The following is a 144,179-nucleotide window of genomic DNA, read 5'->3' on the forward strand; positions in this document are numbered from 1 at the left end:
AAGTTCAGAGGAATTTTCTAAGTGTGATTAATGGACCACATGTGAAATTCAGGCTAAACATGATTAACGATACATTTTAAGTTTATATGTGCTCCATTAAGAAGCAGAAGCTGACAATTTAAGAAGAGTTTAAACATGACTAAGCTTATAAATAGATGACCTCATTCATTTGTTTTGAAAATATTAAAGAGAAAATTAAAGTGTTGAAGTGTTGTCGGTTTAGCTACACGAGAAGAAGCTTGCGATAAGAAGAAGAAGAACTTCTTTTAGTAAAAGTTTATGAGTGTATTTTTCCTTAAAAGTTTTGAGAGTGATTTTCTTAAATACTTTTATGTTAAAATCTTTCTTGTAATTTCCCTTCATTATTTTGAAAGATGATTTCAAATGAGAGTATTTCAAACAAAATTTCTATGAAAAACTTATATGTTTTCAAACATAATTTATGATTTTTAAAGCTTGTTTTCTTGAGGTGATGCTAACTTTTATGTGCACATGAAGAGTAAATGCCACCATGAGTGAACGAGACTACCTGGTGATAGAAGATGACCTATGCGTTGAAAGAAGCGCATAAAACTTAGCGGTCTGAGTAATAAGGACGAATCTATATATCTTCGGATGTTGATAATTTCAGTATTATAAACGTTAAATTGTGTCACCTAGCATAGAAGATGATTCGAAATGAATGACGATTAAGTAATGTGTGTTTATTTGAGATAAATCATTTATGCAAAAAGGATTTATTTATATGATTTGATATATTATTTTGTTAGGTTGAAAATAGAGTGCAGAAAAGATTTCACAAAATGTGAGTAGGTCTGAATACTTATTTTTTAAAATTTACGTTTCAAGACTTAGAACATATTATTATTTTATTGCACATTTTTCAACTTGGATTTACACGAATCCAATGGAACCATTTACAGCCAATCCGTATATTGAACATCCCTCGGTTCCCGAGTCGTTTTTGTGACGTGATTTTAACGTTCGCCGCCCATGAATGGATAAATCCCCTTTTTCATCGAGGGGTAAATTTCCCTCCAAAAACGAAATTTTAACAGCTGTAAAATAAAATTGAGGCAAACGAGAAAGGAAAAATAAAAGAAAAACCCTCCGTATTCCGGCGCCAGTTTTCGGAATAAAAGTGGACATGTCTTGAGTCTACCCACAGTTTCTCCCTCAAACCCTCCTCTACTTTCACGATCTTCTTCTTCTTCTTCAAACCGTTACGCTTCTTCCTCCCAGTTTCTCTATTTTTCTCCTTTTTTTTCTTCTTTTATGGCGCGTGGTAGAAAGCGCCGCCGCCCGGAGGGTATGGAAACTGAAAGGCATACAGGAACTACTGAAACCAAGGGCTGGGTTGGCGATGGAGGGACTGAAGTTGGAGTAATTGACAAGGGTTTTTTAGGCGACGGTGAGAACGGGGTGCAATGGGGGACCAAGATGGAAAAAGGGGATGGAGGGTTGGTTTCAGCAAGTAGAGATGGGGAAACCCTGCAGCTGAATGAGGGTGAGGACAATGGTGAGGAGGAGAAGGGCTTTGTTGGTGGGGAAAATGGGGAATTGGAATGTGAGGTTTCTATTCAAAGTCCGTCGAGGAGTTTGAGAAAGAAAGCTAAAGTTTCGTACAACGACAAGGTTTATGAGTTTGATGAGGATGATGTGGTGGAGATTCCTTTCAAGAAGCCTGGGCGGAGGGGTAGGAAAAAGAAGGAATTTTCTTCGAATCGGATTGTATCGGAGGATGATGAAAAAGTGAGTCCTGTTGAAGAAGAATATGGTGTTAGGGGCAAAAAATCCGGCGTTTCTGGAAGTCGGAGAGGTAGAAAACGCGGTGGAAGTCATGCTTTAAGAAAGGAATTTGTTGTTGAACCGGAGGGCGATAAGAAAATCAATAAACTCGATCCGGAAGTAAGAATTGGCAGTTTGTGAGTTGTGTAATTCTTTGTTTTTTTTTCTTGTTTATTACACTTATGATTGTCTTTTTTTCAATGTGAATCAACAGTTCATCGCGAACATATCTTTAATGTGTCATCAGTGCCAGAGGAATGATAAAGGCCGTGTGGTACGTTGTACTAATTGTAATAGGAAGCGATATTGTCTCCCTTGTTTGCGGAATTGGTAGGCAATTCTTCCTTATTTATTTCCAACGTTTTTTTCCCCATCGTTGCTATTGTTAAGTTGGCAGGATATTTTGCGTTTGATTGTTTATTTACTTTGTGTACGCATGTAAGTGGATGTTGTGTGCTTATAGCTGCCATTAATTGATGCACCACTAGTCCTTAGTTTCTCATCGCACGGGAGGAATTTTTATCAGTTTTCCAATTGTTGACTGCAGCGATGATCTGACTTAGTAGATTGTGTGGCCATTCTACCCACAACTTATGGATAAATGTGCCTTTCCCCCCTCATAAGTAATTTTTCTATCTCACAAAAACATCAGAGGATATGAAATCCTTCCTGAGCCGGGGAGTTCACTTAAAAGCATTCCAATTGTATACATTACACAGGGGTGCATTTACAAAATTGATTCCAGGGAAAATCACCAAAGAAAACCCAAAGCTTTCTCATTCTCCCAAATGTAGTCATTTTTTCCTAAAAGAGTCTTGGAAAATTCTTATGTTCCTTTCTAATTCTAGTTCTTTACTTAATGGGTGGCAGCATACCCGCAGAGAATTTGCCCTTGTATTTCTTCCAAACTGTTAGGAGAAGCATCATTGTAATTTGAAGTTCTGCAAAACTATGGAACACCTTTTGTTTTGCTTTTTAAGTTTTTCCTTTCTGTTGATTCCTTCCAAGTTCTTTGATTCATAAAAGCAACCAATTTTCATGGAAATATTTTGATTTTCATATTGTTAGACTAACTGTGTGTGGCAGAATCAATTGTAGGAATCAAGATGCATTAATTGTGATATACTACAGAATTTGATTTAAGGTTCCAAGATAACACCTAATGGTCTTAAATAGTTCTTCTGACAGTATCCTATCGTGATAGTTAGAGGAGCTTGAGTCCTTTATCTGTCTCCTAATAGTCCTCAATGTTTTGACTATTTTCAATCATGATATTAGAGGATTATCATTGGAGCTATAAGGATGCTGTCCAATTAGCACTGATGGACGAGACAAAATGGTTGCACATATTACTACAAAGTACTCGGTAACTGACATAGTTGATTAAGAGTTTCATTTAACTGGGGAATCTACCTTCTCAGCTAAGTGCCCGGAGCATGAAGCTAAAGAAGTTATCTTTTTGTTAAAGGACAGTCACAGTGAAGTGTAGATATTTGATTTCTTTTGGTCCTTGCTTCACAGATCAGTGCATTGATGGCATTAAGCTAAAACAGTTAGCTTTTTGTTGAAAGGGCAGGCACATTTAAGTTGCAGAAGACCTATCTTATTCTTTTAGATGACTACATTGATAACTGTAGACGTTTGATAGCTTCCACTAAAGCTTGAGGGTGTAAAGAAAACTAATGGAGAAAAGGTGGTAACATCCTCATTTGTTGCCTTACGTAGATATCACCAGCTAGAAGACATTGATCAGTCACAGTTTATGTTCCTAAGCTGAATCCTGCAATTAGATTTCCTCACAAGTTTAAATCCGTCTGGTCCAGTACTTGGGATCAAGAAACCAAATATTTTTTATGCACTGATTTTATGGACGTTTGAACTGTCATATTCAGTAAATAAACATACTCAATCAAGAGTTTGGTGAAACCTACAGGAACCTTTATCTTGAGTTTCTATGTCCTTGAAGTCTTCTTGAAATGATTATTTATCTGAAAATGATTTTGTACCCTAAATATTAAATCAGTACATTGGTTAAGTTTTATATTGTATGTTGCATTGTTTGTATGGTTTATGGTTGTTTCATTCTTCCCTTTCCTTTGGGAGTTACTAGGTGTAATTCTTATTCTGTAGGTACCCTCATACATCAGAAGAGGCAATTGCAAAATCTTGCCCTGTTTGCTCTGGGAACTGCAATTGTAAAGCATGTTTGCGTTTAGATGTTCCTGTTAAAGTGAGCCTTTTCCGATTGATTCTTTTTGATTATTTTCTGTTCGTTTGATGGCATTCTCTTTGAAAATGAATGATTTCTTGTATTTTATAGAATTTGAAGAACATGGAACCAGTAGACACAGGTGAAAGCGAGGTTGATCATGCAAAATATGTACTACGTAAACTTCTACCATTTATAAAATGGCTAAATGAAGAACAGATGTTGGAGAAAAAACATGAGGCTACAAGGCTAGGTACTTTGTGCTGTTCATGAAATAGGCTTTAGTAATGACTCCAACCATATACGCAATCCTCGTTCTCAGTGATGGTACTGTTGAATTTGGAATTCTGTTTTTGTTTCCTCACTTGTAATTGAACTAATATTAGCATAGTACCGTGTATTTAAGGAGTTTACCGTCTTCTTTAGTGCATAGCAGCAAAACAAACTTTGACCTGGTTTCTTTTACTTTCTTATAATATTGGGGATGTTCAATTATTAAAATATATATCGGTCCATTTCTTGTGGTTGATATGCTCTCAGTTTCTTTTAATGGATTATATAGTTATTTGGTATTCATCACCATATGGACTATTTATGAGGTTTTTATCAAACCACAAGGATTAAATTCTAACTATTAAAACCCTAGGGTTCTGAGTTTTAACTTCCTCCAATTTGTGGGGACCAAATTTGTGATTTAACGTTGACAAAATGATCGTCTATCATGTTTTACTTCATAATTGGCGGGTTGCTTTTGGCAGGTTTGCCTCTTGAGGATCTGAAGGTGAAGAAGGTAAAATGTGAAGACAATGAACGAATGTACTGGTAAGACATTCTTTATAAGATCTCTTGCCTTGGTATTTGTGTAATATTAGTTTGAGAACGCCCTAATTTCAAAATCTTTATTTGCAGCGACATCTGTAGAACATCAATTTTTGATTTTCATCGAACGTGTGTTTCTTGTTCCTTTGACCTTTGTATCAATTGTTGCCGGGAAATCCGTGAAGGAGACATGCAGTGTTGTGACAAAAAAAAGATAATATCATATATTAATCGAGGATTTGAGTACTTGCATGGTGAAGGGCTTAGAAAAGTAAAAAGAGGAAAAGCCACAGTGCTTGCTAAGTCTTGTCCTACAGATGATGTAGAATCAGGATTCATATGGAGAGCAGAAAAAGATGGAAGGATTCCTTGCCCACCATCCAACTTAGGTGGTTGTGGTAATGGTTTTCTAGAGTTAAGATGTCTATTGAAAGATTCAATCTCTGAATTGGTGGATGAAGGAGAGGAAATTGCCAGAACCCACAAGATAATGGATGTGGATGAAACTGCAGGAAAGTGGTGCTCATGCTTTAACTCGGCTGGTGAAATTAATCTTGAGAGTGGTATGTTGAAGAAAGCTGCTTCTAGACAAGGTTCAAGTGATAATTATTTATATTGTCCTACGGGCAGGGATCTTCAACCTGGAGAGATAAAGCATTTTCAGTGGCATTGGAGCAAAGGTGAGCCTGTGGTTGTAAGCAATGTTCTTGAAACTACATCAGGTTTGAGCTGGGAACCCCTTGTCATGTGGCGTGCCTTCCGTCAAATTACGCATACAAAACATGGTCAACAGTTAGAAGTCAAGGCTATCGATTGCTTAGATTGGTGTGAGGTCAGTTCAATTGCCCTGCTAGACAATGAAATAATTTAAGCTTCAAATTTCCTCTCCCAATTTGTTGCGAGATAGCTTCTCTGTTCGCTTTAGCTTGAATATTAAAGGAAACTCCATGTAGTGATTCATCAAACTGAACCACACACGCATGCACACATTAGGTGAGGGTGGGAGAGGTAGAAATAAATTTCAACACCCTTCACATAGGGAATTGCTTTTTTCCCTTCAAAATCCATTCATAAAAAATAACAACAAAACCACAGATTTTTTATTCCACAGAAACTGGAAAAAGGTCAACATGTAGGCCAAAAGTTCAACAAAAAACTAGCAGTGAAAGACTTCCATTTAACCCAAAAATTATCATTTTTCTGTGCCAAACTATTGGCAAGGGAGGAAATAACAGAAAAAGAAAGGAGCCATGCCAAGGAAAATGAATTAGAGATCAAAGAAGCTTTTGATTTCCAAATGAGTGAGGAAGAGAGCCTCAAATTTTGTTGAGACTAATTTTAACTGTTTAAATGATGGCTTTCAATCCATCAAGCATCTATATAGACAAGCCAACAGGGATGAGAGATACCTGCAACCATAGTGAGAGTTTAAGGGTAGCTGAGTGGTGGGAGCTGTATTTTCATGGGTACGAAGAGAAACTGACTTCGGAGGAGCGGAAGGCTTCTTCTACATGTTAAAATGAGGTGGGAAATGGATAATAAAATTTAATAGTGTTTCAATATTCTTTTCTCTTGTTCAATCTGTATAAACTCCAAAATTTAAACTAAATATGGGTTTTCATTTTCCATTGAAGTGAAATTTGCTGAAGTACAAAGAAATATCCATGTTTTTAATGGTTCATTCTGTATAAATTTTGAAAACCAATTGAATATTGATTTTCATTTACTCTTGAAGTGAACTTTGTGGAATTTCAAACGTTCAATTTGACCTGTTGGGTTTGGTTTTAGGTTTTTTGTATTTTATTCATTGGCATACCCCTAATGATAGAGAAGAATGCAGAAAATTAAATTTTTTATATTATATTGGTTGTTATTAAGCTATGAAACATGTTTTTGTTAGGAGTGGTTGGGTAAAGAATTATCTTTATCATTTACTTTTAATCTATTAGTTGGTACTATTAGGAGCATGTTGTTTCTGTCTTGATTTGAAGTGATTTTAGTTGGTCTGGATGCTCTCTGGTGATTGGATTCTGAATTGCTAACCTTTTTATTTATTTTGGTGAATCATAAAGTTTGATAATCGAGATGTTGAAGCTGTAAAAAATTACAATTTCTCCAGGTATAAGAGGAAAACAACTGTCTTTAATCTCAATCATAAATATTCAGCGGTTTCAGGCTCAAAAACAATACAAAGTCATTTAAAATTTTCTGTTCAAGATCTATGTCCATTTTAAGAAATTTGAACTTTAGAGGTACAGTTCGGGTTCATTCTGGCTGATTCTTGCTCCTTACTGTGATGTATCAATGTTTCTGCTGCACATTCATTTCTATTATATTATTATATTGTAGGTTATATAACTTTATTTTTGAGCTATGTAAATGAATATGGACTATGAAAACTAATATGCAGTTGCAAATTGCAGCTTGATGTCAATATCCACAAATTCTTTATCGGTTATACAAATGGTCAGTTTGATGCAAAATTGTGGCCTCGGATACTGAAACTCAAGGATTGGCCCCCGTCTAATCATTTTGAGAAATGCTTGCCCCGTCATAATGCTGAATTTATCAGTTGCTTACCTTTTAAGGAATATACACATCCTTCTAAAGGCAATCTAAATCTTGCTGTTAAATTGCCGGCTGAATCTCTAAAACCTGATATGGGACCCAAGACATATATTGCATATGGAGTTACACAAGAGCTTGGTCGTGGGGATTCAGTTACCAAGCTTCACTGTGATATGTCTGATGCAGTATGTCTATCTTATTTTCTCTCTTTGTAGAGCTATATTTATTTTCCTTTTTAAAATTGAGATAATCAGTATCCCATTCTTTGTGGATTTATATTTTCAATTTTTATCACTCACAATACACGCCAGCATGAGATCATCTATGACATTATATGATAAGTTTCGTTGCATTCAACATTCATCCCATGACTCTATCACATGATAGACAGATTTACATATGTTTCAGTTGTCCCTTTTCTGTACTGTTAAGAATCTATGCAGCAATCAGTGTGGAAAAAACCTTTTTCTTATTTAATAGTTAATTAATTAATTAATTTTTTATGTTTGAGATTGCGCAAGGGATTTACTTGTTTGAAGAGTATTCTATCACGTGCTTTGGTAATTTTTGTTTGTACTGCTGCTTGAAAATTTTACTCTGATGGAGGGACTTGGTTGATTTCTTAACTTTTGATAATCTTTAGTGTTTCCATTTTCAACTTTTCTAACTTCCAAATTATCTGTCAGTGCAACGAAAATTTAATTGTTGGCCTTTTTAACATTAAAGAATTTTTTTTGATTGATACCGGTAAAAAATGGTCTATATTCAGCTCAGTGTTGTTAAGGTGCAGCTGGGCACTCGCTTAGGCAAGAGGCGAGGTAAGGCGAGGCCTTAACACCTTGAAAGTACCCAAGGCAAGCACCTTTACCTTTTGTGCCTTTCAGTCACCTTGAACATACGTTCATGGCAACCAAGTGCTCACCTTGTTCAATTACTCAACTTTTTTTTTTAGAAGAAACAAATTCTTATCCAATAGGATTAAAAGGCAGTATCAAAGTTTATAAAGGTAGAATTAAAGAAAAATCAAAGAAAGGAAGGAGATTTGAAGAAGAAAAAGACTCAAAGTAGAAACAAAATCATTTTTATTTCTAAACCTATTTTCAAATATTTTTTCCTCAAGATTATTTGAGTTAATTATTTCCAATCTTAGTATTTTTTTTATTTATATTATTATTTTTTATTATTTTATTAACTGCACCTCTTGTCAATCAGGCGACACCTTTTTGTCGCCTCTCACCTTAATGCAATTAAAAAATCTGTTGACTTAGAGCCGCCTTGCGCTTTGAAAACATTGGTTCAGCTTACATTGGAAAGTGCAAATTTGTTTCTTTGATGATTGTTAGTACTTGTGATTTTATTTCACTGCTTACCCTTCTTTTAATGTAATTAGTTGTTTCGTTTGTACTTGAATTAAAACAATATGCTGTCTTGTTTCAGGTAAATGTTCTTACTCATGTTACTAATGTCACACTTAAGCCTGAGCATTTACATAGTATTAAAGAATTAAAAGCAAAACATCTTGCGCAAGATCAGGAAGAAATTTATGGTGCTGTGACTGATACTAATATTGTTGATGGAGATGGGGGCAAGTTTTCCAATGACCCCTGTAGCACGACTGAAAATGGAAAGGAACATGCTTATGATGTTGATCATCAAAACAATAATGCAGTCTTGAAGGATGCATCTAGCTCTAATAGAGGCGATGAGGACGAGGGCGATCGTCGAAATTTGAATGAACCTGGCACCGTCCCTGATGAGTCTGTAGAAATAGATCTAGCTGAAGGAACTTCTAGTGAAGAAAAAATCTCAGAAGAAATGGAAAGTTGGGAGGCATCAGATGGTGGTGCACTGTGGGATATTTTTCGTAGGCAAGATGTCCCCCAACTGCAGGAGTATCTCAACAAGCATTTCAGAGAATTTAGATACATTCATGCCGGTACTGTTCCACAGGTTAGTACGATCGTCAATTGGACATATCGTACAGTTATTGATATTAAGGCAGCACAGCATTTTCGTTTTTTTATAATTTCAGTATTCTTTGGGCTGAACTACCTTTCCGTATACGCTACATTGTTAGGCCTATTATTTATTCCAGTTTGAAGTAAGAAAAAAAAACACCTCTTCTATCTGCCCAAATTTCTATAAGTTTCTTTGAAAGGAAACACACAGGAGCGTTCAACTTGTAGTTTTTCTATGTGGTTGATTAAAGTTGGCTGTTTTGCATTATATTTGAATTGGACTATTTTTTTTTTGTTCAAGTATACATTAGTTCTAGCTTATGAAATAATGTGCATTTCTATAAATTTGATCCGTTGTAGATTTGGACAAGAAGTTTCATACCAGAACTATCTGCACTTTCTATAAGCTTGTCTATATTTTAATTATATTTTTTAAAGCTAAGATCTATACCTCGTCAAGATATCTCCCCATGTTTATTAGGTCCTCTTGTTTGGTAATTCAGGTGTTTCATCCTGTGCATGATCAGTCATTTTATTTGACTTTGGAACACAAAAGAAGGCTCAAGGAGGAATATGGTTAGCTTATCATGTGTTATTGTGTTAGATCTTATTATTACCATCAGTCTTGATAATAATCATCTTCTGCTTGCATTTGTTACAGGAATTGAACCTTGGACATTTGTCCAAAATCTCGGAGATGCTGTCTTTATCCCTGCTGGTTGTCCTCATCAAGTCAGAAACTTAAAGGTAATTATCGTGACCTTTAGAAACTGGTTGATGTAATTGTTTGGATTATAAGAGTCAAGAGCTATGGTCGATGTTTTTTGTGCTTGCATGCTTTTACAGTACTCTTGTCTAGATAGCAGTTTGGAGCAGTAAGTTTATTAGCTCATTTTTTCTTTTATTATTCTTATTCTTATTTCTCTTTTTTGAGAGTTCAACAAACACATAGGGGTGGGGGGATTCAAAACGGTTGTGATGGATTGAACCAACTTTGTTCTTATCTAAAAGGAAAAAACTTGGTTTGTTTTTATTAATCAGTTGGACCTTTTGGTTTTACTCTACATTTCAGGATAGTTGTCAGTTCATCGTTCTATTTATTCTGGATGGTTTAGTGAATTGGAATTTATGTTAGCTAAATATGATTATTTTTCTGTATTATTCAATTAAAGCATATTTGTATTGCATCCAACTAGTTCTTTTTTTTTAATTATTATTTTTAATTTATGTATTTTGTAAAGTTAGCACACACAAAATGGAGTTTCCATTAACAATAATTGTCTTCTGGTTATTTTCGTGAAAATTTTGAGCTGTGTAATGGCTGTAACGAATCTAAATCATATTATCAATGCCATAAGCTGGAATTACAACTTGCCCGAGTGCTCTATATATTTTTTTTTTTAATTTTCTAAATAGTCGATCATATATGTTCACATACAAATGAATAATTGAAGCAGCCGCATGAACGGTGCCTTCAAATGATTTTCAACTTTGTGTGGATTTCTTAAGAAAAAAGGATTTAGTAATAGTTGAGCTTTTATTTATCATTAAAATATCTTGTTCGAACTATTATATGAATATCAGTTTTATGTAATGAGTAATTTGTTTGGCTAACTCCGTGCATGGCTATTATTCTAATAATGTTCCAATTCATGTTCTCCATAGTCATGCATAAAGGTTGCCATGGACTTTGTGTCACCTGAAAATGTTGGAGAGTGCATCCACTTGACTGAAGAATTTCGCAGGCTTCCGTCAAATCATTGGGCTAAGGAGGACAAGTTGGAGGTAACCCATCATCATTTTCTATCATCAGCCTTTTCTATTCCCTTAAAAATATTCTAACAAGTTATTGTTTGATTGAATTTTATTAGAGTTATCCTTCGGAATATTTTTTTGTTAGAAAGAACCAATGAAATCTTGAGCGAAGAAGAGAAGATTGTTTTGGCCTTGTTTGATATGACCATTAGTTTAGTTTTTGAAAATCTTGCTTGTTTTCTCATAGTTTCATATTTTCTAAGTAAACATTTGAATGGTATGAAACTACTTAAAAGAATACCTTAATGTTTCGTTGGAACATATTGTTTATGTAGCTGTCTGGTAACCTTTTGAAAATTTCAATTTTCTATTCCATAATATTGGGTGCAAGTTTTTAGTATGACTTGTACCTGGAACAGGTCAAGAAAATGAGTGTTTATGCTATGAAAGCGACAATTGATTGTTTGAATGGAAAGAAGGAAAAGAAGGAAAAAAAGGAAAAAAAGGAAATTGATTGTTTGAACGGAAAGAAGAGGGGAAGGAAGGGAAAGAGGGGAAGGAAGGGAAAGAGAAGCGATGCAGACTGACCAAGATTTGCCTAATTTAAGAGATTTCTTATGAGGTGAGTTAAATTTTTCTGAATTCACACAACTTTCTAGTCCTAAAGTTATTTTTGAGATAAATGTCGTATGTTGTATTACACGGGCTCTCGTTGGTATTTGGAAGTTGATTTTGATTTATCCCTTTGTATTGGATACAGCCTCAGGGGTGGAGACTCTGCAGAAGGTTTCAGTTGGTATAAGAGATATGGTTTCATCCTCAGCCTTTTGTGATGCCAACTATTTTGTAAAAATAGAACTATGCCCCATACATTTTGTACAATGATTCATTGGCCCTTTTGCTCCCATATATGATATAGTTCAACAATAACTTAATGCTGCCATGTCATTTATCGGCGATGTGAATTCTGGTATCGCTTTTGATCTTTTTTGGCATTTTTTGTATAGTAACATTACTCTGCCATAATGGGAAAGTCAATCCACAAGCATGTATGTTTTGGAAAGTTCATACCCCCTATCAAACTTGTGCTTTTTCATTTTAGGTTCCTATTGTTTTTGCCTGTTATCTCAGCAAATTGCACTCGAGCGTTTATGAGCCAAGATCAAAGTTGAATGTATTTATATGAATGAATACTTTGTATTACCTTTTTTGGAGTTTTAACCTGTAATTGGGGAGTAAAATTGCAAAAATGAACATTAAAACTGAGAAATTCCATTCTAATTAATTCATGAATGAAAGGGAAAATTTTCATCAATTCAAACATACCAGTACAAAATAATGTGATTGAAACATTTTGTTTGCAGTTTCATGTCATTCTTAAAACTATCTTTGATTTTTAGACAATAAAATGTAAAATTTAGACTATCAAGTACCTAAACAAAGTGGGGTTAAAGTTAAAAAGAGTCGTAGGCTAACCGTGAAAGTTCGAATTTAGTTCCTTAAATGTAAAGTGGGAGGAGAAATAATAATTGTAAATATAGTATTCCTTAACTAGCCATATAAATTTTTAAACGGATTTAATTAATAGTTTTAGTTTTGTAAAATTGGAGGTCTAAATAAACAATTATCTTCATTTGTAAGGGAGTTTTTAGTGTGAAATTAAACATTTTAAAAGTAAACTGAGTTGATTACAGTAGCATTTTAAAAACTTAAACAAAGCAAAGTTGACTGAATTTATTAAATAAAATGTAAAATAAAAAATCTAAAAATAAAGAAAACATTTGAACATAAAGTCTCCATATTGCGGGTCATGGATTCCTCTTGGCCAGATTGCCTTCCCGTTTAGGAGAGTGTATAAATATATAACATAAACATAATTATATTAATTCATTTGAATATAATGAAATGCAGGTAAAATAAACATTATACTACACAGTAAATCATGAATCTAATAAATTTGAAGCCAAATTAAACTCAATTCAAACAAAACAAATATAACAAATACACATTAACCACCAAATTTATTGAAATTATTCAGAATCACGTGAAAATTGAGAAAAGAAAAGAAAAAGGAAAAAAAAAAAGAAAATGAACATCTTAATTTGGGAAAAAGGTTTCCGGGCTTCGTTTCCAACCTTCCAATTGAAAATAAATTGAGCAAATCAAAAGCCTTAAAAGAAAATCTCAACCTCCCTTCCTTAATTCCTCTCGGATCTTTTTTCTTAGGTCAATGAATTAGTTTTTTTTTTTTTTTAGTGTGAAGAGAACAAAGGAACAAAATTGTGGGAGAGAAGGTGGAGAGATATTGAGGAAATAGTTGAGAGAAATTAGTTGGAAATCGTGGGTTTAGGGTTTTTTTCTATTTTGTTTCAGTTCCAATCACCGATGGCAGATCACGCGGCTCCAGACTCTACCACCAGCCTGTCGGCCGCTGCTGCTGCCACCACCGCCGACTCGAGTTCTGCCCCACCTATAGTTATCACACCAGTACCCAAACGAGCTTGGGGTGATGAAGAAGACGATGATGTGGTTGAATCTGGAGACTCATCCTCTGCGCCTTCCGAGTACTTGGAATCCCTTAAAATCCAAGACGATACAAATCTTGAAGAACCGATCGACTCTAACATCACAGCAGTAAGTTCCTCACTCTCTCCATCAAGTGTGCCAGCATGTCTAGGTTCAAATGGCTTATTGAAATTCCTGATCTGCATAAAGAACTGTTTTTGGGTAGTAGAATAATGAGAGGTTCCTTGTTATGCTATTCATTTAATTTATTTTTCATTTGGTATAGGTGACAACTGGTGATACTCCATATTCATCCGCTAGTACTTTTGAGGATTTGAATCTGTCTAAAGAGTTGTTAAAGGGTTTGTATGTTGAGATGAAATTCCATAAGCCAAGTAAAATCCAAGCTATAAGTTTACCTATGATCTTGACTCCTCCTTACAAAGATTTAATTGCTCAAGCACACAATGGTTCTGGAAAGACTACTTGTTTTGTGCTTGGGATGTTGAGTCGCGTTGATGTCAACTTGAAGGCTCCTCAGGCGTTTTGCATATGTCCTACAAGGGAGTTAGCCATGCAGGTAAAATGCTCTCTAATGTTTAATTGGATGTCGGCTCTTAGTTATGTTTGATCTTATTTTTCTTTAATATAATAATTATGTTGGATTTTCATTTTTCTTTAATATAATAATTGCAGAATATTGAGGTTCTCAAGAAGATGGGAAAGTACACTGGGATAACTTCTGAGTGTGCTGTTCCTGCTGACAGTGCTAACTATATACCTATGTCAAAGCGACCACCGATAACTGCACAAGTTGTGATCGGAACTCCTGGCACAATAAAGAAATGGATGTCATCGAGGAAGTTGGGAGTAAGTTGTGTGAAGATTCTTGTTTTTGATGAGGCTGATCATATGCTTGGCGAGGTAAGTTATTACTTAGACTTCACATACTGTAGCATCTGTGTCCATGGAAGTAGTGATTCCTTCTTGATTTGTTATTGAAGAGCATAGTTTCTTAATTTGTACTTTTGTATCATTAATGATGAGTTAAGAGTAATAGTTATGTGTAGTAATTGTAAGGATGGATAGTTGTAGTTATTGTTCCTTTTTCTTTTTTGTTTTTTTTATTCAGGATGGCTTTCAGGATGATTCATTGAGAATCATGAGGGACATTGAGAGGAGTAGCCCTCATTGCCAGGTCTGCGTATAGTATTTAATAACCAATTGCAATCTCAACCATGATATCTCAGTAATCTCATTTTTCGTTTCTCTGTTGTTGAAAACTTTGTTTCAGGTGCTTCTGTTCTCTGCTACATTCGATGAGAATGTTAAGAACTTTGTCTCTAGGGTTGTTAAAGACTACAACCAACTTTTTGTAAAGAAGGAAGAACTATCTTTGGAGAGTGTGAAGCAATACAAGTTGATATGTCCGGATGAATTAACTAAAATTCGAGTCATAAAAGATAGAATTTTTGAACTTGCAGACAAATTGGGTCAGACAATTATATTTGTGCGAACAAGAAACAGTGCTGGCATGTTACATAAGGCACTAGTTGATCTTGGTTATGAGGTGACTACCATTCAAGGGGCATTGACAACTGAAATTAGAGACAAAATAATAAAAGAGTTCAAGGATGGTTTGACCAAAGTTCTTATTTCGACTGACCTTCTAGCTCGAGGCTTTGATCAGCAGCAGGTACGAATATTATTTCCCCATCATCTCTTTTGTCTGTTGATAGTATATCTTGCGACCTCTTCATGGATGCCTAATATATGTTTCTTTTTTAGGTCAATCTAGTTATCAATTACGATCTTCCTCTTAAATATGAACCTTCTCCACAAGCGACAAAATATAGATCTTCCTCGTTATCTGAGCCTAACTATGAGGTGTACCTTCATAGAATTGGTCGGGCAGGTCGTTTTGGGCGCAAGGGTAAGTTTCTGTGTCTATTATACTTGGGTACATGTTTTTCTAGATTATTGTAATCTTCCTGCCCTAACCTTGGATATGCCTTCATGTCTTGATTATTGAAGCTAAGCAACTTTATTGGGGTTAGATTCAACTCTTAAAATAGCTATTTAATATTGCATCATCCTTACGAATCTATTTCTTTGTTTAAATAAGTGAAAGGAGTTTATGAAAAGATACTTCTTGAATCGAATTACTCAATTCAAAGGAGCCAGCTTTTATACTGGACCTTGAACCAAATGAATGCAACCATGAGCCACCTATAGGTTAAAAGAATTATCACATGGTAGTTACTAAAACTTAAATGTCAGCCTACTACAACATAACTGAACAACAAAGAATTAAAGTAATAATAAGTCTCGAACAGTCCCTAACAAGAAACTATGTAAATTCCCCCACCAAGCAAATAAAACTCCTCCTCGAGTTAGTCAGAGAGCTGAAAAGAATCTGGAGCCAAGTATTCTGAAACATTAAAAACAGGACTAATCCTCAAATCTTCTGGAATATCAATTTTGTGGCGTTGTTTCCATATATCTTCAAAATGTGAAAAGGTCCCAACTTCTTATGCTTTGTTTTCTGTAAGTACTCACTGGAAATTGAGATTTTGTTAAGTGAATCATGGCAAGATCATCCTCTTGGAACTCTTTGGTGCTCAACCTTCTGTTTATGGGTAGTAGTCATCTTGGAAATTTGAGTAGCCACATTTTATGTAATTCAACTCTCCTTTTCGCCACAATACCTGCTTCTTGGCTAAAATCAATAGAGGAATGAATATTAGTCAAGTCAATTTAATGTAGACAATTTCAAATAGTGACATCCCTATTGTCCTATTCTTCATATGATCCCTATTGTCCTATTCTTCATATGATTGTAGGCAATTTTGCTTGAGGGGAGAGATCCCATTGTTTTGGTCGATCATTGCTCAAGCATCGAATTAGATTACCAAGAACTCGATTAATTACCTCCCTTTGGCCATTAGTTTGAGGATGGCTGGTTGTGCATAATTTTAACTTGCATGGAACTTCTTCCACAATGCCTTCCAAAAATAGCTAAGAAATTTAATATCCCTGCCTGAGACAATGGATTTTGCTATGCTGTGTAATCAAACTATTGAAAGAAGAAAAGAGAAGAAACAAACTATTTTACGTGGAAACCCTAGAACAGGGAGGAAAACCACGATGCTATTTTCTTATTATTTTTCTATATCTCATAATGATATAGGGAACATTTATTTATAGGTTGTAGAACCTAAAATAAAAATAATAAAAGATAATTAGGACACTATAAAATCTTAACAAACTCTCGGGCTTTCAACATACAACAAGCTTGCTAATTCTAACACCCCCCTCAAGTCAGGTCGTAAATGTCATAAAAACCTTTGTCTTAGAAGCCTTTTTGTGAGAATATTAGCAATTTGTTGGCTTGATGGTATGTAAGGAATGTTGATGCTACTATTGTCCAATTTCTCTTTGGTAAAGTGTCTGTCAATCTCTACATGTTTAGTTTTGTCATGTTGGGCCTGGTTATTAGCAATGTTGATAGCCGCCTTATTATCACAAAAAAGTTTCATAGGCACCTCATAGTTTTGGTAAAGATCAGATAACACCTTTTGAAGCCAAATTTCCTCACAAATTCCCAAACTCATGGCTCTGTATTCAGCTTCAGCACTACTCCTTGCAACAACCCCTTTTCTTGCATTCATGAACCTCTTTCCGTAAAGTATATAGGCGAGAGACATTTTGAAGTTTGGAATACAGTTTCTAGGCTGTGTCCTAAATATCCTTCGTAGTTGCAGCGTAGAGTAAAGGTTTGCCAATCTATGGCTCCATGCTATTGATTAATGTGGGTTTAAGAAGAGAATTCTTCCCCTTTCAGTACCGTTCCTAAGGGTTCCCAGGTGGAGGACTAGGTATTTCCCTTATCAAGAAACTGAATTTATGCCACCCTTCAAGAACTATTTTCACTGACTGGGACCATGAGAAATAATTATTGTTCAATTTTTCCCTGAAAAATGTCATGTAGACTGTGCCACTGTATTAGTCACGTAAGGAGAGGATAGAGAGGGGAACGAGACTATCGGATTTTCAAAATACATAGGTCGCCTAGGAGTATTGGATGTTGCCCCTAAGGTCGCCTCAAGTGCCACAATCTGCTATCTAAGCTTCTCTAGTTGCTGGTGAGCTATATTTGAAGAAGAAGAGATTGGCACGTTAGGGTTGGAATGTGTCGAAGACTCTCCAACTTCAAATGTTGAGTAGATTTGGGGATACCCAACCCCGGGATGATAGCTAGGGTTTGGAACAAAATCAATGGATGGCAAGGCATACAACTTGGTCGGCAGAAGCGGCGGTGGCTTGACGAAGGTAAATGGCAGAACATGAAGCGGTGCGTGGGTGGCATTAATGGTTGCGGATGAAGGCAAGGGTGGCAGGGATGAGTTGGTCGGCTCTTTCTGAACGAGATGGGTAGGTTCAGAGGTCTTTGGCGGTAAGGCGTGGATCACGTATGGTGGAGAAAATGCTGGGTTCAGGATTGTCGGTGCTGTCTGAAGTCCTCGAAACCATTCATCCATGGCAGCACCAATACGAGCATTGACAGTGGTGGCAACGACAGTGCTAATGGCGGCTGTTTCCTCTGGTTGGTTTCCAGCAAATGTTTGACCTTCTAGGGTTTCTTCGACACCTTGCTTTGATACCATATTGAAAGAAAAGAGAAGAAACAAACTATTTTATGCAGAAACCCTAAAACAGAGACAAAAACCATGATGCTATTTTCTTATTATTTTTCTATATCACATAATGATATAGGGAACATTTATTTATAGGTTGTAGAACCCAAAATAATAAAAAAAAAAATAGTTAGGGCACTCTAAAGTCTTAACAAACTCTTGGGCTTTCAACATAAAACAAGCCTGCTAATTCTAACACAAACAATTTCCTTAAAAGATAGATTAGCATTAGCCATATAAGTTGCATCGGATGTTTTCTTGCAAGGTTAAAAAATGAGACATGTTGCTGAACCTATCAACCACTACAATAATCAGCTGAGAACCCCATTAGACATAGGATAAAATGCATCGATAAGTCTTCCCAAGTACTCTTGAGAATAGGTAATGGGCAATAGAGCCACGCGTTGTGTTTCTGCCCTTTTGATGTTTGGCAAGCAAAGCATATTCTAACATAGTTAGAGACGGCTTTTCTCAATTGAGGCTAAAAGTATCTATCACTCATAATTTGGAATGTGTTATTGACTTAAGCCGCCTCCAGGGAATTCTTTGATCAATGAATCTCAAAGAAATTTATGTGGAATACACAATTGATTGTTCTTAAAAAGGTAACCATTGACTATATGGAATTCACCACAATTGACACGAATATTACAATTATGCCAATGGGTACCAAAATCAACATCGTTTGGATATAAAGATGTGAGATGGTTGTGCGTGAATCAAACCTTTGGATAAATGATGACCAACGAGCATGCATTTGGTTGATAGACTTTAGTGTCTTTAGACATCACGTTGTCCTAGTCTTCCTTGTCTCTCTCCACATTAATGGTCATTGGAACCTCTTTCACATCATTAATACTTTCTTTGAAAGTGTCCACTAAGAACCCTTTATCTATCACAGTTTATTTAATGCGAAGTATATTTAAAGAATTCGACAAATTTACCCAGAAGTGAGTACGCACTGGGTAAAGATGGTGGAATAAAACCCAAAGAGGAGTGAGTTTGAGATACCATTGGGGATTCAAAATGTGACTTCGCTCTGACATCTTCCTTATAATAAACAGCAGCTGTGAAGGATCTCCAACAATTTCTGTTCAGACCAGCAGGGCTATGATTGTTTCTTCTTCCACCTGTAGAAGGCCATACTGCTATCTCCACGTATCATCTATCTTGGATCGAAATTTGGCCAGACAAATAAGTCCTTACTCCATTTTGTTCTTAATAGAGAAGAAAATGTAAGATTGATCCTGCAGAAGTTCATACAATCTTTCTTCAACCCATTGCATAGTTTCTGGACTAACGGTAGTTTTCTAGTATTTTTTCAAATCTTCCACAGAAAAACCAAACACTTTCCAAATGCGAAAAAAAATAGTTACTAATATTGCAGCTTTTGATTTCCATGATAACAAAAGTGGGGTTTAAATGTCTAATTGAGGGAAAAGGAAGTATGGTGATAATGTGCAAGGAATAACCAGAAAAATTGGAGCAGCCCACCAGCGTTACTGCTGGGGAGGATAGAGGAAATAGGAGAGGGGATAGAAGGCAGCATACGTACTGGCATTACTTTCTCTGTATCTGTCACTGTAGGCTCTTAAGACCATTGTAGAGGGTTGAGTATTAAAGAAGTATGTTACTGAAAGGCTCTTAAGACCATTGGTTGATCACTAGAAGGATCGTTCGCTTGAATTTGTTTAGTGAACTCGATGTTATTTGTTTGACAAGGGGCAGATTTGTTATCTAAAAAATTTGGGCATATTGATCTTCATTTTATATTCTCGTTGATGTTCTTGATCTTCGCATTGCTTACTTCTTAAAAATTTCTGTCCCAAAAGATCACCCTCATCCGAAGAAGATTTAGAATCTTGATCTTGATCGTGCTCTAAGGCGCTATACATCTAGCTTCTTGGTTACTCAGTTGTGGTTGTGTCATTGTTCCCATCAGGAAATGCACATTTTGTCCCTAAGTGTCAAAATATCATCCATTGAATTCTTGACTACCAGCAAGCACAGTCATTGATTATACCGGAGGATTAAGTTGGGCTTTCATATCCCTAACTCTATTGGTAGTTGCGACGTCCTTTCCAGTCATGAGCTCCGCAGAATCTTGGAGCTATCTGATACCAGCTTGATGATGTAAACAACTTGAGGGAGAGAGATTATTCATAAGTACCTCTTAAATTGAAAGGTGCCAGCTTTTATGAGAAAATTACTACTACCTTGATTATTTGACACATCATTAAATATTTAATGTGTAGACCTACAATTCTTAATACCTTCTTAGGTGGCAAGAAATAAATAGAGGTAAAAAAAAATTTCCTCACACTGGACCTTCAACCAAATTAGGACAACTAAAACATAACAACAAACAATATTATGCAAGTCTCAAACAAGAAACTACAAGGTTGCTCTTTTTTTATTGATTTGCAAACTCTTCTGTAGTTTGAATTTGCTTAGAAAGATCCTTAATTGAACTTTTCTTTTGATATTTTGTTAACTGAAAACTCACGACTGTTGTGTTATTCTACAGGAGCTGTGTTTAACTTGCTGTGTGGCGATGAGGAAATCATGCTAATGGACAAAATTCAGAACCATTTTCGCTCTGAAATAATAGAGGTATAAAGATTTCTTCTCCACTCGTTTCCCGATCTGCCTTGATATCAAATTTCTATCTCAGTATCTTTTGAAATTTGAATATTAGGTTCGAGACTCTGAAGACGACATTCAGACAGCCTTAAAAGCTGCCGGATTGGTTTGATGTATAGAAATGAGTTTATCATAGTTGATTTCCATTGATGCCAACCACGCACCAAAGGCGATAAACATGGAACAGTTGGATGAAAAAAAAATGGATCGAATCAAAATCGAGGCTTCGTAGTTTTTTGTTTTGCTTTAAAGTTGAAAGGAAATTACATGTGGTTGAGGTATTTAGTGTTTTTGAGTTTGTCAATTTCTGGCGTATGGTTAGACTGTTGTATATTGTGATGGTCACGGGAGAGCATCGAGTTAAATGTTAAATTTCGTTATTTAAATTTTAGATATGTATCTTTATGGACCCTGAACTTTATATTTGTGCAATAAATTTCTGAACTTTTATTTTTGTATGCATTAAGGTACATTAAAAAAAATCAATCCAAAAATATTTAAAAAGTTAAAATGTTCTAGCATATAAGCTTTAATTTAGTGTTTTAAGTCAATGTTAACTTTCGTGTTCAGCAAGAGGGAATATTAAATTCCCTTTCCTTCAGAAAAGAGAATTTTTAATTTTCTCTAATATAACAAAGGTTTTTTCAGAAATATATTGTTTTCTCTAATATATTGTTATTTAAAAAAAAAAACCTTATTCTTTAGAGAAAAAGAAAAAGATATAAGAGTTTTTTTTAAATAGCAATAAAAGTAAAAGAAAACAAAAAAAAAACTTACATATTTTGTTTTTGTTTTTCTTCTTTCTCTCTATCTTTAGAGAAAAAAAAAATTTAATTCCAAAAGAAATTACTTTTCGATGAGGTGCGAATTCTTGGAAGTAAATAAGCAACTTCATTTGCTAAAGAAATAAAAAAATTAAGAAGAAAACAAAACAAACAAAAGGTAAAGATAATAAAATGAAATAAAAGAGAAGACCTATTTTTTGCAAAAACTTTTATCTAAACCTTTCCTTAAAGATTTTTTTTTTGTAAAAAATTTTTCTCCTCCTTTTCCAAATGACAAATTCCTTTTTTGTTTAAAGAAAATAACAAAAATACGTATAATAAAATTAGATGGCTATAACATGCCCTCCTTCGTGCATCCTTGAGGAGTAAAAGGTGAACGAAGGTGTAGCCACTATTTTGTCAAACTAAGATATTTTAGACAAATTATTGACGTCAAGGATTATGGATAAGACAAACGTCACACAACAAAGGATAAATAAGCTAGAGGCCGGAGATAAACACAAGCGACACCACAGTAATACGGTGTCTAGGACCAGGGATAGAACAAGCGTCTTATGACAAAAGATGAAACAAGCACCACAACAACAACATGATGTTAAGGGTCAGTGATGAAACAAACACCTTATGACAAAAGAATAAATAAGCTAGAGACCAAAGATAAAACAAGCGTCACCTCAGCAATACGGTGTCAAGGGTCAGAGATAAAACAAACGCCTCATGATAAAAGAATAAATAAACTAGAGACGAGAGATGAAACAAGCGCCGCCATAACAACATGGTGTTAAGGGCTAGAGATGAAACAAACACCTCATGACAAAAGAATAAATAAGTTGAAGGCGAGAGATGAAACAAGCGCCACCACAACAACATGGTGTCAAGGGCTAGAGATGAAACAAGCACCTCATGACAAAAAAATAAATAAACTAGAGACCAGAGATAAAACAAGCGTCACCGCAGCAATACGGTGTTAAGGATCAGGGATAAAACAAGCGCCTCATGATAAGAATAAATAAACTAGAGGCGAGAGATGAAACAAGTGTCACCACAGCAACATGGTGTCAAGGGTCAGGGATAAAACAAGCACCTCATGACAAAATAATAAATAAGTTGGAGACCACAGATAAAACAAATGCCACCACAACTAAATCAAATTGATAAATGTCATTCATGAATGCTTGTATGAATGTAAATGCTAAAACATGCTTATTTTAATAGTTTTCTTTTTTCAAACATTCTCTAGATTCTTTTCGAAAGAAGAAAACGAGTCAAAACATACAAAATAGGTGGTTTACTTTTCCACAAAAATTGATAACTAGGTATCATGATCTTGAGCTGTAATCTGATTGCTAATTTGACTTGAAAATCTCTTTGGAGTGAATATTTATCAAATAAAACACCAGCTTTAATCTTTGAGACTGATGGTAATAAGTAGGTCGATAAAAGGCAGCAATCATGTAACTTAGATCTTGTTCTTAAAGTCCTTCCTTAGACCTTAAATTCTTCATAAATGATGAACTTTAAAGGCTCTTAGAGCCTCTAAAGCAAGAGAATCTTCTTCGAAATTGGCTCCCTCTTGCAAATAACGATGACAAGTGTCATGTGCTTTGCAATGCAGTTTCACCCTATATATTAAATAAGGGGAGACTACCCCCAAATGATATTTGATAAAAATAGGAAAACTCCACTAATCCATTTTATCTGCAACAATGATGATGATTATTAGATATCTTGCAACATAGTCACTTAAAGATTTTAGCTTACTAGCTCAACAATCCTCTTGTTCTCTATTTCAACGTCTCGAGGCACAACATATTTTAATTCTTCTCCTCATGATTAAGAGATGAAAAATTGAAATCAAAACTTCATGTTGATTTCATTTTTGAAGTTTTCATTGATATCATTTTCTTTTCACGACGACCAAAAAGAATATACTTGCAAAAAGAAAATGGAAGCCAACAATCCACTTCTACTGAAAAAAAAAAAAACATATGGTCATGAAGATGCCATCCAATTCAACAAAAGATTAAAATGTGCCCCTATTACAAAGGTGTTGCCTCGATCTTGAGGGTAGCCAATATAAAATAACCTTCAATTTCTCTAGTGATCTTAGGCAGTTCTTTATTTTCAATTGGGATGCTCCAAGTTTTGCAAGCATGGAGAAATCAACTCATCATATGGAATTGCACAACTAAAGATGGTGGAAACAAGTGCTTTGTTGTCATTATTTGCTTTATTTATTCGACTTTTTCTCTTCGTAGTTCACTTGTTACATGATGGTAGTGACACATGGTTGATAATGCTTTGCCTCGAGCTGATCTCATGCACTTCATCTTTTCATTTAGTGGGATCACACTTTTGATGATGCTAACTTCTACTTCTGCATCAATCGTAATCCCTTTTCCTTTAAACTTCATTATCATAATGTATGAGGTTTTTTCATGCAGTATGGCGCATTCATAATACTGGTGACATTTTCTTACTCAATCAAAGGAGGTAGTCTCTACTCAACTATTTTTTACATCTCTAAGAGCACATTTCTTAAAAGTGGTTAATGCTTCCTTTTTTATACACTGAAGATTTAAATGGCATGAGGCCAAACTAATAATGTTCTTGTATTGTTTCAATACTTGCGCACTTGAGAGATATCCAACTACATATACCAATGAGTAGTTGAGCCAATTAGCTTATCTTCTTATGAACAAACAACTAAAAGAGAGGTGGAATCAGTAGACGCACCAGAACATCTCAACTAGGTTGACACCTTCGTCATACCCCATATTTAATAAAGAATATGTTCCTTATCATGAGATCAAATAGTGTCAAATCAAACGTTCTTGGAACTGGTGAAAAGAAATTGTCATTGTGGAAGTGGATTGACATCCTTCAACCGTATATGATGTTGGCTTTCATTAAACTTTCCAAATTTTAGCCTCTTGAACTTGAGTGTTGTAATGATGACATCCAAGACTAGACACAGTTATGTCGCCTTAATTTCTTCATAAATATTCCTTTGAGATTTGTCTTCAAAGGTCTTCATGTCGGTTTTCTCATTCGCCGTAGAAATTAAATCATTCAAATGACACATTTGTTGTGGAGCTTGACCACTCTCTTTGTGTCAAGTATGCCCTCAAGTTTACCAATGATGATTTTAATAGTTTTTTTAGCAGTGGGTAAGGAGAAACATCGTTTGAAGGTTGGTTCTATACCAATTTCACTTGTTTGAGTGCCCCTGCTACTGGGCTATCTTTAACTTAAGCGAGGGACTTTAAAACCATTGCCACTTGCCCTTTTAACACTTTAACACATCCTTTCTGATTACTTGCACTTGGTTGGAAAACTCTTCCATGACCACGACCAATAATGAATGAGGGGGTGAAATTTTTTTCAACTATTTGTAAAACTTTGACTCTTTCGATCTTTCTAAAGAGAGAGTAGTTAAATTATTTGAAGTTATTTACTAGCGTGAAGTTTATGCATGTGAAATTTCATCAACAATGCAACAATCATCATTCTAAAGTGAATAGAAATTACTAATACGTTCAAGAAAAAGTTAAATGCAATGACTAATTAATGAGACTTTTAAATAAAATACTAACCAACAGTTTTCAACATAGATACAAGTACGCGTGTTTATAAACATTATAATCATGCATGATAATGAAATGACTCTTAGTGCTATACCATGCAAGTAAAAAAATAATGATGAAATAATAAGAAACCAGACTCCCAAATTTCTTAGGTTCCATCATTTTTACGAATTTAACTTTCATGCGTTAAAAATTATGTTTAATCGAAATATTTAATCCCATCCAGTTTATCAATATCTTTCACAACATTATAAAAACATGAAGATTGCTCTTTTCATTATGCGAGAGAAGAAGATTTAAACCTTAAAATCAACTAGAATCAAGCTATAATACTAGCTAAGCTGCCATTTGGGCAATACTTTTTCACATACTTGTTATTGATTCGGCAAAGAGCTCTAGGTGTGAAGAGTTTCTATTTATGAGCAGTGTTGGAATTTATAAGCCAGCTGATGAACCTCCCCATGTTGAAGGGGTAAACATTACAGTTTCGATATGATCCTATCAACATATATAATATATAGATTTAAATTTAGATGAATTTTCTCAGCCAAGAAGGTAACACTTAGAGAAAGCTAATAAATCTGTACCATTACTAGGACAGAATCCTGTTAAAGCTGATACTGGTCATTTTAACGTGGTGCATTATGATCCAAAAGCAGTTAAGGGTTAAAGCAAAGAAAGCTTTTCCTTTCAGGAATATGGTGAGTAAAATGAAATAGTTTCTTTGGTGCAGGGTTAAACATAGAAGATTCAGAATTTTGAGATAATTAAACATAAAAGTTCAATAAAAAAACAAAAAAAAAAACGTTTCTTATCAACTCTTAGACATTCATACCTATTTTCTATGACATTTCTATGCAGAACCAAGAGCAGTACATGATATTTTAGGGTCGAAAGGTACCAGAATTCTTCCTGAAGATTTGAAAGGGCGATTTGAAGAGTATGTGAAGATTGGTAGAGACAAGAGACTGCCTACTAAGTTTGAACTAGATGATAAGATATTCAAGTCCTTAAAAGTTCAAGCAGCTACTTGACCATTCCGCAGATATTTGTGCAAAACATTATTGACCAGATCTTACAACACTTTTGTATTGTATATGTACATGTATTCTTATTTATCGAACTTCTATCAAATTACCAAAATAAAGTGATTCAGATATGAAGTTCTGTTGCCCCATTTATTATTTTTTGTAATTACAGAAGAAACCAAAGAAAATAGTATACCTTGCATATTCCCAAGCTCTCCGACACTGTAAAAAAAACTGTGGAAAATGTACCCGTTCTGATTCATTTCTAGTAAAATATATCCATCTTTTTTGCCAGAATTATATAATGCCTAAACAATGTACAATGTGCAACACATAGGACCATATGATAAAGATATTAATAGTAAAGAACTACGAATTTCATTTGGGATACAATTGTAGGTTAACCAAAACGATTGTTTTAATTACATGAGTGATGTAAAAGCATATAATACATGATCACAATGGCTTCACAAATTAATGAGATTCATTACCATTTATGATCAAGGTCTCCAATTTTGAGCTTCCCACAAGTCCGCAAGTCGAAAGCAATATAAGCATCGTGAATTTCATTTCTCAGTTTGAGAGTGGCCTTTAGAATCTGTACAACTAGTGTAAGAGCGAGAAGCTCAAATTCTGACCTTCAAGCAAACCATCATCCAACAGCATTACCTGGGAGGCCTCTCCAAAGCAGTCCAACCAAACTTTCCTTTGCGAAAATCCGATAAGATGCGAAAAGCTGCTTGATGATTGTCCCCGTTGAACAATTGGAGGGCTAACTTTTGAACAAATCTGTTACAGCAATTTGTTAGGAATTATTTTAGACTGCAAATATGCACTCGTTTTTCATAAATAGATTCCATCTACTGGGCAAAAGAAAGAATGTAACCCAAGGTGGAATGGGAGTAAAGAGAGGTAGAGTTTTTCTCATCTAGAAATCTGGATGCTTCACACATATATTAGTAATACCGAACTAGAAATGGAAAACTATTGATCAGCATATGATAACGTACATTTGACCACACTGACCGCCTGCATCAACTTTGTACCGCTTTTGAAGTGTTTCTATACCTGGAGATTCCCAAAAGCTAATGTCATTCATCAAAATTATGAAACATACCATTTCAGCAGGTAAAAAAGTGAACATCCTGAAACGTGGCAGTTTTTCATCAAGCTTGAATATAAATGATTTGATTAAGTAGTATGAGATTGTGTTCTACCAGTGGAACTTTTATTGATAAATGAAAAGAAATCGAGTACAAGGTCAAAGTAAAATAATAAAAGAAACGAATTGAGAAATCTCAATTCGGGTACAATCTCTCTGTTACCTTCTCTTTCAAAGGTGACACAGATTTCAGACTCAAATCTCAAAAACCTAACTGTTCTTCCCTCAAATAATTCAAACCTATTTATAAAACATATCCTAACTACTTACACTAACAAACTCACACATGCCTACTTAATTCTTCTTTCCTTGTCTACTATATTGGTGGATGATAGGGGTCTATCATTACATTCCTTCTCCAAATTTACCTTGTCCTCAAGGTGAATTTCTGGAAACAGCCTCTGGATTTCTTCGTAGTCTTCCCATGTAGCCTCGTGTCTAGATAAAGCCCTTCCAACTGATCAGCACGTCCGTCCCATCCTCCACTCTTATTTTTCAAGTAGCCATAAGTCTCGTCCAGCACTGCACGCCATTCGTGAGTCTCGATCATATAGGGCATATCCGTCGGCTCAACTTGATGATTTCCCAGCATCTTCTTCAATTGAGAAACATGAAAAACAGGATTAATGGATGATGTCTTTGGCAGCTCCAACTAGTATGCAACTGGGCCAGTCCGTTCTTCTATGATCTTATAAGGACCAAAAAACTTTGAGGACAACTTCTCATTTCTTTTCTTCCACAAGGAAACCTGCCTGTATGGTCGAATTTTAAGAAAGACCAAATCCCCTACCATGTATTCCACATCCCTTCTCTTTAGGTCAGCCTTTTTCTTCATCTTCTCTTGGGCTATCTGCAAGTGTTCCTCCAATGCTCCCAACATAATATCCCTCTCCTTGAGTAGTGCTCATCTAATGCTGAATTAGGGATGTCTCGATCACCATAATACACCAAGGGTGGACGTAGAGTCTCGTAGACAGCTTGAAAGAGGGTTACCCCTAAGGATCTCTGGTACGTGGTGTTATACCAGTACTCTGCCCAATGCAACCATTCTATCCACTTCTTCGGCCGCTCTCCACAAAAACAGCGAAGGTATGTCTCCACTCCTCTATTGACCACTTCAGTTTGAACGTCTGATTGAGGATGATAGGCTGAACTACGATTCAGCTGAGTACCAGCCAACCTAAACAGCTCCTTCCAAAAACCACTCAAGAAAACCTAATCTCTATCCGACACTTTGGATTTAGGATATCCATGTAGTCTGACAACTTCCTTCACAAACAGATCAGACACGGACTAGGTGGTATAGGGATGTTTCAAGGGTATTAAAATGTCCATACTTGCTAAATCTATCCACCACCACGAAAACACCTCATATCCATTAGACTTTGGTAGTCCCTCCACGAAATCCACACAAATGTCGCTCCACACACTATTAGGTATTTCTAAGGGTAACAACAACCATGCAGGTGACAAGGCCATTGCTTTATTTTTCTGACAGATCAGACACTCTTCGGAATATTTATGCACATCAAGTTTCATACCCTCCCAATACAACTCCCCAACCACTCGTTTATAAGTTCTAAGGAACCCAAAATGTCCCCCAAACACAAAGTCATGGTAGGTGTAGAGAATTGTTGGAATCAATGCCGAAGACTTGGAAAGAACCAGCCTACCTTTATACCTCAACATCCCCTGCTGAATGGAATACTTGTTTGCCTTGCCATCCTCTCCTACCGTTTCTTTCATTATCAGCTTCAGCCGATCATCGTTTTCCACTTCTTCTTTGATGGTCTTCAAATCAATCAAGGTGGGGGCTGTAATATTACAAAGATGGACAACTGGAGGCATTCTGGATAGAGCTTCTACCGCCTTGTTCTCCAATCCTAGTTTGTATACCACCTCGAAGGAATATCCCAAAAGCTTAGCAATGCACTTCGGTATTGTGGCTGAATAACCCTCTATTCCAATAAGAACTTTAGGGAACGTTGATCTGTCTTCACTATAAACTCCCTTCCTAGCAAATACGGTCTCCATCTCTGCACGACGAGGACAATTGCCCTAAGCTCTCTTTCATACACTGGTTTAACCTGATCTCTCATAGCTAATGTGTGGCTGAAGAAAGCAATAGGGCGTTTGGATTGAATGAGCACTGCTCCTATGCCATAACCGGATGCATCAGTCTCCATTTCAAATGGGGCATCGAAATCAGGCAAAGCTAAAACAGGAAGAGTCATCATAGCATTTTGCAACTTCTGGAATGCTTCAAGGGACTCCTTGTTCCACCTAAATCCACCATTCTTAAGTAGTTGAGTTAGAGGCGCGGCAATAGACCCATAGTGTTGGACAAATTTTCTATAGTACCCCATCAATCCCAAGAAGCCTCGGACTTCCCGAATATTCTTAGGTATGCATTCCTTGATTGCTCTAATCTTCTCAGAATCAACCTCAACTCCTTGTCCCCAAGTAATCTACACGTGTCTGTGCAAAACTGCATTTCTTCTGGTTTGCATAAAGCTCATTTTTTCGTAGCACTTCTAAAGCCTTCTCCAAATGTGATAGATGTTCTTCAAAATCCTTGATGTAAATTAGGATGTCATCAAAGAATACCAGAACAAATTTTCTCAAATATGGCTTGGATATAGAATTCATCGGTGACTGAAATGTGAGGGTGCATTAGTTAGGCCGAATGGCATCACCATGAACTCATAATGGCCTTCATGAGTTCTAAATGCTGTCTTCTTAATGTCTTTCCCACAGATACAAATTTGGTGGAATCCGACATTCAAATCAATCTTAGAAAACCATGTAGCCACCATTTAGTTCATCAAAGAGCTCCTCAATTACCGGTAGTGGAAATTTGTCCGGTATAGTAACGTTATTCAACGCTCGGTAGTCCACACAAAAGCGCCAACTCCCATCCTTCTTCCTAACCAACATAATTAGGCTGGAATAAGGGCTGACTTGGGCGAATAATCCCCAATGCTAACATCTCATCCACTAATCTCTCCATTTCTGCCTTTTGCTGAAAAGCATACCTATACGGTCTTACATTCACTGGTTCAGTCCCCTGTTTCAAATGTATATGATGTTTGATACTCCTCTCTGATGGTAATTGGTCAGGTTAAGTAAAGACATCTTCGAATTTCTTCAAAACCACCGTCACTGATTCTCCTACAGTCAACACCTCTTCTAACTCTCCTCCTTCGGCCGAAGATGTATCCCACTCCATGGCTCGACATTCCACCAGAAAGTCTTGGTCAGGCCCTTCCCAAGTTTTCATCATGGTCTTCAAACTTACTCTAGTTTTAGTTAAACTAGGATCACCCTTAATGATTACCTTTCTGCCATGGTGCATAAAAGTCATAGTCAAATTTCACCAATCTACTTATGTGATGCCAAGAGAGTAAAGCCACTGCATCTCTAAGACCACGTCCACACCCCCTAACTCCAACGGTAAAAAGTTCGCTACTACCTTCCAATCATTCATTTTCAACTCTACGGCTTCACAGATTCCTTTCCCCTTAATAGTTGTGTCGGACCCCAAAATCACCCCATAATGAGAAGTGTCTTTCGTCGGTATCTGTAAACTCTTCACCAACTTTTCAAAGATAAAGTTGTGTATAGCCCCACAATCTACTAAGATCACCACTTCCTTGCCTTCGATCTCCCCTCTCACCTTCATAGTACCCGGGTTCGATAATCCTACCACAAAATTAATGGATAATTCTATAATGGCTTGGTCTTCCTCATCTATCCTCACCATTTTCAATTCTTTCTCCTCACTCTCCATATCCTCCACAATCTCAAATTCCTCCTTTCCCTCTGTGACAACATACATTCGAAGCTCTCTTTGCTCCCTCATCTTACATTTATGGTCATGGGAGTACTTTTCGTTACATCGAAAATAGAGTGCCTTCTCCTTTCTAGCTCGAAACTCCATGTCAGATAATCTCTTACTAGGCCCCTCCTTCTTAGCTTCCCCACCAGCCACCCCTCTTAAGGTGATAGTTCTCATGGGAATTGTAGAGTCGCTCTTATTATCAATTGAATTGGCACTCCCTCCAGATTTAGCACTATTGGCTAAAGAAGTTGGATATTTTCCTCCAACATATCCTTTAAGGTTGACTTACGCCCGGACGATCTCCCGATTCTCCACCAACTGAGCTAATTGCATCATCTGGGCTAATCTGGTTGGTCGACAAAAATCTACCTCAGCCTTGATCCATGACAGCAACCCATTCATGAAAGTTTCCTCAATCACCCTGTCCTGTAAATCCGATAATGGAGCCATTAATTTGTCAAACAAATTTTGATATTCCTCTACTGTAGTCTCTTGCCAAATTCTAAAAAATTGGCCACATATGGGTCCTTTGCGAACTGATTAGAATCGTATCAGCAATCATTTCTTCAAGTTCGAACAATCCATAAATTTATCCCTCTCTTCTTGTGCTCTGTACCAGTTCAAGGTTGAACCCTCAAAACTGATCGTCGTCACCAATACCTTCTCGGCATCAACAATTTATGAATTTGGAAGTATCTATCGGCTCAGAATAACCAAGAATCAGGATCTTCACCATTGAAGACAGACATCTCCACTTTTTTAAACTTATGGCGTTCTGTATTACCTTCGCATTCAGTTCTGCCTTCTGGTGTTTCATCGCTGATCCCCTTGTCGGATGTTCCTTCTCCTACCTTGGCCTTCACTGGTGTTGCGCACACTTGGCTCGGTCTTTCTCTCTCTTGTGGCCGTTCGTTCCTTTGCCATTGTTTCCACAAACAACATCATCATCTGCTGATTTTTGTCTGACTGCACACTCAAATTCTCCAATGTTGTCGTAATCAACGTCGGCTTCTCCTCCATCGCCGGCAACTAGCTTAGTTACTTCTTTACACCAATCATCTCGTGATCATACGCTTCCAATTTTTCTTCCATACGCGTCTGAACCATCATTAAATCGTTTCTTCCTTAAATCGACCGCTCTTATACCAATAGGATGGAACACTACGATTGTGTTCTATCAATGGAACTTTTATTGATAAATGAAAAGAAATCGAGTACAAGGTCAAAGTAAAATAATAAAAGAAACGAATTGAGAAATCTCAATTCGGTTACAATCTCTTTGTTACGTTCTCTCTCGAAGGTGCACGGATTCCAGACTCAAATCTCAACCTAACTGCCCTTCCCTCCAATAATTCAAACCTGTTTATAAAACATATCCTAACTATTTACCCTAACAACTCACACGTGCCTACACTAATATTCACATGTGCCTACTTAATTCTTCTTCCCTCGTCTAGTATATTGGTGGATGATAGGGGTCTATCATAGTAGTGCAGGAAATATGCCAGTCCCACCAAGAGAGTTACTAGTACTCCGTAAATTTTCAAGAGATCAAAGTATTTCCATGGTACCTACTGATGGGAGCTTGGTCAGAATCTGTACAAGAATGGCAGCAACATCAGCAGCATTGTAGGACCTCTCTCCAATGTCATCGCATATAGCAAGCTTTATTGCAGCTGTCTGGTCACTAATCCGCATTGGTATGATACCAGGAGAATCAAGCAACTCAAGATCGTTGCCAAAACGAACCCACCTTTTACGACAGAATGAAAATAAGGAGACGGTTAATCATAGATTTCACTGAACCCTACTGGGAATGAAAATGGCTTTTTAACTAATTCTCTCCCACATTGCCAGCTTTTACGTCTTAGTTAACACTGAGATTAAAAAACAAAAGTATCATACTTCAATTCTCTGGTGACACCTGGTCTTGGAGCTGCTGGACACATTCGTCGTTTCAACAAGCGGTTGATCAAAGACGATTTTCCAACATTAGGATATCCAACTATTCCAGCACGAACCTATGCAATAATCACTAAGGTTGTAAGTCAAGTTCTAAAAATAATTTTGATTTACTATTAAGGATAAACTCGAGATAGCCCGATAGCCCCACGATTTTCACTGATTGCTGTAGCACAGAAAAATATTTTTAGCTGCTACACGGTGCCTTAAGCAGTTAAAGCTAATAATATGCTTCGCTCAGGCTTAAGGCTAAATGTCTTTTGGTTGTGTCAAAATAGAACAAAAACCATTTATGCTATGCAGATGATTTGACATAGAAAGAATTCTGACATATAAAAACCTTGAAAACAAGCTTAAACATTAGAATTGAGTGAGTTCATGCAACAAACCGCTCGAGGAAGTAGTCCCTTTGCTCTACGTTTGACATTTACATCTGCTGCTAATGTCTTGGCCAACCGCCCTAGTTTCATTGTGCCCTAAGGTTGCAACATGAAAACATTATTGACTATTACAATGTCAAACTCCACATGATTAGAAAGAGAATAATGCTTGTTTAGATACCATTCCATGCTGCCCATTTGAAAACACTACTTTTATTCCCTGTCTTGTAAAATAAGTTGCCCAAGCATTCCGGTCCGCTGAAGATATCATATCTTCTCTATTCAATACCAATATTCTTCTCCTATTACCAAGCCATGCATCCATCTAACCATGGAAATGATGAATAAATTTGTAAATATAAGAAAAGATTGTGGTCAAATAATCTTTGAGTAATGAAATATAAAGCACTAAAGCAAGTAAAAGAAATCAGTGTAGATACACTAAAATGTGGCAAGTTAAAGCAACACTAAAAGTTGTTAAGCTATATTTGTAGTTTTTTTAATTTTCACCGTACTCCCTGTTATCATGGTAATTATGTGCATCTTTATAGTTTTGACCTCTTTTCCTTTTTAGTTTGTTGTATCTAGTAAGTAGTCGACACATTGATATACATTTCTTTAAACGAATTCTTTTACTCTCAGACAACGTGTGCAGAGAACTTCCTCTTTTTCATCAATATTCCTTTTGTCTCCGTTTCAAAAAATAAAAATTAAATATTCCTTTCTGTGTTCTCTTTATTGTAATTGGGTATTAGAGCTTCAAGGTATTCTAGCAGCATCAAAAAAAGTTTCTTCCTCCAGTGTGGAGTTTTCCTCTAGCAATTCGTCCTTCAATTGCCAACAAAAGCTCTAGAGTCACGACTATGGTAATAACACAAAGTCCTCCGTCTCTTTCAAGCCCTTTAGCAAATCTGCCTCTCACCGCACCTCCAGTTCAAGGCATTGGTACCCCAAAATTCACTTCAACTTTACCATTCCAACAAACAAACCTCTTCTATCCACACAAAAACCACAGCCATGGTCTCTTCCTTTCTCCACTCAGCAGACAAGCTTTCGATACTGACCTCATCCTAATACCTACCAAATACCCCAGCCAAGCACCTCGTTCACTCTATCTCATTATCTACTAAACGCCACTGTTCTAATTTTCCCCAAACCCACCAACTTTCCTTTTCCCAACCTCACCCAGACCTTAGCCAAAAAACTTACAGCCTCCACGCTTTTCGTCATGTCAATGGCAATGTAGTAAGGGTAAGGGTACCGATAGTTACAATCCAATTAAGAATTGAAAAGAGTCAAATCTCCTAAACACTTCAATAATACATACATTAAAAAAAATGGCGAGTCAAGAGTATAATGAAGGAAATGAACAAAATCAGAACTTGAATGCAAAACCTGCGGGTGACTTGTCGACATGGGTATTCTAGCATCTCGAACCTCTATCACAACATCCATCAGCTTTAGTTGATCCTTCAGCTCTTTTTCTGTTTTTGCTATATGCCCAGGATACCACTGCCGAGATGCCAGCACATCAGCACCAAACGTGGAGGGAACATATATATATTCTTTAGCATATTCATCAAGAATCTTGCCCTATTTTCAAAACCAGAAGGCATTTTATCATACCTGAACGGGACGTAATGCATTTGTCCAGTAATACAGATCAGCTTCAAAATCAACCCAATCACCCTCAAGTAGTTCGTTGTTAGATGCACCTTTGGGGGTCGAATCTCCAAGGAAATTTGATGTTTTACCACCAACAATCTAAAACATTATGAAATTTCAAAACTAAATTCAATAACTACTAAAGGTAAGTTGTATAAAAAGCTAATAGAGAGGTATGAGAGTAACACAAGTGATGTAGAAACAAGAACGATTGTGATAGTCGTAAACAGTATAAGAGATTAAAATTAAAGAAACAAAAGTAGCAGCCAAATGCTGCTTGGAAGGAGAATTGAATTCGTGGTATTACCTGAATTGTGGGGTGAGGCGAAGAAACAGAGGCTGATGGGGCGAGAGATGGTGGAGATGGTCCGCTTCGGCAGAAAAAGAGCTGGGGGTAGATTGTGCGAGTATTGGGGAGGAAGAACCCTGAGGGATGAATATGAAGACTCATTGCTTGCAGTTGTAGTGAGCGTCAATGCTTAAACCATATGAAGAAGATGAAGACTCATTCCAGCATTTTAGAACAGATTATTACTCGTACAAGCGCAGATAAGGTAAGGAAGCCGCAAAGGAAAATTGCACGATAACATACCAAAAAGAAATAACCTATTTTAAAGGTGAAATGGTCAAATAACCCCATTTTTCAAAATTTGAATTGAATAAAGTTGTTAATGAGAATTTGAATTCATTATTTCCTATTATAAAATCCTAAATCCATGACTATGAGTACGAGTAGAGGATAAAAGGCTAGGTAGATACTATTATACGTGACCCACCTTACTATAAATGATGTGATTCTTAATTGTTTAGAGACACGCAAATGGGAGCGTCCTTATGCAAAAGAGCTTGCATAAAATTGGACCAAGAAACCAATCACTCATGCTCTATAATGTCGTTTACTATTTAAAATTAACTATTTCAACATGATGGACTAAGTAACTTGACCTTAATCATGAGCTAACCATAAACTTTAATTTATTCTGGATTATCCTTCGTTATGCGTGACTGCGATGGGTCAGTCTTCACCCCTCAACAACCCTCCAATTTTGGGGTAAGACTGAATATATAGCTAAGAACATAGGGTGCAAGTTGAAATTTACTCCTACTCACCGTTAGGGATAGTAGAGAGGTTGTTCCCTTAAGTGTTACTCCAGGTCTTGAACAAGGGGTTTTGCCCTCTCATTGACCAGGGAGTGACTCAGTTTAGTGGTTGGACCATAAGCCAATTATTCATTAGAGAAATAGTGAAACTTAAGGAATGTAATTCCATGGGTAAAATGGGTATTTGAGCCAGTAGCAATTATGAACAACCTCTAAATGCTTCGACTTACTAACGATAGTTATATTGAGCGGATACAAATATATTTAAGGAGTGTAGCTACAGACTTTAGTGGAGTGTCCAAGTAGTTAACAAATGTTGGTTAGTTATGTTAAAAGTCGGTTAATCTTGGATTGTTGTAGCTCATGATCTCTAGGTTCTTTAGGTCTTGACTAAACCTTAAAATAGTATGATGAATGAGTTTCAAACGTTCAAATTCAGTTTTGAGAGAAAAATGTTAAATAGATTAAATATATTTAATCTAGTATTTAATTATGAATTAAACATATTAAGAGAGAGAAATGTATTTTAAAAAGATTTGAATATCGATATTAAATTTAAAATTGTTCAATTGGATTGGTCGGAATTAGTTAAAAATTATTAGTTTAATATTTGACATAAAATAAAGAAAAATTGCATAGATAAAAAAATTTAGAAAAAAACAGACACATCTTTTTGCATTATGCAAATATGACAAATAATTAGATATATTATAGAGCTGTCTACCTTTAAATTTGCTACTTTTGTAATTTAGAAAATGAAGTGACATAAGACCATATTATTATAAAATTCATTTTTACCAACGCCATTAACATAAACTAAAATAAAAACAATTAATTATTTATTTAAAAACTATTTTATTATTTGATTTATTTATATAACTAGAATTAATTTTAACAAAACAAGTGTTTGGAAATTGTCATTTGAAATGATTGAATATTCAATTAAGAGATAACCGTGAGAATAGCAAACTTTAATATAACAAACTTAAAAATATCAAGTTTGAAAAATATTAAGAATTTTGGCCAAACTGGTGATTACAAAATTTTTTGGATTTTTTTTAATCCGTTTATACCCTTTAAGTAGGATAATAGATGTTTTCAGATACAATATATTGATCAAATAACACACCATCATAGATACATTGTATTTACAAACTACAATTAGTTTTGAAAAATATTAACTAATTTGGATTAATAAGATTTTTCTTATATCCCCTAAATATATGCCTATAATTCATGACAATTTTTTAAAATTTTAGTACTTAAATCAAATTAATTAACATTTATTTATTTAATTCAGGTTTAATAAAGATTTCCTAACAAATTGATAAAAGATTTTCAAGTGTTACTTATTCATTAGATTTCGTAATATTTTGAATTCAAATATTATGAAATCTAATCCCTAAAACAATGACAATCACTAATTCAATGTTTTTCGTATGATTTATATTTTAAATTATTTTAAAAATATTATTAGATAATAAATAGTGCATATGGTTAATATAAAAAATGGTTATGAGATTTTCAACCATTCCCGAGTCATCATATTTCATCACTACAATCGTGCTAATTATGATTATACACTTATTTTGGTTGATTTTTATTAAAAAAATTAATTTATTGTTCCTCTTGTATCGAATAATTATTTTTTCACATTTTATTTTTTAATTACGTTAATATTCATATTTATTTTAATTAGACGTTTTATTTTGTTTATGGCGTTTTATTTCCAATCATCCTTGGTATGCATATCTGAATCAAAAAGTTTAATATGTGTTTATACCTTTTTATGTAGGATAATATATGTTTTACAGATACAGTGTATTTGCATGATACAAATAATGAGACTAAATACCATACAGTGACAGATACACTGTATTTGCAAACTCCAACCAATTTTGAAAAATATGAACTAATTTATGATATTTTTGGGATTGACAAGATTTTTCCAATATTTCCTAAATATATGCCTATAAAATTCATAATCAATTTTCGGATTATTAATATTTAAATCAAATTAGTTAACATTTATTTATTTAATTCATAAAACTTATGTTTCATAATATTTTTCCTAAAAAATTGGGAAATTTTCAACCATTTCTCAATCTAATCACTAATTTAAATTTGATTTTGTTATATTTTAAACAATTTATTATATTTTATTATATACAATATTTTCAGATTTGTTATATTTTAAACAATTTATTAACAATTTATTAAATTATACCTAACACATATTTTTAATAACAATTTGAATTTGAATTTTAATATATATTTTTAATAACAATATGAATTTAAAATTTAAAATTTAATTATGACATTTTTGTAATTATTTAAATCTTCATATTTTAGGTTTTATTAGAGAAAAGAAAAGAAGGAGATTGAGGGAGGGGCAGCCGAATAGAGACAAACACAATTAGATAGATAAATTTTTCCTTGCAAAAAAGATAAGAGAATAGCTCAAATGAATCTTGAATATATGAAAAACTTGAAGAACTCACCGATTTGAGTCGACGAACTCACCGATGTATATAAGTTTTGAATTCTATGGTATAATTTCATGATTTTATCTTTATTATAATATCAACAGTGCTCTCCTTTTGAATTCTTTGATAAGTTGATGGTTTCAAACTTTCTCTAGGGTTTCGAATGAAAGAAGAAAGTAAGTGGCTGAAATCCAAGGAAAAAAATAATCACCCGCAGAGATTTTAAATTTTGAGCTTCCCATTGATAAATTTTTTTCTAATCTTTATGTTTTTTAGGGAAAATTTTTATGTAACATGTATGTTGTTTCAATTACAATGTATTCGAGGTTTATATGAACAATTGTATTTTACATATTGATTAGGGGCATTTGAGAAATTATTTTATTTATTTATTTTTCTAATTTTGATGTTTTGCTATTTTAACAATTTAAATTTATTTTTGTTATTTTGTCAAAGTAAAAAGTCACAATTTGTAATTGGTGTTGACAGCCCTAAATTCTATTCCATGTAATTACTGCAAGAAGCCCACTTTGTGTCTTCGTTTTCTATTCAACTTTGTGTCTTCGTGAAACTAAGCTCTCTTTAGCTTGTGATGCTCTATATTGTTAATAATAAACAAGAGAGGCTAAGGTCAAGTGTTAGATCAAAGTGGAAAAGGTTGGAATATTGGTTGAGTTTCCATGAAATTATCATACCTCTCCAAAGTAACAAAATCCTCTCAAATTTCTCAATCAATAGGTTACACACCAGTTTATGATCAAAGTCAATCAATATGTTACACAGCCAAAGAAAGGTTTATCCTTTAACCAAAATAAGTAGAAACGAAAGAATCAATTTTTGAATTTATCACTTCTAACTCTTTTTTCGGAGTCCGGCCACGAGGTCTGATAAGTATGAATCATAGTTCTAATATTTGTTCTAATATTTTGGAATCTATTTCATATATTCTGTGCTACAGATACTAGCCTATACGTGGTACACCTCATCTCAAGGTCGGAGAATATAGCATCTAAGATACGTGGTACTCTATGAAAAGCACGTGTGTTTATGAAGAGTTCGTGATTAGAATCTGTAGAAATTCACATTCAACTCATTTTTATGATGCTTTTACAACATGATGTTTAATTCTTAAATTAAATGTAAATCAGAGTGTTTCCATTTGTTTCGCTTTCACTAGCATGTCTGTCGTTCTTTTAATTTGACATTTCAAAGGCGACAAATTTGCTTAATTTTTTTTATTTTAATTGTAAAAATTGTAATATTGATTTGTTTCTTATTTACACTAGATTTTTTTAAAATATAAAATTAATAATATAAATTGTAATATAATTATTTTTTATAAAAATTTATTAACATGCTTTTTTTTTCTTTTTTTTAGAATACATACTTTGCTAGTAATTATTTTATGATAAAAATTTGAGAAAAAAATCTATACGATGGATAGTTTTGGAGTGGATGAACTTAGAAAGTATCGCAAATATTTAGTTTTCACACGAGGCCTTATGGATTACTTGATGTTATGCAACTAACCTTATACTTAGGTTTAAAAAAGTATTGAATAATTAATTGTCCAGTTATATATATTCTGACATAATTTATGTCTCAAGTAAGATAATATACTTAACTTTTTTAATTACATGTCAAGCGGAAGAATAAGTACTTGAGAGGAAAGAATGAATAACTCTTGACATGTTTTTAGCGTAATGTTTACCTTTTATTAACATATTAAATATTTTGAAATTTTCACTTCTCACTTCTTGCCTTACCTTCATTTCAACAAGATAGATTTATCAACAAAATGAAACAGTTGGCAGATTTGAAGTCTACATATGAGGTCCACTACATCCAACTAGCAATTCCATTATTCTATTACCTTTCATATACACGTGAACAATTTTAAAATTTGCAATAATATTTCTATCAATTTCCACCTAATTTGATTATTCCAAAATTACAAGACTAATCCAACTATGCTATTCCAAAAGTCACTAAACCACAATTCTAGTTCAAGAGAAACAAACTTAATTAAAGAAGCTTGAAATTCAATGACCTTGGATGATCTTGAATTCAAATACAAACTTAGATCCCACAACCTAAACCAAAATACAATAATGTCAAGTTAAAATGGGTTCACATAGCAACATTTTATCAAATAGTTGCATTCCTAAAGGTACTAGAAGAAAAAAAAAACATGAAAAAGTGAGATAATCAATAATATCCTTTAACTATACATAGAACAATTAATTATGAGAATAGCTAAAGAGACAGAAAGAACAAATAACACGAAAGGCTTTGTTAGTCCAGTTCGGTGATTTCCACCTATGTCTGGAAAGCTTCTTAGCTTATATAAGAAATATTATTAAGATTCAATAGAACAAGCAACTTATCACTACTAAGAAGAAATTCCTTCTAGTAAAACAACTATTTCAAGTTATAACAAAAACTTAAAACAAAGACGTGCTCCTCTGAATTTGTGTTTGAATCTTCTTGAAAATAAACCCAGGCTTCTCCTTAATTCATTAACCGCAGTTCAGCTATTTAAGTCTTCCTTCACATTTTTTTTATTAATTGGTACACAATAAGACCACATGTAGATCTTTAATAATTTTTCATAATAAAGAAGGTAATTGAAGTATCTTCGAAACTTTCGTTAGAAAGAATACTTTTGAATTGAAAGTCTAGTAATGTGGGTGCCGAACCAAGGGAAGAGCTTCAATATTTAAAAGACTTTATCAAACCTTTGAAATCTTCTTACTTAAAAGATATAGATAAAAGATTCGTATTAAAATCTTTTATCTTTTAACATATAAATATCAACTTATAAATATCTTCTTATTAATTGATTTTGACAAAATATCCAACAAACTCCCTCTTTTTGTTGAAAAGAGAAGAATTATTTTTTGTGTTAAATCAGATGCCTCTTAATAATATATCATCAAAATAGTGAAACCATAGAAATAATAATAATAATAATAAATAACCATCTTGAAAAGGAGAGTCTTGTAGAAGTTTATATGAAAATGGGATCAAAATAGGTCATCAATCAAACATAGCAGCCAGACATATAAATCAAACCATCACAAATCTTACATCAGAAGTCACAATCATAGAACCAACAAAAGTCACAACCACATAAGCATTTTTACTACTCCCCTTTGAATACAAAAAGAAGTCAATCTTGAGAGTGATTTGCAGAACTGGATGAAGGAAGAAGGATCTTCAAATGTCGAACAAGATTATCCACCTCCAATTGTCGATCAGATAACAAATAAATAGATGTGCTAACTACTAAGTGCCCAAAACTTTAAAGGGACCTTTTTAGCATGTATCATGACTCTAGCCATCTCTTGTAATGTTCTGTTTTTTTGTTCAACTACTCCATTCTGCTAAGGAGTTAAAGGAGCAGAGTACTCATGATGAATTCCTTCCAATTCACAAAAATTGTTGAATTCTCCATTCTCTAATTCTCTTTCATGGTCACTTCGAATCCTCATCATCATCTTCCCTTGTTCTTGTTGTAGACTCATACATAAGTTGATGCAAACTTTGACAGTGTCAGATTTTTCCCTTAGAAATTTTACCCATGTAAAACATGAATAATCATCAACAAATACAAGAACATATTTTTCCCACCAAGGCTCTCGGTTTGCATTGAGTCCACCAGATCCACATGAAGTAATTCAAGAACTCATGTTTGAATAACATTCACTAATATACTTTTGTGAGAAGACCTTATCTATTTACCTTGTTCACAATCTCCATAAAATAAATTATTGCTAATATCAAGAATAGACATTCTCAGGATAACTTCATTCTTTTAGCCTTGCTGATTGTCCGTAAACTCACATGTCTTAGTTTTCGGTGCCACAAATGAATCTGTTCCTCCTTTAATAAATTAAAATTTGATTTTTTGTTTGATACCCAGTGATAACAATGATCAATTTGACAAATTCCTGACATCATCAAGTTTGAAAGATTTGTATTAATAATATTTCCTTTTGTCAAAATTCTTCCTTTTGCTCCATCACCAAAAGTTACCTACCTTGAACAACTATCTTTTAATTTTGAAAAATATGAGCAATTGCCAGTCATATGCCATGAGCATCCATTATCAAAATATCAATCTTCAGTTGATACATCGTTGTGAAAGTAACATTACATTTATCAGAGGATTGCTTTACTCTCCACACTATATTACTTTTTCTTGACTTGTATACAACCGGCTTAGATTTCTGAAGTGCATGATTGAAACTTTGGTTTGAAGTACACCTTCTAACGATTAATCATATCTTTTTGCAATTTGTAACAAAAAGGTCTTATATGACCTTTTTTTACCACAGTAATGACAAGTCCAGATACATTTATTTTGGACAAACTTTGTTGAACTCTCTTCAAATTCTCTTTTGATTTTTGGAGGAGCAAAAATAGTTGAATTCTTATGTTTACCTTGATGAATTATAATTGAGACCATGCCTATTTGAACTTGATTTTTCAGTATTCAGGATTTGGTTCAGATCATCTTGCCAGAATTCAATATTTTCACTGATTTAGACATATCATCATACTCTGTTTCAATTTCTTTCGGTTTTAGTTTTAATGAAGATATAATAATCAATGGTCTTTGATTTTTATCAAGTAACTCTTGTATTTTCTTGGTCTGAACAACACAAGCTGATGAATCTTCCTCCCATTAATGTTGTAACTGATCATAGGACAAGGAATTCTCCTTATCTAAAATTGAATCTTCAACACAAGATACATAGTCATCTTTAGATAAAATGCTGACAAAAGCTCAATTATATTATCCTTCCTCATCACTATCATCAGACTCTTCATCTAATAGAGTAGCACCATAGGTTTTTTTTCATCTCCTCAGAAAAGTAGGGCATTCAGCTTGATAATGGCCATATCCTTCACTCCCTACATTTGAAAGATTTGATATCTTTACCACTTGGTTTGTCAGACTCTTTTCATTTATAGCTATTCTGATATCTACTATTCGAGCCATAATTATTTGTGTTTTTGAATTAACATAAGATACAGAGTCATCTTTAGATAAAATGCTGACAAAAGCTCAATTATATTCTCCTTCCTCATCACTATCATCAGACTCTTCATCTGATAGAGTAGCACCATAACTTTTCTTTTGTCTCCTTAGAAAAGTAGGGAATTCAGCTTGATAATGACCATATCCTTCACACTCCCTACATTTGAAAGATATGATATCTTTACCACTTGGTTTGTCAGACTCTTTTCATTTATAACTATTCTGATATCTACTATTCGAACCATAATTATTTGTGCTTTTGAATTTTTTTTAACTACATTAGAGAATCGCTTGGTCAACAAGGCAATTGACTCATTTATGTTATCGTTTTAGGATTTACCTTTATCAAGATTTACCTCCTCATGAACAAATTGAAAAGCAATCCATTTCCCCTTTTTGTCTTCTCTATTGATATAGCAATTTCAAAAGTATGGAGAGACCCGATTAATTCATCTAGTTTTAAAGTAGTAATATCATGGGCTTCTTCAATAACTATAACCTTCATATCAAATTTTCTAGGTAAAGAGCGCAAAACCTTTCTTACCGGTTTAGACTCAGATATTCTCTCACCAACATTGAGTGACTCATTTGCGATTTCTTACACTTTTACATTATATTCAACAATAGTTTCTTCTTCTATCATTCTTAATGATTCAAATTTATAAGTCAACAGTTGTAATCGAGAGATTTTTACCTTAGAGGTACCCTCAAATGCAACCTCGAGAATTTTCCAAACATCTTTTGCTAAAGTACGAGAATTTATTAATTCAAATACATTTAGATCCACTCATAAATGGCATTAAGAGCTCATGGGTTTCCTAATGAAGCTTGTTCTTCAGCCATGGTCCAATTGACTTCAGGTTTTGGAGTGAATTTATCATCAATAATAATCATCCATGGCTCCCATAGAGGAATAGCAGCTCTTCAAGCCTTCCAATCAAGGGATTTGATAAACGATGTCATGCGAGTTTTCTAATATGATTAGTTTTTTCCATCAAGAACAAGAGGTCTATTAGTTGATTCGCCTTTAAATGTGAGAATAGTTAAAGAGATAGAAAGAGAAATATCACAAAATGCTTTATTAACCCAATTCGATGAATTCCACATACATCAGGAGAGAGCTTCTTAGCTCAGATAAGAAATATTATTAAGATTCAAAAGCACAAGCAATTTATCACTAACTACTAAGAAGGAATTCCTTCTAGTAAAACAACTCTTTTAAGTTATAACAAAAACTCAGAATAAAGATAGACTTCCTGAATTTGTGTTTGAATCTTCTTGAAGTAAACTCAGGCTCCCTTGAATTCATTAACCGCAGTTCAACTATTTCAAATTGAAAGTCTAGTAATCTGTGTGGCAAACCAAGGGAAGAGCTTCAATATTTAAAAACTTTATCAAATGTTTGAGATCTTCTTATTTAAAGGATATAGATACAAGAATTCTATTAATGAGAGACAATATTTTTATCTTTTAACAAAATATCTCTTTATCCAATTTTTATAAAATAATCAACAATCATTGAACAATAAAAAGAATTCTTATTAATTAATTTTGGCAAAAAAAATCCAACAAAAGATATAAATTATGTACTCAATAATTGAATCGAAAGATATTTTGTTCTTTCCTTGATTAAAGATCTTTTGTTCTGATATCTAATTAACAACATTTAAGAAAAATAAAAACAACAAAACTCATTGGAAGGGCTAGACTTAGTTTACATAAAATTTTCCATTTCAATTCAAACTATACACAAGAATATATCACCATCTTACTGGAATCAATTAAGAAACTCTCAGGTTCAATATGGTTCGATTCTATAAGACTTTCAAAAAGTTTCTCAATTGATTTACGAAATGTACGTAGCAAGGTTTTTGCTTCTGTGTTAGAAGGCGTTGTGAGACTATTTGAGACTACCCAAAAAATCTAAGGAAAAGGAAAAGGAGAACATCTTAGGAGTAGATAGCTCATGGAAGATGTTAAATCTTCTTTTTGGGCTTTTGATTGACATCTATCCCCTACTCATATAGCTCAACCCTTTCTTTAAACCCTTATACTAAAATACTTCTAATATTACATTTACATGAATAATTCCCAAACTATACCATTCGACTAAAATATACTTCTAATATTACAACACACTAACAACCTCTTTTGAATTCTACCCACAAAAAGAGAGTAATAATTAAAACCAACAACTTTACGTCTAAACAAAGCCTCCAATGAACATTCCAACCAAATAAGATTTTCATCCAACTTTCTTACCAAAATATAAGTATATAACACAGTGCAAAGAAACCAAACCCTAAGAGTATTGCTATTGTTTTGAGATAAAACTTTTACAAATAATCTAAATAGGATTACTATTGTTTTAAGAGTACTAAAATAAATGAAGTCAAAAGATCATGGTGGATGCTAAAGACAACAACTTAGTGGTCATTTCACTTTTTCCCAGAGAGTGAAATGAGTTCAGTAGGTACCTCAACGACAAGATACTAAATAAAAGGGACTAAGTAGACTGAATCTCTAGTACCGAAGAATAATATATTGAACACATTATATAATCATCCAAAATCAATCAATCTCACAATATTAATATCTCAACATTCATAAATATCTATTTTCTCAATTGCCCCCTTTAAAAATTTAATGAACATACAAGTTTGAACATTTTAACAATTTCCTACATCCAATGGCTTGTACTCAAATTTGACATCACAACAGTAAACCTATTCTAGTTGAAATAATATTGTGAGTACCTTAAGAATGAAAGGACTATATGCATCTCAATTCCTTGTACAGAAAGAAAAGAGAAGGCCTTTCTTGATATGTTACACACAACATAACTCGAGAAAGAATGCTTACCTTCAATGGATCAACGGTACTCTCACCAACATAAGCAACCGCTGCAAATAATGCATGGCAACATCAAAAGCATTCTATGAAAATATCTTGTTAGCCTGAAAACAAACATCCATGAAGAGGACGAGCCAAGATGAAGAGAACCAACAACCAACTATGTATCTTAGCTCACGGGCCCGGAGGGGAGTGAGAATGTTGCTCAACCATATTAACAAATAGCAAGGAAAATGACTACAAATAGAAGGACTTGACAACTTACTACTACTTGGCTGCTTGGGTCTGATAAAGTTAGATGCGAGAAAAAAAAGCTATTGTCATGACTAGAGGTCACTACGTATATATAGGAAATCCATAATTGATGATGATCGTCGGATGGACAACCATCCATTGAATGGCAAGATTTGACACATTACTATGGGCACTAGTAACACATAATTGATATGAAAAATATTAATTACATCACCAGCTAGGCACCAAAAAATGTGTGTCACCTCTCAAGGAACCGATGACTCAACTCTCAATTACTTCAAGTTAGTGCGCTGAAGGGGCAAGGTTAAGAGTTAATGTAAGGCTCAAAGCCCATGAGTAAGCTAAAACCCATTGTATACTAGAGAAAGGAGGAATGTAGGTTGAGGGTTTCCTAAGGTAATAAGGCCTAAAGCCTATGTGAGTAGACTAATTCCCATTGGATATTATAGGAAGGAGGAGTGGAGGAGAGTTGTACATCCTAAAAGGAAAATGCCAAACCCTCCAAGGTTAACCTCAACCAGTTGAGTTGGTAAATATATATTAAAAGAGAAATACTTAATTGTGCTAGGTTTGATACCTTACAACTTTGAGCACCAAGAGAAACCTTCAATTCAATGTCTCCAATAGGGAAGAGTCAATAATCTCCAAAGGAAAACTCTCTTGTGTGTTTAAGTTGAACAATACACTCTCTACACAAACATAGACATTAAAGAGTGGCAGACTCATTACTGCAAACTTGACCTTCTTTCATATGCAAAGCATGTCGACATATGTCTACCTTGATGGCCGTTGCCCATTAAGTAAGCAGACATCAAGAAAGCTCGACCATCAAGAAAATTGATGGTTAAAACATGTCACAAAAAACTCTTTCTTGATAGTATTGACCATCAAGGAAGAGACTTTTATGTTTTTTTGCAGATCATAAAAACTGAAAAGCCTATGAAGAAAACCCATTTTCTTAATGGTCAAAACATGCCATAAAAAATCATTGGTTGTTGGTATTTGCCATAAAAAAAAAAGAGACTTTTATGTTTCTTGCTCATCAAGAAAATTGAAAAATCCATCAAGAAAGCGAGTTTACTTAATGGCTAAAACATGTCATAAAAAACCTTTTCTTGATGGTATTGACCATCAAGAAAGGGGACTTTGACGTCCTTTGTCTATCAAGAAATTGGATTACTCCATCAAGACAACCCTTTTATCGACGATTTTTGCTCGTCAACAAAAAATCTTTTATTGACGTTTTTCGCTTGTCAACCGTAACAACTTTAAAAAAAATAAAAAAATATATGAATAGTTATGACACTCTCATATATGTGACATGTAATCAACCTCAACGCTAAAAATCTTGAAAATACCAAAATGTCAAAATATGCAAAATTCATTACATACCGCTATAAACGAACTTCAAACAACTCTTGCAACTTTTTTTCAACTACACAATTTGCACAACTCCGCCACAACCCCAAGACTACAGAACTCACACACAACTGCAGAACTCCAACAAGTGGAAACTTGTAACTTCATGCAAAATATCAATAATCACAAATATAAAATTAATACCATCAGATGACCCTATAATTGAAATGTAAGTAAGATATATATGAGCACTGGGTGCTACACCAATGTGAGAATTTGTTACACAAGTGAACTTGAAACAAGGGTTTTCACAAAAGTGTTAATGAGCTCAAAATTTACATAAATATTCAAGCCAAAATGTCAAAACTACCCATCTTTAATATTACTATTAATGAAAAAAGAAAAGAAAATAAGGAAAGTAAATAGACGCGCATAAGGAAAGAGGGTATCGTGAGGAACGATTTCATTTTCAAATTCATTTAAAACTTTCCTTCTTCAATCTATTCCTGAATACTGATCTTCTTTCTTTGCAAACCAACCGATAATCATCTTGTTCCATCTTCTATGTAAGAAAAATTGGGTTTCAGCGAAAGAGAAGCTTAGATAGGACAAGTTTCAGACGCCACATACTATTTCGGTAAGTAATGTTTGATGTTTATATTAAACACTTGTTAAATTATTATGAAACTGATTTAGTATGTGCAGAAATTAGGGTTTGGTCGCAGGTGGAGGAGTTCAAATTTCACATTTTGGTGGTGCAATACCATTTCGGTAAGAAATGTGTCATTCTTGTTAATTAACTAAAATTGTGAGGGTATATTAAGTATGTTAGATTATATTATGTATTTTAAATGAATTTCCTGTTTCCTGTGGAGTGAACATGCACGTGGTTTAAATAGATTTTAGTGTTAACATTATATTCTTGGGATTATATTCATGTATTTTAATTTTCAAGTTCATGTGCTTATAGCAAATATCAGTTGTGATATTGGTACTATACATTAGGTAGTGCTTATTTAATAATAACCATATGTTTACATGAAGTTGCACTTATGGTTCGTAGAAGCAAAAGACTACTTGGTTCAAGTTCTAGGTCAAGAAAGTCAAACAAAGATGATCCTATTTTAATCGATGATACAAAGGTGAAATATATAGGCTGTTATATGAATCATTAGTAATTGATAAACATATATACTGTGTATTATATTAATCATTAATCTTGTGCTGAGGTTGCCCTGAGACGCACTTGATCGAGAGAGACTGAGAATGTAATGCCCCAAGCTCAAGATTCAGAATTAGATCTCTGACATTTCCCTACATCTCCTATGATCTGGCAATATCATCCATTTGTAAAGGCTTATTAGAGTGAAAATTCTCCCCACAAACCAACACAAGTCCTTTCAACATGGTTTGTCCTCACTCACATGCATCCTAAGAATTGAATTGCTACAAGCTAAACACGCTTAACTTTAAAGTTTCTATGATGAGGCACTGAAAAGGAAGGTGCACCTTGTTGGTATAGGTAGTAACTTTTAATTCTTTAAGTCTTTCTTAACACTACTTTCTTGTCCTCATTTCATATCCTCAAGGTCCCTCTCATTTAGATGCAATACCAATTCATTCATGTCCCCCTCCTAAACTCGGGGCTTTACACATAAATTTTCTTCAAATAGTTTTTAAAAACTTGAAAAGAATCTCGAGGTCATCCCGATCGAGATTGACCTCTAGTAAAACAAAATTATAATTTTTTTTTTTAAATGTACTACTTTTGAAATATGAAAAAAATGTGCTATTTCTCAAAATTTCCCAAATAGATACTTGAGCAAATAGTGTTTACGTGTGTAGGGTAGTATATGAAATCATTGAAGATTCAGGGACATTGATAAGCTACTAATTTAATAGGTGAAATATTTAAGTTATCTAATATGTAGGGTCACACCTTGCCCCGGACACCTGCTTGCTAGGCTCGAGACGTGGCGTGAAGCCAACCGACATTGCTCAATCTCTGAACAATATCAGTTGACTCTGACTACTAATCTCTTACAATGGTAAACAACTCGAGTAAAATAAAACATATGCAACAAAAAGTAGAACATAACTAACATAAACTTCTTTAAAATACATCAAAACTAGTTTAGGCTCAATGCCATTAAAAACAGACTATCCTTTTTGTGAACTAAACAAAAACTATAACTAAAATTAACCCCTTAATTAACAAAACCTATGAACACACAGTGGGTAAGCCTAAGTACTAACCAACAATAGTAACTTTGTGACGACCCAACTTTTCTATCTAAGTCGAGGTCATTAACTTTTGACAAAAAATCTCGATGGATACAGAATGAATATAAGACATTTGAGAAACATACAATCGAGGAAAAACAACTTTAAACAGGTCCGGTTTCAAACAACTAAAACTTTAAAAGTATTGTTTACCAAAGTAATAGTTCGTAAACTAAGTTCCAACATAATGTTTTAAACATCAAGAACATAAAGCGGAAGCAAAATAAAGATGTTCCCTATGGCAATCACACTTCCTGCCCCTCGCCGGTTTGCAACTCTTCTTACCTTTGCCTGAAAAATTAAACATAAAGGGGTGAGTATAAACATACTCAGTAAAAGACCCGCTACTTGTCCCATTAGGAAAAATAAATTGTTAACGTCCTATTGGGATACCCTGCAATGTCACATTCTTGTGATCCCGTATGATACACATATCAGACTAACGCCTCAAGGGACGTACATTTCAGTCTAGTGTTCTGCAGAAACACATATCAGTCTAGTGTACTGCAAGGCACACATCCCAATAAAGCTAACAATTTTTCCCTCAGTCCATTCTAAACCTCTAGTGTACTGCAAGGCACACATCCCAATAAAGCTAACAATTTTTCCCTCAGTCCATTCTAAACCTCTTAACAGTCATTTATAACACTGTTCAACTACTTTAACATATATAATTCTCTCACTTAACGTTCTAACACTCAACCTATCTCACTTTAGTCCAGAGAACATTGGCAACATTTTAATACATCAGTCAATCAAACTGCAAACCGCAAATTCATGACGCCCTCAGTTCACCAGTACAAGCCACACATTAGTACAACCTACACCCAATCGAGTCAAAGTCACAAGCTCACATCCAAAATTTTATACAACACAATCAATTAAGATCATCCTGCCTACATCCACCTACATATTTAATTCCAGACAATCCCCATATGCATTCAACATCAAGTCTACGTCAATTTATGTACATATATAAATTCAGTTAGACGTATACCCTCCACATAAGAGTCAACCATCCTCAGTTCAGTCAACAAACATTTTAATTTAGTCATTTCCATGAACACACATAAAACTATTTAAAGCCATTAAGTCCCTTTAACCACGTCAACTTATACTTAAGAGTCATACCCTTTACGTTTAGTCAAGTCCCAGTCAAATCTTGAAATTCACAAGAAAGTTCCTTAACTCAAGGTTGCTCAATCTTTCAAACAGCTAAATCCCATGAAGGACACCTAACCATAAGGACAAAATAACTCCGATACTTTCACTTTCACCACACATACTCCACTTAATTTCCTCAATGCAAGTTCTAACTTACTAAGGTATTGGTGAACCGAACTCAAAGTTCACAAATTTGTCGTGATTCAACGTTATTTCCAACTCCTTCAAGAATCAAACAACAGATTAATCAACCATTCCAACCATAACATTTGAACATCAGAAACAATTACAACCCATACTTAAATTGTTACCAACAAGGCAACTTCAAAAAATCACTGTAAAACAGAGGCGGCGACACACCACGACGCACGACTGTCGGACGCATGGAAAACCCTTAAGTGTGAGTCGATCGGCAGCCGTCGGCTAAGGGAGACGTGGCGAGTGAGCTTCATGGATGGAGACCGACGCGAATGAAGCTACAGACCTGAACTGGCACGGCGAGTCGACTACCCCTGTTCAAGGCAGTGCAGACCAAATGTTTCAGTTGGAAGTTTGGGCTATGTTCGGACGGTCAACGACGTGACTATTGGGGGTGGAGCACGGTGGCTAGTCGAGATTTGAGGCGAATGAAATCCACCGAAGGCAGGCGCAAACGGACTGTCGGGCTCGGCTGGAGGACTATGCAACCCGAATGGACGACGACTTCAGGCGAACGGTACAGTAGCGACAGAACGAGGAGAAGAGATCGGACGTCGGCGTGCTTGCGTGGACGAAGCTTGGACTCGGCGGGATCTTGGCTTCGTCGGAAGTATAGACAGTTGGCAGTGGTTTGAACGGAAGAGAAAAACGAAAGAGAAGGAAGAAAAATAGGGGCGGCGGCCGTGGATCGGAGAAGAAAAGAAGGAGAAGAGTGGTGGGGCGGCTCGACGGGCACGGTGAAAGAAGAGAAGAAAAAGAAAGAGAAAAAACGAAAAAAAAAGGAAAATAAATAGGGGAGGGGCACGCGAGAGAGAGAGAGGGAGAGAGAAGGATTTTTTTTTTTTTTTATATATAAATAATAATTATAATAATAAAAATAAATAAATATTATTATTATTATTATAACATTTCCAATCATTTTCTCCCCTAACTTCTTTTCTTTAAAAAAATAAATCTTCAAACTAAAATGTAATTTGATTTAAAAGTAAGATACCTTAAAGTTCGGGGTGTTACAAACTTTATCTATAACTTCGCACAACACACTTGTAGACAACGGTCGACGTCAGATTCTTGAATCACGGCCTCTACTTGAAAAGTAGGAAAACATTTGGAAAAGGTGAGGTTAAAAGCCCAGTTAGTGATGATTTTATAAAACATACTTTAAAACAAATACACTTTAAACATTTCATAAGACATTCATAAACTATACATAATATACAATCTTAAGATTTTTGTATACAGAATACTTTCTAACATTAAAGTACTCTTTTAACTTTGTATACTCTATACCCCGAAAATACTTAAACAAGATTGCAGAGCACCTTTGGTAATACTATCTAGCCATACCTCGATTACAATAGCAGAGCACCTTTGGTCATGCTATTCATAATAAACTAGATCAAGATAGCAGAGCACCTTTGGTCTTACTATCCTACCTAGACTCAGTGGTTGCGGCTAAGTGGTTAGCATAACCCTATACCTCTGATGGTGCACGTTGATCATCGAGAACTCCATATATAGAGTACCATGGTTTTCTTTTCAAACCAATTTATTTAAGTTCATGCTTTCCAAACATCCATAAACTTATCAATAATTACATGCTTTGGAATCATTTCTCATACTACAATACTTATTTACAACATGCTTATCAATCAGTACTTAACATTCAATTATCAAAGTTTGCTTAAAAACATTTGATAAATAATCAGATTTGGAAATCAACTTTAAACTCATTGATCATAAACCATAAGTCAAAATATCTTTAATAAATTCATTTTTCACTCACAAATTGTAGTTCAAACCCTTGGTCAATAAACTTGTCTGATTTCTTCTTGTTTTGCAATAATGGGAAATAACTCCAATTAATTTCTTTTTATCATAAAAACATCAAATTTTTACTTAAACTTCTCAAAATATAAAAAACAACCCTAAAACATTCTTTTGACATGGCTGGCGCGAATGGATGGGTGATAGGGCCTTGACCCTGCGTGCTGGATGTTACAATCGTAGTCTTTCAACTTCGGGATGGACGATTGTGCAACACTTGTTGTAACTCGATAAAAAAGTTAGCCTGATCAAAATCTGAAAGTCACGGACAAAATTGATGTATGATGTAACATTCCTTTGTGTTCTTGAGAAAATTGTTTATAAAACGCGAGAAAGAAAGAAATACATTGAAATTGACATTACAATCTGCATTAAAGATTGTCAGTTGCAAGGGAAAAGGTTTGCTTACAAAGAGTGTAACAATGCTTGGATGGGGATTCAACTACTATGCCTCTCCTATAGTACATTTTGGATATTTTCAGCTCTAGTAGGCTTGCATATGAAAATATCGAAACGTCACACCCAAGCTTTATGACTTAAAATGGAAAGTTACTAGCTAAACTACATATAAGAAATAAAGATAAGATAAATTGGAGGTATTCAGGCATACGACCATAGGCAAACACGTCCTGGACAAGTATTATCATGACATACTTCCTCTCTTAAACAGTTGACGTCCCTGTCAACTGGCAAAGCTGGAATTCTTCGATCTTCTGCTTTCACGCTTCGAGGTGTTCAATACGTCTTCAACTAGTTTCTTCCACGAGGAGGTTCTTCCACTTCACTAGGAATTCATGTACCCTCCTCGTGGGTCTTCTACCTTTCCTCACTCTCTTAATAAGGATTTATTCCACTTTTACTAGTTTCTCGTATCTTCTCACGAGGTGGTGGTCTTTCTATCTTCATAACCGAGTCTGTGCAGATCGTAGTTTAACAAGGATCTGATTTATCGCATGAAAGTCCAAGGGGCGACGCTTTTTATCCACCCACTTTTTCAGCCATTTCGAGGCTTCCTTTAGGCCGGTCTGAGCGACGTTTAATTTTCGCTTCTACTTCTTGGTAATGTTGTAAGCCTGAGGATTCTTCTCAAAATATGAGGGATCAACACGGTGCGACAGTACAGGTTATCGACCACAAACAATCTCAATCAGGCTTCTGCTAGTTAATGAACTCATCACAACATCAACACAAAATTGGGTTACCTTCAACAATTGAATCTCATTCCTTTATTCTGTCTTACTAGCCTTAGCCAAATTTACGCCATCTTGAATGACATAGTTTTTCTGCAAGGATTCCACGGATGTGCTCCACATTGGGCCATCAATTGGACATGCTTGTATACGAATCAACATGTACGAAATCACATGATTGTTTCTCTAACTAAGGGCATCAGTTGCCCAATTACTCGCTCATTTCCTATGTTCTGACCCAAGATCAAGTTCGAGTAGGTCTCTCTACCTTCTTGCTTGACTCGAAGTCAGATTCGGCTGAGTATTGAAGGGACTGGTAACAATGTTGTTTACCTCTCTAACATAAGTAAATCCTCGTGAATACAGTCACCAATCCCTCAAACACGATGGCAAGCGTCTCTTCTTCACATACCGTATAACTCTTTTCTGCGGTACTCGGTCTTCGACTTTCTGCACAAGGGCATCGCCCAACACATAATCAAATGCATCAGCATGAGCTTCCATAGGTTGGGTCACATCCACGGACCCAAGAGTTAGCCCTTCCCTCAGGGCTTGCTTCAAGACACAGTTGTTGACACACAACCATCCATTCTTTTCTTCCCATAAAAGACTTAGGCTTCATACGTAGCTTTTGTAGGTCTAATGAATCCTGCACTCAACAATCCTTTTAATTGTATATGAAGTTCAATTAACTTCAGCGGCGCCACACGACAAGTATTCTTCGTAGGTGATTCTGACTTGGGAAAACTATTAAGCATCACATTACAATATTTCTCTATGACACACCTCGTGTCTTTACAAACTGTCTCCCCCGAACTATCTGCTAACTCAAACGGGATGACCTCAAATGTTGTTTCATCTCAAGTGAGGCCTTCTCTCAGTTGCATGACTGAGATCATTCTCAATCCTTTGGGTTGACGAAGGTCTGTCTGCACAATGGTAGGGGTAGACCTAGTGATCACCAAACATTTGGCTGAAGACATTATGATCACTTGATGTTTAAGGATAAATTTCATTCTGAGTACTACATCAAAGTCATCCATACCTACAATCAAACGTCTACAGGACCGATCCATCCTTCCAACTATAACACCGTTCATTTTACTAATCCGACATGGGTAAAACTATAGAATTCATGACCTTCATTTTTTCTGTATTATTCTTCTAATGAAGGTTCAGCTGTCTGGCTTCTGCCACCGTTATGAATATGTGGGTTGCACCAGAGACAACCATAGTGCTCTTTGTGTGCTTCTGGTTGACCCAGGTGTCAACATATATTAGACCACATTTCGTACGTTTACTTGTCGTCCCCACTTTCTTTTGAAGAGACGACAAGAATCTCATGACCCCCACTATAGGATTCTCAACTTCATCCACTTTGCCAACTTCATTCTCTAATTGCCTCAACTTGTCATCTGAGTCTTAAGAGAAAGAGGCCTGAAAGATATAGAAGGCTGATTTATTCGGACATTTCTTAGCCCAATGTGATCCATCACATATGAAGCAACTGAAAGGACGATTTGATGTGTTTAGACTATTATATCTTCACCAGGTATTCCTCGTGTTAGGTTGGGAACGGGACTTCTATCTTCATCGATAGTTTTGGAAGAATTTGATCGACTATTTCTATCTCTTCCAAGTGAAGAGCTTTAATGACGTCTCTATCTTGAGAGTCACTAGACAGATCGAACAAACGTTCAGTTATTGCATAGACTAATGTGAGGTCTTGAACTCTCTGCTCATATAGCTTAGTCCTTGCCTACGGCTTCAACCCTTCAACAAAATTGAAGACTTTGTCCTTTTCAGACATATCACATATGTCTAACAGCAGTCCCACGAATTGTTTCATGTACTTCCGAATGGTGCTAGTGTGTTTTAATTCTCGTAGTTTCCGCCGAGCTAAAATTTCAACATTCTCGAGGAAAAACTACAAGCACAATTCTTCCTCTAAGCTATCCCAAGTGTCTATTGTGCAACGTCCTTCCTGAATGTCAACATACTAGGACCTCCACCATAACTTTGAATCTTCAGACAGATGCATGGTTGCCAATGTCACTTTGCCTTCTTCTGTAATGGTGTTCGTGGCCTTGAAATACTGTTCGATATCAAAGATGAAATTTTCTAATGCCTTTGCAACTCTTGCCTCACAGAAGGGCTTCAGTTTAGAGATTTTTATCTAACCAACTGGAATTTCCCCTCCAGTCGGAGCTTGGTTTGCCAATGCTTGCATTGTAAGGTTCACCTTCATGTTTACTTCTGCGATTTCATTCCTAACGACATCAAGGGTGACTTGAAAATCCTCTGTCATGTCATTTATCATTTCCAACATATTCTTATGGGACTTATCTAGCTCAATAACTAGTTCTTCCACCTGGACAACAGAGCTAGACGAACTGTCCCCACGCTTGTAGGTGACATTTCCAGTTCTCATAATTCTTGACTCTAGACTGTCAACTCTAGTTAACAAATATTGTATGGGTAATCGGTCCAGACAACCAGATATCGCATCAACAACATCGACTTTCTTAGCAATTTCATTAAGTCGAGTTTTTAAGGAATGGATGGAATCAGAGACTTGAACTAGGTACAACATATGCTCTTCGATTCCTACCAATCATTCATTATGGGTCTTGCTCATCTGTTTTGTAGTTGACATCTTTCTGTCTCAACTCTCAATTAGCCAATATGGCTCGGATACCACTTGTCACAATCGTAGCGTTTCAACCTTGAGACAGACGATTGTGTGGCACTTGTTCTAACTCGATGAACAAGTCAGTCGATCAAAATCTAAAAGTCACGGACAAAGTTGACGTATGATGTAACCTTCCTTCGTGTTCTTGAGAAAATTGTTTATAAAACGTGAGAAAGAAAGAAATACATTGAAATCAATGTTATAATATGCATTGAAGACTGTTAGTTGCAAGGGAAAAGATTTGCTTGCAAAGAGTACGACGATGCTTGGGCGGGGATTCAACTGCTATTTCTCCCCTATAGTACATTTTGGTCATTTTCCGCTCTGGTAGGCTTGCATATGAAAATGTCGAAATGTCACACCCAAACTTTATGACTTAAAATGGAAAGTTACTAGCTAAACTAGATATAAGACATAAAGATAAGATAAATTGGGGGTATTTGGACATATGACCATAGGCAAACACACCCTGGACAAGTATGACCGTGACACTGGACATGCGCGCGTGCTAACCTCTCACACAGGCACGCTGCAGGCCTCACTTGGGCGCACACGCATCTTGTATGTGATATACATCCAACATAAGCCCACAACGCCTCAAAAACCTTTCTGAGTTTAAAACGCATGCTCATCTCGCTCAATCTTACCTTGCCACTCGACCAGTCTCCAACCAACCCATAAACTCATAATTCGGCCAAAACCTTACTTCCACTTTAGAACTTTATAACGTAAAATCCATAACTCAAATGAAAATATTTTCTTCTACAAAGTTGTTCCAAAATGTCTTAATATTTTACCTCAAACTTTGAGCCAAAGATTCCATCAATTGCATCTTGTAGCCTCATTCGAGTAAAGCCTGCCTAGATTTCACCTGAGAATGATCTTCCTCTTTTCTTTCATCTCAAACTTAAATTTCCCTCTCTCAAATTAAACTGGCATCCTCAACTTAGAAAATATACTTAATTTATGAGCTTTTAAGACCAAAATCATCCAATTCACAAGAGTAATTTGGAAGAAAACTCAATCTGAAGAGACCTATTTATACTGAGCCATGCATGAAACTTTATTGAGACCTCCGAAAGCCGAAATTTAACTTCAGCATGCAAAGGCCACGTGAAATCCACTTAACTGACTCTACCTCTTCATTATCTTGCCCAACCAGAACACCTAACGTCCAATGACATGCTAAAATGCCAAGTCAAATCGCCAATTAACCTCTCTTGGTCTTGTCGCAAACCTCTAAACACTTACCTCTACACCAAGTCTTCTTGCCAACAAACCTCTAATCAAGCTTTCTCACCTACACAAAATATCCAAATAACCTCTCAAGCTATCCTTCTCGCCTAGATAACATTTAAAACGGCAACCTTAGAAAACTACTTGATCTTCTCAACCACAATTCAAAACGCAAGATAACCTTTATCTCTTGTCGCCTAGCCTTGCTTTCCTCGCCCACTCTAACCTCTTTAGAGGTTCTTCTTTTTTATTTGACCATCCAAAACAACCTTTAAATGTCTATATCAAAGCCAAAACACAAAACCACTTTACTTAGCCAAAATTTTCCTTCTTCTGACTTAAATTTCTCTTTAGCTTTTAAATCATAACCACTAAACCTTCCTTTCTTTCCACCAATCAAGCACGCTTACCAAAACACTTCTTAAGCTTACTTCCTTATCATGACCTCACTTATAACTAATTCTTTTATGCTCTTAAGAAGATCCAAGTTCAATAAGATTCAAGGTTTACATGTGGTATATATAGAATAAATTGGTATATATGTGGTAAGTGATACGTTCGAAGTAAATTACGAATGACTTTATAATGTTGTATACAAGTAACAATTAGACATATATATACAAAAACATATAATAACGTGCATATAGAACACATAAAAAACAAACATAAATTCATGAAAAATTGATACTTATGTGTAGGAGTATTATGAATGATATGAAAACATCTATGATATAAATAGATTGATCTAGTTATAATATTCATATTGTCGGCTATATATGAAAACTTTGAACTTGTATGAAATTAGAAACTTGTACAAATAGTGTTTATGCGTGTAAGGTAGTATATGACATAGTTGAAGATTATGGTCATTGATGAGGCACTGATTTAATAGGTGAAATAATAAAGTGATCTAATCTTTGGTATATTTTAAATTAATCGAAGTATATGCAGTAATTGATACGTTTGAAGTCAATTTGGAATGATGTTATAATGTGGTATACAAGAAATAATTAGACACATATAACTAGACAATAGTAAATAATGAAGCAATATAACCAATATCTATATTATCCATATAAAAAAAATTGCCTAACTTGGGTAAAAGATTATTGTATAACTCTTGAAAAGACATGTTCATTCACTACAATTTCTGATACGCTATAACTAATATAATTATCAGAATCGTTGAAAAAACTATCATAATATACTACAATGTTGGTCACGCCTAACAAAAAAAGAAGATTAATATACATATCAATGTACAATATTTTTTAAAATATATATTGATATATAATGATGAATTTAAACCGAAAGCAATTTGGGACATTGTAAGTGTTGAAATTTTTTGTCCTAAAACTCGTAGTTTGTAATCATATTCTGTTTCAATAAAGTTGTTATTGAGAAATTAAATATTATAATCCTATCCAATAAATCAAGTTCCAAGGCTATTTTTTGAATAAACTTGAGCTTTATGTGTAAACATAAACGTGGATCAAGTTCGAGTATATATAGCCTAAATAGTCTATAGTATATGAATAAAGATTGGGTGCCTTATTTAGAGAAACTATGGATGCGACCTACTTTGTAGTACAAATGAGGTGATCCTGAATCGTTCATGTAGAGACGTGAAAGTGGGGGCATCCTATGTAAACTGTTTACATAAGACTGAACCATGAATTAGTCTTTTTTACGTTATAACATCGTTTACTATTTAAAACTAACTATCTCGATTATTGATGACCTAGGTAACTTAATCTTAATCTTGAGTTAACTATGAACTCCTGTTCACACGAGATTATCCTTAGATCTGCATAGGTGAGGGCAGCTCATCAGCGTTGGCCCAATAAAGTACAAGATGGAATTCACTCCTACCCGCTTTAGGGTTAGTAGATAGGTTGTTCTCTTAAGCACTGAATCCAAGTCTTGAACAAGGGGCCCACCCTCTCATTGGCCCGAAAGGGATTAAGCTTATAGGTTGAACCTTAAACCAATTGTTCAATAGTGGATTAGTGGGACTTAAGGAGCAAGATGTAATCTTGGGGGTAAAACGGTATTTTGACCCAGCCAATGTTACGAGCAACCTGTGAAGGATTAACTTACTGATTATAGTTTTATCAAATGGACACAAATATATCTATAGTGAGGGGAGTGCAACTACGAGACTTTAGTGGAATGACCCGTCAGTTAATGAATGTTGATTAACTCGGTCTAAAAGTGTAATGCCCCAAAGGTATATATATATATATATATATATATATATATATATATTTTGTTTTTATTTTATATATATATATATATATATATATATATATTTTTTTTTTTTTGTTTTTATTTTATATATATATATATATATTATTTATATTTAATTTAAATAAAAAGAAAAGAAAAAGAAATATATATATTTGTTTTTTCTTTTTTCCTTTTCTTTTCTTTTTCCTTTTTCTTTATTTTCCCTATTTCCTTCTTCCTCCCCGTGCGTCCTTCCCCTTCTCCCCAGCCGCAACCGTCGGCCCTCTTCTCCTTCCTCCCGTGCGCCGCGACGACCCCACCGTCTCCTTCTCCCTTTCCTTCCGTTTCCTTCCCGCCGCAGCCTAGCTGCAGCCAGCCGCGGGTCCCTTCCTTCCATTTTTTTTTTCCGTCCGCAGCCCCGCCGCAAACCATCGTCTCCCCTACTGAAGCCGAACGACCGATCTGCTGTCTCCATCTCCGTTCCCGAAGCAAGACCGCGCCGCTGCCAGTCCAGATCTGCGTTGCAGTCGTCCCGCGCGCCGATCTGCCGTCTCCATCTCCGTTCGCGAAGCAAAACCGCCGCCGCTCGCCGAACCCAACCGCCACCCTCTCTTTTCTCCTTCGGATCGAAACCGCCGCGCCCATCCATCTGTAACTGCCGTGCAACCTTCATTCCAACCGCTGCACTGCCGCGCGATTCTCCGGCCACGTGTCTCCTTTAGCCGACCGCTGACCGACCCACACTTAGGATTTTGCTGCGAGTTTGACAGTCATGCGTTGAGGTGTTGGGAGTAACCTTGGGCTCCCTTAAATTCACAACCAATTTGTGAATTGTTGAGGGTTCAGTTCGCCAGTATTTCGGTAAGTTGTGGAATTTACATATGGAGTAATTTGAAAGGTTGAAACTATTTAGAACGATGTTGATTTTATGATTGATTATGTTTAGGATTTGATTCATTGGATTTAGTAGATTGAAGAATTTGCATAGAAATCGAGGTAAGGGATTTTCTACTGGACTCAATTGTGATTGTGAACTGTATGTGTGGTTTGACTGAAAATATATATGAATGCATATGAATTGAAGTAGACTTAACGTCGAATGTATATCGTGATTGTCATGGAACATATATATAAGTGTGTGTATGTGGACAGGACGAAGATTGTAGATTGTGTTGGTATGAGATGTAGTTATGAACTTGTGATTCTCGTTTAGATTGGGTGTATGATTACGCTAAAGTATGATTGTGTGCTGGTGAACTGAGGGGTGCATTGACTGTATAGTTGATTGACTGATGTATTAGCATATTATTGACAGACATATGACTGTAGTAAAATAAGTTGACTGGACGTTGAAAGAAAGAACTTTGTGACTTGAAGTAACTGAAAGATGGATTGAATGGAATGAGGGGAAAATTATTAGTTTTATTGGGACCTATACCTTGTAGGTGTCCCTCGGGATCACCAATTTATTTTGCACTTTCGGGAGCATTAGACTGATATGTGTTTCTGCAGAACACTAGACTGATATGTACGTCCCTCGGGGCGTTAGACTGAGATGTGTATCCTACGGGATCACAAGACTGTGACTGCACAGGGTATCCCAATAGATCGTTAATAATTTATTTTCTCCTGACGGGACCAGTAGAGGGTCTCTTACTGAGTATTTAAATACTCACCCTTCTTATGTTTAATTTTCAGACAAAGGTAATAAAGGCGGCAAACCGGCGAGGGGCAGGAAGGAAGCGTGATGCCATAGGAAACGTGTTTTGCTTCCGCTTATGGGTTCTTGTGAGGTTTAAAATGAATTGAAATTTAGTTTACAAACGTTTGTTGTAAATAGTATTATTTTATGCTTTCTTGAATGTTTAAAAATCAGGTCTGACTTGAAGATATTTTTTTTTAAAAATTGCTTACGTTTTGTTTTATATTAATCAAAGTCTTTTATTTGTTAAAAATTAACGATCTCGACTTACTTAGAAAAGTTGGGTCGTTACAGTTGGTATCAGAGCCTAAGTCGTTACAGTTGGTATCAGAATTATTGACTGCTAGCTCATATGGATTAAACTTATAATAGTGTGATGAAATAAGTCGAATTGTTCGAATTGGGAGAAGAAAGAGAAACCGACAAATATAGTGATATAGTCGTCGGTCTACTAATTAGAAATAGAGCTTCATGTTTTACATACTATAAGTATGAATGCAGATTCATACTAAGAAACTTGGAATTGATGGAATTGATCAAAAAAATAGTAAAAAGTCAATATGTTGACTTTTGACTTTGAAAAATCAAACTTTGACCGGCCTTATATTCAAATGTGATTTGAATTTTGAAAAAATGAATGCAGATTTATGCTCGGGAGGTTGGAATTAGTCAAGACGGACAAAATCGTAAAAAGTCAAAATATTGACTTTTGATTTAGAAAAGTCAAAGTTTGACTTTTGACTTAAAATATCTAATGATCATTTTACCCTTGGACTAAGTTAGTGGGAAAATCCAACATTTTGTTGGATAATCCCACTAACTCTTAGTGGGATATGTGGCTATATGAGATGTAGACACCTAGCCCACTAAGTTCCACTAATTGTTAGTGGAACGTTAGGTGTTGAGATTTGACAAATTACATGCATTTTTTCATGTAATTAGGTTATAAATAGGGGAGTTTTCAAATGGTTAAAAACTTTTGCCTTTTTTAATATACTCCAAAAAAAAAATGTCAATCAAGAAAAAAATACTTCTACCTTCTAATTTCCTTTTATCTCCATTACTTTCTACATCAAATTGGGTCCCACAACCCGGTTCTTTGTCTAGAGGATAGTAGTTGAGCATTAGTGGTGTCTCGGTTTGAATTGCTAAGGAGGTATCAAAGTTTTTGAAAACTTCAAAGGTAATATTTCCTAAAACCCTAATTTGATTAGTTTAGGGTTACTTGTTAATTGTGGCAATTAGAGTAGAATTTTGATTCTTTTTCTGCTGTGCATGTCTTATTTCTATCAGTAAGAAACCACCAAATTAACTTTGAATATATGAAAAATAATGCAAAATGGATGTAATATAATAAGTATAAATAAGAAATTAGTAAAGGACGTGGTATATATGAAAAGCTATGCAAACAAAAGGAAAGGACTTGATATATATTATTGACTCTGTTGGAGTTTATGTCCTAATTAAAGCTCGTAGTTTGTAGTTTAAATTATATTATACTAAATAAAGTGGTTATTGAGGACTTTTTAGTGAAAATAAAATACTATAGTCTTAAATCCAATAAACTAAGGTCTCAAGGCTATCTAGTGTAGACTTGAACTTTAAGTAGAAACATAAATGTGGATCAAGTTCAAGTATATAGCCCAAATGGTTTATAGTATACAAATAAGGTTGGACGCCCAATTCTAGAGACATAATGAATGTGACCCACTTTGTAGTTAGTACAAACGATGTGATTATGAATCCTTTATGTAGAAACATGGAAGTAGAGGCCTCCTATGTAAAGAGTTTACATAAGACTGAAACCATGAAATAATCACTTTTAAGTCATAATACCGTTATTGTATAATACTGACTATTTCGATTATAATGATCTAAGTAACTTAATCTTGATACTGAGCTAACTATCAACTTCTGTTCAAACGAAATTATTCTTAGATATGCATAGGTGAGAGAAGCTCAACAATGCTAGTCTAATAAGCCTTTCATTTTAAGGGTAAGACCGGGTGGATGGCTAGGGACATAAGGTGCAAGACGAAATTCACTTCTACCCGCTTTAGGGTTAATAGATAAGTTGTTCTCTTAAGGACTGAATCCAATTCTTAAATAAAGTGTTCCACCCTCTCATTGCCCTAAGAGAGATTTTTTTTATAGGTTGGACCTTAAACCAATTGTTCAATAATGGATCAGTGAGACTTAAGGTGTAAGATGTAATCTTAGGGATCAAATAGTATTTTAATGCAATCGAGGTTACAAACAACTTGTGAAAAGATTAACTTACTGATCATGGTTATATCAGATGGACACAAATATATCTATAGTGAGGAAAGTGCAATTACAAAATTTTAGTAGAATAATGACCTGTTAGTTAACAAATATTATTAGCTCAGTCTAAAAGGGTTTAACCAGCTAATCTAAGATCATTGGAGCCCATTATCTATAGGTCCATTAAGTTCCCCTGCTAGCTTATATGGAATTAATTTAGAACAATATGTAGGAATAATTCGAATTCTTCGAATTAGGTAAAGAGGGAAAAATCGACAAATATATGTGATATAAACGTTGGTTATCAGATATCTTTATGTTTAAATTTGATTTAAATATTAAAAATATGAATGTAGATTCGTATTCAGAAGCTAGGAATTGATGAAAATGGTCAATGTTGTAAAAAGTAAAAATGTTAATTTTGAACTTTGAAAAGTCAAACATTGACTTGCTTTACATTCAAACATGTGGATTCATGCTCAGAAGGTCAAAATTTGTCAAGAAGGAAAAATGATAAAAATTCAAATTTTGACTTTGACTTGAATGATCAAATGACTATATTGCCCTTAGAATAAAGTTGGTTGAAAAATCCAACATTTTGTTGGATAATACCACTGACACCTAGTGGGATAAGTGACTACATTAGATGTAAACACCTAGTCCACTAAATTTCACTAATGGTTAGTAAAATGTTATGTGTTGAGACTTTATGAACAAATTACATGCATTTTTGCATGTAATTTGGTTATAAATAAGCGACACAGTACTCAGAGAGTATATTTTCACAATATTTCTTGTACTTGGAGTCATTCACAAAATACTTTATTTTTATTGGTAAAATCACTTACGTTGGTGGGTGGAAAGCATGTTGAAGATCATGCGGTTCATGGATTCAAAAGGAGACGTTAAATTTTAAACGCAATTTTAGAAACTCTTTTCTTTATTTGAAAACATTTAGTGTAACATCGGACATTTTTAGTTGTTTCTCTCAACCTAATTGCCAAACTTCATTAAGTTTTCAAAATTTTGGTGTTATTTTTATTGTAGTTTTCAAAATTTTGGTGTTAAACCCCATCATTTTACATGTAGTTCCCCATCCCTATTCTCCTTCACTCTTCCTCTTGCTCGTGCCCTACTGCCGCCGCCCTCTATAGCTACCTTCCTTTCGCAGTCTACGTCAACTGGTCACGACGTCAGTAGCCCTCATTGTCGACCGTCTCTATCTCCTATTGAAGCCGAAGCCCAGCCAAAGTGTTCGTCATTGGTCTGCATCGTCTCTATGTTTGTGAAGCTGCCATCACATCTTCCTACTTTGTTGATCGCTCGAGCCACTCCGTCCCAAGTCGCCCACCTCACATGCTACTCGCGTTCCATCGTTAGCTAAGCCGCCACATACCCATCTACTTCCCTCGCGTCTGACAACCGCTCATCATGGAGTGCCATTACCGCATTATTTATCCAACGATCGTGAAGCACCGTTGTCGGTTCTCTGTCGTGAATGCAATCCTGACCCGAGCTAAAGACATCAGATCCAAACCGCGTGATTTCTCCTTTCCCAGTTGCTGTGTTGCAAGTTGATCCACGCTCTCTTAGTTCATGTGTTGTTGCCTCTGCCTTGTTATAGGTTCGCTTGGTAAGGTGAAATTTGTGGGTTTTGTGTAGTTGTTTCATAGCCATCTGAAGCGTTAATGATTAGATTAATTTTTTGGGTGTTGTTTGATCGTTGAAGGTGATATTGGTGAATTGGTGCTAAAATCCTTGAGTTTCACGGTAAGCTTCGTTGGAAGTCGATTCTCCATTACTTGGGTAAGTGTCAAATTCACATTTGGGTAAATTAGGTAGATAAAATTATTTGAAAAAAATGTTGATTTTCTATGTACTTATGTTTAAGATTTGGCTTGTTGGAGTTAGTTTGATTAAGTAACTTGCATAAAAATTTAGGTAAGGGGTTCCTACTACTTGACTCTATAATGAATTTGGAACGTATTGATTGCATGGATTTTACTAAACTGGGATGAGTTGACTTGACTGATATGTAGATTTAAATGTGATGACTGATTGGTTGTATGGATTTTACTGAACTGAGTGGGTGGGTTGACTGATATGTAGATTTAAATGTGAAGATTCATGACTAGTATGGTCGACTAAACTATGATGCACTAGTGTTTATTTTGACAGGCCATGTGTAGAAAAGGAGAAATGCCGAAAAGGAGAAATGCCGATAGTTTTTAATTGTGTTTTGATGTGATTGTTATGAACTATGTGAATCGAATTGGGAATTTTTTTTAGCTTTATCTATGGGGTAGTGTACCTTGCAGGTGTCCTAGGGATCACCACCTGTTGTGCATCATTCGGAAACACTAGACTGATAGGTTCATCATTCGGTAGCACTAGACTAATATAGGTGCATCCTTCGAGAATACTAGATTGATATGTGCATCTTACGGAGCACTAGATTGATATGTGCATCCTTCGAGATCTGTGATGCAGGGTACCTCCCGATAGGAAGTTAACCGTTTTTACCCCTAATGGGACCAGTAGTGGGTCCCTTACTGGGTATATTTTATATTCACCCTTTATGTTTAGCTTTTTTAGGCAAAGGTAATACGAGAAACAGACGGGCGAGGGACAAGAAGGACTCGTGACCGCCATATGAGATCCTAGCTTTTTCTTTAAATTTGCTTTCGCTTAAGGTCTTCAATTTTTTTTTGTTGATTAAACTGAGTTTATGGTTAGTGACTTTGTAAACTGTGCCTTTGAAATTTTATTTTGTTTGAAATAGGGCCCGGATATTGTTTCTTTGGTAATTATTGTTTCAAATAAAATTTACCGTGTTTCGTGTCAACCAAAGTGTTTATATTTAAAATAATGACTTCGACTTAATCTGAAAAGTTGGATTGTTACATTTAGTAAAGAGAACCACTCACAGTCAAGGTCGACTAATTCCTAGCTTAACTTCCCAGGCCAAAGTATCCCTACTCTTTTTAGAATTTTGATCGAAAATGAGCTCGTTCCTCATCTCGAATCCTTGACACTTCCCAGTTCTTTCTTAACAAAATCAGGGTAGAAGCAACCTTAAATGACCCGAACTCTCTGATTATAGACTTCTCTGACGGTTTTTTCCATATCGAAATGATTTTTCTAACCGGCTGTGAAAAATGGTCCAATCTTTAAATGTCATGTGCCTCTGTCAACCCTTATTCTAAACTTAGATTGGACGGTTAGGTCCCATCAATCGTCGACCTACTAATATATGTATCACATCATTGTCTCAAAGTTGAAGTAGGTTCCATTTCGTTGCCGCGTATCTTCTATGAGTAAGGATCCTTATCGCATAACTCATTCATAAATTGCATTTTACTAAGAGAAGTCTCTTCGTGCATTATTCTTATTGTAGGGCTTTCATCGTGTTAATGATATACGATCAGGGCCTTACGTCTAATATGTGGTATATATGGAATGAATCAGTGTATATGTGGTAAGTGATACGTTCGAAGTAAATTATGAACAAATATAATAAGGTGCATATAGAATACACAAAAAAAAAAAAAAACAAAAATTAGTCAAATATTAATTGAGATTTGAAGACAATTTTGTCTAAAATCATAGCGTGATTATGTATTTTCTCTAATTATTTCTAAATTCAACACCATGAGACCATATAATTGAAAACACAAGTAGCATATATATAAGTGCTGGATGTTATACCAATGGGAGGATTTCTTACACAAGTCAACTTGAAAAAAAACCAGGAGAAATGAATTAATAGTGAATCGATAGTGAAGGTGATGAGGGGCCCGTACATTGAAGGTAGACGAGATCCAAAACCCAACATCTGTAGCCCTATAAATTTAAAAGTATCATTTAAATACAATATTTAACAATGAAATGTAAAAGGAAGGAAGATGGAAAGAAAGAAAGTGGAAGAGAAAAAGATGATGTTCCACAGTGAATATCTTAACTTCAATCAGGCTAAATAAAGATCGATATATTTAACTTACCCCACCCAAATTCAATCAGGCTAAATATAATTTATATTTTAAAATCAAAAGTTAATTAAAATAATAATATAACTTTAATCTGAAAGGTCAAGAACAAAATCAAATAAAATAATTTAGTCACAGACTATATGAAAACAAACATGATGAAATGCTTATAAGAAATCTGTTTGGTTAAAACATATACAATAAATCTAAAGGTTAGAGGTTAAAATCCTTGGACTATTACATATTGTTTGAATTCACAAGAAGAAAAAAGTTTGATAGAGTATTTCCCAATCCTACCAAACAAATATGAGAAAAAGAAAGAAAGAAAGAAAGAAAAAGATAACATTATTCAAAATTCTCCAACAACAAAAAGGGCCCCAACAAAAAAGTATATCATAATTGATCTCTATATGTAGTTGAAAGCCAAAGCTTCTTTCAAGGTTAACAAAGTTCTTTGGATACTCACCACAAACAGGGAACAAGAACCAACCCCAAAGGGTCCAACCAGATATACCTTTTTCTCTTCACATCAGTATGTAAATAAAAAAATAAAAAAAATAAAGTTGAAATGTAAAAAGTGATGAAGGAATGAAAGTGTAAGTTGAAAAAGAGAGATTCAGTCATCATTTATTTTGGCTTTATTTTATGAACTGTGAAGAGCATCCCTCTTGAAAAGCTGACAATTATATTGAGAAAAGCAATACCCATACTTTTCTCCTTCACACACACTTCATATACACACATTTTTACTTGGAAGAAAGTTATAATTAAATATGATATTGGGTGGATTTTTATATCACCAAAAATTACAAATAACATATAGAAGATGGTACCAAATATTAAGAAATGAACAAGTTAGCAATTAGGTTAAGGCATGAGTGTATCACTCTTTATACGATGTTTCTTATGTTTTTCTTTATATCAACCACAAATGCATGCATCAAGTAACACTCTCTAACTTGTACCATTCAAGAATAACAATCCAAATGAAACGTCATGCAACTTAAAGAGGGATAATTACAAAAATACCAAAAAAAAAAAAAAATTATGATAATAGAACACATGTCACTACATTTTCTAAATTATAAAAGTAACAAATTTAAAAGTCGATGACCTCTGGTAGCCTTTCAATAACTTTCTAATAGTTGTCTGATAGCACTAGTTACTTATCATATTTGCCATATTCGCAATATGCAAAAAAAAAAAAAAAAATGCTATGAATTGTTTTTTTTTTTGTAAATGTTTTTATCATCTGATGCAGTTTCGAAAAAAAAAAAAAAACTATGTAATAAAGTAGACTTTTGAACTCAAAAGTTTCACGACTCAGAACAACTTTTTTTTTCTTCTAATTTGGCCACTTATTTTTAAAGAAGTGAATAAGAAAATAAAAGAGAAATACAAGAATAAATGATATATTGTATATTGATATGGTAGCGAGAGTCCAAGATGAAAAATTTAGATTTAGAAAATTTAATACACAAATTCAAATATCTCAAATAATACGAGAGAAACACTTTTTGTGACTCCCTCGAATGAAACTCGATTTAAGAAATTATCAACTAATCAACTTAGGTGTAGCTTAATGGATAAAATATAAAGGTGAATAGTGATTTTAAATTTTCATTCCATGACCCTTAAACTAAAAAAGTTAGAGATATGGGCTATTAAAATGTGAAAGTAGGTAATGACTTATTACTGGTAGTACTCCATTAACTCTTTTTAGTTTATGTATTTGTTAACCTATGGATATTGTTTTTGTTTAATACACTTACACAATTCAAATCAATGAATTGAAAACCATCATACATTTTTGTAGTTTTTTTTGGTGATAATCTTTGGTTTTTTTGTTTTTAAATTCAAGGTTATGGAAACTTCAAATATATTAACATTAACCAAGTTTAGATAACAAAAAATGGTTGGAAAATATTTTTTCAAGAGTTCCTTATGATTTGAAAGAAATAAGTTTGAAAGTAAATGAAAAGATAAATAAATTGATAGTTAACAAAAAGAAGCATGGCTATCTAAAAATTGAAATGATTTATTATATTGTCTCGAAAAAGCTATATTTTGTTAAAAAGAAAAGAAGAAAGATGAATGAAAAAGAAGTCTTAAAATGTCAATCTCACACAGATTGTCACATGGTTTATTGTCATTCAATGTTTACATAAAGATCATTGTTTTTCCCACTAAAAGAATTAGGCTTTAATTTTACTTTTTCAAAAGTCTATAATATATATATATATATATATGATGATGACACAAATTCTGTAAGGGGTGAATTGTTGAATGAAAAATTTGGATTTGGGAAAGAAATATTTATTATTATTTTATTCAAATTTTAAGTTGCGTGAAAGTCTCTACATATACTCATTGATTCATTCACGAGTTTGGGCTCTAAGGACACTCAAGTTTTGGAAGGAGGGAGGAGATAGACAAATGTAAATATTTTCATATTTTCACGCCGTCTTCCAACCTAATTTCATACTCTCTGAAAATCTTATATAATGTATATCGATATAATGTCTTCTTGAGTATTTGTGAGATCGTGGGTGTCTTTGATCCACGATTCTACTAAGCTACTTTCTGTCTTACAGTTTCCATTATGTTCAGTATGCAAGATCATTCGACGAATTGATTAGGAGAGATACCGTACCTTATATGAGATACAAGACGAAGTGCAACAATGACTTATTAAAAGTCAAAGATTTCAATTCTCTGTTATCATATTTAGTTATTATGAGTCAGTTTAGACCGAGAAAAATCTAGTTTAAAAGAATAGGATGTTAGAGGTGAAACTAGAAAGAAAGCAAAACACATGAAAAAAGGCACAAGAAAGGAGCTGCTAACACACAGTCTCATAAATGAAATTGAAAATCCTTGCTTCTGTTGAACCATTATATTTATATGCATTAAGAATCTCAATTCATCGTAATTAGGTATCAACTTTTTTTTGGTAGAATTTAAAATAAGAGGATTGAATTGACCATTTCTCAAATTCTGTAAAATCGGTAAAAGATAGTTGATTCGTTATAATTTTATGATCTCATGTCTCAAAAAGATTTTTGTAGTTCACAAATTGGGGATTGAGTATGATATATATCTAATCATAACAACTTTGAGATAGAGAATAAGTTTGTAAAAAAAAAAAAAATATAGGTAGCATGGCTAAATTGGTTAATAAGGAACACATGAATCATGTGCTATAAGTTGAAAAGGTTTTAATAGATTAAAAAAATGCTTATGAATTATTTTTCAAATGGTTGATCTACTCCAACTTAGTTGGCTTAAATTTCCTATATTTGTAGTTTGATATGCAACAAGACAATGATTTTAACTACATACTCTTAAATATAATATGAAATTGGTTTAGAACGTAACAGGTTGAATGCTGAATTTTGGTTAAAAGACTTTAGAGGGGGAAAACGTGAAGAAAAAAAAAGAAAAGAGTTACATTAAATTAAAAATTATGTTTGAAAATAGGTTTTTAGAAAGAGATATTGTACATTCCTTAAACCATAAGGAATATATCCAAAGCAAAAAAAGAAAGAAAGATCCAGTTTCCCACTTGTATCTCTTCCTTCCCTAACTTTATACTATATTTAATTTCTATAATGTAAATAGGTAGAATCTTTATTTGATTTAAATTTGAAAGTAATGATTATATAAGCAGTTATTTAATGTGGGACAAAGCAAAAGAAGAATATCATAAATATCATAAAGAATATCACACTCATTACTGGTAGTACTCCATTTCCCCACATTAATGCTCCACACTAATTAATTAATTAATTGTGCTTTGTTCCTAATTTGGACTTCTGGATAACTGTGTCTTCACCTATATCATTTTTTCAATCTTCTCAACCTTTTAGGATAGTTGAGGAAGGGTTGGTTATTACCTCTTCTTTTACATTTATCATAACTCATCTTTCCCCTCTCTTCTTTCCCAATTCCTTCTCAATTTTTATAATCCTATTTTTTCAACTCTTCCTAATCCTACCTTTTTAAATTTCTCCTCATTTTACTATTCCATTTTCTTTAACAAAATTTACTTTCTCCTAATTTTACTATTTCATTTTTCTAAAAAAAATCCACTCTTCTATTTATCAAATCCCATTTTACAAAATTAATTTTAATTAAATACTATTTGTAATTAGTTTATGTATTTAGTCCTTCTATTTAATTTTTTTAAAACTTCTATTATTACATGTCTTTTATTTGTTTTTTTAATCGTTTTTCACCTTTACAAAATGAATTTTATTTGAATCTAATTTTTTTTACCAAATTATGCTATACTTTTCCAAAAGGTACTTTTTTCTCTTTTCTTCTTCTTTATTTTTATATCTTTCATTGATGCATTATAATTTTTTTTTAATCATTTTTGTTGCTCTTGGAATAACAATCCTCTAATTTAGAAAGAGGAAGAAAAAAAAAAAAAAAACATAATGTTAAGGTAAGAAGAAAACAGTGAATATTTTATCTTTAAAAGGAAAAATAATAATTTATTCAACCGAAACGATTACTTGAAAAAAGGTTCATATCATATTTAAAGAAATTAGGACAAATTGTGTTACAAAAACTAGGACAATTTGGTAAATTAAATATACAACATTTGTGTATTGGAGTTAGAATATGATTTTTCTTAAAAAAAAAAGTTAATAATTTATTTGCACGTAACAATTACGGCAAGGAAACTTGTGTATTGAATTTAGAATACAAATTTCTTTAAAAAATCAATAAATTATTCGCACCTAACGACAAGGTAAAAAAATATTGGAAATAGACGACACATTTAAAGAAATTATTGAAAATTGTTTAAAAAATAGGATAATTTAGTAAATTAAATATACAAAATTTGTGTTGGATCTAGAATACGAATTAAAAAAAAAAATGTATAAAAAAATAAATTTCATAACACTGCATACATAACCCTTCCCTCAAACACATCTTATCACAACCATTCATACATAACCCATACCCTAAACACATTTTATCATAATCATCTTATAACTCTTCCTACATAACCCTTCTCCTAAATACATATTATCATAACATTTAAGTTCATTCTAACACTAACCCTCCATAATCCAATTCTTTATCATAAATTATTCTTAGTATATTCGGGTGACGATTATGCACTACAAATTACTCATAAAATGGTTGAGTTTCTTTTATCAAATTGTGATTGGACTAATTAAAAAATTTCAAACAAACTTTCACTGTTAAAGAATTAGAAATTGATCAATTGATCAATTTTGTTGGATGTTTTTTCTTTTATTGTTATTTTTCTAAAATTTTCTTTTATGTTATTTTTTTCTAAATTTTTAAAAATTAAAATCTGCTTTATTAAGTATGAAGTTTTTTTTTAAATTACTGATTATTTCATTGTTTTTTTTATTGAGTTTTTCCTATTATATTATATTTTTCTAAAATAAAAGAATGGAGTCGATTGTTTCCCAACCAAATTAGCCTCTCTAACCAACCATTAGCCGATTTTTAATATCTTAAAATCAACATCAACTAAACATCTTTCCTCCTTCAACTAAACAATATGTTTACTTATGACTGGACATTTTGGTTGTCAATTTTTTTTTTTTATTTCAATTTTTGTTTGAGGAAACTAATAATTACGATATTACATATAATATCTTCAAAAATTATAGTCAATGCATATATAACTTTATAATTTGAAGCTAGTTTTAAATTGAGAAGGAAATGAAATGAGTTATAAATCACTCTAAAAGGATTTATGTCTTCCTTCTCAAGGTTTAGGGGTATATTTTGATTTATTTTTCCATTTTGTTTGGCACATTATTCCTCAACCTAACCTAACATTTAGATGTTTATTTGATTTTGTTTCATTATTTATTTATTTTTCTTAAAAAAAAATCAATACTCCAATCATTTTTTTCACCAAGAAATAACATGTATTGCTTCCTTTAAAGTTAAAACTAAGCGAGTTCAAAAAAAATATATATATATATGAGAATAAATATTTTAGTTGAGATATAGTTAGCTTTGGTGGTATATTTTACCCTAATGTGAATGTTTCTTACAAATGTCATATTGGTGAAGTTGGATTGTTTGAAGGTTATCAATCTTGTTGAATAATAATGTTGTTGATCTTACTAAAGTATCTTTTGTCTTGCGAAGGCTAAGGATCTTACTAAAGTGTCTTTCATTTCAACATCTGAAGTTTGTTTTGAATTCATGGATGGAAAGTTTGTGTGGTCAACGTGTTGTTTATATGAACAAATCTAAAAGAAAATTTGAGTGTTTAGTGTTGGAAAATGTTCAATTTTCTTTTCATATATGTGTTTCACTAGATTTTTCTACATAAGCAAAACTAACTTTTCAACCCATAAATGTAATGATATATAAGTTTTTCATAATTTTGAAGGTGTAGTGCCAAAAAAAGCATAACTAAATTGACAAAGTGCTTATATTATCAACCTCGAAATCAAAGGTTGGATTATCCATCCCACATATCAATCTTATATTTTCACAAGTGATACAGATGATCATTGTCCAAGACAAACATTTGGATGACACACTTCTTTTATTGGAAGAAAGGCTTGAAACCAAACTTAGCTTTTTCTTACAAAGGATATAGATAAGGCGTTTAACCTTCTATTCACGCGTGAGATTTAAATGATTAAGAGGACACCTCAACTCCTCTCTTCTCAAGAATCTATATATTCCTTATCAATACATAGACAACTATGTTTGGAGCATAAGTTTAGTTGGACCTGAATGAGAAAAGTAAAATTGAACTTTATTTTATATGGAGGGTATAATTGAAGTTTAATTAAATGGAGTTAAATGATTGGGATGGGTAGGTGTTCGAAGAATGAGTGACAGATGTAGGACCTATTGGAACATTTTGATTGGGGAGGCCATTGACTCATTTCATTCAATGAAAATCCTAACTATGAATAAACATCTTTTAAAGTTTATGTTAAAACTCAATACATAATGATACTAATAATTTTCCATAAAAGAATGCAACATTGGCTCGTGTTCATCACCTCCCAATCAACCAGGGTGGAGGAGCTTCATAAAGCTTTTTGCTTTTAAAAGATAGATTGATATGCTACTTTGTTTTTCTCTTTTCTTTTCTTTAGGAAAATAATCTTTTTTTTTTTCCTGTTAATGGGTAAAAGTTTATCAATTTTTACTCCACTCCAATCAATTGTCTAATTTTTACTTTTGACACACTTTTTTTTTAAGAAATTTGTGCTCGTACTCTAATCATTTATGCTTTGTTACCTAATCATTGAATTACTAGATAAGTTTTCCGTTTTATTCATGTAGAAAAAGATAATTTATAATCACAATTCAATAACCAGAATACAATAGAATGATAGTTAAAATCGTAATACTAGGACATCGTTTTAATTTAATAACTCAAATTAGTAGAATTAGGAATTTCGTTATTTTCAAATATAGGAAAATGAGTTAACTTATTTTTAACATTTTTACATTAAGAAAACAATTTTAGTTGAAAGTAGGGTATACTAATTCACTGTAAAAAACTATTATTTTGTACTTTTACTTCTCTATTATATGTCTGTTTAGGCCTCTATTCTTTGCTAAACCAATTACACCCTAATAGCGTTTAAAATGTTTAACTCATTTTCATTCCAAAAAGAAAAAATAGTGGACAACTTATTCGATTGAAAACCAACTGTCTTAAAAAAGCTCTTTTAGCCTCCACAAAAAAAAAAAAAAAAAATCACGTGGAAGTCAAGCCTCCGTTGTCAAAAGGGCACGAGCAACCCGATCGCAAACCCTTTTAAATAAAGAAGAGGAATTTTTTTCAAAAATAGCAAATTTTACAAAATAATTACAACTTATAGAAAATTTTATCACTAGTAGTCATTGATATGCTATAGTGATAGAAGATTATTATTGATAGAAGATTATCATTGATAGAATCTAAAATTTTGCTATAACTTGTAGGTATTTTAATTTATATTTTTAAAAATGTGCCTAAAGAAAACCTCAAAGCATTCACTTGAGGGGTGAGGAAAAGAATGTCCTTAGTAACATTTGATGTGCAACGCCCTAAGTTTAGAAGGGGAACGTGAATAAACTGTCATATCTGAATGAGAGAGATTTTGAAAACAGGAAAGTAAGGTTAAGAAATACTTAAAACAATTAAAAGTTGATATATATACCAACAAGGTACACCTTATCTCCAAAGTTAAACGTGCGTAGCTCGGAAACAATTTTATATTGGGTGACCTCTTAGAAATTTTTCTAGGATGCATGTGAGTGAAGACAAAGCATGCTGAAAAAGACTCGTGTTAGTTTTGTGGAAACGAATTTCACTCTAATAAGCTTTTAAGACAAGTAAGGATGACGTTACTAGGTCACAGGGAATGCAGGAGAATGTCGACGATCCGAATTCAGAATCATGAGTTTGAACCGTTACATGGTGTCTGTGAAATATCCAAACAATCCATGTTAAGAATTTTAGTAATTTCAAAGGGGAGAACATACAAAAATTGAAAAATGCCTTCAAGTGGTTTGACGAGTCATATCTTGTTCACCACTTTGAATCCCGCCTCAAATGGTTTCAAAGCGGGTATGTTTTGAAGCTTTATAGATCAAATAGTAATACATGTTGTATACATCAATAATTGAAATTTAAATATTATAGCAGTGTTTTTTTTTCCACACATTTTTTTATGCTAAAAATTAGGGAGAAAATGAGTTTTTCAAGAAAAAAAAATCTTTTATGTTTGATGATAAAATACAGGGAAAATAAGTTTTTTTTTTTTTTTTAATTTATTATTTTTTCAATTTAGGAGCAAATAATTTATTTTATTATTTAAGTTTCTCCCATTTCTAGATAGTATACAGATGAGAGGGAATTGGCAAATTGCAATACAAGGACAAAAATAAAAACTTAAATAAGTAAGGAAATATCTAATGAATGTAAACAATGTTACCAGCATTAAATAAGGAAAATTTGAAAAATAGTTCGTTTTCACATTTCAAAATTAACACATTTTTTAAAACGGGAATTTTGAAAACTCGTTAAACTAGTTTTCCTTAACTTAATTCAAAAGACATCAACCATCGAAATTTAATTTTAAACAATAATTTTCCTGACTTATCGACTGTTTTGGGTCTACGTGACACATCAAGTTTCTATTAATTTTTTCAAATATCATATATATTAGAACAGATTTTATATATTTTCAAATTTCCTACAAATTCACTTATATATCTTTACCAAATAATATATCAAATATTAACCTAACTTTTCAAAATTTACTTGTGATTTTTCAAATTTTGAAAAAAAAAGAGAGTTGAGGAAGATGTAGGAGAAATATATAGAATTTTGGTGTTAATCTCAGAGAAATATATAGATTAACATCGAGATTCTATATATTCGAACTTTTTTGGAAAAGTTAACACGAAAGTATTGAAGTTTGTGCCATAAATCTCGTTTTTTTTTTTGTATAAACAAATTATTTATTTAATAAAAGAAAAGAGTTATTTTGTTCGACATTTAACACTTGCATAGCTTAATCTAATAACTAATGTCCAAGATTATTTCATATAACTTGAATAATACGTGGGTAACATACAAGTTAGTAATAATTTAAATTGTTTATAGTATATGGATAATATGTTGGATATCTTATCGTGACAATACTATAGATACGACCCACTTTGTAATTGTTACAAACTATTAATTTAATTCAAATCGTTAACATGGAGACATCAGACATGTGAGTCGGGTATCCTTCTTTGTAACACCATCAACTAAGACTAACATATAAGTCCCAAATACACCATTTAAGGGAACACTTATCTACTTGTGAATTCCATCTTGTGTAATTATGTTTCTAGCTCCTCACTCGATCTTGTCCCCAAAATGATAAGCATATTGAGTCACGATTCACTCTCACTTGTACAAATAAAAAGACAATCCATCTCGAACAAGAGTTCACAATACACTCAAGATTAAGACTAAGTTACCTAGGTTATCCTAATGAAATAGAAACCTAACTAGTTAACAAAGTTACATTTATGGGTTACTATTTCGTGGTCCAATCTTATGAAAACTCATTGCATAGGTTACCATCACTCGCATGTCATCTACACGAATGTGTTGGATCATTGTGTTTATATCAAATACAAATTGTGCCGTATCCATAATGTTATCAAGATAAGGTATCCATAAGACTCATAAAATAGCTTAGGATGTTAGTTTATTGGATTTGAGTTATTAAGACAAAACTAATAATATAATAATAACATTTATTATAATAATAACACTTTATTACTAACGGTCAATGAATTATATTTACCATCTACGAGTTTTAGGACATAAATTCCAACAAGTTGTGTAATACAAGATAGTTAATTCTTGATAAGTTATGTACTTGTGAACTTCTTGAATCTTAGTAAATGATCTTTTCAATCGAGATGAAGGCTCCAGATGTAGGTGTGATTACATTGAGCTGGTTTACCAACTTGGTCGTGTTCTGTCATTTCTTACTGTTTCGTTCTTACGCTATTTACTCTACCAATAGCTTTGGTGCAAACATAATTCTCTAGGTTAGCACGTTATTTTTCTGCAATCTCATAGTTAATGAATTAATTAAGAAGATTAATTAATTAATATCAATCATTCAAACTTATAATTTGTAAATCAATAAGGTGTCATTTCTGGTTCATAATGAATTTATAAAGACCAAAAGTTTTGAAGAATAATTTGAAATGTTCAAATTAATTTAGGAAACATATGTTAATTTTGAATAGGAAAATTGCATCAAATGACAAAAACATTTAGGAAAAAATAGCTCATGACATCTTCTTTTTTGCATATTACAAATATGACAAATATGACAAGTAGTTAGTGATATTATACGACTATCATACGGGTATCATAGGACTATTAGAGGGTAATCAGAGAGCTATTAGAAGGTTATCGACTTTTAAATTTACTACTTTTGGAATTTAGAAAATGTAGTGACATAGGCCCTATTAACATAGTTTTTTGTTGCTATTTTTGCAAATGCCCATTTTGAATAAGGTTTAAAATTAAACTATATAATATGAGAGATTAATGTATTTATATATGATTTGAATTATAAAATTGAATGGTTTAAATCCGGACGTGAAAGCATGTGAATGTACATTGTGTCGATAACATTTTTCTTTAGAATTAAAATGTAGAAAAATAGAAAATGAAAAACCCATATAAAATCTAACTAAGCATGTTTTTAATAAGAGATTTTAGGGAGGAAGAAAGGAACTTACCCTTCAAGAACAATAGTTTCAACCATTTCCTTCTCGTGCAACGTATTTTTCTGAACAATGAAATGTCGACACTATAAGAATTTGGAGTATTCCTGACTCCATAAGGTGTCGGCCAAAATAGAAATGTGTGTCAGCAAATGTTCTCTCAACGTTAGAATCTTAGTTAGAAAGAACATCGACAGTATTGTGTCGGAAAATCTTTTTTTGACGAGCTAAAGGGACAATGTCAGGATCACCTTATCTCCGACGCAGACCATGCCAATGTGTGACTGATGTTGACAATGAAGTAAGCTGACGTCATCCTGTGCATCGAAGATAAGGAAATCCTAACGAGACATTGATAATTTTTTTTTATTATTTTATTATTTTAATTATTTTGTTATTGTGAGGTATTGTTTTCAGTTCCGCTTCGAAAGATAATAAACAAAATTTATAACAAATTATTAAAATAAAAAATTTTAATTTATAAAGCTAAATATAAAATTCGAATGTATAACAAAAATTACAATTAAGTTGTTCAAAATAATTACATTAAAAAAAAAAAAAAAACTACACATATCTCCTAAAACATAGTCACAGACGCCAAAATAAAGAATTTCAAATCTAAAAATGACATAAAAGTACAGTTTAATATATATCACAGATGAGAAATTAAACAAATTAAAAGTTGAAAAATACATACCCAAGTGTTCATAGTCCCCTCTATGCTCGACTTATTTTCTCAATCATCTTCCTCATCTCTTCCATTTGTTGTGCACTTTCTTCCATTTTTCGAGTAGTTTCTTCCATTTATCGGTCATGCCATTTTCCGGTCACACTCCTCCTCCCTTATTCGTTGTTCTTCAATTAAGCAGTTAGCATTTTCAAGGTTAGCCTTTAGTTCGTTAATCTCTTTGGAGTGCATGTGAAAAGAAGATGTTTGTTGTCTAAACAATCGTGGTATAGCTCATTACGTGCTTCATTCAATAAGTTCTAGAATATATTTGTTATTTCTTGTTCTATATCTACCCCACTATGAAAAGACATGTCATTCTCCAAACCTTCCTCCGTTTCTTCTACGTGTTCATTAGAAGCCTTACAATTCATGATGGATACCCAACATTTCATTTTCTTAAGGAAAAGTGTTACGCCTACTAGTTCCCTCATCAAATGGGTTACTACTTCTAGTTCCTTCATCAAATCTTTGTACACCTCTATGCAAGTTCACGTGCTCTCCATGATACACTCAATCTGTATAAGAGGAAGATATTCCTATGGTTAATAGATGTCGCTCCACATCTTCTAATGGGTCTCAAATTGAGTTCATACATCTCTTGTATGGACACCTTATTCATTTGAAATTTTCGACGCGATACTTTGCAAGCTCTACAAATTGGGACACTTTCTCTCACTTAACCGAGAACTTATTCTTAAGTTTCATCCAACCTTTGTCCCATTGTTAAAAGCCCTAAAACATAAATAAGTTTGATTAGTCTTATATTCTCCCTCTCAAATGCTCCAACTTATTCCATGAATACGCTATGTCCAATCTCCCAACTTTCACTTAAGTTAAGTTTAAAACTCACCTCCAACATACTTAATTAAAAGCTACAACACCTTGAACCCACAAAACCACTAACAAATTAGAAACTAATTTTCACCTAAAAAAGGCTACCATAATTATAGAATAGCCATAAAACAAAGCAACCATAAATCACTTCAATATTTTACAAGCTATCTAATATTTCATACAAACAAAACTAGTGACAAATAACTCCCACAAATTTTCAAATTGGAGTTGGAATTCATATTCGTATTCAAATTAAATCAGTCTCAAATTCAACAAACACCTCCCACAATTCAATATAACCTCCTCAAATTCAATATAACCCCCACAAATCTCAAACACATTTAACTTTTTTATCAATCTCAACATCAATCTTAAATTCTAAAAACACTTCAAAAATGCTAAAATCTAAAACTAATTCAAAATCTAAATCCTAAAAATAATTCAAAATCTAAATTCTAAAACTAATCTTAAAACTAATTAACTATACCAAAACAAAAACAAAAACAATAAAGAACTTTAAACAATTTCAATACTCTATTTATGCATATTTGATATACATTTATTAAATGAATATATTTTTTTAACTTTAAAAAAAAACCTTGATTAAGAGCGGTGGCGGCCAAATAGAACGACGAGGGAGGAAAGTGGGCAGTAGAGAACTCTGGCGACGACGAGGACGAACGACGGACGACAACGACAATCTCTTCTCTCTCTCTCACAACCTCTTTCCTCTTTTTCTGTTCGTTTTAGGTTATGTGTTCACAGAACATCGAACTAAAATAGATAGGGGAATTCCCGATACACCTCAAAAACATCGGGAGATCCCACTTGTTTCAATGCCATAAAGTGAAACGTCGTAGATAGTTCCAACCAAACTCAACGTTCCTGCATGGCGTTGTGGGAAATTAAACAATTACATTATTATTAAATTTTCTTTGACACAGTCAACGTAGACGTCAGAACAGTTGGAACCATCTTTGATGTTATTGCAGCAACAGCGGAGAAATTTAAACAATTAAATAATTATTTAAACTTTTCTCCACGTTTCTTTCCATAGCGTCGGACAAACTTCAAAATAAAATTTTAAAAAAATGTAATTGCTCCCCTATACCGACGCTACTTGACAAGCGTTGGAAATGGTAGCCATTCCTGACGTACTCTTCGTTGACGTTATTCTCAACCTAGGAAAATTCTTGGATTTGTTGTAGTGTGAACACTGCTGTTAATGTCTTCCCCAACTATTCACTTTGGCGAAAGAACTAAATGTGTGGAATAACCTTTTGGAATAATGGTGTGAGAAGAACGAACAATAATTCTTTCCGTTCTCAAGATTGGGAGAGTTGGAAAGGTTTGTAGAGATTGAAGTGCATGCTTACAAAAATGTTGGTGCTCTACTTCTTATACAGGAGATGAGACGAAGGCGAGGTTACATCTTTAATTTCTTCCACTTACGCCACAACTCTCATAATAATAATGAATTTTTTTTTTTATGTTTTTTAATTTAATACTAAATAAATCAGGTTTAATTATATATATTAAATAAATATTAATCAACCAAATTAAAATAAATTTTATTAGCTAAAATCATATATTTAAGGAAAATGGTATAAAATAACAAATTTAATCAAACATTTATCACATATAACCAAAATTTCAGATTCTATCAATAATAGACATGAATAACGACTGATATGTTTCTATCAGTGACATTTATAGACAATGATTGAAGTCTATCAGTGACTATCATTGATAGAATCAAAAATTTTGTTATGGCTTGTAAATAATATAATTTATTTTGTTATTTTTAAATATATTTCCATATTTAATTTCATACTTGGTTTTTGGCATTTAAATGGTAGTTAAATATAATTCTTTTTAAGAGTTAAATTCCTTTTATCATGCGAATGATTGTTACATGTAATTCAATACAACTTTATTGGAAAAGGCAACTTGGTCAAAGAATTGGTTGGACTTACAAATTTTGGCTTAAGTCCTATTGTGACTAAAAGAGTAAGTTTGATGCTGTAAAAATGTCATCAGTATGATTTATGAATATTTATGAACAAAAGTATTTTAATCTAATACAACTTAAGTCTTATTTTCTTTGAAATGTTAGAAAGAAATTAGACTAAAATCTAAGTCATTTAGGCCAAGTCTATTGTGACATTATGATCCAATCATAATGATTAATATACAAAATTGATTGTACTCTATCTAATGGATACAAATGAGATTAGATGTCAGTTTCAAGCATTAGGTACAATGTAGAGGAAATTGTGCTACAACGTAACAGGAGAAATTTGACTTTGTTTAAATTTAGTACATGTTAAATATTTTGTTTAACATAAGCCTGACCTTTTAAAATTACACTGATACCACACTCCATTAAGGACATGCAATGAAGATTGCAATTCTGAACATTATTTCTTCCAAAAATGTTTGAGAAACCATTTTGGCTTATGAAAATGTTGTAAAAACTGGGTTTATGGCATTCAAATGAGATCCTTATTCTATATGCAGTCCAAAATAAAATAATGTAATTGTGTGACAAATAAGTATTTATTAGGAATGTCAAATGAAAGGTTGTAGACCTATATATAAAGGTTGAATTGTGTCGATCAACTAGTTCCAAGTAATACCACTTAACTACTTAACAAGTTTTGTTTAACTATTTATTTTTATTTACAAAGTCTGTCTTGAAGTCTAAATTGTTAGGGCAATTTTGTACCAATTTTAGTAGAACTCAATCTTTAAGCTTAATAAACAAGCAAATGAGCAAGTAACGACTGTTAATTGTTCAAAGTTATCAATTCCAACTTTACGATTTTGCAATCTAATAAATTTTGTCTCTGCGTTTCACGTTCCTCAACATCTATTCTTGTTCTTCAATCCACAACTGTGTGATTCCTACACTCTTCCTTGAAGCGTTCTCTGTTTAGAAATTCATAAAGTTTAGGTAATAATTTTGAAGAAACCCCCACCGGTAGAAAAGTGGTCTACGACGACAGTTATTTACTGTCATAAACGAAATTCGCGACAGTTATTTTCAGTCATAAAAGTGGGAGTCATGGAAAGTTCTTCAATGCTAGTTTTTAAAAACTGCCGCAATAAGTTATTTTATGACATGAAATAAATGTTGTTAATCAGAATTCAACAACATCAAATAACTGCCATATTTTATTTTATGACAACAAATAACGATCATCATTTGTGTATTAACGATGGTTAAATAAATGTCGCAAATTCATTTATTATGACATTTTTTAATTGTCATGAATATGTTAATCGCGACAGTTTTTTTGTATAAAAATGTCATTGTTTTGTTATTGACGACATTTTTTTCCTGTCACATATAGGGCAATCGTGACAATTTATTTTATTAAACAACTGTCATCGTTTTCGGATTGACAACAATTAATAACTGTCACAAATTCATTTATTACGTCATTTATTTTATGTTGTAAAATTCTCAATTTACTACAGTTTTTTCCTGTTCTCCTTGCCGCTCCACCATTACACGAACCATTTGAATGACAATAATGTAGCTGAGAATGACAATTTTGAATTTATAATATTGACACCCATATAGAAAAAAGTAGCCAACACTTTAATATATATACGATATAATACAATATATAATATTCATACATTTCCAATCAAGTGTCAACAATTTACAAGTACGGAATCCCAACCCTTAATCAAAAAATATTTTAAATAGCATTAGAATACATCTAACAAGATTTTCTGCAGAAGCATAAACGACCAATCGAGAATGTTCGTCTCTGAAAATGTTCTTTGAAAGTAAACTCATGAAGTTGTCGACTCCAGTTGAACCTACAAAGACAACATGAATATAAGCATCCATCATAGGACAAGAGAGTACAAGTCTTATAGAAACTTTCAACATTGAGCATTACCTATCACTACATGCGTCGATAAGAGAAACAACTACAGAGCAGAGCACAAATGTAGAATAACAGCATCACCGTAACATCCACTTGGTCTACAATATTGAAACTTTTTACAAATTACAACTCTTGTATCGTTACTCTTTAGAAAATTTACCTGGATATAAATAAGTAATCTACAAGGAAATTATTGAATAAGTAATCATAAGTAATAATCGAGATGAATGAAACTTAAGAATCCATTAGTAGTTCACTGTCAATAAGGTTGGAAGAAACGTTATCCGACAAGAACCGAAAAATTTCCATCTTAAGGAGTCAAACACTTTCAAATCTACAAATATCAGAAATAAGATAGTTTTCATGTGTAATCCACTTCAGTTAACGAAGCCAAGAAATATTAAGGTACTAGGAAAATGAAACTAGAACAACTTGTATCATTTATGGCTTAACAGAAATTAAAGGTCTCCTAGTTTCTTATCCAAAAAAGCTCTACCAATGAGTACGACATAAAATCCATGACAATTTACACAAGTAGCAATTTAGCAATAGCAATAAGTACAGACATAACACCCATGACAATTTACACAAGTAGCAATAGCCAACCAATACAAGCATACTATCCATGATAAAAAAAATAAAGGTATTTATTACTCTTAAGCCTATAATATGAACAACATTAACTAAGAAGGGGCCATTGACATGTACCTGATGTTCTAATTCCATGGAGATTGAAGTCCCGAATGAGCTTCCATAAGTTAACATCCTACAATACAATACATTTTAGTCAAATCATATAGCAACTCATTAAACATATAGAGAAGGACTTCCAACTGACATTTGGAAAAGAGTTGGGTTGATCAATTTTTGTGGCATGGGGAGCAATGTTATCTTGAGCAAATTGTTTAACACTTTCTTTGATCAATTAATCAAGAATTTTGATATATTGACATTATAAATGAAACTACATACAAATCATTGTTGTAATAAACTAATTTGAACCATTTACTATCATTTAAATAAAGCGAGAGAGAAAAGAGGAAGCCTTAAAAGCAAGATTCTTAATATATCCTCATAAAAAAAAAAAAACTTGTTCAAGTGTCAAAGTCGACAAAAAAAAAAAAAAAAAAAAAACTGCAACTGACAAAAACGAAAGAACTATGATTATTTGATGATGTTTGGTTCAATAAGTAGGAATGTAGCTTGGAATCTTTTCTCATTTTCTCCAACTACCAGAACATTCAGGACATTTTTTAAAGATTCACAACACTCTATCACTTTACATTTCATGTACTCATCTGCATAAATGTGCTTCCATAGGTCAGAATCTCTGGATCGAAATTCAACAGCCATATCCAAGGTTATTGGAATCTGTAGCAGTAGAAAAATTGTTAATATTTGCTATAAGTATGCCTAAAAATTAAAAGAAAACATAAAGGGGCTATATTGACCTTGCTGGCTAGTAAAAAGGGAGGCATTTGGATTATTTTTAGGCTGGGATCTGAGGAATAAGGAACTAGCAAGAGATCCATCTCCCTGTTTCATTTAAAAATTCAGTTTAGTTTTAAAATTATAATTAGAAGGATGCTTGGAATGAAGAATTCTAATTTTTAGGCAAGAGTTCTAATAAACTCTATGGGTGTGTCTCCTAATCCTCTATTTCTAACTTTATTGTCTTCCCCAAGAGATTTGACAAGATACTTTTATCTGATATTGAAGAAATTTCACCAATTGTGGGCTGCAAATAGTTCAAACAGAACTAGTATTGGAATATATAGAATATACAAAATACCCTAGCCCATACGAAACAAAAGAACTCCAAGACATAGAAGAAGCAAAAGTCATTAAAAAAAATGGATGAAGTGCAAACATACACAAGACAACTAGCAGTAACTACCACAATATGCTTATGAACCAACAACTGAAGTAACCTAACTAATAACAAAGTCAACCTATCACAAAAACACAAGTTTTCATTTTTCAACCAATAGAGGCATGTCTGCAAATAACCATAATCTTTTGTAGACCTTAGAAAGATGTCTGACAAAGCAGACAATAACTTAGGAGAAGAGGACTTAAGTATAGTCCGGAAAATATGATACTACATTTTTCAACTAAAAGGCTAATTCCTTAGACATCATGTAAATCAAGTTCCTTTGGATTGCATAAACATGGCACCAACTCCATTGTTGAATGAATAAAGCATAAACTACCTTAATAAAGCATAAATTTACCCAAATGCAATCTCATGAATTAATTGCAACATCTTTAGTGAACATAAAGGGGCTATATTGACCTTGGGAAAGACAATTTGAATGAATAAATCATAAACTACCTTAATAAGTTCATCAGATCCAACGTATCCTATCGCTTCTTCAAGACTCATCTATGCATTGAAGTTTAGAATTAGATGTTAGTGTGAGTAATCATACTTAGGAAAAGATGATAAAGCTTTTCAGCCTACTCGTGTCCTCACGTTCTAAAACTGAATTCTATATCTTGGATACTGGATTCACAATAACACTAAAATATATACAATTGGAACTCAATGTAGAAATAATATACAAATCGAGGTGGAGATAGCTTCACGTTTTCATCTTTGCAAGCAGAACGAATATTGGTAAGTTTTCTTTAGTTCTTACAAGATTAACCTAGAAAAAAGAAAATTGCTTACCATGTAAATCAAGTAGAAATTATAACTTCGATCCAAAGTCTAAACATAAAGTTCTAAACTTACATCTAGATCTGATTCCCTAGAATGTTCTCCAATAATCATTCCATCATAAGTCTGGAACATAAATTATCAGGAAAACTAAGCAGAACATTTTCGAGGACCCATATATTATCTACAATGAAAAGATAGTGGATCCTCAGTCTAATGGAGACGACAAAATGTACATTTAGACCAACTCATAGCATAAAGATAATAGGTCTATGAATCAAATGATTTCAGGGTATCAAAAATGGCTCCTAAACAAACGTATATATAATTGAACATCCACGCTTCCTGCCTATGAAAACAGGGAAACAATTAATTCACGAGATGGAACATTTTGAGCAACTTCTATCCAAAAGGAGGAAAGAGGGGTGGAAAGTGTACACTAAAAAACCATTATGCACCATATAGATGAATTGACATGACTTAGCTACAAATACTTGTGCAAACTGCAAAATGACAGCAAGTAGCACAATAAAAACAAATCAAACAATTTTCTAAATGGTGAATTGCCAAACTAAACTTCATTACAACAAGTCTAATATACTAAGTTAAAAATAGGCTTCAATGTGTGTAACAAAATAGGCTTCAATGTGTGTAACAATCAGATCATAGAACACACTCGCACAATGCAAAATAAAAAGAAAAAAACTTTTAAAGCTTCAGACACATATCGTCAAACACCTTACAAGCACAAACTAATATCATATTTTCTCATAATCTCACAAAAAAAAAAAAAAATCTTGTTTAAGTTTCAAGATAGAATTGATTGATGATGTTCTTTTTTAGAAGATTTCAAGAAATAAATAAGAGAATACTTCAACTTTTCTGCATGATTCCAAAATCCTATCAATCAAGAAATCTTGTTGTAATCCCAACAAGGAAAGCTTATGTTCTTCCTCCGTCCACAGTACAACAAGATAAAACCTAACGAAAATCCTAAATGTATTAAGTGAAAATCCCCACAAATTATCAGTCATTTACACAACTACTCCAAATCATATCTTAAAATCACTGGGTAAGCACCAATTCAAAGAAAAATAGAGAAAATCAAACCTTGCTAGCATGTAGACGTTTTTGTTAAATATTGAATCCTGAAAAATCATTCTCAACACACTAAGAAACATTCATAGAAACATAAGATGTGACAATCAAGACCAAGGGCAGAGTTGGAGTTCATAAAAATTTAATAGTTTTTTTTCTTTAGGAATTTTATCAAACACATGGTGGGTAAATTCAAAGTTGTTAAGGCCATAAGAACATCCCAATAGCAAATGCTCTTTTTCCTTAAGGGTACCATCAAAACAGAGTCCATATTGTTTTAGAAGCAAATTCAACTTACCTTCCTCCATTTTCTCATAATCCCTCTTCGTGTACTTAGGATAATGAAGCGACATTTGAACACCCACTTTCAAAATTCAAACTTCCACCATGAAAAAAAAAAAAAACTCGCCCCTCCTTCACTTGCTCCACATTCTTGATTGAGACCCATAGCTTAAGTAAATATAGAACTAAGAATACACTTTAACCCCATTTACAAAAAAAAAAAAAAAAAAAAAAAAAAAAAGGAAAAAGTTGAAGAAGAGGACAAAGAGAGCTATGTAAAGCATTTTTTTTCTTCCTCTGACTTGGGTAACAAGAAGAGGGGTAGTTGAAACTCATATATAAAGACATTGGATTGTTGGAATGTTTATGAAAGAGAAATACACAATATTCACAAAGCGAGAGAGACAAAGAGAGGAATAGAAGCTTACCGGCAGAGGAGGTGGCGACGGGCACGAATGGCAGCGCCGGAGAAGACGAAAACAATGGACACATCAGAGCAAATAGATGGCCACGCCAGAGTGAACAGACGACCAGGAGTAGGGGCGAATGGTGACGAGGTCGGAAGATGGTCGGATTGGAGATGGAAGACGATTAGATTGGAGATGGAGATTTCGCGGAAGAATTGGGAAAAATAATAAGGGTTTATGATTTGGGGAAATATTTTCTAAATTTCTAATATTTATTTATTATTATTTTAATAAAAAATATTAATTTATGTTTTTTCTATGACATCAAATAACTGTCGCGGAATGTATTATCCGAAAAATTCCGTCTTTTCCCGCCAAAAACGCGAAATTTTACATTTTGTGACAGTTCTTTTTTCTCTCTCTCATTTTCTGATATACATAACTGTCATAGTAGACAGTTTTTCTTCTAGTGCCCAAGATCTACAATCATAAAACAGCCATGAATCGCAGTCTGAACAGGAACAAAGAAGATAAGAAATCAGGTGATGTTGATATTGAGTTTTATGTCATAAAACTCATAGATAGTAAATATAATCAATTGACCATAATCAATAAAGTTTTATTATTATAATTTCACTAAGTGTGATTGATTATAATATTAGTTTTGTCTGAATCATCCAAATCTAATAAACTAACATCCTAAGTTGTTTGACGAGTATTGAACAATATGTAGAGACATGTAGGGATCAATGTTTGAGATACAGCTTAAGCGGTTTATAGTATATGGATAAGGTTGGGTACCTTATCCTGATAATACTATGGATATGGCTCACTTTGTATTTGATACAAAGGCAACAATCCAACACGTTCATGTAGATGACATGCGAGTAGGGTATCATACACAATGAGTTTGCATAAGACCGGACCATGAAATAGTAACCACTAGATGTAACTTCGTTAACTAGTTAGGTTTCTATTTCATTAGGATGACATGGGTAACTTAGTCTTAATCCTAGGTGTATTATGAACTCCTGTTTGCGAGAGATTATCCTTTGATTTGTATGAGTGAGAGTGGCCAGATGACCGACTCAATATTATGCTTATTAATTTGGAAATAAGATCGAGTGGGGAGCTGGGGACATAATCACACAAGATGAACTTCACTTCTTTCTAACTTTAGGGTAAGTAGATAAGTATTCCCTTAAATGGTCTCTGGAACTTAAACAAATGGCTCTACCGCCTCTATGACACGAGAGAGGTTTCTACTTAATTGTTAGACCATAAACATGTTGTTCATTAGAGATAAAACAGTAATTTGACCCAACTGGTGTTATGAACACTTGTGAAAGACTAACTTTACTACTTGCTATTATTGGTTTATATCCGTGGACACATAAATATACCTATAGTGAGAAGAGTTTAGCTGTGAGTGTTTAGTGGAGTGTACCACACAGTTAACGAATATTGATTAATGTGGTTAATGAGTTTAGTCAATTAATCTCATATCCTTGTTGCTTCTGATATGTAGGTCCATTAGGTCTCCTTCCTAGCTCGTAAAGGGTAATGAAATTTATCAGTATTAGTTGTAGTTTGAAATGTTCAAATTTACTTCATAAATTAATATAATGTATGATGATACATTATAATATAAAATTTATATTTTAATTAAACTTTATTATATAAATTTAATTTTGGTTATGATTCAAAACTAATTTATAAGAGAATAAAATATTTGAATAAGTTCACATATTAATTTAATGTGAATTAGATTCATATTAAATCTATAGATTAAAATTTAATGCTTATATGATACATTAAAACTATAGGTTAGGACTTGATAAATTTATACTTGAGTATGATTCAAATTTGGATTAAATTAAATATACAATAATTAATTTAGAAATTAATTAAATTTCATTTAAATGAATATGTCTCACATAAATCACTTCCCTTCTCACTCGTAGTTTCTCTCATTCCCTTTTGCGCTTATTGTTCGCCCAACAGTTGTCGTCGCCGAAGCTCTCTTCTTCACATCAGACAAAATCAGATCTCATTCATTTTTTTCTATCATCAATTTGGAAACTCCTCTTTCTCCCTGCTTTTTTGGGAAAATTTTGATGTCGTCTTTGAAGGAATGAAATTCTCATAGCGGAAGCGTGTGAACGTCATGCAAAAGAAATTCAACTTGAAACACAGAGAAAACACCTAAACATGCTTCTATGGAGGAAAAGAAGAAAAGAAAACTAACCTTTATAGAACCTCCCAAAAAGTCTCGAACTTTCCAAGGAACACCATGAGCAGAACACTACAGAATCTTCCTTGTTATCCTCAAGATAAAAAAAAACACAAAGAGTTTGTGAGACTTCTGTGTTTTTGTTTTGGTTAAAGGAAAAAATATTTGCAGAGAGAATTAGAGAATTTGTATATCACCTCCCTTCTACATCTTAACCAAAAGATAGGAAGAGAGATGGAGAGGGAAGTTATCAAAATAACTTTCTCCCTCTCCCATTACGTAGAATAACTTGAATCCATATTAATTTTTAATCTATAGTTCATTTATGAATCTTATTCATATTATTATTATTTGAATCATATTCAAATATTAACTTCTCTCATAAAAACTTTATATTATAATATATCAAACACATTACATTAATTGTAACATACACAATTTATTTCTTTTAATCAATTTGAACGATTCAAATTAAATCAAAATAAATTTGATTCTCATTTATTTTTATTGAGCTAACAAGGGGACCTTATGGACCTACAGATTAAAGCTTCAATGATGTGAGATTGATTAATTAAACTCTTTAATTAAATTAATCACTATTCATTAACTATCAGTCATTCCACTAAAGACCTATAGTTGCACTCTTCTTACTGTAGATATATTTTTGTGTCCATTAGATATAATCAATCAACAACGTAATGACCCTTCACAAATTGCTCATAAGTACAGTTAGGCCAAAAATTACCGTTTTGCTCTTGTAGTTACATCTAACTCCTTAAGTACCACAAATCCCTCTAATGAACAATAGTTATAGTCCTACTATAACTAAACTCCTCTCGGACCAAGAGAAGGTGTGGCACCACATTGTTCAAGCCTTGGAATCAATCCTTAAGAGAGCAATTTCTCTACTTATTCTACCTATAGAGGAGCGAATTATTTCTTGTGTAATTGTGTTCCCAGCTCCCTAATCAAACGAATGCCCAAAATGGTAGGCCTATTGAGTCGGCGATATAGGTCATTCTCACCCATGCAAATCAAAGGATTGCCTTCATAGGAAGGAGTTCACAACTCACTCAAGATTCAGGTCAAGTCACCTATGGTCATCATGGTGAAATGTAATTTCAACTAATAACGATGTTAATAAGAGAGACTATTCATTTCATGGTCCGATCTTATACAAACTCTTTGTATAGAATACCGCTGCTCTAATGTCTTCACATGAATGATTAGGATCAAATCATTTGTAGCACTTTAGAACAATTGTAACAACGACAAAGCAGGTCGTATTCGTAGTGTCACCAGAATAAGGTATCCAGCCTTATCCATCTACTACAGACCATTTAAGTTATCATTTAAACATGATCCACTTGTATGTCTCCACATACATGTTTAGGTTACATAAGATAACCTTGAATGTTAGTTTATTGGTTTTGTGTGTTAGTGCAACTAAATGTTAAATAAAATAACACACTTTATTTTATTAGATAAATAAAATGTTTGTATAATATATACAATTACAAACTACAAAATCACAAGATTTAGGACATCAATTCCAATCGTCTTATTCTTCCAAATACTTGTGTATAGATATGAAACTTAGAATTTTTAATCTCCTCCATATTACTTGTTTTTTAACCCTATTATGAATTTTTTTCATTAGTTTTTCGGTTCCCTCAATTTTTGCTCTCATTTTCCTTTATTTCCTTTTCATACCCATTCTTTCACAAAACCATTTATATGGTTATTCTGAATAATCTTCAAGTTCAAATTGTAAAAGCACCAAGTGAAATTATCAATGCTTTTTTGTGCTCGTGCATGTTTGAGTTGTGAATTATATTCTACTCATGTATTATATTCTACTCATGTTAATTTCTGGTATGAGGTTATTTGTGATCTGTTGAGTCTTTGTTTGAGAGGTTAGCTATTTTGTGGGCAGCAAAGACGGACCAATATTATTTTCCTTCACTCTGAATATGTGTGTAGATATTTTATACGATTTATGGTCGCCTGCAATGACTGTAAGTTCTATCTGTATCAGCATTGTCTGCATGTTGTTGAGTTCCATAGCCAAGGTACGATACACTTCCTTCCACTTTGATTCTAAATGAATAGTTAATATATTTTTCATGGAGGTGATGGAAGTAGCAAAATTCTTAAATTCTTTGAAATTGTTAAGTAACGTGTGTGTGTTCCTCTCTTGATGGTTTCTTGTTTTTCTGTTTGCTACATTATTCATCTGTTATTAATGTTTCATTCAAGATGGAATGGCCTATTGTTAGACATATTAAGTGGCTACTATGCTCATTAAAGTTGATGAGTTTACATTAATGCTGACAATCTCTTGATGGCATTGATCCCTTTCATGTTTTGTTCTTAAAAAAATTTATTGTGGTTTTGTCTTCTTAATTGATTTCTTGGTTTTAATCCCTCACATCAAAGGCTTCTCTTTCCATTGGCAAATCCCCATTTTCTCGATGAAAATTGAAATTAGAGATTTGCAATCAGAGGTAATTTTGTACAATCTCTCTCTCTTTCATTGCATATCTCTCTCCCACATCCTACATTTTATTGTGCTTGAATCCTTCATTTTCTTTTTACTTTTGTTGCTCATGCATAATAACCTTTTACTAACAGATCTTGTTCATGGTTCGTTAAGTTTAATTTGTTTTTCACACCCTTGCAATAGTTAAGCTTAGTGATTTTTATTGTTCAAAGTATGGCTTGAGTGATGAAAGTTTAATTTGAAATTTATGATGCGAGTAAAGTATGCCCTTTGAGGTTTTTTGCTTCATTAAATTGTTACTTGGATGGCTTTGTTTTGGCTCTCTTAATAAGTTTTGTAAGAAGTTTTGTGTGGAGTTTAAGAGTAATTTGTTTCATCAATGGTTTCTTATGTAATTTGCTTCATTTAATTCTTGTGGTATAGCCAGCACAAAATTTCTCTTTGGTAAACTTGGATGATTTGTAAGTACAAGAGGTGTAATTGATTTATGTATTGCTTTTTCTTTAATCTAAGGTTTTAAAATTAATCAGTGTGATCTATTTTCGTTATTTTTGTTTGTAACAAATGGGCATAACATGCTATAAAGTCATAAGTTATTGGGTAGCATAATATTAGAAAGATATAGGTAAAAATTGTTACTTCTTAAAGTTTCAGAGATCAAAATGAGACTTCGTATTAACGAATTTATCAATATTTTTGGGCCAACGCTTAAGGGTAGGTTATTGCCCTTGTAATCACAAATTTTATTTCAAATAAACATCTGTCTTTATTATGATACTTTGGTTCGAGAGTTGGTGTACTCTTTTTTAAGAACGATTTGGTTGAGTTTGTGTAATATTTTTTCTAGGAGAGTGAAAAATTGATTACTAGTATGTTATTTTTAAGATTATTTATTCATATTTATTTGCTTAATTGACTATTATTAGTATTTCATTAATAGATTATTATTAGTATTTCATAATCATATACTAATATATATTTCATATATCTATGTAGGTCTGGATGAAATGATACCTTACCAAAGCAAAAGAGAACCAACAATGACAACTCAACTACATTGATAATGTAACCTTGAATACTTGATTAATTAAGTGCATTTTGAGAGCTAGTGTAATTTATCGTAGCTTGTTTAGTTTAACTAACAACTTATTCAAGAAAATTTTCAACTTTATTTTATAACGTTGATGTTATCAATGAAAATTAGGTGTTTGGTTTGTTATGAAGTATTTTTATGTGTTTGAATTTCAATTAAAAATGAGTACTTGTAAAATTTAAAAATTATTGTTATAAAGAAATTACATATTTTATAGTCATGAGTAAAAACTATAGGAATTTTTGTATAGCAACAAAACAAAAAGCTATCAAAAGATTAATACAACAATAGTAATAATAATAGAGACTATAATGGATTAAATAGTATTGTTATAACATATAACTATAGTTCGAAATAATATATTATAACCTTAAAAAAAATGTCATTATTTGTCGAAGATAGCATCTGATTTTAGCTATGTAAATATATTATAGCTTTCCTCAAAAAAGCTATTAAATGGATTTATAGCAACATATTTAAGCTATATATGTATACGCTATGATAGCATCCGCCATAGCTCTACGAAAAAGCTATAAAAAGTTCCAGACTTTTAATAACATGGGTTGTTAGGATTTTCGAAAAAAGCTATGAAAGGTCTTTTATAGCATTTCTTTGTTAGCTATCCTAAGCACTATTTCTTGTAGTGAATGATTCAATTTGAATTTCAGTGCGTATCAAGTTCACACACAATTTGTTTTGTAATCCACATAGCATTGGCGCTCATCCATTGAGACCACATGAAAAACAATATTATTGTCAGCTTAACCATAACTACAATGAACTGCAACAATTTTGGAAAAATGAAAAATATGTAGTAAGTGTATTAGTCAACTAATACCATATAGTATAAGTACATCATATCATTGATACAAACAATTGATACAATTTTTTTAAAAAAATAACCAAACATAAATAAATAAAACAAAGCTATGCAAAGCTCCTTTCGGTAAAAGAGATGAGTAACAAATAAAAAAACAAATAAAAGAGATGAGGAAGAACAAACCGTAGCCTTAATTTTTTATAGATGATGATCAATTCATAGAAGAAGAAAGAAAAAAGATGATGATCAAAGTCCCTTACCATTTTCGAACACCAAAATATAGGAAAGAATATTAGGGTATTAAAAAAGAATATAGGAAAAAATACATACCTGAAGAAGAACGGTGGAGAAGTGGAAGAAGAAGACGAGGAGAAGATATGTAGTGAAAAGGAGAAACCAAGAACGATGGAGATTGAAGGAGTGATGGAGAAGACCACGAAGAGGTAGAGAAAAATTGACGATAAAATGAACAATAAAAAGAGAATGAAAAAGTGATGGGAAACGATTAAAATAAAAAGAGAAGGAAGGAGAAGAGATGAGTATTTTTGGAATAAAGAAAAGATTAAAATATAAAATATCAACAAAAGTTAGAAAGTTACTATATTTGCAAAATTAAAAAGCTTAGTGCTAATATTGCTAAATGATATTGGCCACCCAATACAATTTCTCACCATTTAAAGGTTGAATTTATGGTTAAAGGTGTACTACTATTATTAATATTGGCCAAGTGAGAAAAGCAAATATATTTTAAACATAAGTCTCATATTAATATTGCTTATACAAGATGACATAAGATATAAAAGAGAACAAAATTGGAAGAACAAATAAAATTCTCGTTTCTAAAACCCCAAAACCCTTGGGGTATTCTTCTAGAATGGTGTCTAATTTTGGGGAACTTGAACATCTTTTACGTGGAACGGTAATTATTGGTGCTAATTCAACACAATTTTGCATTCCACTCACCATATCTATTATTTAGGTATTGTTTTGTGTGGTGTTTTAATTTGTGGGCAGGGATGTATGTGTGTAACAAATAGGCTCGTAAAACGAGAACTTGTGAGATTTGGAGAAAGCAAGACAAACTTTGATATATATAGAGAAATCATAGGTGACTGTAAAGACAAAAAAAGGATTTAAATCATCTCATTGTTGGCAAGGTTCCAAAATGAAGGGTGGAAAAATGGTCATAAGATCACAACAGTTGGAGCTTTTTAGAACCCTTATTTCGGGGGGGGGGGGGGGGGGGGGGGAAAGTAGTTTTAATGATGGCAAACTATTTATAGTTTCAAATTTGTATGTTTAATGTTGATTTAAATTAAAGTGTTATGCCCTAAAAAACTTCAACTTAAAATATTGAACATCACTAAACTTTTGAACTTGCATAAAGATCGATATGACATATAAAGAAAAATTAACCTTTAATTATTCGTTTCTCAACAAACCTAAACAAACTTGTGTTTCAAGATTTAAAAGCCTTGAATTTAATAAAATCCTTAAGCAACAACTATGTCAAATATAAATAAACATAACGATTCAACCTTAATAGTTGATGGACCAAAGATTTTCATGACCTTCAATCAGTCAATTAGTAATTTTATCACACCAATCCAAACAACCTCTACTACTTTGTAGTTTTAGTACTAAAATCGAGTTGAACCACACATAAGCGTGAAGATGAAGGCATTGAACACTTTGATCTCGCAATGAAGTGATCAAATAATGTTCTTTGGTTTCTTAAAAAATCTAAAAATACAAAAAACATAAAGGATGTTAAACCATGCCTTTGTGACTATGCAACTAATAATAATAATAAAAAAAAACTTCTCAAACGGATAATCTTCTCATTAAAGTCTTCCTTTTTTACGATAGCTTCTTTATTATGATTCTTGAACAATCTAGTTTGTGGGAACCTCTCTTAAAATATTGGAGGGAAATAGGAAAGAATAATTTTAGAGAACTATTCTCTAAAATTGGGCGTAAATTTTCAATATAAAAACTTGACGTGATGGTTTTGTACATTGTTTTGTGTTTTATGAGGGCTTGATAACTCTTTTAGGTAGAATAATGGGACCGAAATGTGTAGTAAGTGTGCCAAAATGCGTAGTTTGTGTTGTAAATGCATAATTAATTAGAAATACACTTTACATAAGATTTATGTCTCCTTTACCCTATTTTTAATGTCTAGACGTAGGTTATTAACAAATGAATAAGGTAGAAAATCACATAAGAACAAGCACAAACCCTAGACGAGAAGACCAAATCACCACATGAGAAGAGGTTTGCTAGAAGACAAAATTGGTAGATGGAGTGATGTCACTTGACGAAAAAAGGAGCCCCATCACCATCAAGAAAAGGAGGTCAGACGTCTCAACAGACCGACCAGATGCCTGCACAGGCAACTACCCCCTCATTGAAGAGGTAGATAGAAACTTAGAGAGTTGGTGGCAGGATTAGCCTTACCACCATCTGTGAAGTACATCTTTATCTTCTCCGATCAATTTGTGGAGTGAAAGCTTGTAGTTTGAGTGAAGAAGATTCCATCCCCATCTCCCCATAACTTGTAATATATTTTCTATTCTTATCAATTTGGTATTTCTTTACATTGTATGATGTTCATATTGTACAGTGGTTGAAGGCCTACATTATTTAATATAGTGTATATTTATATATAATGGTTGAAGGCCTACATTCTTTAATATAGTGTATATTTATGTACAATGGTTGAAGGCCTACATTCTTTAATATAATGTATATTTATACTATTTTTAATCCATCCATCTCTTTACTAATTGTTTGTTATTCTATTATTAGTAGTTTAGGTTTATGATTCATGCTTGATAAGAAGCTTTACTTGTAATGATTATCTTGTTCGCCGAGCTATTTTCATCACTTGGCCTATGTATCTCGCCAACTACCTGAGATGGTAAGTAGGAAGGGCGTAACTAACACATGAAAGAAATAGTTTTCTAGACTTAGCAAAATAGCTTCCATCAATTGTATCCCAAAAGGTGAACAATTGTAGACAACAGGCCTGTCTAGAATGCGAAGCTCTATAAGTAGTATAAGTAAACACTTCTAGATAAATCTCATTTTACTAGGCCTAGTCATTTGGATCCTGAAATGAGATCAAGTGTGGTGTTCAATGACTATGAGAGGAGCATGTCCTAATCATAAGTTAGTTTAATGAGTTATATCGCATTGAGATGGTCATATAACTTATTCGCCTGATAGCCTTTCCTTCACCCTTTCCGCAACACAAGTTAGTGCATGTCCATCTACACCTCCTTTCTATCAACAACCTCATTAAGTTACCTTTACAACATCTGTATAGGATACTTAGGTAGTTATGATTCTTTTTATATTCTTTTAACTCATTTGTAAGAATGCCTAATTCATAAGTAGATCCTAGAACTAAACTTTGATATTAATTCCCTGTATTTAACCCTGGTTCACCTTGGGAAAACTTATTATTTTGCTTACACTTGGGTAAGCAATAGGAAAACTTGTACAACGAGGATGTAGAAGTAGGTGGTGAGGGCATTAGAAGCATTATGCATGCAATGATCCATATTTAATGATGCATCATAAGGTCGTACTATGTTGATATGGCTAAATAACTCTTTACGCCTTAATTCAAGGAATTTTTTTTAAATATTGTCCTAAAAAAGACAAGCAAGTATCAACATTGTTAGGTTGGAAGCGTAGTTGAGTGGGATTGAGTGGTGCAAACCCTCAAACCATACAAACAAAGAAACAACCTTCAATCAAGCCAACTAGACCATGTTGCACGGAATTAACTCTCAACAAATGTTAACCTCACCAGACCGCACAACACACTCCACCTTAAGTCCCATGAAACACAGTCCCAAGTTCAAAACAATCACATCCAACAACCATTACACTTTTGGGTGAGAGTTTCATGAACGGAAATTCCCAAGCAGGGCTTATATTCAGTGTTTTAGTAATTGGATTACAAAATTAAATCGTGAATGTCATGTTAGACTCTAAGTATGCGACTTTGATAACTTGTAGAAATATAAGTTATTATGGCCTTATAGATAGAATAATGGAACCAAAATGCAGATAAAATGTGTCAAAATGCATAGGTTATGTTGTAAATTCATAAATAATTAGAAACACACTTTGTTAAGCATTCATGCCTGTTTCACCCCGTTTTAGTGTCTAAACACAGGATTGGAAACAAAAGAAAAAGCTAAGCGAATCACAGAGGAACTCGCATGAAAAACACGTGAGAAGACTCTATCAGTAGGCGAGAAGAGGTTCACTAGAAGATAAAAGTGGTAGATGAAGTTGTTATGACTTGACAACAAGTAGCTTTTAGTGCTGACATGCTTAGAAGATTAGATTTCTCGCTTAAATTTGCACATATAAAGTATTCCATCTCCACCAAGAAATGCATGCTTTAATGAGCCACCTTGAGAGGATGTCTGGATGGACCCTCATTCGTATGCCTGAAGGCACTACAAGAAATCGAAGTTCTCATGACGTACAAAAATGCATCGGGGAAAGGAATGTTGGTAAATAGGGTTTCTTTCGACGCCCCAACTAATACGTCGGAAGAGTGCCTTTCTCCCGACGCTGCTCCATAAACGTTGGGAAAATGTGGCCCAACCCCGATCTGTCTAAACTACACGTTGGAAATGCATTTAGGATTACCAAAATTTAACATTGTAGTGTCGGGAGAGGCAAAGGAATTAAATATATAATTGGCATATTGATGAACAAAGCATCTAGATCTTGGAACATTAGATTTGATATTGCCATCAAATCTTACGGTTTTGAGCAAAAAGTTGTCGAACCTTGTGTATACAACAAAATCAACTAAGTAAAATAACTTTCTTAGTACTTTATGTGGACGATATCTTCTCACTGGTAATGATGTAGGATACCTAACTAACATTAAAACTTGCCTAGCAGCCCAATTCCAAATGAAAAATTTGGGAGAGACACAATATGTTCTTGGGATCCAAATCATAAGGGATCGTAAGAACAAAATGCTAGTATTATCTTAGGTAACCTATAGCGACAAAATATTGGTTCGATATTCGATGCAAAACTCAAAGAATGGTTTATTGCCTTCCAAGCACGAGGTTCAATTGTCTAAGGCATAATGTCCTAAGACACCTCAAGAAGTTTAGGATATGAGACATATTCTCTATGCCTCAGCTATAGGCAGCTTAATGTATGATGTAGCATCAAGCAAGGAAGCATTGCAGACTCTACTATGGAAGCTGAGTACGTCGCTGCTTCTGAAGAAGCAAAAGAAGTAGTTTCGCTCACTAAGTTCTTGCTTGCATTTGGAAGTTTTTCCAAACATGAACATGCTCATCACTTTATATAGTGATAACTGTGGGACATATTGTTGATCCATTTACGAAGACTCTCATGGCCATACCTACTGAGGAGTCTTTAAGTCTAAAGTTGTAGAAGGACTCCTATTAATGAGATAACATATTGTTTGGGCAGCTTCCCCCTAAAATGTCAAGGGTAATAAAGCATTAGTCAAGAGACAACTAGTACGTTCCATAATAGTTTTGTTAAACCTCTCAGCCAAACCATTTTGTTGTGGAGTGTACGTAACAGTGAAATGTCTCGTAATTCCCTCAGGTTTGCAAAAGGTGTTGAGTTTGTTGTTCACAAATTCTAAAATATTATCTATCCTCAGATACTTGACCTTCCTACCTGTTTGGTTTTCAACTTGCTTCTTCCATTCAAGGAATTTCCCAAAAGTTTCATCCTTTTGTTTGAATGGATACATCCACACCTTCCTTAAATAATCATCAATAATAGACATGAAGTATTTCGAACCTCCCATAAAAGGTACCTTCATAGGACCCCACCAATCTGAATGAACATAATTCAAAATACCTTTGGTCGTGTGCTTCCCTTTCCCAAACCTTACTCTGGTAGACTTTTCCATTATACAATGCTTACAAAATGGTAGTTCAACATCTTTAACTCCTCCTAGTAAACCTTGTTGAGAAAGTGCTTGTAAACCTATTTCACTCACATGAGCTAACCTTTTGTGCCATAACATTGACATATTTGTAACTTTGCCTGATGCAATACCAGCACTGCCTGAAACTGCAGTACCTTCCAATACATATAAACCATTCCTCAAGGTTCCCCTCGATTTAACCAAGGAATCCTTGCTAACTTTCAAAACTCCATTCTCAGATTTATAAGTATAAATTGATCTTTCTAAATCACCAAGAGATATTAGATTACATTTGAGTTCTGGAACATAACTCACATTAGTGAGAACTCTGATAATCCCGTCATGTGTTGCAATTTGGACTGAACCAATTCCCTTTACATCACATGTACCATTATCACCTAGTAAAACTTTCCCCCATCATTTTTCTAAAAATTAATTAGAAAATCTCGATTAGGAGTCATGAAATACGTGCACCTTGAATCCATGATCCAAGCATCCTGAGTATCCCTATGAGACCCATCAAGACCTCTGTTGAATCACACCCATCAGTAACATTCGCTGCACTAGTCTCAGTTGCATACTGGCTACTCGATGCTTTCTTACTCTTATTCAAAGGGCAATTTTTTCTTAAAGTGTCATTCTTTATGACATAAGAAACACTTTCTACCTTTTCCCCTTGATTTTGATTTGGAACTCTTCTCTTTGCCTTTCCAACTCCTTTTCTCACTCCTTCCTCTGGCCATGAGTAATTCTCCATCCTTGCGCTCTTTCTTAATTTCGAGATTTCTAGTATTTAAGGCATCCAACACTACATTCATGGCCAATGAGTCCCGACCATATTTAATAGTTGCCAAAACCTCTTGATATGTTTTAGGTAATGAATTTAAAAGAATCACCGTTTGATTTTCATCCAACATCTTCCCATCGATGTTATTTAGATCAACTATAATCTTAAGAAATTCATTCAAGTTCTCCTTTAAACCTTTACTTTGGTTCATACTATATCCAAAGAATTTCTCCTTTAGATGTAATTTATTTGGCAATGATTTTGTCAAGTAAAGACTCTCTAGCATCTTCCACAACTCCTCTGTAGTAGTAGCCTCATCTTCAAGCCTAACCACATCATCTGACAGATACAAAAAGAACGCTGAATAAGCCATTTCATCCATATCCCTTTTCTCACTTTTTGTAATAGTTTCCGAAAGGTTCTCTTCATCTAAGATTTTAGCTACTTTTTGTTGAACTAAAATAGCTCTAATCTTTTTCCTCCAAAGAGCAAAATCACCCATCCCGTTAAACTTAGCCACCTCAAATCGTGTTGAAGTCATCTTTACAGAACTGATTAAACCAAGAATATGTGAGCTGCAAACTTCCACACAAAGCCCAATTCTTCTTTGGATTGAATGAAGCTCTGATACCACTTGTTATAATTTATGCATTAAATCATAGAACAATGCGCACAATCCAGAATACACACAAAGCGATAAAAGAGGAAACACAACGATATATAGAGGTTCGACAAATTCAGTCTACACCCACTTTGTGAACAAGTTTGGAGAGATTTTATTAAGAGCAAAAATAGGATACAATTACATAATTCAACAAGATTAGCAATATGTAACCAACCAAGACAAACACGACAATACTGTCAACTTAAGCACCAAGAGAGACTAAGAGACCCACCTTGAAACCTCTTTCACAGAGACTCAAATCCGACTAAACACAATGTTGCACCAGACCCGGCCGCTGAAACAACTTCCAAGCCCAAAATAAGCTTCTACCTGACGACGACAACCACTGGAATATCGCCTCAAAGAATCACGTTCGTTGTTGGTACAATATAAAACCTCATAGATGAACGTGCTCCGTCAAACTTCACTTGGAACTCACCGTCGAACACTGCGCCTCTCTCTTTTTCTTCTTTTCTTAACTGTCGGCTGCCATTCGCTTTTCGTTCCTCTTTTCTTTTACTAAAACAAGATGTGAATAATTACAAATTTGCCATAAAGGCAATTTATCACTCTACCCTTAACTTAAAATTCATTTTACTAACTCTTAAATATTTGTCGTTTTTCTACAGACACTATGCGGCATGGTAACAACAACTTTGCGGAATGCCTAGCAAACTCTTTTGCTACGTGGGAAAAGAAACTTAAAATATAGGCCAAATGCCTAGTGAGTGACATATTTTCAGAAAAAATACTTTTGGGAATACAATGTTAGCACATAGATTTTAAAAACAACTTTCTTTCTTAGGCAGTCATTTCATAATTATTCATCGCTCGTTGCACGCAAAAAACCATATTAGTTTGACCCATTCTTTATTCTTAAATGTTGAACATACTCAACAGTTAAGCTACTAGCGTGGCAATCTCACACCACCAGAACCTAAGCGGAACCACAAGTGCAATCTTAGTTTTTGGGCCAATTAACCTGAATATGAGTAAAATCACATATTTGGCTACTACACACTAGCCTAGGCAAACTCATACTCAACTCCTTGTATCTCCTCTACTCACATGTGCACATAGAGTTAGCTTAGAACCGAAAGCAATGCTAATGGTTTGAATACAACACACATAATCAACTTAATTGGCAAACAATATGTGTAATCATACAAACATGTCTTATAACTCATGATCATGCATCACACTTATCATGTAATGCATAAATTACAAAAAGAATATTTTTTAAAAAACCTTTCTTTAAAAACAAAGCTCACTCACTACACATATACTTAGGCTTCTATTCAGGTTTCCTTCTCCTTCTATCAGCTTTTTGTCACCTTAACCAACTATTTGTAACGCCTAACTCCTCAGATTGCGTTCTTCTCTTAATATTGCACTTCCTTTGCCCATTTTTTTCTTACAACTTATGAGTGCTCTAATCTTATTTATACCAATTCTTAACATTGAATATTTATTTTAAAACTTCCAGAATTTTGCTAGCTTCTACTTAGCTCTTAACACATATCTTCTCATAAACTTGTTTTGTAAACGTTGGACCCAAGAATCCCTAAGCCTACTATGGAACTCATGTGAGGCCCAAATACAAGAAAGTGAGTCCTATTGAAGAAGAGAGGCGTCGAGGAGTGAGATGATCCTTCTAAAATGAAAAGATTGGTCATTCTAAAGATAAAATACAAAAGGAAAGAAGGAAGTCATGAAGAGAGTAGGCGATGTAGAAAAAGTTGTCGTGGCAAAGAAGTTCTATCACAAGAAGAGTTAAGCGATCTAGTGAAGTAACACGAAGTGAAGTCAGAAAATAAGTGAGTGGTTATGGTCTATCGAGAGAAAGAGAATACAAGGAAGAAGAACGTGGGAAAAAGAATTTGGCTTCTCGAGATGATAAGGTTTGTGTCTCGATGAAATGTCAATCATGAGTAAACCATTGGCTTACGTGTTGAGTTGGTTTTGGCTACATGGTGCAGCAAGGCATTAAGGCAAAATATGTAAAGTTATAATTCAGAACTGGCGAGCTAAGAAAGTAACATGTCCAAAGAATTAGTATAAATAAGAGTAAAGGTCTTAAGAGAAGTGTTGTTATTTGGAAAGTTTTGTCAAGAGAGTGCAAAAAGTTGAGTTGCCGCTGAGAGAGTTCTAGATGAGGAGAGGCGTTCGAGGAAGAAGTAGATCAAACATTGCATGAGTGACTTTCTTAAACTAAACACTCCTGCGAGGGTGATTTGTAAACTTGATGTTTTGTAATGTTTTCTAAATTGATTATTTTTTAGTCTGAGTTATGCATAATGTGGTTTGTATCTTTTCGTGTTATCATTATTGTGTTGTTATTTGGAAAGAGAAAACTAATGCTTTCTATGTTCTGATTGTGATGAATATGTGTAAATCATTAGTTTTATTCCTAATCAAGTTAGCAGTAATTATGCGGTGTGCACATAACGTAAATGGCGTCGTGTGGAAAGTCGATGCAACAAGAAAGGAATGAATCAAAAACTTCCTAGATGTTGTGGATGAAGTGAACATCACAATATCTCCATCGCAAGATACTAGCAAAACTAAATCGCAATAGGCTTAGCGAAGGAAAGGATTCATGTTTTTAGTGGAAAACAATAAGAGAAATTGATGTGAGATTTTTGTAATTTATGAAATAAGGCATTGGAAGATGTGTTTGAGAAATGAAAATGTATTTGTGCTTGACCTATATTCTCAAAAAGGTTTTCTAAAATCCTCACTCACTGAGGATTTGAATTACATGTTTAAGTTTTTCTTCTACAGGTAATTAGGTGTTGAGGCCAAGTAAGGAAAGGTAAGATGGGTTGAACGTGGAAAAGCTGATCAAGTTATCTGTCTTTGGATGGTTTAAAGTTATTATGTTTGGAGAAGGCAACATTCTAGTTTTACGTGTGAGATGAGTCTTGTCTTTGAGATGGATTGCTAGGCGATCAAGAAGAAGGATAAGAAAGATTTTCTTATACTCCTAAACACCTTAACGCGAAGAGTAGCACCCGATGAAGGAAGGTGTGGAGCTTAGAGCTTAGGTTTTATTTTACGCCTTGTGAGAAAGAAAATGTAATTGTAAATGATTGGATCAAGTAATAAAATCAAAGTTGAGTTTTCTATCTTTCCAATGTGGTGTGTTGGGTATTCCCATTTGCGCTTATCGCTTAGTGGCTAGTGAGTTCAAGTTGTAAGAATCTCCTACGTCCAAGTTGAAACTCTGCCTTAGAGATTGGTTTGAGAAGTTCTGCTTTCTAGGCATTCAACTCATTATCTCGTGGAAAGGTACGTGTTGGGTGTCTAGACGACACACCTACTTCTGGTCGTTCGAAGTGGCTAGTGGGGCAGGACGTGACAACTCAAGAGGTAAATAATGGTCGACCTTAGTGAGAGAAAAATGGTTTAAGATTATTGTTGCAAGAAAATTTCGAGAGAAATTTTACTAAGATTTGGTGGTTGTTAAGTGTGACATGGTAGCCTTGAGTAAGAAAATGATGAAGAAAAATTCATGTTAGGTGGCCGTCGAGAAGTGCTAGGCGTTTTGCATGATGATAGGCAGCCAAAGAGGCTTGGAAAACCTCTTAAGAGAGTGGTGTCTAGGTATTTTGGTTGGAATTAGGAGGCCAAAGGCTTGTCAAGAGAACCTCTATGCTATTGGGTGTTAGGTGATTAAGCCTTGTTAAGATACCCTCTAAGAAGAAAGCTATCAAGCCAATCAACGAATGTTAGGCATTGTGATGTGTTGTTTGCCGACCAAGGTAGTTAGGCGAGATGAGGTTGTCATAGATGGCAAGAGGTGTCAAGGGAACCTCTATGTGTTGAGGTAAGTAGCCAAGTAACCCATGCAAGCTAATTGTGGGCTTTGCGAGATGGTTTAAAGGTTGGGTGAGGAAAGGGGTATCCTAGGTATTCTGAATCTAATGTAAGCGACCAACTTTGACAATAAAACCTTAAAAGACATGTAATAGGCAACCATGAATGTTATAGGGGTTTTAGGCAAGAGGTGAGGAGGAGTCCAAGTGGCATGGCATGCAAGGCACCTAGGTTTTTCCAAGTAGGAGGTGTAAAGTGATTAGCATGAGGTGGAAAGCTAGTGACATGTAGGATATGTAAGAGGCCAGTAGGATGTGTCATCATGGGAGCATGCAAGGACCGATAGAAAGGGAACTTTGGGTGAATGATGTTCACAATCCACTCATGTCATTTGGATAATTCCACTTGGAAAATCTCTTAAAATTGAGTCTAGTGTTAAGGGTAGGGCTGCGAAATAGAAAAGGCAGAACGAAGGAATGCATTGAAGAGAAGAAAGCCACAATGATCATTTTCGAAGGAAATCTGGATAGTGTCGAGTTTTTTGAAGCTATAGAACTCAATACTTGGAATCTTTTACTGAATTTGTGAGGTAAGCGAGTTAAGACATTTATAAGAAAGTGTGTAGAAAGAAGTTTCTTGATTTAATATCTAGATGTTTAGTTATTAAGCTCCAAAGTCGAGTAAAGATTCTGGATAAAAATCCAATTTTTGGGTAAGGTCTAAATGTGCGTCGAGTGTCAGGAAAACAATGCAAGTTGGGTGTGCAAAATAGGTAAGAGAAATTATTTGGGCTTTGAAGCATGCAAGAGGCATGTCCAGCGCACGCCAAGCAACATGAAGCACCCATTTAGGCCATCTAGCACGTGGCCAATCATGCATGCAGACACGCAACATACGACATGCGATTGTGAGGCTTGCACGACGTGCATGAGCTTGCGAGATTAGCACATTGTCATGCCCTACGTCCCTGCATGCGCATGTGCAACCTGTTGCCCATGCTCTTTGTATTAGCAAGCTCACGTGCCATTTTTAGACATTTTTTTTAGTGTTTTAGCAAATTTTGGTTGGAATTTGGATATTTTCTTAATTCCAAAGACTAAATAGAGTATAAATACTCTATTTTCAGCACAAGTGAAATTTGAAGTTTTTTTCTCAAGCCAAATGAGAAAAACCTCAAGTTTATCAGTGACTTGCATTTAAATATATTCATTAAGCTAAGTCAGCACTATAAAGATTACCTCTAAATGTGCGCGTATGATTTCCAACTATTGATGTAAAGGCTTTATAGAGGGGCTCAAAATGATTACATCATCAGTGAAAGCACAAGTGCCTATGGGAGAAGGTTCGTTTTGTACTGACGTATGTTAAATTATGAATGTATACCTAGAAGCCGATATGTTATAACTTAAATGTATTTCTAAATGTTTAAAAGTTTCTAAAATCTTTCTAAGTTTTACTATGTTAAGTTTTCAACGATTTATATGTTCAAAATTGAACACTTACCATAATTATTTAAAGAGCATGCTTTAGAAAATCGTACTCACTAGGTATTTTTAGCTCATTCTTTTTTTAAAAAAAAGTTCTCACTTTCCAGTTAATGACCATGTTTTCTTGAGCTGAACTTATTGTTGTCATCCTAATCGGTCCTATAGGATGAGAGTTTGTAAATTGATTATGTTTGAGGTAATGTATAAGAACATAGTCAATTATGTGTGGGTACAAAGAATTGGTTTGTATTGAAAGTCTAGTTTTGATAGAGTCTTTGTAATTAAGTATTTTCTAAAAGTTTGTAAAAAAAAGATGGACTGCACTTGCATTGTCTTTCTTTAAAAATGGAATTATATGTTTTGACTAAGTTTTAAGTAAAAGATTAAAGGTTACGATTAATAAGTATTATTGAGGGAAAAGACAGTATCAGTTGACTTCACAGACAGTATCGGTTGACTTCACGACATCTCTGAGGCGTAGAGTAGGTGGTTTGGGAGGGGGTGACATGTTTACCTCAAAATAATTCTCATTACTTCATCTCAAATGGTCACATGCTCCACTTCACCTAACATTTCATAACCATAATTTAAAATTTATATGTTCGCCTAACAAGTTTAGTGCTTAACCTTAACTTCACAATGTCTTCATCCTTATCGCCTCATCCTTGTGCCGCCCATCACATAATTAGTTCTTCTCCAAATTCTGAAAAATATAGTTTTTCCCCCCCAAATTTTCCTTATCCTTTCTCCCCATCCACGATTTCTTCTTCTTCTTCCACGATTTCGTCCCCTTCTTTTCACTAATATCCCACCACACCCAAGCTTCAAACACCTTCTTCAACATCTTCACCGAAAGCTTCATATCACGGCTGTTCATCGTTCATCTGCATTCACCGCTGCATTCCACCTCTCCAAAAACACGTTCCATATTCTTCATTTTTTGTTCGTCCATCCATGTTCACCGCCACCCTCTCAAACTTTCTCCATGTTGCTGTCTTCGACTCTCTCCCTGCTGCTCTATCTCCATCTGTCCACGCGAAGCATTCAAGTGTTCGTCCATCCTTTGGGCCTTCATTTCTCCAGGTTTCACTCGATTAATTTATAATTTTCCTTTAATTTCTTTGTTTTATTATGATCTCCGCCTCAATTTTTCTAGGGTTTTTAATTTATTAATCTAGTTTGAAATGTTTTAAGTTTAATTGGTTAACTTAAAAAGAAAAAAGAAAAAAGAAAAAAATGGTTAACTTAACGTCTCTTGCTCCCTCTAACTCATATGATCTCTGTTTTGCCAAAAAGATTTCACTTCAGCCATTAATATACTAGAAGGAAAAAAAAAATTCAAAAGGAAAAAAGTGAATAGTTTGTCTCATTTTCATTGCAGCCCTAACTATTTTCTCTAATGTACCAAGTAATTGGTGATGTCTTATTGTTAATTTCTTTTATGTTCTTCTCCAGTTAAGGACTTGTAAATTTGTATTTAATTAAAGAGCTGACTCATCACTTTGATACATAAGTCATAATATTGTGTTCTTTTTTCCCCTTAATTCTTTGCAATGGCCGAAGTAAGTTAGATGATTTAGCCTTTTATTTTATTCTTCAAAGTTTATTTATTGTTTGTTTCCTTGGCCACGATTGCTTTGTAGATTATGATAAGACAATGCTAATGGCAGTTCGTTTCTACTTAGATATAAAATCAAGCCATTTCGAAATGCATTTACACCTTATTAAGTTTGGCCTCTTTCGTTAATCCAAAGCTGCAAGAAAATTTATTGATTGCATGAAACAGTGTATCATCAGAACATATGCTGATGGAAAGAGGGAAGCTCCGATCCATTAATAAGAGGTATGCACACAAAGCCAACTTTTCAAACTCATTAATCTTCTTATTTACACATTTTCCCTGTCTTACGACTTGGCCCTTTTTATTGCAACTCCCAAGGAATGGGAGATAACCTGGATTTTCATTTTGGAATCAGATTCTTCTTGAGATTGCTTTTGTAAGAAAGTGGAGTAAAAAAAAAAGTTTTAGTAGTTCCAACTGTATATGGAATTGTTATATTATATCCTACCATAACCTACCATATTCTTTCTACCTTCAAATAAGTTTTACCAAGACACAACAAGCTAGAGGGAAGTATAGTTTACTTCTCCATGTTGTAGTTAGAGTTGCAGTACTGTGATTGTTGGACTGGTAGTTCATAGCTATGTTTGAGTGCGTATTCTTTTAAGTTTCAAGAAGATGATGCAAGGTCCTATGGAGGTACACAGAATTCGGTAAGAGACAGACCATAAAAGTTTCTTGTGAGATACAAAATTTGAAATTGAAAGAGGTTGGATGAAGAGGTTGCAAAAGGCAATCAACCAACCACAACATTTACCTCTACAATAAAGTTCTGAACAACATTGTGTTGATGAGGTTGTTGAAATTGATGAATTAAGAAGTGAGGGACCATGGTCAGACAAGAGTGAATCTTTATTTGTAGATCTAATGGATGAAGAGGTTGCAAAAGGCAATCAACCAACCACAACATTTGCAAAGACTAGTTGGAATCATATGAGAAGTCAACTACACATGATATAATTATTCTCATGATCAATTGAAAAACAAGTTCAATAAATTAAGATAAATTTACAAAGACTTCAAAAAGATAGAGTGATATGACAAAAAAAATGGTTGGGATCCATTATTAAGCACTAATATCTTGAAGATAAGCAATGGAAGGAACTGTTTAAGGTATAATACTTGCATTTTTATTTTTCCATTTCTAATCATCTAAAACTTGTTTTCTATAAGTGAATAAGAGAGCTAAAAAGTTATTATTAAGCACTAATATCTTGAAGATAAGCAATGGAACGAACTGTTTAAGGTATAATACTTGCATTTTTTTTTTTCCATTTCTAATCATCTAAAACTTGTTTTCTATAAGTGAATAAGAGAGCTAAAAAGTTTTAAAAAGTTGTTCCCCACATTATGAAAAGCTCGTGAGAAATTTTGGAGAACCACTTCAGTAGATATAAAGGCTTGCCCATCAACAAGACTTGTTTCAGATTTTCAAGATGAAAATGAAAATGATGTTGCAACAATACAAACTTTGGTATTGAAGAAATTGATAATGAAAAAAGAAAATATAATGTGTGTCTAATCATTTAATAGGTTATTCACGTATGTCATGTCTGGTTGGGAAGGTGCCAGTGATTCTCGCATACTTCTAGAATGTATCAAGAATCACAAGAAATTGTTTTCTATAAGTGAAATGTCATTGAACGTTATTTTGGTGTTTTGAAGGCTCGATTTTCTATTCGTAAGCAAATGTCTCTATATTCGATCAAACATAAAAATAAATACCGATAACATGTTGCATAATTCATAATTCACAATTCACAACGATTTTAGCAATGAATCAATGATCGTTAAAGATACACATGATTTCTCAGCCAATTTGCATAGTGATATTATTGAATTAGATGTGAGTCGACATCATCTAAGAGAAATCGCTTGAGCGTGCCAATCAAATTTGGACAGCATTTGAAGGATAAATACAACTTTATGTCTATCTTATTCTTTTTATTTGTGTAATGGGATTTCTTTGTATTAAATGATATAAATTTTTGATCATTTTCATTATTATGTTTCATGCAGGACATATATTTTTGTTTAATGTTTAATTCAATTAGATGTAAATAAAATAAAAAATAAATCATGAAAAGAAGCAATGGAACGAACTATTAGAAAACAAGAAATGAAAAATAGGAAACAAGAAATAGTTATCAAACACATTTTCTGTTTCTCTTTTTTTCAAGAAACAGAAACAATAATTATCAAACACATTTATACTATTTGTTCTAAGAAAAAGAACATGGAATAAGAAACAGAAAATAGAGGACGGAATGTTACCAAACAGGCCCCTCAATACCCTTTACGAACTAGAAAGGAGACCTAATGGACCTACAGATCATAAGCTATAACGACATGAAATCCATTGGCTAAACTCATTAACCACACTAATGAAATCCATTGGCTAAACTCATTAACCACACTAATCAATATTTGTGATGTAATTCAAAGTTAGTTATATTTTTTCAAAATGAATTTTATGCCTTCAAATGCTAAGAGAGAGGGTTTTTGTTAAGAATCTTCAGGTTAGTTACAAAGGTAGTTGTGGGGTAGTTTGTTATAAAATAGTTAGACAGTTATGGATTTATGATAACTAATCAGAATAGATGATTAGTTTTAACTACTAACTATTTATTTTTGTTATCTTATTACATCATTCCAACCCCTAAGAATGGACTCGTCCGCGAGTGCATTAGCTGGCTAGTGTGAAGTCGTCTGGTGCATAGTATGACTTTAGATCAACAATGTTGAACACTGGATGTATGTATAGATCACTCGATAGTTCAATCTTGAAGGAATTATCTCTATACTTCTTTAGGATTCGGAATGGACCAAGCTGTGTCTTTGATTTTATTGTAGGTGCCAATTGGAAATCGATTCTTTCGAAGGTGGATCATTACTAAGTCTCCTTCAGAAAAGATAGCTTGTCTTCTTTTCTTATCAGTTGTCTTTCTATAGGATTCTATTGTTTGCATCAAGTGGTCATGAACTTCTTTATGGGGTCTTTCAATGTTCTCTATCTTCTTTTCTGCTTGTTCATTAATGTCCACAGTTGTAGGGAGTGAGACAAGGTTAAAAGTTAACCGAGGTTGTTTAGTGTATACCACTTCGAATGGACATCTGCCAGTTGATCGATTCTTCATATTTTTTAATGCAAATTCGGCTTGGGCAAGAGCCAAATCCCACTTCGATTTAGTTCCACTAAGACAACGTATTAGGTTGCCTAGTGTTTTATTAGTGAGCTCGGTCTATCCATCTGTCTATGGGTGTGTCGTAATACTGTACTTCAAGGTTGTGTCAAATTTCTTCCATAGAGTCCTCCAAAAGTGGCTTAGGAATTTCACATCCAGATCAGACACAATTGTTTTAGGCACTCCATGTAGGCGGACTACCTCTTTAAGAAAGAGGTTAGCTATGTAGATTGCATCATTCATTTTTTTTGCAAGCTATAAAGTGGGTCATCTTGCTAAATTTGTCTACTACAACCATGACTGAGTCATAAAGCCTTTGAGTATTTTGCAGCTCTACCACGAAGTCCACTAATAGGTCTTCCCAAATAGATGTTGGCATAGGAGTGGAAAATATAGCCTGACATTAGTACTTGAGCCTTTAGCTCTTTGGCATATGAAACATCTATTTACAAAGTTGTTCGAATCTCTTCTTAGTTGTGGCCAATAGTACCTCTTGGAAACTGTCTCAAATGGCTTATCTTGCCCAAAATGTCAAGCCAATCCACAAGAATGGGCTTCCTTCAATAAGGCTTCTTAGAATGAAGTGTGAGGTATGCATAATTGTTCCCCTTTGAATAGGAAGCCTTCCACAATATGGAAGTTTTCAATCTTGATGTAATTAATCATTTATACAATACTCTGAAATATCTTCTTTATATAAATCAGGAAGATGTTTAAATGTCACAACTTCTGAAGAAAAAGAAGTGTAAGTAGGTAATTCTTTCTACTGAGAGCATCTGCCCCTTTATTTTCTTTCCACTTTGATGTTTGATCACATAGTCAAACCTTTGTAGGATAGATATCCATCGTGCGTGCATCCGACTAATATTTCTTTGAGACTGGAGGTATTTTAGGAAAAAATGGTCGGTGAGTAGTATAAATTTCTTGCATAATAGGTAGTGTTCCCATTGTTTTAGTGCTCGAACAAGACTAAGTTCATAATACACTCAGGATTGAGACTAAGTTACCAAGGTCATCGGATGGAACTCGTAGCCAATCGACTGAGAATTCAATCTTATTGTTTGCATAAAACAGAAAATTACACAAAATTACACGTCTCTGTTTCCCTCTCTTCCAAGAGATAACAGAAAGTTTCAAATACTGCAAAAAATATCCATATCCCTCCCTCCCTTAACAAACTTATTTATATGGCTAACTAACCTATCCCTAACCAACCAATTACTCACACGTGTCTCCCTCCCTTAACAACTTATTTTATTTATATGGCTAACTAACCTATCATTAACACGTGTCTCCCCCCTTAACAAACTTATTCCCCTTCCTCCTGTAGTGATATAATATTGGAGGTCTAACATTACTCTCCTTCTCCAAATTCACCTTGTCCTCAAGGTGAAAATCTGGAAAACGCTGCTTCAACTCCTCATATAGCTCCCAAGTAGCCTCATGTTGTGGAAGGCCCTTCCATTGCACTAACACATCCCAGTCTCCCGCCTTGTTTTTTGAATAACTATAAACCTTCTCGGGAGTATCCCTCCATCATTCATGATTTTCTGTTAAACAGGGAACATCATGCTTATCTTCCTTGTGCTCTCCCAACACCTTTTTTAGCTGCTGGATACATGAAATACCGGGTGTATGGTTGAATTCTCTGGTAATTCCAGCTTGTAGGCCACCGGACCAATTTTAGCTATCACCTTGTACGGTCCAAAGAACTTAGGAGAAAGTTTTTCATTTCGTTTTCTTCTGACAGTCACTTGTCGGTATGGCCTTATCTTCAATAAAACCAAATCTCCAACATGGTAATGAACCTCTCTTCTCTTGGTATCGGCATATTTCTTCATCTTGTCCTGTGCAACTCTCAAGTGTTCACGTATGGCTCCTAACACCACATCTCTTTCTCTCAGCTGTTCATCTAACATAGAGTTAGTAGTGGCCCTCTCTCCATAGTATATCAAGGGAGGTGGCAAACGCCCGTACATAACCTGAAATGGTGTGACTCCGAGTGCACGCTGATATGTAGTGTTATACCAATATTCTGCCCACGGTACCCATTTAACCCATTCCTTAGGCTTCTCTCCACAAAAGCAACGCAAGAATGTCTCCACTCCACGGTTAACAACTTCTGTTTGACCATCCGTTTGTGGATGATATGCTGTGCTGTGGTTCAATTTGGTTCCTGCTACGCGAAATAATTCCCTCCAGAAGTGACTTAAAACACCTTGTCTCTATCTGAAACAATGGATTTGGGATATCCATGTAACCGCACGACTTCCTTCACAAATATTTCAGCTACCGTCTTTGCTGAATATGGATGTTTCATAGGGATGAAATGTCCATATTTACTGAACCGATCAACCACTACAAATAAGACTTCATACCCTGCTGCTTTAGGTAATCCCTCCACAAAATCCATCGAAATATCCTCCCATACCCGATTGGGTACCTCTAACGGAGTTAACAGTCCAGCTGGTGATAGCGCCAAAGTCTTATTTCTTTGACATATCATGCACTCCTCGCAATACTTCTTCACTTCCTGCTTCATACCTTCCCAATGTAACTCCGCAGCCATCCTTTTGTATGTCCTTAAGAACCCCGAGTGACCCCCAAATACCGAATCATGATAAGTGTGTAAGATGGTGGGAATCAACTTAGATGTTTTAGATAATTCTATTCGACCCTTGTACATCAGCAGCCCCTGTTTGATTGAATATCTTCCCTCCTCCAACTCTTCGGTCTCACTCAATTTCTGCATAACATTCTTCAACTTCTCGTCTTGTGCCACTTCTGCCTTGATGACTTCGACATCGATCAGTTTAGGGGCTGTCAACTGATTCAAGTGTATTGTTGGTGGTACTCTGGACAGTGCATCCGCGGCTTTATTCTCTAACCCCGGTTTATACACCACCTCAAAGGAATATCCCAGAAGTTTGGATATCCACTTCTGATATTGGGGCTGTATCGCTCTCTGTTCCAGCAGAAACTTCAAGGAACGCTGATTAGTCTTGACTAGAAAACTCTTTCCCAACAAGTATGGACGCCACCTTTGCACCGCCATTACTACTGCCATCAACTCTCTCTCGTATACAGGTTTGGCTCTATCCCGCACTGCCAGTGTATGACTATAATACGCAATTGGTCGTTGGTTCTGGATTAACACAGCCCCCAACCCGAATCCAGAAGCGTCAGTTTCTATTACAAAGGGCATATTGAAATCAGGTAGAGCTAACACGGGAAGTGTCATCATGACTTGTTTCAGCCTATTGAATGCTTCCTGAACCTCTCCCGTCCATTTAAATCCTCCTATCTTCAGTAATTGTGTCAAAGGAGCTGCAATTGTCCCATAATTTTGGACAAACTTGCGATAATACCCTGTCAGACCAAGGAATCCCCTTACTTCCCTTACGTTAACAGGAACGGGCCACTCCCTTATTGCCCTGATCTTTTCAGGATCCACCTCAACTCCATCCCCTGAAATAATATGTCCTAAGTAGTCCACCCGAGACTGAGCAAAGTTACATTTCTTCCTGTTTGCATAGAGTTCATTCCTCCTCAATACTTCTAATATTGCCCTCAAATGACTCAGATGATCTTTCAACCCCTTGCTGTAGATCAAAATATCATCAAAGAATACTAAGACGAACCTTCTTAGGTAGGGTTTGAATATAGTATTCATCAATGATTGAAAAGTGGATGGTGCATTAGTCAACCCGAACGGCATTACCAAAAACTCATAATGACCCTCATGAGTTCTGAATGCTGTCTTCTCAATGTCATCAGTACTCATCCTAATTTGATGATACCCTGATTTTAGATCAATCTTCGTAAAAACTGTGGCTCCATTCAACTCATCAAACAACTCCTCAATCACTGGAATTGGGAACTTGTCTGGTACGGTAACGTTATTCAAGGCCCTGTAATCCACACAAAAACGCCAGCTTCCATCTTTCTTTCTTACCAATAGTACTGGACTGGAATAAGGACTTGTGCTTGGCTGTATTACTCCCGATGCTAGCATTTCTTCCACCAGTTTCTCCATTTCTGCCTTCTGGTGATATGCATACCTATAGGGTCGTACGTTCACTGGATCGGTTCCCTTCTTTAGGTGAATCTGGTGTTCTATTACTCTTCGTGGTGGCAACGTTTCGGGCCACTCAAAGACATCTTCGAAGCTTTTCAACACTGCTGCTACTGACTCCTCTACAGCCAAAGTTTCATCAAACGAGTTATCCCTTTCTAAGTCTTCCCTTCTTTCTAAAGCTCTGCATTCGACCAAAAACCCTTGATCCTTGTCTCCCCAAGATTTCATAAGGGTCTTTAAGCTGACTCTTGCCTTTGTTAGACTGGGGTCTCCCTTTATAACAATCTTCTCTCCGTGGTGGGTAAAAGTCAGAATTAAGTTTTTCCAGTCTACTTCCGTTATACCAAGAGAGTATAACCATTGCATCCCCAAAATTGCATCCACGCTTCCTAGCTCCAGTGGCAAGAAATCATCAATAACTCTCCATTCTCCAATTATCATCTCAATGGCTTCACAAACTCCCTTCCCTTTTATGGCCGTTCCCGAGCCTAATATGACTCCATAATTTGTAGTGCTTTTCGTGCTTATCTGCAGTTCCTCCACCAAGCTTTCAGAAATGAAGTTATGTGTAGCTCCACAATCTACTAATACAATGATCTCCTTTCCTAGTAATTTTCCCTTCACCTTCATAGTTCCTGGATTAGTTAATCCCACGACGGAGTTTATCGAAAACTCCACCACAGTCTGCTCTTCTTGGAGAACTTCAGCCCCATTTAACTCTTTCTGCTTTGCCTTCTCTTCTTCAACGATTTCATATTCCTTATTATCCCTCATCACTACCAACATACGTAACTCCCTCTGCTCCTTTATCTTACACCTGTGGTCATGAGAATATTTCTCATTGCAGCGAAAACAGAGTCCCCTCTCTTTTCGTGATTGAAATTCGGCATCAGATAGTCTCTTCGTTGGGCCTGTTCTCCGCACCTCGTCGCCAGCCGTTCCTCTCAACGTGACAGTTCTCATCGGCCAGTTCCAATTTCCAGAATTCCCAACTGTGCTGGTTTTGCTCCCGCTTCCAGAATTGCTCAGTTTTGTTCCCGAATAACCAGGGAGGTTTGCTTCTCGTCTAATATCTTCTCTATTTTCTACTTTCTGCGCGATTCTCATCATTTGTGATAATCCTTAAGGCTCACAGAAATCCATCTCGGCTTGTATCCAGGGCTTCAATCCTGACATGAACGTCTCTTCACCACTTTATCGGCCAGATCCGACAGAGGTGCTACTAATTTATCAAACAAATTGCGGTATTCTTCCACTGTAGTTGTCTGTTGAATGCGCAAGAACCGACCGTATAAAGATCCCTCCCTTGTTGATCGAAATCGAATCAACACTCTTTCTTTTAAATTTGCCCAATCAGCGAACTTATCCCGCTCTTCTTGAGACCGATACCAATTCAGTGCGGGTCCTTCGAAGCTAATCGTTGCCACGGTTATCTTTTCGAAATCATTTAGATTATGAATTTGAAAATACCTTTCGGCGCGAAACAACCATGAATCCGGATCATCTCCATTGAAGATTGGCATCTCCACTTTTTTGAATTTGTTGCGGTCGCCGTTAGCGTCTTCACTCGTTTTCATTTCTTCCTTCTTCGGTTCGTTTTCGCGAATGGAAGTTCCTTCGCCGTCACCGCTGTTCTTCATCGGAGTACCCCGAATTGATAACTCGGTGATCCTTTCGTTCATCATGGATCTCTCTAGGGCGGCCGACTCCATGAATCGTAACATCATTTGGTTCTATTTTTCCATGTTTTTCGATATTTCGGTCAACATTTTTTCGATAATTGGCATTTTACTCATCTCCTTCTTGATGCTCTGAATTTCCTGGTCATACGACTCCATCTTTTCTTCCATCCGAGTCTGCACCATCTTCGTTTACTTCTTCCAAGATCACGCTCTGATACCAATTTGATGGAACTCGTAGCCAATCGACTGAGAATTCAATCTTATTGTTTGCATAAAACAGAAAATTACACAAAATTACACGTCTCTGTTTCCCTCTCTTTCAAGAGATAACAGAAAGATTCAAATACTGCAAAAAATATCCATATCCCTCCCTCCCTTAACAAACTTATTTATATGGCTAACTAACCTATCCCTAACCAACCAATTACTCACACGTGTCTCCCTCCCTTAACAACTTATTTTATTTATATGGCTAACTAACCTATCATTAACACGTGTCTCCCCCCTTAACAAACTTATTCCCCTTCCTCCTGTAGTGATATAATATTGGAGGTCTAACATCATCCTAATAAAATAAAAACATGTTTAGTTAACAGAGTTACATCTAGTGGTTACTATTTTGTGGTATGTTTTATGCAAACTCATTTCATAGGATATCATTCTCACTCACATGTCACCTACACAAATGTGTTGGATCATTACATTTGTATCAAATACAAAGTCAGTCATATTCATAGTGTTACCAGGATAAGGTATCCAACTTTATCCCTATATTATAGACCTCTTAGGTTGTATATTGAATATTGATCTTTGTATGTCTCTACATACTATTCAAGACTCATCAAACAACTTAAGATGTTAGTTTATTCTATCAGATTTAGGTTGTTAAGATAAAACTAATAATATAAACAATAACATTTATTATGACAATTATAATAATAGCACTTTATTAATAACGGTCAACAAATTACATTTACTATATGTGAGTTTTAGGACATAAAACCCAACAAAGGACTCCTAGTTTTGAGGTTTGGAATTAGGGACGCCCAGCTTTAAGGAACAGAGTTAGGGATGCTCTTCTTTGAGGTTTGGATTTGGTATTGATTAGCTCTGTCATCTCGTAAGTAGATTCTTGGTCCTATATGAGGACAAACTAGTACTTGCGTACTGATTTTGAAAATGTTTGCCAAACTATCGTATTTATGTTATCGTTATATTTATTGTTTAAATGTTCATGAAGTATTTTTTAAAACCTAATAACTCATTGGTTGTTTAGCTCATACTTTCAAAGAAAAATTCCACTTTCCATGTAAAGGTCGTGTTCTCGAAACCTGATACATCAATGTCTGTCTGCTGAAGGGTTTTGTTATTTTTATATATGTGTCTTATTGATTTCCAAATAACATTTACTTGGTCATTTAATTGTGGTAGACTTAGGTTAGGGTCTATATTCATGTAATTATGGGTTTTGGTAAGTGTTTGTATTAAACTTATGTAAGGTTTGTTTAATGAATGGGTTGCACTGCAGTTTTGTATATTCGTTGATTGTCTTTCTTCGTATTGTGTTTATTTAAAAGTTGATGGTTAAGGGTCAGGTAGTGTCATTTAAAAGGGGGTGATATTGATTGACTTCACATTATCTCTTGGGTTTGAAGTGAGTGATCCGAAAGGGGGTATGACATGTTTTCTTCCTCTTCCAAAAGGAAAAATGATCCCACCATCCTAATTCTTTCCATGAGATTAGTGAGAAAGTCTTGAAGGTTGTGTCCGTGAAGAATTCATGCCAAAAACCAATTCTTGGAGAAACAAAGGAAGACTTGTCAACAAGGGTGAGTTTGATCTTGTGTGTACATCTTACCTAATGTTTTGTGAATTATAGCATGCTTAAGTTTAAATAGTATTTTTTTATTATGTTTTTGACATGTATTTCATTGTTAATTCCAAAAGCATAATTGAATGCACAAGGTGATCAATTAGTTCCGATGGGATTCGATCCCTTCATTGTAATATATAGATAAGGTTAGGTGCCTTATTTCGTTAACACTAAGGAGACACACTTTGTAAATGATACAAAAGTTATAAGATGTTATAAAATGATTTGATCCTAATTATTCATGCAGGAACATGGTTTGTATAAGATTAGATTGGTAAATGATTGATTTTTCTTTTCAACTGCATTCGGTAAAGAGATTAATACTTTCTTTATAGGATGACTATGGGTAGCTCAACCATAATTTTGAATGAGTTATGAACTCTTGTCTTTAAGAGCAGTTCTTTGAGTTATATGGATGAGAGTGGTCAAATTCAACGACTCAACAAACCTACCATTTTAGGGATCTATCTGGATAGAGAGCCGACAACATAACTACATAAGATGGAATTCACTCTTTTCTGTCTTTAGCTTAAGTTGATGAATTGGACCCTTAAGGACTAATTCGGGTCTTGAACAATGAAGCCTCACCCTCTCACTAATCTGGGAGGGATTAGTTTACAATTGGACTATAAGTTTGTTTGTTCATTAGGACTAGTTGTACTTGGGAAGTTAGATGTAATAGTAGGGTAAAACGATAGTTTGATCAAACTGTTATTACGATCAATTCATGAAGGATCGACTTATTGTTGATTGATTATGTCCATGGACACAAAAGTATATCTACAATGCAAAAAGGGCAACTGTAGGTCTTTAGTGGAGTGACTGAGATTAAATGAATGTTGATTAATTTAATTAATTAATCTTATATTGTTGAAGTTTATAATTTGTAGGTCCATAAGATCTCCTTGCTAGTTCACGAAGGGTAAAAATAAGAATCAATTCATTTTAGATTAATCTAAATTGTTTAAATAAAATAAGAGAATTGATTGTATAGGATAGAAACAATATAATGTATATAGATACATTATAATATATAGTTATTTTGAAATATGATTTATAATAAATACTATATATGAAAGAGATAATGTAACATCCCAAATTTGAGGTAATTATATTTAATTATCTTGAGTTAAGTAAACAATAAGTTACATGTATTAAATTGAGATGTTAGGGAAAATATGATTAGGTGGAATTTGGTTAAGTAGTTATATATATATATATATATATATATATATTTATTTTATTTTGTTAATAAATTTTTTGAATCTACCCTTTACAGACAGGATATACATATTTAATTGACGGAAAGTGTGGTAAATTAATGAAAAAGGATAATAAGAAAGTATGCAGAGAGATTTTGAGAAGTAGCAAAATATTGAAACTAATTATAAAATATAATTTTATTAACGTGTGTGACTTGTTTGAAAAGTTTACTATAATTTTTGTTTTTTTATTACGAACCATTTTTCGGTATATTTATATATATAATTAATGGCAAAAAAGGATTGTATTTAATAAAGTAAAAGAATATTTGTTTTTGAAAAAGGATTTAAAAATATATACATGTATGGTGGAAAAAGAGAGGTTATTAGGGTTTTGAGGTATTTAAGGCGTTGGTATTCATGCATCAACTAAAATAAGAAAAGAAAATTCAATTTTCCCTCCTAACATCTCTCCTTCCGCCACATATACAACTGCATGCCACCTCACTCATCCGTGGGGTTTTAGGTGAGTTCTTCACAAATTTTGGGTTTTGAATAATAAATCAAACATTTACTTTCACATAAAATTTGAGTTTTTTTCTTGCCTATTTGAAGGTTTAATTCCATGAATTTTTTGAGGTTATTTGAGATTGAAATTTGGAATTTCGAGTAAGTTAAAATAGAGAATTAAAAATTGGATTGAAATTGAAATTTTTATTTGATAAAATTATTAATTTGAATTTATTATGTTTACGTTGAATTTGGGTATATGAGAATATAATTACAACCAACAAATTAATCTTTAAGTTTAAGGTAAGGGGTTTACTATCCGATCCTCGACATGATATAAGGTTGAATTTGATTGAACCGAACTGAATTCCATTGACAAAAATATGTATTAAAGTTGGACTGAATTGGATTAAATTACATGGACAATATGAAGGATTAAATTATGATTTATCATGTAAAATCATAAAACATGATAATTATCTAAATTGAATGAGGTTACTGAATAATTTTTTCATGATATGTTTATAACTGAACTGGACAGAGATTGACTGAACTAGAATGTTTTTGGATTGATGCTAATTATTAGCTTTGGCTATTAGACTACTATATTTTGTACATACGGTGTCCTAAACGGGATCACAACTAATAGATTGTTGATTGCATTGACTAATAAGTGTACCCTCAAGTTCACTTTTACGACTAACGTGTGCTCTTATGGGACCACGAGATTGATATGACTCGAAATTTATGCCTAATAGGAGGTTAACGGTTTATCTAGTGGGTCTAGTAATGAATCCGTAGGTATTTTATATATTCACTATTTCCATGTTTAATTTTCACAAAGGTAAAAGAAAGCTAGCTAGTCTTTTCATGTTTAACTCTTTCCATATTTAATTTTTACAAAAGTAAAAGAAAGTTAGCGTGTCTTTTCATGTTTAACTCTTTCCATATTTAATTTTCACAATGGTAAAGGAAAGCTACTATTTATGTTTTGATGTTTTAGAACGTTATGCACACTGATAGGTAGTTTTAATTTAAACTCATGACTTCTTTCATGTTTTCACTAGGCACCAAATAAATAGTTTCTTTAGTGCTTTTTTTATAAATTTATTTATTTAAACATTTGATTTTTTCATAAAATTGTTTTTATTTATTTCTTTAATAAAAATGAATTAAGCTTCGCATCATTTTAGGTAAAAAATATTATTTTTATTCAAGTAATGACCTCAACTTAATTTTAAAAGTTGTGTCGTTACATATAATATTTGGATAAGACTAAAATATGATTTATACTAATGAGATTCATATAAAATTATAGGTTTAAAATTAATGTGAATGAGATTAATATTAATTCTGTAGGTTATATGAGAGTACTGAATTTGAATAAGATTCAAATATTAAACAATGTTAATTAGATTCGTATTATAATTATAGGTTAAAATTTAATATGAATGAGATTCATATTAAAACTACACGTTAAGTATAATATGAATGGTATTTATATTGAACGTATAATGTATGAGAGGAAATACATTTGAATCATATTCAAATTAATTGATATTTAATAGAATCTATATTAAATTAGATTTTAATGGAAACTCCCCTACAATTAGCTATGGGTGCTCTATGATGTTGAAGAAAAAGTCATCTAACTTCCTCTCTCGAGAATCGAAGTCTCTCTCCTTCTATCAAATTAACTTACCTTACCTAAATCAACGAGTCTCATACAACGTGAATTTTTTTTCTAGAGAATATCAAGGTGATGAAAAAGTATATATGAGCTACGCAACCTAATTAAGGATCAATTGCACTCCAATTGCTTCTAATCTTATTATAAATGAACATGCATTACCCTTGATATAAACTAAATTAGGGTTTACAAAGATCATACTTTCGTAGCTCTTGATTGCTTGTAATTTTCATATGTACTCAACCTGGACTTCGTCTTGAGTTGACTTGCTATTCTCTAAACTTGGAACATGATTGTGGGACTCCATGAGTGAAGGATAAATTGAGAAAAAAAAAATGGAAATTTGGAGGATAAACAAGAGTTTCTTGAGGTGTGGTTTGAAAAAAAAAAACTTATGTAAATTCAAATAAAATGTAACATTAACAAAAGTATCAAAAACCAACTTCAAAAAGACCTCATTTTATAAACTAATTGCATGAAAAAATGCATGTAATTAGTTCACCAAACCACAACACCTTATGTAGTACTAACACTTTGTGGACTTTAGTGAGTTAGGTGTTAGCATCATATGCAACCAATTTCATATTCTTGATATTCACGTAACATTTCAACATAAAACTCTATCTCTTAAATGATAACTGATAACTATATTATATATGCTTGTGTGTGTTTCTCTCCTTTTCCCTTATTCCAACTATTCGAACTAATCCAACATATTGTTCATAGTTTATTATATATGAGCTAGCAGATGAACCTAATGGACCTGTAGATCATAGGCTTCTATAATTCGAGATTAACTAGCTAAACTCTTTTAGGTCGAGCTAATCAACATTTGTTGACTAACGGATCATTCCACTCAAGTCTCATAGTTGCACATCTCTCACTATAAATATATTTGTGTCCATCTCATATAACCGTGATTAGTAAGTCAATCCTTCAAGGTTGTTCAGAATCTCGACTAACTCAAAATATTGTTTCACTCTCGAGATTACATCTTGTTCCTTAAGTCCTACTGATCCTCTAATGAACAATTGGGTTAAAATTCAACCTATAAATCGAATACTTCTCAGGTCAATTGCAATCCAATTGCTTCTAATCTTATATAAGAGGGCAGAGCCTCTTATTCAAAACTTAGATTCAATGTTGAAGGGAACAACCTGTCTACTAACCCTATAATGAACAAGAGTTAATTTTGTCTTGCAACCTATGTGTAAGACCTGAACTCTAGGTATCTTAAATTTTTTTCCAAAGAGCTTGAAAGGATTAGTTTTAAACAAATCTGAGACAAGAAAGTAGGCTTGAGAAAGTGTTTTGGTAAGTGTGTTGTGATGGGTGAAAAGAAGGAAGGTCATGTTGTTGAAGTTTAAGACGTTAGAAAAAACAGAAAATTTTGGTTAAGTATCAAAGAATAACACTTGAGGCGTTTTGAGTTGGCTTGGAGAAATATTTATAGAGGTTAGAAAGGGTTTTTCAGTCTTTAAGGTTGGCGAGAAAAAATGATCATAGCGGTTGAGTGTTCTAGCTAACTTTAGAAAGGAGTTTCTCACAACGCAATTGGGCATTTTCACTTAAATGGGTCTTGAAAGTTCAGAAATTGAGTTTAGTTTATTTAGAAAAGCGGTTCAGTATTTTGGATATGAGAAGGTTGGCGTTTTGGATAAGAAAATGTGAGAAGGTCAGTTCGCTGGTGAGTCTGAGTAAGGTGCACTCTCAGAAGGTTACATAACGCATATTTAGGTATTTTGCACTGAAATGTTGAAGTAAGAACGTTAACTCATTTTATAGCAACTTTGTCAAAGGAAGTTTTATCATAGAGTTATGAATTTTAAGTTATAAGTTTTGTAAGTCAGGTTATGTAGTATGGGTAAGAAATTAAGCTAGATAGTTTTGGAAGCTAGCTATGCGTTTTGGACAACTATGTGGCATGTTTAAGGCAATTGGTTTAAGTATTAAGTGAAGTGTCTAAACTATCTTAACATGCATTTTAAGGTATAAAAGTAAGCATGAGGTGTCTTAATAAGGTTTAAGGTGACGTTAAACAAGGATGAGGTGTCAACATAAATTCATGCAATGGGCTCTAGAAATAGGCCCATTTCAATATTGAATTTCTCACAATCCACTCGTGCATTTTGAGTGAAATTACTCTCAAAAGTTTCTATGTTGAGTCTATTTTCTAAGATGGGGTTGTTAGTTTTATTTGAGTAAGAGAGGGTTAAGTTTGAGTTGAAGAAAGTGACGAATGTCAGAATTCATGTGATTCTAAACAGGTACGAATATTAATACATTTTACAACTTTTTAAAAGAAAACATTTTCATTTGAGTTCTGGATTTTAAGTTATAAAGTTCTAAAGAAGAAGTAGAGTTTTGGCCAAGAATGAGGTTAGCGTGGCGTTTTGAGCTGGCGATTGAACGCACATAGCATGGAAAACGTACGGCTAGCCCTACACACGAGGGGCTATGCCTGAGCGTGAGGTTAACACACGAGCAACCCAGTAGGCGTGGCCAAGGCCCTATTGCCCATCCTTGCGCGCCAACCGTGTCAAATGAGTATCTTGGTGCTGTTTTTGATGATTTGGGAAACTTGAAGTAAAGTTTTGATGTTGTTTAGAATAAAAGAGAATTAATTAGAACTATTTCTCATTATTTCAAGACAAGAAGAAATCGACCAAGGGTTTGATCAATGACTAGTGAGTGAAAAATGAGTTTACTGAAGTTACTTCAACTTATGAGTAATAAAATGATTTCTAAATAACGATTCTAAATATGTTTACAAGCTATTATTTTAGTATGTTTTGAAATAATTATAGAGTTATGTTAAGTCTTGTTTTTATTTATTAGCTTGTTCTTGAAATGTGTTGAAGCATGTTATTTAGAAAATATTCCAAAGCATGAGTTTAGAAACATTTTTATCAAATTATGTATTTGTTGATAAGATTTGTAAGCATTGATTTATGAAAAGCATGCGTTTAATAGAATGGTTTTAAAGAGAAAACCATGGTACTCTATATATTGAGTTCTCGATGGTGAATGTGTATAGTAAGGGGTATAGGGCTATGTTGACCACTTAGCTGCTACCACCGGGTTGAGGCATGAATAGTATAATCAAAGGTACTCTACTATCTTGATCAAGTTAATTATAAATAATATGACCAAAGGTGCTCTACTATTTGATCGAGGTTTAGCTGGATAGTATGACCAAAGGTGCTTTGCTATCTTGTTTAAAAATTTCTTGGGTATAGAGTATACAGAGTTAAATGAGTATTTGATTGTTAGAAAGTGTTCAGTTTAAAGAGATTTCTTAAGATTTTACGTTATATATATATGATTTGATATGTTATCTTGTTTTATTGAATCGATTTACGAAATGATGTTTAAGAAAAGGTATTGTAAGAGGTTTTCATAAAACCTCTCTAAGCCTTTCAGACTTATTCTTTCAAAAATTTATCTTTTCCAAGACTTAAGAGAGGAAGTTTGGGCTTTCTAGGCGAGAAGCTACCAAGAAGTGTTGTTTTTGTATATTGTTTTAATAAACGTCTTGTTGATAATAAAAGTTGTTTAACTATTTTGCATTAAGTTCAATCACCTAAAGTACTTTGTTAAGTGTTTGACGATTAAACGAAGTTAAGAAAGTTAAGATGAGTGTCTTTGTCATTTAACTGCGTCAAGGATACTCAAGTTGCACCGCGTCTCATGAGACAGACAAGCATGTTTGCGAGGCTGGGTATGACATTATGTTTCTAACTATCCATACGATCTTATCCTTGAAATGGAAGGCTTATTGGGTCAGTGCTAATGAGTTGTCTTTACCTATGCAAATCTAAAGATGATTTTGTGTGAACAAAAGTTCATAGTTAACTTAAGATTAAGATTAAGATTAAATTACCTAGATCATCAATAGAAACGAATGGTCAATTTTAAACAGTAAACTATAACGTAATAGTGATTATTTCATGGTCTATTCTTATGTAAACTCTTTACATAGAATTACATATGATACCCCAATTTCATGTCTTTACATGAACTATTCAAGATCACATCATTTGTACTAACTTCCAAGCATGTTAAATACTCAGCGTCCCCAAAATAAGGTGTCCAACCTTATTCATATACTCTAGATCGTTTAGGCTATATACTCAAACTTAATCCATGTTTAAGTCTCTAGTTCAAGTCCATACAAGATAACCTCGAGACCTTAGTTTATTGAATTCATGATTATAGTATTATTTTTCACTAATAAGTTCTCAATAACCACTTCATTGAATATTTTTATAATATTTTAAATTAAAAACTATGAGTTTTATGACATAAATTCCCACCTAAGGAAGGTGTATTGGTAGTGTCTCAATAATTGTGTAACACCCAAAAAATTAAGGTAATTTTAAATTTAATTATATTTGTTCTATTTAATTGTGATGGATGTTGTTTGGGTGTTATTAAGGTTTTGATTTAAGATTTAGGAAATTAAGGGTGGATTTGTATGGGTTAGAAATAATTTTATTTGTGTTTAATTAAATGAATTTTGGAATAAAGATAATTATTTTTAGATAATATATTTATTGAAGGGTTTTGGTTAAACTTATATATTTAAAGTTATAGAATGTTGAGGAAATTATATTATTTCCAATAATATAATTAGTAAAGATAATATTTTTGGGAAGATAAAAGGAGACTTAATCAGAAGAGAGAATAAAGTTGTGTTTTTGGTTTATTTTTTAAAGTGAAAAGAAATAGGAAAAGAAAAAATTATGAATTAAGTAAAAAGGAAATATTGATAATAATGTTATTATGTATTAAATAGAGGGCCTTGTTCTACGTGCAAGACCATATTATTCATTTTCTTCCTCCTTGGGAAGATAAAAGGACACTAGTCTTCCTCCACCGCAAACCACACAGCTCTGCTTCTGATTTCATCTCTTTTTGCATAGCTCTCTGTGTTAGTCAACTCCAAGTCGTGAGTTGTTGTGAGGTTTCGTACGTGTAGGTCTTTCTCATCTCCTACCAAGTCGAAGCGTCTAATGCCATTCCTATATCGTGCGTACTAAGTAAATCCCTTTGTTGAAGCCTTCATCCAGTCGTGCTTCACGTAGTCCAGCCATTTTTTGCTTTCAGTTTCATCAAACTGAGTCGCGTTTTCATCCCCTTCAAGTCGTACGCGCCCAAGCCAAAAACCCAAGTCGTCTGAGCCTTCTTCCCTAGTCAAGCCACCTCTGCCTTCTTTTTAGCTGAGCCACCATCAGTTTTAGCCCCCTTCTTGCAATCAATTTTAGTTGTCTTTGGGTGAATCGTGGTAAGTTTCTTTTGTTGGATTTGGCATGCCCAAATAATTATCATTGTGCTTAATTAGAGGACATTTGGATTTAGTTGGATTATATTACTTGAAGGTTTGAGCTAAATTTTAATTGGAAGATTGGGACAGTGGAATTTTTTCATTTAAGGTTGTCTTGGTCTCAACTTTAGCATTGGGGCAAGTTTAAATGCTTAAGTAAATATTTTGATGATTGGTTGACAAAATTAATAATTTTAATTTTGTTTATGTTTAGGACTGAGTTAATTGTGAATTGACTACCAACAACGGAATATTTTTTAAGCTAATCTCGAGGTAAGAGATTCTACTATTAGACCCTCGACATTAGATTAAAGAGCTTGTATGTATGTTTTTTCTTATTATGCATTAACGTAGCTACGATGCATGATGTGACTGTTACAGATGATTGATATTGATAACTACATAGACAACCGTTATATATAACTGAGATACATATACATATGACTAAGATATGTGATGACCATGATATGTTATGAATGAGATATTAAGATTGAGATACGTTATGAATGACATATGATATTTATGATATGCTACATGTATATGCTATGGTGTTCTATTAGCTTTGTTTGTTAGAGTCATACCATATGGGTGTCCCTCTGGATCACCACCTATTTATACATGTGTGGCTAGCTTTTATGAGTGATTTGACGGGGTCACTGACACATTGACTTTCCTTAGGGTGTTTTTTTTGGGTTCACTGAGAGCTTAAATGTGTCCCTACGGAATCACTGGATAACGTACATTTGGGAGCACGATATGAAAACCTTAGTTTTGAAGTCCCTAAAAATGTTACGTGTTAAGTGTTGTAATAAAATTTAATTATTTGTTGTTGTTGTTATTAGATGGTCAAGAGAGGAGATTGTGGTTAACTGTAGAAGTTGTTAGTCGGTGGCAAAAAGGGGGTAGACCTAGGCGTTTTGGTATTGGCTTAGGTGAGGCAGAGGGTCAAGAACCTCTAAGGAAGTCATTTTGTGCGTTTAAACAAGGTAGGCGGTAAATCTATGGAAGTCGTTAGGCGAGGAAGATTGTTGGAGGTGTCTTGGCATTTTGGCTAAGCGTTTGAAGAAGGTATAAGGTGAAGGGATAAAAGCCCTATGACAGCGGAAGATTTTACAAAATCATTCCTCAAATTAATTTGGGAATCCCAAAATACGAGTACATTGGCAAAATTTAGAATCAAAATTCTAAATAAAAAAAAACTAAACATGCTTTTAATTAAAAAATTACACAGAACTTACTTTTGATAACATTTCTGAATCTACAAACCACTGAATTGGGAACACCTCCTATCAGAGACCTTCCTATTCTTTACGATGAGATTGGTTCGTGGAAACCAATTAGGAACGAATTTTGAAGAATTTTTAGTAATGTTGGGTTTCTGGAAGCCACAGAACTCAATACTTTGAATTTAAAGTTGAAACTTTTAGGTAAGATAGCTAACTCATTTTTAAGCATGTTTCAAGAATGAAGTTTTGTAATTTGAGTCATGGATATATAGATATGAATTTTTAAAGTTAGTAATTTTCTAAAAATTTTAGTGTTCTGGGTTGTTCTTGAGGTTGGCCGAGCATCATAGTGCAAAGGGTTGTTCGTCACACAAGGTAAGAAAAGAGGTTATTTTTGGACAATTGGAGTATCATGCGAGATGGCCAAAACGCGTAGTTGGGCGATAAGGGACACGTGTTAAACTATGTGACAGGTTATGCGCGTTGGGTATGCGTGCACGTGCATGTTGTATGGTCAGGCGATGAGCGTTGCACGGTCAATCACCCTGATAGTCTACGTGTGTGCATCCATGCATGCCGCCTATATGCCTTGCGGCTAACAGTGTCATGACACCCAATTTTCACAGTTTTAATGTTTTTGGATTTTTTGGAAATTTTTTATTCTTGAAGGTTGATTTAGGTTTAAAACCTCAATTTTTAGAACAAGAGAGTATTGGGAAAATCTATAGACCGGAAGGCTAATCGCGTACTGTGAGTGATCTTTACGTGTTTTGAAAATGATTTTTAAATTATTGAAATGCATTGTTAATATATATGCTTCCAAATGTAAATATTTAAATGTATAAGCTTGCGAAAGTTATCTCATTTCAAGACACAAGTTTAGAAATGCTTTTAGTATGCCAAAGGTATTAAAAGGTAAAGATTTGTTTATGAAAGCATGTTTTGCAAGCACAGTTATTTGAATATGAAAGTTTAAGTATGATTTGTAAACCAATGATATGAGATTTATGAAGTATGAGTTTTGAAATGTTTAATTCTATACCAAACTTGATATGAGATACATATAGCAACCCTACGGGGGTATTATAGTTTTTGTGCACAAAGGTCCTATGGTGAGGGTATTCAGATGATATCTAGCTTTTCTACCATTTGTGACTAGGTTTTAGATGAGGGCCTCTTCGGACGCCTAGCTTTTCCATCTCTTAGCTATCTACAGGATAGGACACTATCGATGCCTAAATCATTCGTCCTCTAAGTATCGGGTCATGAGATTGGGCTTCCATGCCTAGTTTCTCTGTCTCGATTGTATATAAACATTTATGGTATAGCAAGACAATGAAAGAGATTTAAAGTTTTATGTTTAAGAAAGATGTTTTATATGAGCTTGCCTTTCTTTAAAGTTTATATGACCGTTTTATTCAAGCATATGTTTAAAGCATGTTTTATGAAAGTTTGTCACTCATTGGGCTATGTAGCTCATGCTTTCTATTTGTTTTCCAAACTTTTAAGATAGAGATCGTGGACCTGGTACCTGACTCCATCATCGATCTACTAGTGGCATAGTTTTGAGTCCATTTGAGTATGTGTTGTTTTGAGTTAGTCTTTTGGGTTGTATATGTTGGCTTTTTGGCCCTTAATCTCAAATTAATTTATTTTAATTATTCAATTAATTTATGTTTTGATGATAACAAATCTGATTTTTTTTATTGACAATTTTATTAATTTGAATAGACCATATCGTAGAGCTTGGAAAAATGATTCTAACACCTCTTGAATCACCCAAATCGAAGTTCAAATGAAGAAAATATTGCTAAAAAAAGCTTAACGAAAAAATACCCGAGATGGTGACGTGGCGACCAAGCATTCAATTTGAACCAATTAGAGAAAGCCACTTGGAGCAATGAAGAAGTAACAAATGTGGCTTTTTGTTATGTTTTATTGGCTTTTATAAAGAAAATGAATTTAAAAGAAAAATGATTTTAATATTATTATTTTTTCTTGTGTCTAACGGCTAGTTTTTTTAAAAGAGAGTGAAGTTGCTTTATTGATTTCTTTTTAAACAAAATATTTTGAAAAGACATATTATTATATTATTATTTGTATTGTGTCTAACGGCTAATTAAGTTTAAATCTCAACCATTCATTTTTCTTTTACTTATATCTAATGACCCAAATGATTTTGAATTTATCTTTCCTCTCTTTTTAAATACTTCACATTTACACAAGATCACCATATCTTTACAATCCTCAAGCAAAAAGCCAACATTGTTATTCTCTCTAAAGCTTCCAATTTTTATTCTTTTCATCTTATTCTTGAGAGCTTCTTATTGTATTGTGAGGATTAAATTTGTGAGCTTCAAATTGTATACTCACTCTTTTAGAGAGTTTTCTTTTGTGTGATTTAAAAACTTCAACATATTGTAACGGTTGGATCCTAACCCGTGGAAAGGATCGGGTTTGCTCTTGAACCCGAAAAAGGAGCAAGAATCGGTTCGGCTCAAATCCGTGGAAAGAGTCCAAAGAAGATTTTCAATCAAAATCCCAAGGGGTGCTTGGGAAAGTGGATGTAGGTTGAGTTTAACCGAACCACTATAAAATTACGGTGTCTTCTTCTCTAACTCTTTTCTAATTATTTTTTAATTTAATTTTAGTTACATATTCTTATTGGTTGAGTTTGATTGCATACTTCCATTCATATATTTTTATCAATCTTGTTATTTAACAAAGTTTACAAAGTTCTTTATTTAAATTTAAAAAGTATCTAATTAGTTGATTTTACTTTTTATTTGTCAAAAAGTTTATTTAAACCCTATTCACCCCCCTCTAGGGTTGTCATACCGATCCAACAGTATATAAGTTTGGGGTTTTGATTTTGGGTCTACCGAGTCTACTAGGGTTAACTCTAACATTAGTTATTTGTATTTATGTCTATATCAAACTCGTGATGTTTAGTATTGTGTAATAAAGGAGTTCACCTTAGTGATGTTATGTAGTTTGGTGGTTGTTGTCGTTTATGTTTCCACTATGTTATCCACTTTAAGTAGAGGTATATGTTATCCACTTTAAGTAGAGGTAAGTTCAGGGTTGATAGTTGTCGTTGAGGTTAGATGCAACATTTGTTGGTTGGTTGCACCTTCTCTTGGGTTAAGAATAGATGGCTTGGGAGGGTGTGTGACATATTTTCTCTCAATTTTCTATAGACTTTCATGTGGATTTGGTTGCCGAACAACTCCTCATCATTCGATGTGTGGATGAGAGGGTAAGGTAACTTATTCTAGCTTAGGCGTGTAGAAATCTTCTTTTATCCTTTAAACTTATGAGAGCTTAAACTTGTTTTATGTAATCTTTGGTTCAATTATTTTCTTTAATGATTTTTTCTTATATGTTTTAATGCAAGAGAATGTATGGTTTTCATTTTGCACTTACTCTTTGACTCATAACAATTAGATAAGATTTGGTTAGAAATAATAGGTTAGGTTAGCTTCTAAATCTACTTTGATGCACATTCATTCTAATTAACCTAGAATTGAATCTATTGAATGTCAATTAGACGCATGGAAATTATGTTTTCCACCTAAGGATCTCTAAAACTTAATGTTATTAGGAAATTCAATATTGCATGCTTAATCATATTGGATTAGAACGGTAAAAACTTTGGAACAATTTAGTTATCTCAGTAATTAAATTGGTTAGGTGAAAGTTGCATATAGATAAGTGATGATAGCTCAATGGATAAATTCTTTGGTGTCTAGCTTTTTTATCGTCTGCAATTTACTTCCTTCAATTCCAATCCCCCCCCCCCCCCAATTTATCACTTTTACTAAATAGAAAGTAATCTTCCATGTGAATTGACTTGGTCTTGGCATTTGTATTAGTTAGTATTATAGGTAGTATTGATCAGTATAATATAAATTTCATTTGATTGACCATTTACAAGTGACATTAAAAAAGACCACATTATAGAGATGGCATGAGCTTCGTCCATGTTACTTCACCCATGCCATTTGACTCATTTTGGACTATACCCTATCTTGGAATTCCTCTTTTGGTCCATAATGTAAGGCCCTGATCGCGTATAACCAACACGATAAAGACCTTATGGCAGGGATGCTAAAAAAAAATATTTTTGACAATAGAATACATATATTCTGCGAAAGGAGTATGTGTGAGGCCTTGACCTAAAGAAAGGAAGTTCAGTTGGAAAGGATCATTACTAGGAAGTCATTTGGATAAGAGTATAGGACATTCTGCAAGGAAGCATGAAAAAGGGAAGAAGGCGACACAAAGAGAAGTACTTGTCTAAGTTATATTGTATGAGTGTAAGTAATGAGTTAAGAGTAAGTAACGAGGAAGAGGCCTGCATTGGATGTCAAAAGTTAGGAATTTAATAATGTGAGAAGAAGCACCCATGCCTATAGGAGTGTGGCGAGAAGTAGGTATTCTATTGGTGTGATTGGAAGATTAAGAAAGTATGTATTTGATGTTTCTCACGAAGATAGGGGGAGTCAGTGATTAAAGAGTTTGGCTTCTCAAGTAAATAAAGTGTACGTCTCAATGGAAAATATAATTGCCATTGATGTTCAGACTACGTGTCGAGTTTGGGTTGACTGCATTAGGCAGCAAAATGACGAGGAAACACATGCAAAGCATAGAGGTGACCCTTAGACAAGAATGTCACTATAAATAGGGCTAAAAATCAAAGGAAGAGAGAGTCTCTTGTTCAAAGAGTTAGATTTTCTGATGAAAGGGACAAGAGGAAGTTCGAAGTGTAGAACGGCAGGATGAGAGAACTGCTAGGAAGAGGAGTGCAGAAGCAGAGAAGGAATGGATTAAGGCTAAGTATATATGTATGAGTAATGAAACAAGATTTGATGTGAATTCTAAGTTGTTATTTATTACTGATTCTTTATTATGCTTGTTTACAAAATATGAATAAATGTTGTGAATGATTCGTCCTAAACTCAAACGAATGCCCATGTACAAAATGTTGTTTTCTAGTATTTCTTATAGATAGAATATTCCTGAATCTCTCATCAATTGAGAAAAGATTTTATGGATGACTTCCATAAGTAGTTAATGTTGTGTTTGTAAACTTGATGCCTGCAAAAGGTATTTCTATTGATGATTATCTGAAAGTACTCATTCGTAAATGCTTATTATTTGATATTGTTACTAGTTTACTACTGTGATATTATGAAATGGAAAGCTAACCTTTTTTGTTACTGTGTGTGATGATGGCATATCAAGAAGAGATGAGACCTATTGCGTGACATTGGGTGAATGCAAATCACAGGTCTAAGTGAGGTTGTAATGAGATGTTGGTCAAGTGTGAATTCCAAATCTGAGAAAGAGTAACTGTGATGAGGCACTGGCAAAAATCCTAGATAACTCGTGTGACATAGGTTGAGCGTGGATCCCATGTCTAGGCGATGCGATAATTCTAGGTCTCAGTAATGAGCATGGAATGCAAAATGTTCTAATCGTGTGGTATTGTGGCACTTGTGGTACTGATGGTGGAATTGTTGTGATTTTAAGCGATGAGATTTAAGCGATGTGGGTTGACCTTATCATGATTGTTATGGGATATGTGTTAACTATTCGCGGCGATGAACTCCGCATGTTAAGAATTACTACTTATGTTATTATGGATCTCTTGTGTTTTTCCCAAAAAGTTTTCTCAAAGCCTTCACTCACTAAGTCTGTTTGACTTATATTTTAAGTTTTTTCCCCTCCCTAGGTTGTTAGGCATTGAGGTCATGCAAATGTTAGTTCTAAGGCTATATGGAGCTAAGGAGGGAAGACGAAGTGTTTCTATAGTCCTACATGGCACATTAGCTATGGAAGTTTCTATTACATCTAAGGAGCCGGTTGGTAAGGAATTGCGCTCCTTATCACATATAGCTCATTTCAGAAGGGAAGCAAATGCAATGCCCAGGCAGACAAGGCCAAACTCGGAAAGCCAGAGGGCCAAAGAGCTTAGTCAAGGAATGGGTAACCCTAAGCGCAGTCCACTAAGAGATGTGGTTAGGCAATTGAGGCGAAAGGCTAAGGTGTGTCTTTACACCTCTAGATATCTGCTATAACAGTGTTTAATGAAGCAAAGATAAAAGGGTTATTGAAAACTACTCTCAAGTTGGGATGTTGACGACTCAAGGAGAAGAGGTTGAAGAAAGGGGTCTCGAACTCCTGAAGAGCTCAACACGAAAAGTTACACCTCAGCGAAAAAGAGAGAACAAGGTGCATTACTACAAGATAAGGCGAATAAGCTAGACAACAAGTTGAAAAAGTTATGACCTAAAGCTTATGTTAAGTCTTATTGTAAGGGAAATTCTAAGTTTTGTTTGTACCTTATTTGTAAAAGTGTTAAGTTAATAAAGAAAGAGAAGTTGTATCCATTATATTGCCTTACCTTGTGTATGTCACATAAGTAGTCGAAGAAATGATTTTTTAAGTTGAGTTTTAATAGCTAGGCGATAAGGCTAAGCTAATCAGAGTTAAAGTTGTTGTACGCAGCTGAATTGTGTTAAGAAATCTTGGTGTTAAGCCTTGCCTTTATGTAATTGTAAAGAAGTTGTTTTGTTTATTAAGCGTTCAGTCATATCACCCAATGTGATATGTGTTAAGGGCTTAGGTGACACGCCTCCATTGGGTTGCGATAAACGACTTTAGGGCTACTATTTCATTGACTCGGCTCCTTGGCTCTCTAGTTCACTGGGTTAGGCCTTCACTAATTTGGATATTGTACTCGCCTTCTTTCTAAGACTGGTCATCCGCACTAAGGAGTGATTCACTTACCAACTAGCTCTTCAGGCGTAATAGAAACTTCCATAGCTAACATGCAATGTAAGACTCTAAAAATACTCTATCTTCCCTCCTTAACTTGGCTACACAACATAAGAACTAACCTTCGCATGGCCTCAACGCCTAACAACCTATAAAGAATAAACACTTAAAACATAAGTCAAACAAACTTAGTGAGCAATAGATTTTAAGAAAATTTTTTGGGAAATCACATAGAATCCATAAATCAATAAACATCAACCCATAATAGAAATAGGTTCTTCACATCAAACAGTTAACGCACAACACATGACCACAACAGTTCAACAACCACACAGTGAATGCTACAATGCCATATGCTAAAAATTTCTCGCCACAAGCTCATCCTGAGACCTGAGAATCTCTCCTCGCTTAGACCCAAGATTCGTTTTCGCTAGTGTCGCACGAGTTACCTGGAATATGCAACAATGTCTCGCCACATTTACCTTCATAGACCTAGGAGTTACACTCCACCAGCATCTCAACATCATATTTCTCTAATTTTCCTCAGCAAGCACTGCAATATCATACGTCGGAATCATTTCACATCAACTCAGCTTCGAGACTTGGGATTCTTCCCTCTACCAAGATCTGAGAGTTACACTCAACCAATATCATGCGAGTTTTCTAGGACTTTCACCAACCTCTAGCCTCCCAATCTTATCACAACTCGCCTTAATCTGGGAATTCTCCATTCGCTTGGACCTAAGATTAGCTTTCGCCAGTGTCACACGAGTTTCCTGAGATTTCGTCCAGCATCGTGCGATAGATCAATCCTCATCACAAATACAACCACACAAACACATTAAGGAAGCACAATATCACTACTTGCTCATAATACAGATCAATCACTGATTAATAAAGCATTTAATAACATCATCACATAGAAATAATACTTCAACATATAACGTTAGATCATCTTTTTCAGAACGAGGATCATAACAATGGTTTTAGAAATCATACAAGAAACTGAATAACTATTTACCACCATTTGTAAATTACATTTTACCATCTTTCAAAGAATACTTATGTGCCTTTCACTTATTTTTATAAAACATTTATGAAATGGTTATTGCCAGCTACAAATATAAAACTATAAACATACTTGAACATTTACGGATAGGTAATAAACCACATTATTACTTTCAAACAGTTCATAAAACAATAGTGTAGTATACGTAACCAGCATGTAAATCATTTTGCCTCGACTTTCTTTTTCTTGGCTTCCGATTTCTTCATCACGTCTAACAGCTAGAGGAACCGTTTGTTCAGCATTCAAAACTTTCTCTGTTACTCTCAACGAAAAATATAACACTTTTCTTTAGAAAAAATTTTCCCTTTACTTTTTTGGCTTTTCGGCCGTATTTATAGAGACCTTTCATATCTGATGGTCATGAATTTTGTGCTTTACACATGTTGTCTTAGCATGCACCGCGTTAAGCTACCAATCCAAACTTGACATGTTAACTATTCATCAGTGATGATTTGACTTTTTCCTTGAGATGCACACCTTGTCTCGTTGGGAAGCCAAACTCTTAATTGACTGACTATCCTTGTTCTCTTCTCAAAGAAGTTGCCATCGTTTCTTTTCCAGCAGCGAGTTGTCATCTCACTTGACAAGACCTTTCCTTCCTCGCTTCAATCTCTAGAGTATCAATACTTCTCGTAGTATCCTGCCAATGCCTCAATCGGCACATTGCCTTTCTCGCCATCTATTTCTATCGTGTTACTTATCTTCATGCGATAGAGTCCTTTGGCCAACGATTTTCTCTTCATGTCACCTACTTTCCTTCGCATCCTTCCCTGCGGAATGTCTTAACACTTACTCAAACAGCTTTCCCCAACAAGACGTCTTTTCTTGATTGGGACTTATAGAGTTTTTTTGTACATATGACCACTTTTCAAGTTCCTTTGTGATTGATGACCCACCTCTTACAAAAGTATGAAATCTAATATTTTGATTACATTAGATCACACTAACGTATTTTTACAATCTATAATATTAGGGATGAAATCTCAATCACAATGAACATAGATTTTATCACAGTTTGTTAAGATTGCGATATTTTAGGATTTTAAAGTGAGATATTCATATAACTTATCGCGTTGGGGATTGTCATATGTAGCCTTAACATGATGCAAGCCCTAGTGTGAGCTCATTTTTATTGTTACAGATTTATCATAAATGTAGGTGCTAAAAAAGGCGTATAAATAATTGACTACACACCCATGGATGTCACACAGACAGCTTAGACAATATTTATGACAATAAATCACCAATAAGCAAAAGTAAAGAAAGAAAACACATAGTTAGATAACCTAAATCGGTGAAATATCACCTACGTCTAAAGCCAATGTACCTAGGAAAGATAACTCATTAATATCAAAAGTTAAGCAAATTATAACACAATACTTATCTATGTTAACCACTATAGTTACTCTTATAGAGCTTAGCTAAATTAGCACGTAAACTCTTCCTAGATGTGAAACTCCCTCTTAAGGAAACTCAGGTTCCTACTAAGTATAACAATATTGGTGTCTTCATCTTGCCTCCAAAGATACCTTTTCTTGTCAATCAACAAAATCCCTTTGCTGAAGGATCTTAGGCTCCCTCTAAGATAGAGAATCTCATCCCCTTAAGACCAAGAATCCCTTATTGATGTCAAATATTTAGGCTCCTCTTAAACTGCTGAACTGTTCAATATATTGCGAACAACGATCTGAAGAACTTTGTAGCTGAACAAGGTGAGCAAAGAGAAAATGTAATGAAGAACATAGCGGCCTTATGAAAAAACTCTAGCTAAAAAATAACTTGCAGCTTGCATGAAGAATGAAATGTAGTTTGTACAATAATTGCGTTCAACTTCTTCAATAAACATATTCGGCAACCCTAAAAGTGTTTCATAATTTGCTTTAAATAATCTAATCCATCAAAGAAAATAATATTTAAAAGGAAAAGATCAACCGCAAACAGCCAAAAAAATATTGAAAAATTAAGCAGTCACATATTTCCATAAATGAAAAATATTTGTAGGAAGATCTTTTGATGTTAAAACATGATGTTAATATTTTTCATATGACAACGTACACAACAAACTATCACCTTTTAAAAATATAAAGTTGATGGATATAAGTCATGCACTGCGAAATTAAGGATCGAGATTTTACCCTAATTGCTTTCTAGTTAACATGCATAACCCTAAACTACATGAATTAGGGTTTCAAAGAGATTACCTTTGTGGCTTAGCTTACGAATTACTCGTCTTCTCCCCAATCACAAACTCATGGTCCATTATTCTTCAAACGTAGAATTGAATTGCGGAACCCAATTGGTAAAGGATTTGAGAGATAGAGATGAAAAATTTGAAGGATTGTAAAGGTTTTGAAATTAAAAACTATGGTGAATATTTTTTTAAGCAAAGAATAGAAATGACCAAAAGTTTTCCTTTAAATAGACAAAAGACATACAACAATTACATGTCTAAACTCATCAAAGCTCAACACCTCACATTCTATTAGCTCTAAGTGGGCTCATTGTCTTCACAATGAACTTCCACTTGACCCACTTAACTCACTTAACCCACTAATTAATTAATAGAATTATGCAAAATTACACTTTATCTTAGTGGGTTTGGTGTCATCATCATGAGTGTTCACATAACCCACTAAGAGCTAGTCGGATTATCCAACAAAATATTGAATTTTTCACCAACTTTAGTTCAAGGGTAAAATGGTCATTTGACCATTCAAGTCAAAGTAAAACTTTGACCTTCTCAAGTAAAAAGTAAATATGTTGACTTTTAGATTTTGTCTGTTTTAACTAATTACGTTCTCCTAAGCATAAATTTTCATTCATTTTCCTAAAATTCAAATAACATTTGATATAAAGTCAGTCAAAGTTTGACTTTTCATAAGCAAAAGTCAACATTTTGACTTTTTACAACTTTGACTATTTTCTTCATTTTCGAACTTTTGAATATGAATTGCATTAAAAAAAGTTATTTAAATCGATTTTAAATATAAAACTCTTTCTTTAAACTAAAAAATGAATGTTATATCACATATATTAGTTGGTTTCTCTCTCCTTACCTAATTCAAACTATTCGAACTAATTCAGCATACTGTTCTAAGTTAATTCCTTATTAGCTAACAAGGGAACCAAATGGACTTATAGATCATTGACTCCAAAAATTCGAGATTAACTATCTAAACTCTTTTAGACTAAGCTAATCAACATTTGTTAACTAACAGGTCATTCCACTAAAGTCTCGTAGTTGCACTTCTCTCAATATAGATATAATTGTGTTCATAAATATAATCGTGATTAGCAAGTTAATCCTTCACAGGTTGTCTGTAATCTTGTATGGGTTAATATTACCATTTTATACTTGAGATTTCTAAGTCTAACCGATTCACTATTGAACAATTGGTTTAAGGTCCAACCTATAAATTGAATCCCTCTCAGGCCAATGAGAGAGTGAGGCTCCTTGTTCAAGACCTGGATTCATCCTTAAGGGAACAACCTATCTACGAACCTCATGATGAGCAGTAGTGAATTATGTTTTGCACCCTATGTTTCGAACTATCCACCTGGTCATATCCCTGAAATGGGAAGCTTATTGAGCCAACGCTGATGAGTTGCCCTCACCTATGCAGATATAAGGATAATTTCGTGTGAATAGAAGTTCATAATAAGCTCACGATTAAGATTAAGTTACCTAGGTCATCAACAATCAAAATAGTTGGTTTTATACAGAAAACTATGTTATAACATAAAACTAATTGTTTCATGGTTCAGTCTTATGTAAACTCTTTACATAGAATGTCTCCACTTTCATGTCTCCACATAAACAATTCATGATTACATAGTTTGTACTAACTACAAAGCAGACAACATCCATAGTGTTCTTAAAAATAAAACATCCAACCTTATTCATCTACTATAGACCATTTAGGCTACATACTCGAACTTGATCTATGTTTATGTCTCTACATAAAGTTCAAGTTTACTTAGATATCCTTGGAACCTTAGTTTATTGAATTCAAGATTATAATATTCAATTTCACTAATAATTTTCAATAACAATTTTATTGAAAAAAATATATAAATTCTAGTTACAAACTACGAGTTTTAGGACATAAATTCCAACGAAAGTCACAACTGAAATCTTCAGCAGGTGAAAAACTCGATTGT

The 144,179-nt window shown here is 34.0% G+C and overlaps 3 protein-coding genes and 4 long non-coding RNA genes across 14 annotated transcripts; 4 read left to right on the plus strand and 3 right to left on the minus strand.

Moving 5' to 3' along the window:
* Nucleotides 1-1,119: 1,119 nt before the first annotated feature.
* On the plus strand, nucleotides 1,120-12,193 carry LOC101221956 (lysine-specific demethylase JMJ25). Its single transcript, XM_011656819.2, has 13 exons — nucleotides 1,120-1,908; nucleotides 2,003-2,118; nucleotides 3,919-4,018; nucleotides 4,109-4,250; nucleotides 4,756-4,819; nucleotides 4,907-5,648; nucleotides 7,240-7,569; nucleotides 8,822-9,334; nucleotides 9,846-9,918; nucleotides 10,004-10,089; nucleotides 11,008-11,127; nucleotides 11,517-11,719; nucleotides 11,858-12,193. The coding sequence occupies exons 1-12, from the start codon at nucleotides 1,276-1,278 to the stop codon at nucleotides 11,682-11,684; spliced, it is 3,087 nt and encodes a 1,028-aa protein (XP_011655121.1). The 5' UTR covers nucleotides 1,120-1,275; the 3' UTR covers nucleotides 11,685-11,719; nucleotides 11,858-12,193.
* A 1,063-nt stretch (nucleotides 12,194-13,256) lies between these two features.
* On the plus strand, nucleotides 13,257-21,400 carry LOC101222195 (DEAD-box ATP-dependent RNA helicase 38). Its single transcript, XM_004150080.3, has 8 exons — nucleotides 13,257-13,731; nucleotides 13,889-14,182; nucleotides 14,299-14,526; nucleotides 14,735-14,800; nucleotides 14,897-15,298; nucleotides 15,391-15,535; nucleotides 20,827-20,912; nucleotides 20,998-21,400. The coding sequence occupies exons 1-8, from the start codon at nucleotides 13,483-13,485 to the stop codon at nucleotides 21,052-21,054; spliced, it is 1,527 nt and encodes a 508-aa protein (XP_004150128.2). The 5' UTR covers nucleotides 13,257-13,482; the 3' UTR covers nucleotides 21,055-21,400.
* A 5,260-nt stretch (nucleotides 21,401-26,660) lies between these two features.
* On the minus strand, nucleotides 26,661-35,945 carry LOC101222432 (DAR GTPase 3, chloroplastic). 2 transcript variants are annotated; one of them, XM_011656820.2, is made up of 9 exons: nucleotides 35,660-35,944; nucleotides 35,314-35,451; nucleotides 35,083-35,199; nucleotides 33,869-34,012; nucleotides 33,697-33,783; nucleotides 33,251-33,366; nucleotides 32,917-33,098; nucleotides 27,353-27,410; nucleotides 26,661-27,131 (listed from the first exon to the last, which is right to left on the minus strand). In XM_011656820.2, the coding sequence occupies exons 1-9, from the start codon at nucleotides 35,801-35,803 to the stop codon at nucleotides 27,008-27,010; spliced, it is 1,110 nt and encodes a 369-aa protein (XP_011655122.1). In that variant the 5' UTR covers nucleotides 35,804-35,944; the 3' UTR covers nucleotides 26,661-27,007. The 2 variants fall into 2 exon arrangements, 1 of the variants encoding a protein (XP_011655122.1); XR_969514.2 differs by having other exon boundaries at nucleotides 27,050-27,131; nucleotides 32,921-33,098; nucleotides 35,660-35,945.
* Nucleotides 35,946-45,038: 9,093 nt separating this feature from the next.
* LOC116404008 lies at nucleotides 45,039-47,752 on the minus strand. Its single transcript, XR_004216947.1, has 2 exons — nucleotides 46,849-47,752; nucleotides 45,039-45,335 (listed from the first exon to the last, which is right to left on the minus strand). It is a non-coding gene; the product is annotated as an uncharacterized LOC116404008 (long non-coding RNA).
* A 13,724-nt stretch (nucleotides 47,753-61,476) lies between these two features.
* LOC116403993 lies at nucleotides 61,477-62,276 on the plus strand. The gene is made up of 2 exons (XR_004216934.1): nucleotides 61,477-62,133; nucleotides 62,219-62,276. It is a non-coding gene; the product is annotated as an uncharacterized LOC116403993 (long non-coding RNA).
* Nucleotides 62,277-65,897: 3,621 nt separating this feature from the next.
* LOC116403711 lies at nucleotides 65,898-68,020 on the plus strand. 2 transcript variants are annotated; one of them, XR_004216539.1, is made up of 2 exons: nucleotides 65,898-66,877; nucleotides 66,969-68,020. It is a non-coding gene; the product is annotated as an uncharacterized LOC116403711 (long non-coding RNA). The 2 variants fall into 2 exon arrangements; XR_004216538.1 differs by having other exon boundaries at nucleotides 65,964-66,872.
* A 17,806-nt stretch (nucleotides 68,021-85,826) lies between these two features.
* On the minus strand, nucleotides 85,827-90,641 carry LOC105436365. 6 transcript variants are annotated; one of them, XR_004217087.1, is made up of 7 exons: nucleotides 90,430-90,641; nucleotides 88,295-88,345; nucleotides 87,411-87,495; nucleotides 87,243-87,330; nucleotides 86,668-86,725; nucleotides 85,972-86,057; nucleotides 85,827-85,888 (listed from the first exon to the last, which is right to left on the minus strand). It is a non-coding gene; the product is annotated as an uncharacterized LOC105436365 (long non-coding RNA). The 6 variants fall into 6 exon arrangements; XR_004217088.1 differs by having other exon boundaries at nucleotides 86,798-87,330; XR_004217083.1 differs by having other exon boundaries at nucleotides 86,668-87,330.
* Nucleotides 90,642-144,179: the final 53,538 nt, after the last annotated feature.

Source organism: Cucumis sativus, chromosome 5, assembly GCF_000004075.3.
Source record: "Cucumis sativus cultivar 9930 chromosome 5, Cucumber_9930_V3, whole genome shotgun sequence".
NCBI classification, from domain to species: domain Eukaryota; kingdom Viridiplantae; phylum Streptophyta; class Magnoliopsida; order Cucurbitales; family Cucurbitaceae; genus Cucumis; species Cucumis sativus.

Coding starts and splice junctions, on each gene's coding strand:
- LOC101222432 (XM_011656820.2), bottom strand. CDS start 35,803: ATGAGTCTTCATATTCATCCCTCAGGGTTCTTCCTCCCCAATACTCGC. Junction 33,367..33,696: donor AGGGACTACTTCCTCGAGCG/GTTTGTTGCATG, acceptor ATTATTGCATAG/GTTCGTGCTGGAATAGTTGG. Junction 27,132..27,352: donor GGCGGTCAGTGTGGTCAAAT/GTACGTTATCAT, acceptor TTGCTGTAACAG/ATTTGTTCAAAAGTTAGCCC.
- LOC101221956 (XM_011656819.2), top strand. CDS start 1,276: ATGGCGCGTGGTAGAAAGCGCCGCCGCCCGGAGGGTATGGAAACTGAA. Junction 2,119..3,918: donor CTCCCTTGTTTGCGGAATTG/GTAGGCAATTCT, acceptor CTTATTCTGTAG/GTACCCTCATACATCAGAAG. Junction 9,919..10,003: donor AAGGCTCAAGGAGGAATATG/GTTAGCTTATCA, acceptor CATTTGTTACAG/GAATTGAACCTTGGACATTT.
- LOC101222195 (XM_004150080.3), top strand. CDS start 13,483: ATGGCAGATCACGCGGCTCCAGACTCTACCACCAGCCTGTCGGCCGCT. Junction 14,183..14,298: donor CAAGGGAGTTAGCCATGCAG/GTAAAATGCTCT, acceptor TAATAATTGCAG/AATATTGAGGTTCTCAAGAA. Junction 14,527..14,734: donor CTGATCATATGCTTGGCGAG/GTAAGTTATTAC, acceptor TTTTTTATTCAG/GATGGCTTTCAGGATGATTC.